The sequence below is a fragment of the Schistocerca gregaria genome, chromosome 4, assembly GCF_023897955.1.
Source record: "Schistocerca gregaria isolate iqSchGreg1 chromosome 4, iqSchGreg1.2, whole genome shotgun sequence".
Taxonomy (NCBI): Eukaryota; Metazoa; Arthropoda; class Insecta; order Orthoptera; family Acrididae; genus Schistocerca; species Schistocerca gregaria.
The window spans coordinates 554463600-554607778 of NC_064923.1; positions in this window are offsets into that span (position 1 = coordinate 554463600).

Here is a 144179-nt window from a genome sequence, read left to right on the forward strand (position 1 = left end):
GGTGGACAAGTTTTCAGACCCAACGCCATTTTATTGTGGCCATAGTGGCCTGTTGGTATTTGAATCCATCTTTTCGCGGTCCTTCTCATCAAGGTCCGCAGCTCGTGGTCGTGTGGTAGCGTTCTCACTTCCCATCGGCCGGGTTCCCGGGTTCGATTCCCGGCGGGGTCAGGGATTTTCTCTGCCACGTGATGACTGGGTGTTGTGTGATGTCCTTAGGTTAGTTAGGTTTAAGTAGTTCTAAGTTCTAGGGGACTGATGACCATAGATGTTAAGTCCCATAGTGCTTAGAGCCATTTTTGAACCTTCTCATCAATCAGAACTTGATAGTAACCTTTAGCAAGTTCCAGTGTGGACAAGTACTTCACCATCCCCAGACTCTCTCATCAACCTTGGACAAAGGGTACACCACATGTAAAGGTACTTCATTCAATTTACACTAATCTGCTACTGCTCGCCATTTTTGCCTCACCATGGCATCTATATCCTTTGGGAACATGAGAAGGAGAAATTTGAAGGGGCTTTTGCTTGAGGAAATTATGCCATCGGCCATATCCCATCTACCTCAGCTTGTAAAGCTTCTATTTGCTGTCTGTTACGGACTTTGGTTTATTATTGTGTCTTCTGCTTCTGGCACCAGCGAAATTTGGTGCATTACCAATATAGTATGAGTGACCACGTACCCTGGTAAAAGGAACGCATCATTTTATGCGAAGCATAGCTCCTCAATTGCTGCTTTCCCTTCTCGGTTCAAATGAATCGTCCACATATTTTCTTTTAATGTTCTCTCACGCGACTTTGTCGTTACTGTCTTCTCTGTAGGGCCATGTCTGACTCTCTAACTAGTAGGAGGGGGTATCTCCTCCGCAAGTACCTCCGGTGTTGGGAATTCGACGTCCTGGTTCCTAGTATTCAGTATGCTCGTGATACATTCTCCATCTCATACAGTCGTAATTGCTTTCGGCGTACACACCCCTGGTCTAACTTTGTGCTTGCGAATAAACAGTTCAGTTCATAGCGTCCGCATCACTCCTACTTCTAAAATTCGTACTTCCCGTGGACCAGTCACTAGCTCGGTTCTGTTGCCGCTACCGTGTGTTCTTGAGGTAGGAAATCTCCATCCCTCCGGTTTATCGGCTCCATTAGGCTGTTTTTCTCCCTTTTGCTTGGTCTGGAACTGGCTAAAGAGGCCTGTGACGGCACTTGTGGCATCCGGCCGGTTATTGGTACAGCATGCGTACCCTTACATAACTCTCGGGGAGAGTAGTCAGTGTCGAGCCCTTGGGCTGCCTTAACCTACGAGCCTATTTGTCCTTCGAGTGACACAACGCACGAACTACTGGCTACTGTCCTCCGAGAGATGCTGTACTTCTTCTCGAAAACGTAACTAGCTTGCTTAGCCTTCAGCTGTTTATTACTTCTAACTAATCGCTGCGCTATGTGCTTCCTGTAATTTAACCCACTCACCCCTTATCCACAGTTCTCTGCGTTCGTAATTCAGAATGATTAAATTATACTTAAGGGACTCTCTGCTCAGCAATCCGTCAAACGGAAAGTCAATACAAGCATCCACGACATGAAATTTAGCAACCCAGTCGTAACCGGCTCTCGGTTTCAACCGTACTAGCACCTCTCCAACTGTCGGTATCTCTTCATTAGCTATGCGTTTGATCGTCACTGCCTTTCTAGTATCCTACGTCTCAAGATTCTCCAGTACTTTGGCCTTAATTAAACTAACGTGAGAGTCGCTCTCAATTAACAGAAGTGGTTCAAATGGCTCTATGCGACTTAACTTCTGAGGTCATCAGTCGCCTAGAACTTAGAACTAATTAAACCTAACTAACCTAAGGACATCACACATATCCATGCCCGAGGCAGGATTCGAATCTGCGACCGTAGCGGTCGCTTGGCTCCAGACTGTAGCGCCTAGACCCGCACGGCTCTCAATTAACAACTTCATCTCTATTTCTTCTACATTTATACTCCGTAATAGTACGTAAACATTCGTTCCGCTACAGTCGGCGACCCTTATAATACCTGACGCAGCATAATGGGACTGCGGCATTACGCTTGTCGATTGTATCCCGGTGCGTTTTTCTCTCATATGTTGGCCCATCTACCCTCTTGGCATTCCCGGGCCGCTCACGGGTGAAGAAGTGGCGGGTTTCGCCTTAGTGCATAGAGGAGTGCGTCCTGTCAAATTACACTGCGTGCATCTTACGGGTGCAGAACGCTGGGACAGTGAAGCCTTTCCCTGAAATTCTCGGACATCTACTTCCTCGATAGGCACTCGCATACGTTCGCGTTTAGGTTCAATTGCTTTGATAGGCTCTACTTTGCAGACGGTATACTTCCGTCTGCATTCACGCGTTAAATGGCCCCCGTTACAATTAAACAGCCCCGCGCGAATAGCCGAGCGGTCTCACGGGCTGCAGTCATGGACTGTGCGGCTGGTCCCGGCGGAGGTTCGAGTCCTCCCTCGGGCATGGGTGTGTGTGTTTGTCCTTAGGATAATTTAGGTTAAGTAGTGTGTAAGCGTAGGGACTGATGACCTTAGCAGATAAGTCCCATAAGATTTGACACATTTGAACAGTTAAGCATATGGAACCAGTGTTCATCCTTGTCGGGGCACCGTCACCACCCCGTACTTCACTTTCTCAGACGTAATTGAACATTCTTCGGTCGTGGCTAAATCAGTTACATCTGACAGTGTCAAATTTCTTAACCTGAGCTCGTCTTGATGCGTTCATCGTATAATTCCTGAATAAACACAGCTCTTACTAACTTACCAATTAACGCGTTCCTAGCGAAAATTGCGTCTTCGTCCATGACTCCCCTCATGCTCTGTTTAAAGTAGTACCGGATAGTGTCTACGTGAGAGTCCCACTCAACCGCATTTTCTTCCTCTCCTTGCCGACTTCGGAACATAGTACAAGCGCAATAATCAAGAGTCCGCTTGTCCTCATGATTCTCTAATAGAACTGATCTCATGGCAGACCAGGTTTCAGTATGATCTCCAACTCGAAACCTTCCCGTCGAATGGAATAATTTAACCTACTTTCCGTCTAATGAAACAAAGAAAGAGAATTGAACTTCTTGTGCGTTGCAGCTTTCCTGTCTGGACTTGCTTTTGACAACGTGTCTGACCTGATAGTCTTTAGCGTACACAATTTTGTACGCCTTTTGTTTTTATTGGCAACAATATTACTGTGAGGGATCAAAAGAAGATTATTTCGACGTGAACACATAAGCTAACGCCGTGGCCCTTAGTACTGGTTGTCTATGCAGTGAACCTGAAAACACACATGTTGTATATTTTGCTTACCTTTTATTTTGCTGGGTCGCCTCTGGAAAACGTCATCTGACTACATGTCTGAATATAGTCACTCTGTGTTGATGATTGTTTGGGTTGTTATTCATTTGTTGTTTTTTATTGAAGTTACTGGTGCAAAAATCAATGTCATTATTTTAAAAAATTAAAAAAAACCTCAACAACAGTTAATTCTTGTGGTTACTGGGTTCAATGAAAAATAATACGATACTGACTGAGATAAACTAAGCTATTCTGAAAATCACTGAATATAAATTTTTAGCTGTTTATAATGATTCAGATTATAAAACTCACCCCTCACGGCAGTGGCGGCGCATTGTGGCGTCTTCTGATACGGTGATCCTCGCGCCCATGGCGGCTGCAGTACGGTGCTACGCCTTCCGGGACGGTGAGCTTTGTGCTCACAGCAGCTGCTGTGCAGTGCAACGCCTTCTGGGACGGTGAGCCTCGCACTCACGGCAGCGACGGTGCAGTAAAGTACCTTCCGGGACTGTGAACCTTGCGCTCAGGGCGGTTGCGATTTGGTGCAACACATTCTGGGTCGGTTATCCTCACGCTTATAGAGGCTGCAGTGCATTGAAATACCCTCTATTCATCAAGTTGTGCATTCAGACTTGGATCAGGGCTGATTTCTACTGAAATCCCTACTCCCACTACCTATTCCTGTACTCAGAATCTATTTTATCACTCAAGAAAGTACGCTCCACACCTGGCCGCTGTCGTATAACTGCTGTAAGTTCAACAGAAGAGCTTACCTCGTGCAGTGGAATTCGCTGACGTTAACTGGTGGCGGGTCACCTGCTGATTCGCCGACCTCAGCTCAAAAGCAAGCTTTGACTGAAACTCCATATTACTGCTCAAGGAGAAGAGTAGAAGTGGATAACTACTGATGTGATTCCATTACATGAAAGTACCTGTGGCATGTCTCTCTACAAAAGAGTTTGGCACCTGCAATAATTTAATGAGACAGGAATTAATTAAATAAAGGAAAGATTCATTAACGTAGCGAGAAATGAAAGCGTTGCTCTACCGATTAACAGAATGAAGTACTGTCCAAAATAACAATTTGATTTATTATGACTAAACTCAAAATAATAAACAAAACACATGAAAAATGCACAATACATCAAATTGGATACTCAAACAAATGCTGTGAAGGTGAAGTTGTCCATAAACTAGATTGTGACACAAGTGGTATGTGGAGCCAATTCCTTTCAACTCAAATCTTAAGAGAAACACCCAGCCAACCCAACATTAATTGCTGCTACAGTAGTGATAACTCAGACAATGAACACCCAAGACAGTACAAAGTTAGAAAGACGAACAGGCGCGCTCTGCTGAGCTCTGATTATCACCTAGCAACATTCCCTGATTTGCCGGTGATGTGGACGTGCATTACCAAGCGTCTTCTTAAATGCAAGGACACGATCTGGCATACCGGAGGCGATGGCTGGTTGCTACGACGTCCCGTCGTGGTGATAATAATGTCGTGAATATAGCCCGAAACAAACTCTCCTGGTCTGGTTGTTCTAGACTAGAGATTTCCTAGCAACACAAATATACCTCTGAGGGATACGAAGAAGGCTCGTTATACAATCACTGACGGTACAGTGAGTGATTTTAACAAGAGATGTCACACAGTAACTCCGGTACAGTCAACTTAAGGCAAAATTGCTCAAGACGGACAACATAGGCCGCTTATACGCAGAACACTCAATTGCCAACTGTACTCGTAAAGTTACGTTGAAGTCGAAACTTCAGCAACTTTGTCAAACAGTTACAATTAAATGAAAGTATATTAGACATCCAACGGAAGGCAGGCTGTCCAGAGCAGCGAGAGTTCAGTCTTGATAACATACTCCGACCGAAAGGCGAGAGCCGACTCCCTGAACAGCACCCGTACCAGCCGAACACAGAACATTCCCCTTCCCATGACAGTGGTCGTGGTTAAACATTCCAATCAGCAACTCGAAAACCGGCGGAAAATTCCCCTCTATTGCCGACGCAGTACTATTCCACCAATGCAGAGACCTGGCGCAAATTTCTGCGCCGATTTTGCTACGTCACGGAGCTATTCCCTGGGCAAGCCAATCACAGTTATGATTTTGCAGAAAACGCGGGAATTTGCTCGCCAAGGCTACATGGGAACACAAATCATTCCCACGCCTCTCTGGTAGCCCGCCAGAAAGTGTTTTCACTAAGTTTCTGCGAAGTAACGGATTATCTAGCCTAGCCGCTCCGTCAGGCCCCTCTGGGAGTGTCGCCCCCGTTCTTATGACAATGTCGGAGTCTGGAAAGCATTCACTCGACTCCCTCACACCCGTCGGCTTAACCCTTTCAAGATCAGCAGAGCCCGCCTCTCACCGGACCAGCCGGGTGACGAGAGACACTGCATGGGAAGTCCGCTTGTGAAGGAACAGCGACTTTCCACCGCATACAATTGGAGAGGAAAATCGAATTACTCAGAGCAAGATAGAAATATGAGAGGGAGCTCATGCCACCTCTCATCCTAACGCAACATTCTCCAAGTTCAATATGCATTCCACTTTAGCCGAGACTCTCCAGTAGTACAGGAGGGTACTATTAATACGGCTTCGTTTGCACTCAACACTACTGCTACAAAATTTGATGATCCTGTCCTGTGTCTTGTACATGACTGATCACGGTGTTAACGTGTGATGCCCTCTATATCTGGTACACTTGGAATACATCTTTGGACCCAGCAACCATGAGGCTGACCACAATCCGCTATTGCTCGGCTTGGGCTCGTTATCGAGTTCAAATATTAGCTCGCCTTTTCCAGAGTAAGCGCAAGTGTGCAGCTGCCTCTTGGTCAAGAACTTCTTCTTAACCTAATTTAATTGATTGGTTGCAACATTATTACTTTCTCAAAAACTTTAATTTGTTGAAATGTAATACTTCTTGCACATACATGATTTTATAATTATTTCTTAGCACAATTATTATGTTAACTTTAGAACAATATGAAACAATTTCTTGTTTATTTCCCATAATTGTCACCATAAAGCGAAGTGTCATTTGAATGACGAAAATAAACATTTTCCTTACACCAGGTACATTTGACAGAGAAAAATTGATTTCAGGCACGCCATAGTTATTACTTATTTTATGTAGAAAGAACTGCGGTGGTGTAAGAAATCATCCAGGCCGTTGCTCCGCTTATTGTGGTGCATACTGAATATTCTTAAAGCAATTGGTAAAATGTGCTGATGCAAAGTGATAATACGCGAATGACTGAAATTTAAGAATACTGTTCTCCTAATAAACTTGAAGTGACATAGAGCTATAGGAAATTACATCGTTCGACAATCTCCTTAAAAATACTTTCCACAGTCGAAAAAAATCTTTATTGGGAGTCACACTGGCTGTTCCAGGTGCAAACAGGGGTACCGTTAGGTCTAGGCCAAGAGTCCAACAAAAGCAATGAATTAATTTTTGTAACTGGTTAGAAACAATTTCGAATGAAATGTAAAAAATGATTCTTTTCTGTTTTTCCAGATTTTGATAGGTTGATTGTAAAAATTGTTGGCACTAAACAGTCCTCTTTTATTTTAAGTCTTAATATGCTTTGAGGTCCCTGATGACAAATATAAAGCTGCGGAAGCAGTTTTCTACTTATATTTACCACTGTCATTGTTGTACAAGATGAATATGGCACAGCATTAATCGATTGCACAACAGACAGAAATGGTATAGTGCGGTTTGTTCGCAGCTACGAGGGTTGGAACTTTAATAGTGGCAACTATTTATTTGCAGCTAGTATAAAATAGATGCGTGTTTAAAAGTTTTACTGGCCTTTAAAGAAGTCACCAGCACTGTGTATAACCCGTTGCCAGTGATGTGGAAGTCGTAGGATACTCATAGCAGTGCCAGTTGTGTTGACAATTCGAGCGGCGCAGTCTATTGCCCGACGAACTTGTAGCAGTTCTGAAGCGAATGCAGTGAAGTGTTTCCTTCAGTTTAGAGATCGAGTTGAACTCATGATGGCTTAAGTCAGGGGAGTGCAGTAGGTGGTATAGCACTTAGCAGCCCCATCATTCAAACAAATCAGTAACAGCTTGCACTGTACGTGCTTGAGCATTGACCTGCAAAATCATAGTCAGGTCCTGCAGAAAGCGTCATCACTTCTGTCTCTAAGCTGGTCATAGGTAGTGTTCCAAAAATGAACAGCATAGAGACGGAAGTGATGATACTTTCTGCAGGACCTGACCATCATTTTGCAGGGCAATACTCAAGCACGTACAGTGCAAGCTGTTACTGATTTGTTTGTCTGATGGAGCTGCTATTTCACTCCTCCCGATTTAAGCCCTCGTGAGTTCAACTCGATTTCTAAAGTGAAGAAATCACTTCACGGCATTCACTTCAGAACTGCTACAAACTCGTCGGGTAATAGACCGCGCCCTCGAACTGTCAACAGAGATTGCACTGCTAAGAGTATCTTACGACATCCGCATCGCTGGCAACGGGTTCTACACAATGCTCGTGACTACTTTGAAGGTCAGTAAGACTTTAAAACACGTGTCTACTTTGTACGAGCTCTAAATAAATAGTTGCCACTATTAAAGTTCCAACCCTCGTATTTCACGAAATGTGACTGATCGGTGTTAGACACAGCAGATGTGAGGACAACAGCAAGCTTCGTCTTTGCGTTAACGACGAAATGCCATGTCCTGTACACTTTTAATTAAAGGAAACTTGATTGTTTTACGACTTCCTATACTGTATGATTTATTGAGTCCGCTTAATCAGGTGGAAAAAGACTCAAAATCTCGGCATGTTTAACTCAAATGCGATTCTGATCTTGTAGATCTCCATCTTGTAGCTCTTATAGATCTCCATCGGTAAAGATACATTGCCCCTCACAAGCAGATGTACAAGATTCATATCTCAAGAAAACTCCTCCAGAGAACTATTGTTCATACACTCCTGGAAATTGAAACAAGAACACTGTGAATTCATTGTCCCACGAAGGGGAAACTTTATTGACACATTCCTGGGGTCAGATACATCACATGATCACACTGACAGGACCACAGGCAAATAGACACAGGCAACAGAGTATGCACAATGTCGGCACTAGTATAGTGTATATCTACCTTTCGCAGCAATGCAGGCTGCTATTCTCCCATGGAGACGATTGTAGAGATGCTGGATGTAGTCCTGTGGAACGGCTTGCCATGCCATTTCCACCTGGCGCCTCAGTTGGACCAGCGTTCGTGCTGGACGTGCAGACCGCGTGAGACGACGCTTCATCCAGTCCCAAACATGCTCAATGGGGGACAGATCCGGAGATCTTGTTGGCCAGGGTAGTTGACTTACACCTTCTAGAGGACGTTGGGTGGCACGGGATACATGCAGACGTGCATTGTCCTGTTGGAACAGCAAGTTCCCTTGCCGGTCTAGGAATGGTAGAACGATGGGTTCGATGACGGTTTGGATGTACCGTGCACTATTCAGTGTCCCCTCGACGATCACCAGAGGTGTACGGCCAGTGTAGGAGATCGCTCCCCACACCATGATGCCGGGTGTTGGCCCTGTGTGCCTCAGTCGTAAGCAGTCCTGATTGTGGCGCTCACCTGCACGGCGCCAAACACGCATACGACCATCATTGGCACCAAGGCAGAAGCGACTCTCATCGCTGAAGACGACACGTCTCCATTCGTCCCTCCATTCACGCCTGTCGCGACACCACTGGAGGCGGGCTGCACGACGTTGGGGCGTGAGCGGAAGACGGCCTAACGGTGTGCGGGACCGTAGCTCAGCTTCATGGAGACGGTTGCGAATGGTCCTCGCCGATACCCCAGGAGCAACAGTGTCCCTAATTTGCTGGGAAGTGGCGGTGCGGTCCCCTACGGCACTGCGTAGGATCCTACGGTCTTGGCGTGCATCCGTGCGTCGCTGCGGTCCGGTCCCAGGTCGACGGGCACGTGCACCTTCCGCCGACCACTGGCGACAACATCGATGTACTGTGGAGACCTCACGCCCCACGTGTTGAGCAATTCGGCGGTACGTCCACCCGGCTTCCCGCATGCCCACTATACGCCCTCGCTCTAAGTCCGTCAACTGCACATACGGTTCACGTCCACGCTGTCGCGGCATGCTACCAGTGTTAAAGACTGCGATGGAGCTCCGTATGCCACGGCAAACTGGCTGACACTGACGGCGGCGGTGAACAAATGCTGCGCAGCTAGCGCCATTCGACGGCCAACAACGCGGTTCCTGGTGTGTCCGCTGTGCCGTGCATGTGATCATTGCTTGTACAGCCCTCTCGCAGTGTCCGGAGCAAGTATGGTGGGTCTGACACACCGATGTCAATGTGTTCTTTTTTCCATTTCCAGGAGTGTATTATTTATTCACGTTTAGGGGTTTATATTGGTTATTAATGGGGGCAATGAGACTTTGTGGCCTCCCTGTATAGCAAATCTTTCGGATAGTTTATCTTTCACAGGTTTGCGTGTTTCATTTTGGCACATATTTATTACATAGGTGTCCCAAATCAAAGCAACAAAAGGAAATTTTGCAATATTGCGTTTATATTGCCACAAAATGGTACCAACCGGTGATAGTAAAGTAGAAACAATGTAAAGAATACAGAGCGTAAACAACTGCAATGTGCATAAAGGTAGACAAAAATATTCTTAGTTTTTTTCAACGTAACACATCTGCACGCACATTTTGACAACTGGTTAATGTGGTCAGTATGGAGTGTGACCACCGCTGGCAGCAATACAGGCCTGAGAATGATGGGACATGCTGTGAATGATACCGTCAATTTCATTTTGAGGCAGTAGCACCCTTCTTCCCACAGAGCTGCTTGAAAGTCTTAGAGCGTGGTTGGTGGATGCTTATGTGATGCAACTCATCTCCATAGAGCATCCCCAACACGTTCTATGGGATTCAGATCGGGAGAGCGAGCAGGCCACCCCATGCGTGCAATATATTCCGTTTCCAAGGAAACATCAGTCACCTGTGCTCTATGACGTCGAGCACTATCGTTCATCAATACGATGTCTTGGCCCACAGCACACCTCAACAACCGCACATGAGGTGCCAAGAGCTTGTCACGATACCTGACAGCAGTTAAGCCTTGCCGATTCATCTCTACAATTTCATGAGGAAGTGTTTGAGTTTGCAACATAATCCCTGCCCACACCATTAGTGGTGCCTGCGATATCGGTCTCTTTTCTACAAAGTTTTGGTCCAGAAATCGTGTTCCAAGTTGCCTCCACATGTGAATCCCTCGAGAATACCGTCCAGACGAAATCGAGACCCGTCTGTGAAAAGAGCACTGGCCCATCTTTCGACCGACCAGGGGGCGTGTTGACGACTCCACTCTACACGTCCCTTTCTGTGAAGAAGCGTCAGAGAGACGCATACAGCAGATCTCGATTCAATACGTCCAGCGGACGTTGTGAAGTCACATGCTAGTTGCCGTGAAACACTAATGCTGTACGTCGTGCCCTTACAAATAAATAATGGTCCCCCTTTCCGATGCCACACGTGATCAGTCCTGCCCTGGTCTTCGGGATATAAATTCGGTCTCTGTAAACTGTCAGCAGACCCGAGAAAAAACAGAGCGATTCACACTGGACCATCGGACCACACCAGTTTGCGTCTGTCCTGCTTTTGTTCATTCTATGGCAAAAAGTCTGGTAAGCATCTTCTCAGTACCATACGGCACCGTCTGTGACTGTGGCTACAGCGATTGTGGATGAGGGGCTTTCCGGCAAACACTACCAGGTTTGATAGGTATCCTGACGTCATCGCTGGCGTGAGTGTCCGTTGATTGGAATGCCATCTTCCGTGCAGAACACGATCATACGGATATCTGTCGACAATTTGTGTGATTATATCCTGAACTAGACACAGGACGGGGAAATCACGGTTTGTTGCTTTAATTTTGGTTCAAATGGTTCCGAGTACTATGGGACTTAACATCTGAGGTCATCAGTCCCGTAGAACATAGAACTACTTAAACCTAACTAACCTAAGGACATCACACACATCCACGCCCAAGGCAGGATTCGAACCTGCGACCGTAGCGGTCACGCGGTTAAAGACTGAAGCGTCTAGAACTGCTCGGCCACAACGGCCGGCCTTTAATTTTGGACGCTAGTGTATTTCGTGTAGTCTTTCTTCCATTTATACAGTTCACAAAACAAGACCGGGTTCGTAGGGTGCTTCACATTAAACGTTAGTCACAATGAATATTAATTCAGTTTTATCTTCATTGTTAATGCTTACACAAAAAAACAGTGAATCGTTATGGATATTAAGTTATTTGCAAAATTTGAGTGAACAGTAACAGTGGGCAGTTGTGTCAGAGAAACTACCAAAGAAAACCGAAATAGGTTTTACAACTCACTATTGTAGCGAGTCGTGTTGTATGTTTACTGATGCGCCGTCAACCAAGGACATGCGCCTCCCATGCTGCGTACGCACAGTCCGCTCCAGCCGCCTGACGAGCTACGGATTTGGGACTTCCCAACATTTTCTTTTTAAAACATACTTGCAGTGTATCTTAGCCTTTACATTTTTTACAGGGTCTCACTTTTGGTAAATTCTTCCTGTGTAACAAAACTTCAGGGCCTGGCCGGCCGAAGTGTCCGTGCAGTTCAGGGCGCTGCAGTCTGGAACCGCGAGACCGCTACGGTCGCAGATTCGAATCCTGCCTCGGGCATGGATGTGTGTGATGTCCTTATGTTAGTTAGGTTTAAGTAGTTCTAAGTTCTAGGGGACTAATGACTTCAGAGGTTGCGTCCCATAGTGCTCAAAGCCATTTGAACCATTTTTTCAGGGCCTGTTTCGACATGTCGGATTGGACCATTCCCTTGTGAGTGGTCTAGTTAACCGACTGGCAGTTTGTCGACTGGAGTCTGGCACCTGCTGTTCCCAACTGCTTTTTCATTTTATTTTATTCCTTTAAATGTAAAACTGTTGGATATAAAATTTAATATTTTTTTATAATTTAATATAAATTTTAATTTGTATAGATGATTAGATGATTACTACCCTTGTAAGTCAAAAGAATAGAGGTTACATGGTAGTGTCTAAAGCGAGTATATAAGGAAATTTGGTTTAAAAGTGTTTTCTGCAAATTATATGCAGGGGATCTGCTAAAGAGGCCCTTTTTCAGTATATCATTGGAGGAGAAAGTGAGATTTAAATAAGTAGGTGGATGGATTTCAAAGGTAAATGTAACAACAGAGGAGCGTGGGACGAGGCACACCCATTTGGCTAACATAATACTGAAAATTTCTAAATACGTGCAAAATATTTTGATCAGCTTCTTAGTTGTCCAGAACCAATCCATTCACTTGCATACTACAATCCAACATCCATTAAAATCTACAAGAAGATTTACCGCATCTACGTAAGACAGTGAAGGAATGATTGAAAACGTATCAAGTTAGTGGTGAAGAATTTATTAAAGCAATTTTTGAAGTGGTATCTACAGAAAATTAAAAAGAAAGAGAGCTAAAATTAATCTCTGAGAAAGCCTGAAAAAAAGAAAAACTCCTAGGAGAGAGCAAGATGGTTTCGATACATCGACTACAGAAGAAGGCAACAAATAAAATGTTAACAAATGTAGAGGAATTTCTTTGCAACCAGCTGCATATAACATATTTTCCAATATTATACTAACTAGTGTAGAAAGAACACTGGAGGGTAATTTAGATGAATACGAAGGTGGTACTGGAAGGGCAGATCAAGTTCTGAACAAATACGTATTCTGAAGTCAATCATTTGCCACAGTTATTGAATTCAAAAGATGTTTGTTGATTTTCTAAAGGTCTCTGACTCCGTTGCAAAGAAACTATCAATAAAATAAAACGATGTGAATAGAAACAGTTTGATGCCCCTTTGAGTTCTTAGAACATTTGGCCTCAATAGGCTGTAGGAAAATGTAAAACGCTCTCCAAAGATTTACGTGTAGAGTATTAGGAATTTTTGAGAAGCCGTTATCGTAACGGCGTCGTAGCCAGGTCGTGTATCGTACGGCCAAGCGGTTCGTCAACTGTGGCTCAGTTCTCGCTGTTACCAGCTCTTTTTTATTTTATTCCTCGCGATGTTAAACTATTAATTATGAAATTTAAGTATTTTTAAACAGTTCAGTTGATTTATGTAAAATTAATATATTCCATTTACTTGCGATTACTATTCTTGTAGTCAAAAGGTTATATGCCACCACATCGTAGCACTTTGTGTGAGCATTCACGATCCAGTGAATGGCAACGTTATTTTCAAAATGTCATGTTGAAAACTGACTAATGACTGATTTTCCTATTTTCGTTTCTATCGTGATACGCCGGTCTTCGCTCATCAGCACATCTACTTATGTTACGATTCCCAGTTCTTCATGGGTAGGTGGTCAGCCTTCGTCACTTCCACAAATCTGACCACTCTGGACGCGCCTGCGTCACTAAGTACTGTCTCGCATGACGGCCCATTTTAGCCGTCTCCCAACGCAACGTGGACTGTTCCAACATTATTCCCCAAAAGTAGCAAACGAATTATCACACGATACTCCGCTTTATCAATGGGCTGTGCCACGTTGTTTTTGTTAGCCAAGCGATGTGCTAAGGCACTGTAGTGTAGGCATTTCAGTGTGTACCAGGACTGCAGACATATACGTCAGACAAAAATTAATTAATTATCTAACTTGATTTTTTTCAAGACGACAATTAAAATTTTATCACTGCACCTCTTAGTGTACCAGGATCATTGTCTGTGCTCCTGATCCAGTGCTTCCAGACTGAGTTTTCAAACTTCGCCCCCAGGAGACAAAAATTTCCCCAAATGATACAATTTCAGCAACTTTTCCTTAAATATCTTAAGCCCCTCTACTCCTTCAAACTCTTATTTGTTTTCAGTGTTGGCAGCTTGAAGAGGTGGAATTATGTGTTCAGGGCCGGAAAATTACCATAGGTATTAAAAAATTATAGTGCCTAAACTAAATCTTTAAATTTGTAAATAAAGATACCAGCTTCACCAGAAAAACAAAAAATCTGCTCTAGGGGAGCCACATTTACTCTCTTCGCATTTTTTAAATTGCTCTACTGCTTTACAATTAGCGGACTACCTATATCTCATTTCGCAACTCGAGATCTCTATCCATTACGCTACCGTCAACACACAAAATCCGTGCCCGCATTTTTTACTCGCACTACCTCACATTTAATTGTAACAAATCATTCCAATACCGAAGCATTATCGAGAGACTTGGAAGTAGCATATATTCATACGACATACGCTATAATATAAAATCCATAAAGTATAAGCTTCAGCTAAAAGGACGAAATCAAATATGGCGTCTCCTCAAAATTCGATACGATCACGAAAGTCGCCAGACATCCCAAACGGCCCAAACTGTGCACGTACACATCATAGTGACGACACGGAGAGGTATCACTGCAGCGAACCTAGCGTCTGTCACGAAAGGAAAGGTGTGTCGATTGATAATGAGGAGAGAGTCACATCTAGCGTATGCTTACAAAATATCTGTTGCGCGAATAAAAACATTAGAGACAGAATTAGAAGTAAGGCTAGACAGGTAAACTACTTCTCCAACTTCCCTAGTAGCGAATCTTTTTCATTCAATAATTTCCCCATAGTTTCCAATTCCCTAAAATTTTTACCAAAAAACCTACTCTGGAATCGCTGTCCTATTCCAAGCATGAACGGCACACAGATTATGGCACCACCTTAAGTGTCCGTAATTTTCTCTTCATGTCTATTTTAAGAGACATGTATTAGAAGATATAAGAAACTGTTGACTGGTTTTTGGAAGCTGGCCTCTCTGAATTTAGAAAATGGGGCCTTTTGTGATGGACAACACTATCATAGTTGGGAGTTTCTTGAGCCTTTCTGCGAGGTTCATGTGCAACCATACAAGCCCGTGACGAACTATGCAACTATTATTTGAATGTTCTCTGTCAAAGCTGACACCAAAGAAATGCGAAACATTTATACACTCCTGGAAATTGAAATAAGAACACCGTGAATTCATTGTCCCAGGAAGGTCAAACTTTATTGACACATTCCTGGGGTCAGATACATCACATGATCACACTGACAGAACCACAGGCACATAGACACAGGCAACAGAGCATGCACAATGTCGGCACTAGTACAGTGTATATCCACCTTTCGCAGCAATGCAGGCTGTTATTCTCCCATGGAGACGATCGTAGAGATGCTGGATGTAGTTCTGTGGAACGGCTTCCCATGCCATTTCCATCTGGCGCCTCAGTTGGACCAGCGTTCGTGCTGGACGTGCAGACCGCGTGAGACGACGCTTCATCCAGTCCCAAACATGCTCAATGGGGGACAGATCCGGAGATCTTGCTGGCCAGGGTAGTTGACTTACACCTTCTAGAACACATACGGTTCACGTCCACGCTGTCGCGGCATGCTACCAGTGTTAAAGACTGCGATGGAGCTCCGTATGCCACGGCAAACTGGCTGACACTGACGGCGGCGGTGCACAAATGCTGCGCAGCTAGCGCCATTCGACAGCCAACACCGCAGTTCCTGGTGTGTCCGCTGTGCCGTGCGTGTGTTCATTGCTTGTAGAGCCCTCTCGCAGTGTCCGGAGCAAGTATGGTGGGTTGACACATCGGTGTCAATGTGTTCTTTTTTTCCATTTCCAGGAGTGTATTAGGGTCTAAGTAACATTCTGATTCTGATCATCAATTCAGACCTCACAGTGTCTGTCAGCCGCTTTTTGCTTGAAGGAGATCTTTCCAAACGACATAGATGCTGCCGGCCGCAGTGACCGAGCGGTTCTAGGCGCTACAGTCTGGAACCGTGCGGCCGCTACGGTCGCAGTTTCGAATTCTGCCTCGGGCATGAATGTGTGTGATGTCCTTAGGTTAGTTACGTTTAAGTAGTTATAAGTTCTAGGGGACTAATGACCTCAGAAGTTAAGTCCCATAGTGCTCAGAGCCAAGCCATTTGAATCATTTTGAACATAGATGCTACTTGACGGTACATACAATAAGTAAAAAGGAGCAGTAGTGGAGTACAGGCCGATTAGCACTGGTGAAATTCACTATGAAGCTGAGTGTCTGCAATCAACTATGAAAGGTCCCAGAGATAAGAACACTAACTTCCCCGATGAGGAAATACAAAGAGTCACGAGTCACAAGAGAATCACCACACCTTTGAAAGACCCATACTGTCGGTTAACAAATGTATATATTTTTTTCTTTTGCGCTCTTAATTAGTTGAAAGCGATGTACAAAGCTACACAGTATTCGTTCGTCGATTACACTGCTTGGTTACGTAACACAATAAATACATGACTTTTGGCAGAAAATGGGCCTTTCTTTGGACTCTCAGCGTTATTGTCCATTTATGTGATAGTTGCTGTGTGAGAGTGATTCATCTTCGGAGATTCAGTGAGGGACCGCGTCGTACAGATCATCAGCAGGGAGGGTAGTGTTCGTTGCGTTTCCCAGGCCAGGTGCGCTCACGGTTCGCGCTACAGGTGTCCGTGATGTGTTTTCATTTAGTAAAATCCAATAAAGGATTGCGCCCGCGGGTCAGACTACAGATTTGTTTACGTTTCATTAATGAACCTTTGAGTTGCTTCTGGGTGGAAACAGCGGAATTCCTAATTAAAAATGTGGAAATTTGCATATTAATGGGTTTATTGCAAACACACATATTACACCATATTTCGGCTACACCTGCTGATGGACGGGAGTGTGTTGCCTTTTGGGGTTGTGAAAGCATATTCATTAATTTCATAATGCTGACTTCTGCGTTATTCTAGATAAATAAAAACACATTAATTACGTCACACTGCGTACAATGACAACTTCGGTGAATTTGGTAGATATCACTTAGTACTTAGTATTCGTAAGAGTATTTGCCTTATCTGAGTCATCTATTTGACACTAATCTTTTCACCCCTGTGTAACTGTTACAACGAACATTCTCTGTATCACGTTTTGCAAATTGCTGTCTCTTTCTGCCTCTAAAAGTTTGCTTCTCGACTTCTCCTTTAAACGTCGAATTAACTATTTTCTGGACACCGTAACAAATGTCTTGCTAACCGGTTGCTTCATCTCAAAGCAACTATTTGTAAACTTCTCACCTCGTCTTGTTCTTCAGTGCAGTTTCATATCATACTTTGACCTCATAGTTTTTAACGTATTTATGTAAATTGTGTAGAGCAGCTTCAATATATTGAACGGAATTCATTTTTGACGTAATGATACATCCGAAGCGTAATGTGGATATTTATTTAGTCTTACCTAATTAGTATTGGACATTGCACCCATCTTCATTGACATGCAAGAAGAATACAGAACTAAATCTGTTACTGACATCACAAAAAACGTAATGCAAAGCGGTAAAAAATATTGTGTAATCATACAGTACATGTACATCTATATCTGCATGATTACTCAGCGATTCACAATTAAATACCTGGCAGATGGTTTATTTAACCACTTTCAAGCTGCTTGGATTCACTTCTAAATCATTTATGTAGATCAGGAACAGCAGAGTGCCTAAAAATCTTCATTGGGGAACACCAGATTTTAATTCTGTTTCACATGACGACCTTGCGGCAGTTACTACGAACTCGACATTTGTGACGGGGAATCACGAAGCCGTTCGCACAACTGAGAAGATACACCATAGGTGCGCAGGTTAATTATAAGTTGCTCGTGAGGAACAGTGGCAAAAGCCTTCTGGAAATCTAAAAATATGCAATCAATTTGACATCCTCTCTTTACTTCCTGAGAATAAAGAGCTAGGTGATTTACACAAGAACAATATTTTCTGTGTACGTGTTGGTTGTTTGTCAATGAATCGTTTTCTTCGTGCTGACCCATAATATTAGAATGCAGTATATGTTCAAAATTCTATTGCAAATCGACTACAGTGAAATGGGTCTGTAATTCAGAGGATTACTCCCTACTTACATCAAAAATGTACATACTGCATAAGGCGTATTAAATGTACATATTTCATCACATTCCATGAAAAATACCGGATATCCTTAGTGACAAGTATGGCCTTTTGAGAAGAAACTTAAAAGCAGGACACTGAGTCTTGATACACAACATTTCAGAATCTGTATGAATTACGATAAAAAACTAAAAACAGAACATAATCTTGTACGATAATTCGTATCTTGAGGAAATACTCAACGTGTTACAAGCACAAAGAGCATGTTGTTGTAAGGAGTGCACCTATCTTTGAGGCCGGCCGCGGTGGTCTCGCGGTTCTAGGCGCGCAGTCCGGAACCGTGCGACTGCTACGGTCGCAGGTTCGAATCCTGCCTCGGGCATGGTTGTGTGTGATGTCCTTAGGTTAGTTAGGTTTAAGTAGTTCTAAGTTCTAGGGGACTGATGACCACAGCAGTTGAGTCCCATAGTGCTCAGAGCCATTTGAACCATTTTTTTGAACCTGTCTTTGAGGTTATGACGTATCGATATTCTACTCATTGTTTCCCGGAATTTTCGAAGGTGACGGCGCGTTTTGTGGAGGATCGGCATTGTGCGGAGGATCCGTTGTTTCCGTTGTTCGGCTCCAATGAGGAGCGCTCTCGCGCAGTAGCGTCGGGGTATAAATAGTACTAAACGTTTGCTGGTAAGTATAAGTGAGAGTTACATTGAGTATTATTGAGTAGTATTGAGTTATACTGAGTATTGAGCAATTCAGTTATCTCACGTAAAGGCGCACGAGATTGGTTTAGAGATTTATGGCTGAAGGTATATTGTGTCTGTTAATTACTAACATTTGTGGAGGAATCTGTTTGTAGTAGAAAGTAAATGAAAAGGCTTCCGTGATCAGTGATTACCTGTTTAATTGATGTGAAAACGCAACGTAGCAAAGGTTACTGCAGCATGGACGTGAAACGAGCTTAGCCCTACACAAGACTGGCTAAGTTTACGCATTGTAAGGGAAGTGTGCGCCAAGCCAAACGGGCCAGTAAAATAATTTGACTGGTACTGTTATTATTTCAAAGTGATATTTTCCGTTTTACAACTGAAAAATTCTAACATTAGGTAAGTATAAGAGACCCGTATTCGTATTGGCCACGTGGCCAGGTTCATTTTATAACGAAGCCCGTTCTCTCAGTAAAGTCACCAAACACGAGTCAAATAGCCGTAAAAACATACGCTAACAAACTGAAGAGACAGGGTTAGGTATATTACACTTGTCTCCGCGACTGGACACGATTTACATTTCGTAACTGTATTAACAGAGGAGTAATATTATCCTTAGCGTACTGGCGCGGACGATCGCCTTTTCGGTGAAGAACAGGAAGGTGGTATGCAATAATGTATTTAACAACAGAGTGGCAAGTCAATGTGTGGATAGACTAATAATAGTACGTCATAGCCAACAAACTCTTACCGAGAAACGGAAATGTACAGCATCTCAGATAGTGCTGATTCAAGACAAAAGAATCTTCAACATCTTGGATGGTAGAGACAGAAGAGAGTTTCCCAGTTTGCAGCACACACCACAACAGAACAATTAACAGTCGCAGTAACAAACGAGAGTGTTGCAATAATGTCAATTACGCGCGATTTAGAATTTCTGCTAATAGGCGAAACTTTTGAATCATTAGGTGGATGACAAATTTTGGGTGGAGGTAGTTAGTTAGGTTTGGGTTTCGTAGTTTTGACTTTTAAGTGTAGTAATGTTGTTTCTAAAAGAGGAAATCCAAGCAGACAGTGTAGCTGAAGCTCGATTCAATAAAATAGGAAGAAGTCGAAAGAGCAGGATTCAAAGAATCTGGTTCTGAGGGTGTAAGTATTGTGCTGATTAAAGCAATAAAATCAGTGTTTATAGAGAATGATGCGGAAAGGTCGAAGATATTTATGGAGTGTCGAGAGAAGATCGTGAAGAAATTTGAAAAGAGACAAGAAGAGAAACACACAGATGTATGTAAAACAAGGCAAAACACGCCTACTCTTCGTCCAGAATGTTCGATATCGGAACCAGAACTGGAAGTAACATCAGACGCAACCTTGTTAATTCAAATACGTTGTTCCGAACATATCAAGCAGAATGCGTCTTAATGCGATCTCAGATGATGAAAAGTGTGAAAAATTCCCTGACAGTGAAAGTACTGAATCGGATGCACACATTCGTGGTACGGACTCAGATGTAGTGTCAGTGGATGATGAATCTGGATTGAAACGGAAGGTTCAAGCAGAGGAAGTTATAATGGTACTTGCTAGATGTTTTCAAAGAGGTATATGTAAGATAAAACAGAAATCAGTGCGCTGCAGCAGAGATGCTGTTAGGTGTGAAAAATGTGACTGTCACTTTTTTTTACGTCGGCAGAATGAGAGAAATCTGTGGTGTCTTGATGAAGAGAGGACGCGAAATTTTATAGCTGCTCCTATTGCAACACTTTTGTTAATAATATCGGATTTTGGGTTAGTATAAATAACGTTAAGTGAAATACAATGCCCGTCTACATATTTGACAAACAGTTCATCTCACCACTTCGAAATATGAGTTTCTTTTATTAGGCGACACGGTCAGCACTTAGCAACTTCTATGGCAGCATTGAAGACGACCATCGCAGCAGAAAACAGAGGTACAGTTTCCGACTGAAAAGAAAATTTCCTAGAAAGTTTATTTCAGATTTTTTTGATAGTGTCCGTTCTGCAGCCGGCCATAAAATCATTTCCTTAACTTCCACGTATTCTTTACTGTTCCAATGGCTAATGGTTCCAATGATTCCAATGGCTCTGAGCACTATGGGACTCAACTTCTGAAGTCATTAGTCCCCTAGAACTTAGAACTAGTTAAACCTAACTAACCTAAGGACATCACACACATCCATGCCCGAGGCAGGATTAGAAACCTGCGACCGTAGCGGTCTCGCGGTTCCAGACTGCAGCGAGTAGAACCGCACGGCCACTTCGGCCGGCATTTTTTATTGTTGGAAGTCAGAAAACATTTCCAATTCAAAAACTCAAAGCCATTACCTAATTATCCAACAAGGCAGTAAAAGAAGAATAGAATTCAATGCAAAGATTATCATTACAGAGAAGCTGAACCAACGTACAAAACGAAAACAAGATTTAGATCGTGAGAAGAAACTTGAGGACATGTTGTCTTTGAAGCAAAACAAGGAAACTTGTCACTTGAAGATGTTGAGAAGATGTTCCCAGAAAGACACCGGTGTAAAAACACTAGATATGAGGGTTTAAATTTGATTGGCATGCCTCATACGAGGGTTGGAACTTTAATAGTGGCAACTATTTATTTACAGCTAGTACAAAATAAATGCGTGTTTCAAAGTTTCACTGGCCTTTAAAGCATTCACCAGCATTGTGTATAACCCGTTGCCAGTGATGTGGAAGTCGTAGAATACTCTCACCCGTGCCAGTTGTGTGACAGTTCGAGCGGCGCCGTCTATTGGCCGAAGAATTTGTAGCAGTTCTGAAGCGAATGCCGTGAAGTGTTTCCTTTAGTTTAGAAATCGAGTTGAACTCATGATGGCTTATGTCAGGGGAGTACAGTAGGTGGTGTATCACTTAGCAGCCCCTTCAGTCAAACAAATCAATAACAGCTTTCACTGTACGTGCTTGAGCGATCTCGTGCAAAAAGATGGTCAAGTCCTACAGAAAGTATCATCACTTCTGTCTCTATGCTGTTCACTTTTGGAACACAACCTACGATCTGCTGCCTGCTTCGATAACGCGAGAAATCGGTGCCTTGACACGTAAGTATGTGCGCTCACATGGTCTCGTCAATAAGAGATTAAATATCAAAATCAGCTACTGTGTCCACCTGCCAGAATTCTGTGCAGAAAAGTAAAACGTCGATTGTGTATGTGTTTGCAAGTGATTCTTTTTTCAGCTGAGTATCCATAAACTTGTATTTCTTTGTGTTTATCTAATTCTTTACTTGATGTTAGTTAGTACGCCTCACCTTGAGGTCATATTGTTGAATGCCACAAGAGAATGATGCTCCGTTTGATGTAGAATTATAAGATCCTGTACCACATTAGGTAACGAGTTTGTAACTAATTAGGTTCGATCTTCATGACTTCTTATATGTACTTATCAGGATTTATATACAAAATAATATTCCTTTTGCGTCAATATTTGTAAACAAGGAAAAGTTGAGGTACCATAAGAGCTCGTTTATTGAAATATGACTGAAGGAAGTGAAAAGACATACATGATTACAGTCAAAAACTATTTTCAGTAACGCAGAGCCAGAGAAAAATAAAAGTAGACAGTGTTTTAAATTGTTTTGATACTGAATGATATCGTAATATCACAGTTTTTCGAACAATATCGTAATATCACTGTTTTCGAACAACCTGTGCACAAAACTTCTACAGATCTTTGTGAATGTGCCCTTATCACAGTTATTTTATGATATTATTAATGAGAAAAATTAATTACTACAATGAGCTGTATACTGTAGAGAAATAATTAATGCACAAAGGAATTCTATTATTTTTTTATTCAATTAATTTCACTTCTATGTGTGTTAGTTGTCCACTTGTCACATATATTAATCAAAATGTAACCAGTCGTAAATTATTTATTAGGGACGAGAGAGTGTGAAGTGTAGCCGATATTTTCAATGTATTACAGTATAACTTGGAGGAAATCGGTACCGGATTGTTCACTGTTATTTGCTTTTGGAGGGTCTTTTTGCTGGGTCAAGATATCTGAGGAGTTTCTGTTTTCTCTTTTGTGTTTTCGAAAAAACTTTTTTTTCGTGATATTTGAAAAGATTCTACTGGAGGGGTGTAAGGAGTGCTGCTATCTATGATATATTATGATGTAACGATATTATAATCCTAAGTTATTGTCAGCTTCTGGAATTTTCCAAGCTAAGTGTGCCTTTTCTCTGAAAGGAGCTTTGTCTTGCTGTATAACTTCAACAATGCCCTAACAGTACTGGTCATGCATCATCTTGGTGTGTTTGGGGAGTCATTGTTGAGCTTTATCATGGAGTAGTCGCAGGCAGCCATATCTTGCATGAGTAGTGTGTAACATTTTATAGAAACTATATTTGAGAGTTGAAAGTGTTAGTTGATAGGAGAAAAGTGTAGAGTGATTTAGTTATTCTGCAGAAATGAGAGCAGGATTAGATCTGAGATTTGAGATTTATGGTTGAAGCAGTAATGCATCTGTTAAGTAGTAGCTATCGTGGAGGAACATATTGATAGTAGAACGTAAGTGAAAACGCTTCCATTATCAGTTATTACTTGTTTAATAAATACGAAAATGCAGTTATTACTTCATTATGAAAATAGGTAAGTGTGTTATGCGCTAAACACAATAGTAAAAAACAAAGTAATCTGACTTGCACTGTTATTATTTGAATGTGCCATTTTCATTTTTCCTCTGAAGCGTTTTAATGCGGAGAAGTATAAGAGACAAGTGTTTATATTGTCACAGTTCTTTCATTACAATTTCTTGCTCACAACATGTGCACGAATGTAACTGATCTGGTTATCACGTCACACTGCACTGGTGACAAGTTTTAGCAAGCTGAATGTGTGTTGATATGATTAGCAGTTGAGTTATTTCTTGTTTTTAAATGTGGCTCCAATATCATATTTCACCCACATAACTTCACTTTGTTAACTACAGGTGCTACCAGCTTAATATAACACCTACAAAATTTAGGGTTACTTGTAGCTTGAGGCACTGTTTCTTGAACTCCATACAGATATTGTTGGAATTACCCTTAGCTTCAAATGGTAGTATGCCATGAATAAACAAAAGACTAATTTCATAACTCTTTTATATTATGATAACATTTGAAACAAAATGGCCAGAACTTATAAACATATGAAAATCAGAATCGGATTTCAGACTGAAAACGATATTAAAAACGTATAGCAAGGCACAACATCCATAGAATAGTACCATTAAATAATTCAAAAATATATAAAGGATTGTGAGATGATGTACAGTGGGCAAACTATATGTACTTTTGGAATTTGTAGAGGAGGGGGAAGGTGATTAGTGTTTAACATCCCATCAATACTGAGGTCACTAGAGACAGAGCACAAGCTCGAATTAGAAAATCATGCTAGCTTTGTCTCAAGCGATTTAGGGAAATCATGGAAAACCTGAATCTGGAGTGCAGGATGTAGGTTTGAACCATTTTTCTCCTGAATGTGAGTCTAATGTGCTAAACATTGCTCCACAGTTGGTCTGGGATTCATTTGAAGTCACACACAAAATCTAATGAAAATAATCTGAAGGTATTTGTGGTCCATCACATAAATAAGAAAGATATTTTACAAAATATTTACAATAATTTCCAAAACTTTCATCATACAAAGAAAGATAAGAAAATGAATATTCAAGGAAAATAAATTTTTAAGTAGTTTAAAATATTTATCAATGAATACAGAGAACTTCAAAACATAAGGTATCTCAACTATCTTACTGGTATTCTTCTTATTGCTAATCAGTACCAAAATAGCAGTTCCATTTGTAGTTCTCCCACTAACAGGTAAGACTAATCATTTTCAGCTTTCACGAAAACGTATAAGATTGTTCATATTGTCTTGAACTTTTGATTAATCTTTTCAATTATTTTATTAGCATATTTTCTTTATGCAAACACACACACACACACACACACACACACACACATATGCAGGTTCAGACATGTCCCATTGTTGCCAATTGTGTGTTCAGATAGATTTCTTTGTTGGCAATTATGAATTCTCTGTCGGCTCACTGCTGCATAGTTTGAGTCAGCATCGTGTGTATGGTCATCTTTGTGACAAGCTTTAGTGATATTTCTTCTGCAGCTCTGCATCAGAATGGGTTATGTTATGCATGACAGTTTTTATGAACTTTTAATTGAATCAGTAAAAAGTAAAAGGACAACAATTTTTATATAACTGCTGAGCAGTATAATATTCCGTTAAGAGGAACCAAAAATGCAAAAATCTGTTCACTACAGACATTTGAAGCGATATGACGTTCTCAACATTAGAGATAAAGAGAAACTCATAAAACTGGCGTCTGCTGGAAAAGAAGAAATTCGTTATTATGTTCGTTTTGACGAAATGTTTAACGTCCTCTGTGAGACCTACATTGCTATAGGACATGGCAAACCAACATGTATGAGTGTGGAACTGAATCATACGTACAAGAATGAGACTGTTGACTCAGTCATTACTTATTTGAGTTTATGTGAATCATGTCAAAAAAGGGGAAAAAATTAAGAAGGGGTTTTGTAGTGAAATCTATCATACACAGTGAAATGAATTCAAGATTCCAAATTTACTTAATCGATATCAGGCAAATACAGACAACAAATCATAGTTCATACTTGTATACCATGATGATGTCACAAAATTTGTTATCCTCTGTGCACTAACTTAGAAAAGGGCTGATGAAGTAGCATATCATCTTTTGAAAATGTTTGCCACCTTTGGTGCCCCAAGTATCCTTCATTCTGATAATGGTAGAGAGTTTTGTAACCAAGTCAGTCAAAGTGAATGTGGGTTGTGGAGCGATATAAAGATAGTCCACAGGAAGCTGAGGCACAGTCAGTCTCAGGGATCAGTCGAAAGAGCAAATCAAGATATCGAAAATATGTTATCAACTTGGATGGAAACAAATGAATCTCAAAATTGTCTGAAGGGCTGAGGTTCGTGCAAGCAAAGAAAAACAGGGCTCATCATGAAAGGATAATATCTTCACCATGAGAAGCCATGTTTGGCGTTTCAACGGAAATGGGCATTTCGACCTCAGTTGCTCTATGTGATTGAATAAAAAATATAAATCCTGAAGAAGACTTGGGAACAATGTTAAACAGCTCTTCTACTGACTCACAGGAAATTGAAAATGACAGCCACGGAACAGATGCCAGTGATTCAAGTACTGGAACAGAGAGAATAGAGGTAGAAAGTGCGGCTGGAACAGGTGAGGAAGCACCAGTGACACAGGATTTGATGACAGTTAACAACGAGACACCGACATCAGATGATAATTGTGACGAGGTGTTGACAACTTCCAATAGTGTTAATAAAGTGAAACAGATGCGAGAAGTTGCCAAAGAAGGTCTTCAATTGCAGGCAAAGAAAATGAAAGCAACCTCATTTAACAAAAATCTAAAAGCATCAGGTGGACAGAATGTGGGAATTAAAGCACCGGATGTAGACAGGGCAAAAATTGATGCAAAATGTATAATAGCAATAGTGATAAATATTCAGGATGACGAATTTTATCAACTTGTTACCAAAGCTGTTAAACTGAAGTCATTGTACACTAGGAACCAATTTACATTGTGCGAGGGAAACTTTATCAACGTCGAAGAAGCAGCAAGAGAAGAAGTTAGTCTATGGGAAGTGGTTACCAAACAATCTTTTGTTGGAGGAAAAGGGTTAAAAAATGTGCTGTTGCTTAAAAAAGTGCTCAACTAAAAAATGCTGGAGTAAATCATCTTCCATATTATGTAATTCGAAATTCCCCAATAGTCAGCCTTGTTGTAACAAAAATTAACGTTCACAAGGTAACATTTTTCACTAATATGGAATACTGCTCATTATTATCACATTGTAATGCAAGAATGTTCTAAATACATAAATTTACAAAAAGTACAAACTATTTCCATAAATTGCTAGGCTGTTTTTTTTTTAATGAATAGGGTTTTACCAGTTGGTATGGGTACATCCCAAGATTTCCAAACGTGGTAAGAGTTAGAAATCTATGCATAAAATAAGAAATTTCCGACTTTTACCACACTGTGATGGTAAGTCTTGCTATGCACTGATTTATTATTTTCCATTTACTTATTTTTCAACTCTGCTGGATGAGAGTACACAGCTTGTTAGCTCATGAACAATGCTTCTTATTGTTTGATGGTGTACTGTCTCCTTTTCTTCATGTATGGGTGAAGCTGTGATGCCAATTCTTTGACTAGTCATTTTTTTGTTTTCTTAATAGTCGCACATTGTTAGGTATAAAGGTGAACGGTACAAGAAGGTACAGTCTTCTACAAATAATCTCTCAAAATAAAGCTATAGAAGAATGACAAAGTCCCATAACCTGCATGACTTCATGGTGTAACGCAGAACAGTTCAATGGACAGGAGGTCCACAACCATCTAACACTATCTTTGAATGCTTTTTCTTTTAGTTTACATATTTTGGCTACAATGGTTATTTCCATATACATGAAAATTTCTTTCATTTAAATGAAATTACATAATCTGAAGTTTTATCTTAATAATTGCTGACTGGCTTACAAATGAAATCAAAAGGTATCAGTTATTATTTGTGGAAGGAGTTAACTCTGACAGTTGAGAAACATACCGCTACAATGTCTTTCAAATACTTTTCATCCCACAATATTAAGACGATTCATAGTGAATTGCATTTAAAAGACTGTATTCCATTTATCTAGTTAGGAAAATCTCATGGACTAAAGAATTCTCTCCCCTTCGTTATTATACTGAAATAGCAGATAATATCCTGAATCTTTGCCTCTCACGTCCTACAATAAAGTTTCCCTAAATTACTTGAAGGAAAGTCACTTGATTTCAAAACTATTGTATTTTCTTTTTTTTCAAGCACAGACGAGACCCCAGATACAAAACACAAAATAGAAGACACCACAGACAAGGGACAAGAAGCAAGAAGGGCTGAAACAATGTATACATCAGTATATATACTAAAAATTGTACACAAGTGACATCTTCATGTCCTTTAGACATTGTCATTCTTAGTCTTTTTGACACTTCTTAGTTCATTTTAATATAATGAAGACTTATTAAAGATAGTTTCATGACACGCGATGATAATTCAGAATCGGTATTTCTACTTTTGCACCAAAATAAAAGCCCAGTTACAACAGAGAGAGCAAATCCAGGTGTACGTTTCTCCTTTTGGTAATCGGTTGTAAGGCTCTTTGTGAATGGGAAACAGCTTCCCTAGGGACTGTGGTTTGCAGAAGTTGGTGAAGCCAGGCCAGGCGTATGCTTTTGTCGACACAGACGGCGTTCGCATTTGCAGCATTTGCTAAGCTACCGCAGGTCCCCAGACATTCATTGAGCATCACTAAAGCCACCTTCCTACAGGCAGAGGTAAGAGCGCACCGCCGCAGCTTTGCCGCGCACCGAGAGAGAATTCGATGCCTTACATTCGAGGTGTTATCATCCAGTCAAGTAAGTTGGTTCGCCATTGCACTGTGTCAGGGAGGACACGATCGGTTAATGGAGCTCTGCTATCAACCAGAGCTGACCTTTGCTTGCTAAGTCGCGTACTGTAAGCTATGGATGAGAAATTTCGGTTGGGTTCTCCTGCATTTACCTTAATTTTGGGAGATTCTCGTGGGTCACTGTGGTAAAAGATGTCAGTACTTTCCTCCATGGAGTGTGTTTTTCGAGGGTGCGACGACCGAAGGTTTGAGAGCAGGTTTGGTGTGACAAAGGTGTGCTTCCCGCTCACAGAAAGCGAGGCTTCTGGTTCAACTTCATCCTGTTGCTTACATTGCATTCTCTCAACATTATATCACAGAATATTTTTCACTGTAGGTGCACAAACTGACAGTGAAAACATGAGGGACAGTTAGATTTTCCTAAACCACAACGAATGGAAACACAAAATGTGAAGACGGTGCTGTTTGTTTGTTTATTTGTTTATATTTTACGACCTTTATTCGACCACCCTTATCAGTTATACAATGGTTTATACAGTTCAATAATAATACAATCAGAAATTTAGTAGTGCAGTAGTGATAAGGGGAGTTTATAATTTATAATTAGATGAAGGGTGTTCTGCCCAATACGTCTTCATCCTTTCAGCTATTTTCTTTCTTTCTTCTTCTGAAATCGCTCTTCCTGTAGCCCTTTTATTGATCTTCGTTCGTAACTTGGTGTCTTACAGTATTCTGGTACTCTCTGTTCTTTGTTTTTTTGAAGTCGTCTACCGCAATATGGAGTTCTCTTTTATAATCCTTTATTTCCATGATCCATTTAATGTTACTCTTACTATTCCACAAGTATTCTATTATTCCCTTACTAACTCTATTTTTTGGTATTCTCATCAGCTGTCCAAAGAATGAGATAAGCTTCTTCCTGATCGTAATCATTATTGTTTCTATCTTCTTTTACACCTTTTCATTTGAAGCTGTTGTTTGTTTATGCATGTCCCAGTTGTTCTTCTTTCTATCTTTAGTATTTTGTCAATTTCTGCTGTATTAACTGTTTTGAAGATGGTTTCAACAGCATAAGTTATTTCTGTTTTTTATAATGTTTTAATTTTGCATCTGTAGATAGGCCTTTTTTATTGTACGTGTGTTTGGTAATGTAATTTGCTTTTTTCAGATTTTTAATTTTATTTTGCCATGATGCTTCCTCATTTACATAGTTTGATACGATTGCACTTAAATATTTAAAGGTAACAACAGTTTTGATCTCTTGTTCTACTGTTGTAATTTTGTTTGCAGGTAATGGGTCGGTTAACACGTTCTTTCTTCAAATAATATTCTGAGGCCCATTTTCTGTGCTGTTTCTTGTAGTGATTTAACTTGTTGCCTGGTTTCTTGAATATTGTTGGCTAGGAGAGCAAGATCATCAGCAGATCCCTAGCAAATAATGCTTACATAAGTATTAGCACTCCAGTTCTTATATTCTTTGGGTTCTTCTTGTACCTTTCTCTCATTACGTATTCAAGGCATAGTTGAAAAGTAATGGTTGTAGATAGTCACCTTATTTTAAACCTGTTTTATAAGGAGTGGTTCAGAAATTTCTCCTCTAAACTTAACCTTCGATTTGGTGTTGGCTAGAGTAAGTCCTGCTAATTTAATTAGTTTTGAATGGAGTCTAAATTCCTTAAAAATTTTCGTACTGAAGGTCTGTGGAGGCAGTCAAATGTCCTCTTAAAATCTACAAATGTTATTGGTGGAGGTTTGTTCTGTTTTATGTACTATGCCATAGTTAATTTTAAACTAATGATCTGCTCTGCACAGCTTTTCCACGGTCTGAAACCTTTCTGGTATTCCCTAACTCCTGTTCTAGTTGTTCCTTGATTCTTCCAAATAGGATCTTGGATAAAATCATGTATGTCCAGTCTAGGAGAGAGATTCCTCTGTAGATGTCTGGATTGCTCTTATCCCTCTCCTTCTGTAATGGGTGTATGACAGCTGTAGTCCAATATTCAGGAAATTGTTCTGTTATTCAAAGTTTTGTTAGCGCTTTGTGTAAGGAGGTCTTAACTGTGTCAGTTGAATATTTCCACATTTCAACTAAAACCTGATCTTCTCCACATGCCTTTTATTTATTTTGTCCTTTGAGGACTCTTTCTACTTTTTGGAAAGTAGGGGAGTCTAATTTGTAACGTTTAAGAGTTCTTCAGGTTCTTCACAATTCAAAAGTTTATTATATGGTTTTGTCACGACTTCAGCATTTTGTTTGTTACTGTGTGCATTTCTTTCATCCTAAACTTTCAGTGTTAGCGTTGGAGGCTCATACTGTTGTAGTTATTTCACAAAGATTTTATGGTAGTTCCTGGAATAGAGTCTATTACATCTTTATCGAGTCCTCTCTTAATTCTCCTTATGTTTTGTGAATTTTTCCTTTCATTTTTGAGGTTGCTAGCATTATCTTAAGTTTTATTATGTGTTTGAAACTTTAGTTATTCTTGATGTCTTTCTTCATTGAATTTGTCACATTCCAAAGTCCACCACAAACGTTTTCTTTGTGGGTTCAAAGGAGCTAGTTTCTTAGCTTGTTTTCTGAAACTCGGTACCAGTTACTCTAGATTATCTGTTGCTCTGATAGTTTTCTGTTACTTGCTGGTATTTGTCATTTTTAAGCAGATGGTATAGATAGTATCTACTTGTTTGATTAATTTTTCATTATTTTTCTTTAATGGAGTAAATTTGAATTTAATTTTAATTAAGTAGTGGTTTAAGCTTGTGTCTGATCCTCTCAGTACTTTAAAATTGTAATGAAAATTTTTGTCTATACAGATATGATCTAGATGCCACTCTCCCTTCCTCCATTCTGGGTGTTCCCATGTTTTAAGTTTATTTGGCTTCCTCTTGAAGTATGTTGATTGAGATATAAGGCCATGTTCTCTGCAGAGTTCTACCAGTCTTTGACCATCCTTGTTTCCAAAGTTATGTGGAGACCATTTTCCAGTTGTATCTTTATATTTCCTTCCTTTTCTCAGACTGGCGTGGATGTCTCCCAAGAAGAATTTTACATCTGTTTTATTTATCCTGTTCACAGTTTGTTCAATAAAGTCCCAAAATTTATTTACCTCTTCCTCTGATTTCCTTAGAAAATTGTGTTCATTTGTAGGGGCATGAGCATTTATAATTGTGTACATTTTGTTCATTATTTTAAACATCAGAGCTACAATTCTTGTTGATGTTGCTTGAAAATCAGTTTCTGAATGTATTATTTTTGTGTTCATTATAAATCCTCTTGAAAATTGGGGACATTGCTTCATAACTCTCTCTCCTGGTATCCCATTATAAATTCTATATCTTTGTGATTGGAATGGGCACTCCGTTATGTTTCTCATTTTTTGGAGCCCCACCAATAAAATTTTAGTTTGTTTAATTCATCTGTGAAATTCTTGAGTTTCCGCTCTTAAGTAATGAGTTTATGTTGTGTGTTGCTATATAAGTCATTGTCTCATCCACTCTTATTTCTGAATAAGCTTCTAAATTTGCTGTGCCGAAATGCGTTTTGGTAACAAGTCACTGAATATGTATCTTGGAAGGAAATAAAAGGTGACTACAATAAAAGGACTGCGGAAGGTCTACGGAATGTGGCTATTTACACCAATAGGGGTCAGTAACACAGATAGCATATGCCACACTGCAACGATTTCATCAATTGTTCAGTGAGGAGAGAATTTTCAGTTAAAGCAGTAAAACACTTTCTCCTTCAAGATCACGTGCACTTTCCTCCTATAATGTTTAGCTACAGGACAAATTAATTGGTTAGTTAGTCTTAAATAATCCTCACAGACTGAAAATGCTACAGCAAAACACTGAAAATGCTCTTGCTGCCAAACTTTAGGCAGAGCCGTTTCAGAACTCACACCGGTTATTGAAGTGGTGGGTATTTCTAGCATCTTTCGTAAAGAGCAGTTCTCCTGATGTTTAACGATTTCAGAGTTATAAACATCATGTGAAACAGTTTTATATTGGGCGATGAATCTACTGCTGCAAAGGTTGATAATGAAACATTCTGATGTCCGAAAGACGCCAAGGCCTTTGGATTCGCCTTTTCCTGTAATTTATTTATTTTATCTGGCGAATACATATAATGAGGGCATTTTAATTGGGTTAGGAAGGCTCTGTGCATATTAAAGAGGGTGACAGTGGTTGACACCCTGAATTTAGTGATAGTTACTTGCATGAAGGAAGCAGAGGTGGTAAACCAGAATGCATGTTTTGTCAGACTGTCACAGCTTCTGCTGGTGCACATTAGTGGTGCCAGTTCGGAGAACCAGGAGGGGTGCTGGAGGAAGTCTATCGGCTCAGCCAGTGGAGGCTTGGGTCGACACTTTCACGCAACAGGTGGCATGGTGGAGGACGTGGCTGGAGCAGCAGGGGGTCTACTAGTCGCAGGCAGAGGAGAGCTCTTAGCAGGCTATGGTGCATTGTCCCAGGGGCCAGTGGCAGAACATTCTACAGCTGCTTTCGCCAACTCGTGACGGACCGAGCAAACGTTCACAACTGAGGACAGAGCATTCCTCTGGTTCTGCAGTTGTCCTGTGTACCTTCCTGCGAGATCAGTATCTGTAAGGCTTGTGAAAATATTTCGTCTCAGTAGGTGAAATGAACCGGCGCTGCAGGATGCTCAGTACCATGCCGCCAGGATCGCTGTCGCTGTCACGTAGGCTCCCAAGCCATGCTTCTTCCTGTACGCGCAAAATACGCAAAATAATAGTATTTTGATTGCGACGCTATCTGTGACATCAGAATGCATAGAGGTGGACGGACGGCTGTTCAGTGCCACGAGGAAAGGATTTTGCTCGTCGTCTGGGGGCGGGAGGATGTATGGTATGCGGAGAGTTACGCTACTGGGATATTATGCGAGCCTCCTGATTAGCAGTTCACAGTTACTGGTAAATGAATTAGTTACAGTCATATCGCATTTTACATTATTAAAATCAGAATTAGAGTCATTTGTTCACCTCCTTTCCAATTTAGTCAACTCTATGTCAATACACACTTCGTTTTATCAAACAGAAGATCAAATATAACACACGTGTCCTATACTATGCATGTCTTTCAGAAATAAATATGTCGTAACCTTGAATGACATGTGTTATGCAATTAGACAGCATCCCTTTGGCCACGTTTGTTAATCTTGGTAGCCAACAATAGGAGTAATCTTGACGTACAGTTCATTACGTCAACTTCAGTTTCACTGGTCAATGCCAAGTATTTGTGTCACTCACGTTTTATTTCCATTGTGTTTAATTTTATGTTAGCGTAACTGCGGCGTAGTTCTGTGCCGCAGAAATATTCATATTCAGAAGTTCATTGGAGGTACCCAAATACCTGCTCACCAAACAAGACATGTTGTATGTTGTCATGATCCTTAGCTTGAAGACTGGTTTGGTGCAGCTCCCCACAGTAGTCTAACCAGTATAACTAGCATACACCCATTTCATTACACGTGTTGGTCAAGTTTAGTCTACCTGTACTATAACTTTTACCAACCCCTCCCCCCCCCCCCCTCATCCTTCCCCCACCTCCTCATGCATATCCCTCCATTACAAGACTGACAATGCGTTGATGCTTAAGAGCGTGTCCAGTCAACCGATCTTTTAGTCAAATTGCGCTACGAATTTCTTTCAACTCCATTTAGAATCAGTACCTCTTCATTATGCAATTTTCTGTACCATCGTATTTCAAAGCTTCTATTCAATTCTTGTGTGACCTATTTACTGAGAACGTTTCATTCCTGTACAAGACTTCCTAGCGTACAAATCTGTTCGATACTAACAAACTTCCCTTTTTCAGAAATGATTTCTGCCGTCGTCTCTTATTTTGCTGTCCAAAGAAAAATCTCATCTACTACTTATACTGTCGCATATATTAATCTAGTTCCCAATTGTTCTAGCTTTTATTCGCAGCTTACTCAGTGTGCAGGCTGAGTAAAATCAGGAACAGGCTACAACCCTGTCTCACTCTCTTCTCAACTAGTATTTGGCTCTTATAAATACACTACAGCTTCTTACAATTTTCAGACACCTTTCGCTTCCTGTATTTTATCCCTGCTGCCTTCATATACTCAAAGAGTGCATTACGGTCACCATTTCCAAAAGCTTTCTCTAAATTTACAAATTTCATACACGTGCGTTTATCTTTCGACGGTCTGTCTCCAAAAGCAAGACGTAAGGTGAGCACTGCCTCGCGTTTTTCTCCTAATCCCAGCTCTTCTTTTACCAGTTATCTCGTTCTTCTGTAGATAATTTGGGTCAGTATTTTGCATCCATGACTTATTTAACTGATGGTTCGGTGTCATTCACATCTGACAGAGCCTGTCTTCTTTGGAACTTAAATATTACAGTTTTCTTGAAGTATGAGGGTTTTCGCCTGTGTCATATATATTTTATACCAGACGGCTAATAGTATTTGGTATGTCTTACTTCGACTACGATCTTTCTGTGTTCTAGCAAGCTCTTCTCACAGTATCATATACCCCATACCAAATTCATCTGTTTCGTATTCATTTTCTATAAGATTGTGTTCAAGATTCCAATGCGGTTTGTCAAGTAATAGCGAAATGTGATGAAATGCTAAGACTTTAAAGATGGTGGCCGCTGTGCACACACGTCCTGTTATGATGACTGAGAAGGGAGGTATGGCTGATCTGGTCTTTGAGCAGTTGGCTCGCCAGCGAACGGCAGAATTTCAAAGTCACCGACTGTCGGAAAACCCATCGGAAAGGCCGCGAAAACCGCAGGCTAGCCGGAGCACAGCAGGTAGCAAGCCAGCGTTAAATACCTGCGTTACTAGCTGTTTGGCTGCGGTAGGAAGAGATGGCTGGAGTATGGTTTCATGGAGGCAGTAAGCAGTTGTATCTGTGTGTGGTTTGGTTGTTATTTGCACATTGTGGTTGGCAGGGTTACTTCTTCTACGCTGTTCTCAGTTGCTAATGCTGGCTGTCACTTGGGAAAACCAGACGTTCTCATGAAAATCGGGCAGATTGTGTGTAGTAAAATTTTGCCTATTGCTGCCCAGTACACATCTGCAGGATGCCTGTGGGATGCGATGAAAAATGGTGCGTCATTTCAAATGCCCTTTCTCATTTAATATGAAGATGAATCGGTAATTAGAGGCTAATAATCGTACAGAATACGATAGCAATATTTTATTAAAATAAATTGGATTACTGACTTCATATCATTACATTTAAAATGGTGCAGGTCCTCCTTGTTTTCTGTGTGCTTTCTGTGAGTCTGCGGAAATGTGAAGCATGCTGGATTTGGGACAGACAAGGGAGCGAATGCAACAAAGAAGCGGCAGGTGAGGAGCTTCTGGTGTTGTCTCCACGAAAATCGGTATGCCAGGCCAGCTATGGGAGATACCAGCCATTGTGCATTTTACAACCAAGCCCTGCCTTGCAGCTGAGCTGAGACCACAGAAGGGAAGCTCCCATCAACACCAACTCATGACCCCCCACCCAAACCCCCGATTTAAAGAGAAAGTATGTTGATTGGGGCCAAACCTGCTTTGTTACAGCCTGTTTATGTATTGATACTTCGCTGTTCAGAAGTCAATTTTTAGTGAAGTTTGAAATTTTGTATAAGCAACTGTTTGCACAATCGTATTTGACCTGCCTGACTATCATGAATGCTAGGTATTGCAACTGAGTTGCAAGTATATGTTGGAATTTGAGTTTCATGCCTTTGCATCCATATTCTATATAGAAATAACTGGTGTCAAGTACTTAGTATATTTGTAATACTGTAAAGAATGCTCTGTTGGCTACGTATCAGTGCAGTGTATTACTTGGCCTTATTTCTCATGAATAATATCTGTGCTTGTCTATCATCATTGAGTTATCTCAATAAAATAACTGTTTATAAGTTACTTTTTAGTATTGATCTTATGACTCCAATTTCTAAGAACGTGCGTCTGTATGTGCAGTTTATCCTTCAGAAAATCGTTGGCTTACGCGTAACAAACTTATGTTAACCAGTCAACAAAATATTTAATTAACTTCAAATCCTATATCCACCCACTACCCATAGTTAATAAATTTAAACACCATGTTGTCATAAAATTGTGCGTATGTCGACAGTTATGAACCAGAGAGATAGCTAACTGACTGCAAAGTGGGAGACACAGTTTCAATCGGCACTGTTCGTATCTGTTTCGTTTCAGTGTAAAATAAATATTTTATTTCCCTCTTCAATATCTTTTTTTCTTAATATTTCCTCTGAAGTATTTCATTAGATATCAGCCATCGATAATGATAACCTTCCCCTCTCTAGCTGTTTTCACTTACGTGCGAAATATTGTCATCAAGTCAGTGTAAAGTTAAATTAGTGCATCTCTAAACTTGTTTCTTTCTTTCTGGCAACCTTGGAGGTTTAATAAGGGAAACTGTTATAACATTAAAAAATTGAATCCGACGGCTAGCTTAGCAGCTGCCCCACACTGTAGCTTCTGGTGGAAGTATTTGGACCAAAAATGCCAACTTGAGTCAATTATGGATGCTGATGGTGTTGAGACAGCAACCATCCACAAATTTATTTTCAGTTCCTTTATTCGAAAGGTACCGTTACCGGTTTCGAATCATTTCGGTTCATCTTCAGACGGTTTTCATGCTTTCATTACAACATGTGGAGCGTTTTTTTCTTTTTTTTTCTACAAATAACAGCCATGGGCTCCAACCATGCCATCATATGACAAAATTTCATTAAATTATGGATGTATTAATCTTTCTGATTTTAATCTAAACCGTAAATGAATCACATTTAATTCTTAAGTGGACTCTTTTACATACGTGAATTTTGGTTGCGATGTTTAGTTTTACTGTAGTGGTTCTAGATCTGTCATTTGACTTTAGATTTCCAGCACCAGTCCAACTCGAGAAGTTCTTTAGGTGAATGCTATGAAAAGGAAAGACTGGAAACTGCCAAATACAGCAAAATATGTTCTCAGCATTTTCTGAAAGAGGAAGAGTTTCGTCAGTCTGTGTTAAGGAAAATACTGCATTAAAAATGCAGCGTTTTCGCACCACATGCGCTTACTTTTCCACCTGTTTATTCAAAAATCACGGGTGTAAGACAGAGTTTTTAGCAAAACCATGATTATTATTAAAATCAACCAAATTTCATATATACCTGGTCCATTTACTGAGTGCCAAATATAAACAATTTAGTGGAAGGCTGGTGGTACTGGTGGAGTAATTTGCTGTGGCCGTCACCATGGCAGTGATGCCGTCTTGGCAATACTGTTGGACTCACCATATTACTGATTTTCTTGGCGTCGGAATTATGTTTTTACCGGGCCAAAAAACATGCAATGATAATAGTATCACCAAATGCAGCATCCGAGGCCCATAAATCCTGCTATTAAGCTCCTCACAACTCCAAGAATATGAACCATAATGATCCACTAGTGCTAGCGAGATGTTAACCACATCATTGATCAGCCCAGACTCCTTACCCATCACAAAGTACGAGTTGCCTCTTGTGCGCCAACCACACCTTTTCCAATCCTCCAGGCTACTTCCGTAGGTGCGGGGCTTCCCCACATCTTTTGCATTCGGCCCTACGTTCCCTAACTATGGGTCAAGTCATTTACAGTACATTATATAACAATCATTCCAGTAGTCATTCAAATCCTCAAGCACAGTTTAAACAACATCGTTCAAAAAAACTCACATAATTGAAATATGTATACATAGTCAAAGAATTGCCATGACAGATACAACATTCTACATAAGCAACACTCCAAATTGACACAGAAATATGGATGTAGATACAAAAAGGTCGAAAAGAGGTGTTACAACATGACTGACTCAATCGTGGGTAAATGCACCATAACAATACAAGTCAGCTAGATATTTGCTTCAATTTACTGTCACCGGGTCTTTTAAAGATCTAACAGACGCTCAGTCTTCATTCTTGCAGGACCACATAATGAAAAGTTACGTTCAAGGGACTGTCAAAAGCCTACATTCGATTTAGGCTGAACAGGAACTACCGACAAAATACACATCATTCATACTAAAGGTCCTATATTCCATCGCCAAAACACTTCCGCTAACGTACCAAATTCACTGTGTTACACTGAACAAAACTACGTCGGTTGCAACCCTCTCTTACCCGCACTCAGTTGACAGAACCAGTGTCCAGCAATACCGGGGGAGCAGGAAGTATCTCCTACCAGCCGGTCGCTCTACCAACTCCGATGAAACCACAGGGACACTCACCACGCGTGGTAACCACACGGCACGGCCCACTGAGGAAATGCGGAAGAGCTGTTGGCGCAACAGCCTGCCCGTCGCAGAGCAGCGGGAAAGGTCAACCACCAAGCTGCGACCTCTCGTGTGGTCAACTCCCCAACTCGCCACGCCACAACACCCCCCATCTCCCACCAACAACCTTGAGCAAAGATCTTAGTGGCCTAAAATCAGAAGGACATCACGCGATAGATAGGTCAAGTGGCACCAGGAATTCGAAAAGCGACGCCAACAACCCCACCACGCCTCACTGTTCTCTGTTGAACCATAGTTTGTGGTGCACTTGCTCTTAGATGATTCAAATTGAATAGAACTGGGTCTCGCTGTGAATGCATGTAAACAAAGTCAGATTGCGTTCTAAAAGGGATTAATTCAGGGGAGATTTTGTATAGCTTACACCGCAGTGAATGCTTTTCAGTCAACCACCACCCCTTTTCTGATTTGTGTTTATCGGTTTTTTGTAAAAAAATATCTGCTCATTGTACGTATAAAAGGATTAATAACAACTTGTCATAATTTTTGTAAACTTAAATGCGCCACTGTTCTCATTCATCCTCCCTCAACTATTCACTGTTTTATTTTATTGTGGTGGTACATGGATGTACCTGAAATTCAAGGCTCAATCTTATTAAATTAGTCAATTTGATTATTAATTTGATTATTAATTCCGGCGGTCGAGTATTGCACAGTGTAGTGCGGGCCGCAGCAGATGTCAACAACCTCTAAGGCGGAAGGGAGTGCCAGCCACCTGCAGCAGAGCACCACACTCGTTCTGCCCGTGACGTCACTGCCGTACCAATGGACAACGGCGTAAACAGGCAGTAGCCGGAAATACAGTGCCATCTGGCGTCAAAAATACACTCTACAAGTGCTACTACTATTTTCATCTGTAGAAATGTTTTCTCCTTGCTCTGAAATGTTACATTCCTGGAAATTAAAATAAGAACACCGTGAATTCATTGTCCCAGGAAGGGGAAACTTTATTGACACATTCCTGGGGTCAGATACATCACATGATCACACTGACAGAACCACAGGCACATAGACACAGGCAACAGAGCATGCACAATGTCGGCACTAGTAAAGTGTATATCCACCTTTCGCAGCAATGCAGGCTGCTATTCTCCCATGGAGACGATCGTAGAGATGCTGAATGTAGTCCTGTGGAACGGCTTGCCATGCCATTTCCACCTGGCGCCTTAGTTGGACCAGCGTTCGTGCTGGACGTGCAGACCGCGTGAGACGACGCTTCATCCAGTCCCAAACATGCTCAATGGGGGACAGATCCGGAGATCTTGCTGGCCAGGGTAGTTGACTTACACCTTCTAGAGCACGTTGGGTGGCACGGGATACATGCGGACGTGCATTGTCCTGTTGGAACCACCAGTTCCCTTGCCGGTCTAGGAATGGTAGAAAGATGGGTTCGATGACGGTTTGGATGTACCGTGCACTATTCAGTGTCCCCTCGACGATCACCAGAGGTGTACGGCCAGTGTAGGAGATCGCCCTGTGTGCCTCGGTCGTATGCAGTCCTGATTGTGGCGCTCACCTGCACGGCGCCAAACACGCATACGACCATCATTGGCACCAAGGCAGAAGCGACTCTCATCGCTGAAGACGACACGTCTCCATTCGTCCCTCTATTCACGCCTGTCGCGACACCACTGGAGGCGGGCTGCACGATGTTGGGGCGTGAGCGGAAGACGGCCTAACGGTGTGCGGGACCGTAGCCCAGCTTCATGGAGACGGTTGCGAATGGTCCTCGCCGATACCCCAGGAGCAACAGTGTCCCTAATTTGCTGAGAAGTGGCGGTGCGGTCAACTACGGCACTGCGTAGGATCCTACGGTATTGGCGTGCATCCGTGCGTCGCTGCGGTTCGGTCCCAGGTCGACGGGCACGTGCACCTTCCGCCGACCACTGGCGACAACATCGATGTACTGTGGAGACCTCACGCCCCACGTGTTGAGCAATTCGGCGGTACGTCCACCCGGCCTCCCGCATGCCCACTATACGCCCTCGCTCAAAGTCCGTCAACTGCACATACGGTTCACGTCCACGCTGTCGCGGCATGCTACCAGTGTTAAAGACTGCGATGGAGCTCCGTATGCCAGGGCAAACTGGCTGACACTGACGGCGGCGGTGCACAAATGCTGCGCAGCTAGCGCCATTCGACGGCCAACACCGCGGTTCCTGGTGTGTCCGCTGTGCCGTGCGTGTGATCATTGCTTGTACAGTCCTCTCGCAGTGTCCGGAGCAAGTATGGTGGGCCTGACACACCGGTGTCAATGTGTTCTTTTTTCCATTTCCATGAGTGTATGTTTGGTACTTGGTTCTTACCCTGACGGAGATTGTTGCCTGAAAGTAAGAGAAATGTGTACCACTTTGAGTTGAAATCGATCCAATGGTTTAGGAGGAGAGATAAAACACACACATACACACACACACACACACACACACACACACACACATAAATAATACATAATACATTTTTATAATATGTATGTATTACTAATTTTGCATGTCTGGTGGTAACTAGAATTTAATACTACTACATTCATAAGACGTATTGATATCGATTTCTGAATGATCTAAAACCAATATCTCCAAATGCTCTAACTTACTGCCTCGTGTGCATGCAAAATAATTCTACACGTGAGTAAAGAAAGGTGTATAGTATGCCATGTCATCGTGCGTTAATAAATGTGAGGTTTATTCTAACACGCTCACTGTTTCTGTGAGAGCAGTACCTGGCCACAGGACAGCAGAAGCAGTTAGGAGCAACGGAGCAGTTGGACCTGAAGGTACGCTCCAGCGGTTCATTACGGCAAGCCCCCAATATGGCTCTCGTAAATGAACCACATGGGCTGCATTGTCCATCGTGGTGAACAGCACACTGCATACACAATTCTAGTTTGACTCTCTTGTCATGTATTAAGTATAAAAAAAACCATTTCACACTTTCCCGACGCTGACATCTCCCTCGAAAAGTGAAGAAACTGCTTGAGTGTAACCCGGAAAGCAATCGATGATGCCTAACAATAATGACTCCCTTTTTCTGTTCATTGTGCAAAAGAAGCATTTCGATAGTGATATCTGAAGAAACGTAGGTATTATACGGCAGCCTTGTTGCGCTAAACAACGTATCATGCTAGTCAAAAAAAATAAATGGTTGAAATGGCTCTGAGCACTAAGGGAATTAACTTCTGACGTCATCAGTCCCCTAGAACTTAGAACTACTTAATCCTGACTAACCTAAGGACATCACACACATCCATGCGCGAGGCAGGATTCGAACCTGCTACCGTAGCGGTCGCGCGGCTCCTTACTATGGCGTCTAGAACCGCTCGGCCACTGCGGCCGGCCATGCTAATCAAAGTCAAAGTCAAAATCAGATCCTTTATAGAAAAGCTACGGTTGTAGTGAAACAATTCTGTAATTTTATGCATAGTTAATACATGGAGTGCGGAATGCCTTCTGATCGTAATACATAATCCTTAAATTCGAAAAACACACTTTAGTTTGGCCTACAACCAGCCGTCCTGGCTACTAGCATGTCTTCAAAATAAATTTTACAAGGCAGAGCCACAGTCTGAAGTTAATCTTACTTACTAGGCTTGTGATTGAGTTTTAACGGCAATCGAACAAATTACGGCCAAGATTAACTGGCTCTTGGATAGGGAAGAGATTACGTAACTAAACAATGAAACATGAAAGACGTCCTCTCAAAAATACTTATGGATTAATTTAGAAACACATAAACACATTTTGTCAAGAAATGAGACGCAATAGCTACAAATAATTAATCCATAGGTCGCTGAGTAGCTACGCAGTGAGATCACACGACAGATATAAATCACATTACTCCGATAACAGCGAACTGACAAGAAAGAAATGCCTTCCCTCACAGAAATATAACAACACATCCAGACTGCATTGCAATGCATGTACCGTATATGACTCATAATACACTGTGTTAGTAATCATTGCAATCAGGTAATGACACCTCAGACCTGACTGTGCTAGTAGCGGCCAACAGCTGTACTCAAAATCATTTAAATACACTACTCAGTAGGCTACTATATATTACGGAGCTAATAGTATAGTAGTATAGTCCTTCTCCACAATCACCATAATCAACAATTTACCTTTTTCTAATACCGAGAGATTTTCTTCATTAAAAAGGTCCACTAATGTAAGAGTAGTCATAGCCACAGCTTCTACGAACGTGGAATTGGTGGACTAGAGTTTTATTTGATGGGTAACTTACCTCTTAAGGGTTCCTCTTTTTACCAAGAAGAACTCGTTTACATTTAGTGACTTGTTTTTAGCTTTAAATGCCAGATATACCTCTCTTCTTGCAGGTGTTTCTTACTGGAAAACTTTATACGTGAACATAATAGAGTTTGCCAAATGACAAACATTAGCTCAGGTCATTGACGAAAATTAAAGTTGTGATAAAGAAATTCTTTATATTTCCGTTCATTTGCGGTAAAATGTGGTATATTTTGTAGGGATTATCAATTTTTAATTTCAGAAAGAGTAAGTATATTACTGAGAAGGACTGTCATTACGCAGCCCGAATATTTTCAGACCCATCTACAAAAGGTGCAGGTTTCTACATCTACATCTACATGACTACTCTGCAATTCACATTTAAGTGCTTGGCAGAGGGTTCACAGAACCACAATCGTACTATCTCTCTACTATTCCACTCCCGAACAGCGAGCGGGAAAAACGAACACCTAAACCTTTCTATTCGAGCTCTGATTTCTCTTATTTTATTTTGATGATCATTCCTACCTATGTAGGTTGGGCTCAACAGAATATTTTCGCATTCGGAATAGAAAGTTGGTGACTGAAATTTCGTAAAAAGGTCTCGCCGCGACGAAAAACGTCTATGCTGTAATGACTTCCATCCCAACTCGTGTATCATATCTGCCACATTCACTCCCCTATAACGTGATAATACAAAACGAGCTGCCCTTCTTCGCACCCTTTCGATGTCCTCCGTCAATCCCACCTGGTAAGGATCCCACACCGCGCAGCAATATTCTAACAGAGAACGAACGAGTGTAGTGTAAGCTGTCTCTTTAGTGGACTTGTTGCATCTTCTAAGTGTCCTGCCAATGAAACGCAACCTTTGGCTCGCCTTCCCCACAATATTATCTACGTGGTCCTTCCAACTGAAGTTGTTCGTAATTTTTACACCCAGGTACTTAGTTGAATTGACAGCCTTGAGAATTGTACTATTTATCGAGTAATCGAATTCCGACGGATTTCTTTTGGAACTCATGTGGATCATCTCACACTTTTCGTTATTTAGCGTCAACTGCCACCTGACACACCATACAGCAATCTTTTCTAAATCGCTTTGCAACTGATACTGGTCTTCGGATGACCTTACTAGACGGTAAATTACAGCATCATCTGCGAACAGTCTAAGAGAACTGCTCAGATTGTCACCCAGGTCATTTATACAGATCAGGAACAGTAGAGGTCCCAGGACGCTTCCCTGGGGAACACCTGATATAACTTCAGTTTTACTCGACTTTAATTCATTAAAGAAAACTAACAGCCGGCCGTAGTGCCCGAGCGGGTCTAGACGCTTCAGTCTGGAACTGCGCGACCGCTACGGTCGCAGGTTCGAATCCTGCCTCGGGCATGGATGTGTGTGATGTCCTTAGATTAGTTAGGTTTAAGAAGTTCTGAGTTGTAGGGGACTGATGATCTCAGAGTGCACAGAGCCATTTTTTGAGAACTAACAGCAGGTATGGCATATGTTCTGAAAACTAGCATATTATTGTTTCTTTTCATAAAAATGGATACATTGCATTGAAAAACCAGTTTGCATGTCTCTTACATGTGATTTAACGTGTCGCCGGAGACGGGTTCGATAGGCAGCCGGGCCTGATTGCGGAAGTGATGAAATATTTGTTTGGACTCACGTCAGCCGAATCTTTAGCGGAGGAAAGGAACTTAACTTACGTGGTATATCGATATGCGGAAAAGAACTTAAAGACAATAGCAAAGGCAAAAAAAAAAAAATTGAATAATGGCCTCTTATTTACAAAGCACGTTTCGTCACTTTTAACTAAGACGATAACACTACAGGTTCGTTGTGCCGACACACACACACACACACACACACACACACACACACACACACACACACACACACACACTTATATTCCAGCGTCAGATGTACATCGTACGGTGCAAGGTACATTGTATCCATCTATGCATGTATTGATTTCTTGGACAGTGACATCAATGTACAGTATTAGAGAGTACTGCACATTGATTTCACTGTTCGAGAGATTAGCGTGGAGGGATCTTTTATCTTTATGTAACCAGTTACTTGCAGAGAGTAGTACTCTCAATTTGTAGAAATTACAGAAAGGCGAGACGTAGACTTCATTCAAACACCCAACAGTGAGACAAGTAAGACACCTTGTTCAACGGCTGTTGGGAAGTCCATTGAACAGCTCAATAACAGTCCTGTGTGCAAGGAGGATACAAGCATGATAATACCGTACAAGGTGAAGCAACTCGGTGCTGAATATTATCTAGGAGCACAATTTCTTTTTCCTCGATTGCAACGATATTCTTTCATTTCTTAGTACCCTTAAATCTAAGTCTTCTTCTTCGAAGTAAGTGCTACGCACTGCAAGTAATTAGTAAAATAAAGATAAAATAATCCATCATACCCATTTGAATCTCACAAAAATCTACTTCTGTTTCCAACGAAGCTATCCGATGCCGTATCTTTGATGCTACCAGACGAGACCGGTATGGTACTATTTTCCACGTGATTTCTTCTTCGTACATGTCGACAGCCGTATGTGGCGTCAAACATACTTTGGAAACGCAGCAATAATGATCTACGTTAACAGTTTGGTTTGCGACGATGGGCATTGGATTTCACATGGTCAAAGTTTCTTAGAACTGAAAGGATCGTCAAGAAAGTAAAGATGGATTGCGCCCCACGTACGGCGTCGATCCCCCACCACTGCGATCGCAAGCGTGCCAGTTAGCTCCTTCCCCGGTCTCAGTGTGAGCCAAGTGTTGTTTCCACCAATCACGCCACTTTGTGCTGTAGCCTTTCGAAATGGCGGCACTCATCGAAAATTCGCGAACTGTGTAAGTCATTCTTTTCTGAATGCACAAAATGTTCGACCTACACTACTGCCCATTAAAATTGCTACACCACGAAGATGACGTGCTACAGACGCGAAATTTAACAGGAACAACATGCTGTGATGTGCAAATGATTAGCTTTTCAGAGAATTCACACACGTTTGGCGCCGGTGGCGACACCTACAACGTGCTGATATGACGAAAGTTTTCAACCGATTTCTCATACAGAAGCAGCAGTTGACCGGTGTTGCCTGGTGATACGTTGTTGTGATGCCTCGTGTCAGGAGGAGAAATGCGTACCATCACGTTTCCGACTTTGATAAAGGTCGGATTGACGCCTATGGGGACTGCGGTTTATCGTATCGCGACATTGCTGCTCGCCTTGGTCGAGATCCAATGACTGTTAGCAGAATATGGAATCGGTGGGTTCAGGAGGGTAATGCGGAACACCGTGCTGGATCCCAACGGCCTCGTATCACTAGCAGTCGAGATGACAGGCGTCTTATCCGCATGGATCTAACGGATTGTGTAGCCACGTCTCGATCCCTGAGTCAACAGATGGGGACGTTTGTAAGACAACAACCATCTGCACGAACAGTTCGACGGAAGTTTGCAGCGGCATGGACTATCAGCTCGGAGACCGTGGCTGCAGTTAGCCTTGACGCTGCATTACAGACAGGAGCGCCTGCAATGGTGTACTCAACGACGAACCTGGGTGCACGAATGGCAAAACGTAATTTTTTTCGGATGAATTCAGGTTCTGTTTACAGCATCATGATGGTCCCAAAAGATGTTCGACTGCTGCCCTGGCCAGCACATTCTCCAGATCTCTCACCAACTGAAAACGTCTGGTCAATGGTGGCCGGACAAATGGCTCATCACAATACGCCAGTCACTACTCTTGATGAACTGTGGTATTGTGTTGAAGCTGCATGGGCAGCTGTACCTGTACACGCCATCCAAGCTCTGTTTGACTCAATGCCCAGGCGTATCAAGGCCGTTATTGCGGCCAGAGATGGTTGTTCTGGGTACTGATTTCTCAGGATCTATGCACCCAAACTGCGTGAAAATGTTATCACATGTCAGTTCTAGTATAATATATTTGTTCAATGAAAACCCATTTATCATCTACATTTCTTCTTGGTGTAGTAATTTTAATGGCCAGTAGTGTATAAAAATTAATGGGAAAATAAAGAACGTTTATGATGATAGTGCAATGAACAGGTCTTCATTGAGGAAATGATGTAACATGTTTAAACAAAGAAAACCAGCGTGCACGATGAATTTTTGTTTGGGTAGCCGTCATTCATTATTGCATCAGCACGAACACTGCAAGAACTTGAAGGTCTTATTTGGCGCCACGTTTATTCCCGAAACTAAAGGAACTTTTATGTTGAAAAACAGGTTGCAAAAAATGAAGACCTCAAACAAGCAGTGACACCCTGGCTCAGGTTTCGGCAGTAGATGAGTAAGACATGGAAACTGAAAAATTGGTCCCACGTACCTAGACAGCTCTGGCGACTACATTGAAACTAGAGTAAGATACTGTAACTGTGTTAATAATGTTTCGTGTTGATATCTTCTCTTTTTATTAAATACTGCCAAAACATTCTCTACTTTGTGTACGGCCCTCGTGCATCAGCCATTGAAGACCACCTGTGACTGAGCGCTATTGTGAAGATGGAACGATCACGCATTTGTTAAAGAGCAGAGTTCCGCCTTCCGTCCGCTACTTCGTTCGAAGGCGTGCGCTTGTCTCATACCAGGTGTAGCGCAGCGCCGCTAAATATTTACGAAACGTGTCTCTTTACATTCCTCTCGAGCCACGTTCGTTTAGCGTCTGCTTGCTCTGCGCTAATGAACGTTCACCACGGTTTCCTCTGCGCAGCTAACTGTACCGGCCTGCAACGAACTCGAAATTCAGTCCACTTCTCAATATACCTTTTTTCTTATTGTTTTTGGCGTATAGAAGTAAATTGGCACTGCGTGGTATACTGACTTTTATCGTCCGGAAGTTTTATCAAATAGCAGTCCAGCCCTTTGTCCTCTTGTCCACCCCCACGTAAAAGCTATGTACAATGAACACAAACGAAATATTTAGCTCGCAAAGAGCGGAGAGTTAGCAAAATCGACCATTGTCCACGCTGAGCAAGTGACGTTCTTTGCAGCTTCTGCAAAATGGGATAATACACACTGAGGTGACAAAAGTCATGGGATAGCATTATTAACGACTACGGATGGCGGTAGTATTGCGTAGACAAAGTATGAAAGGGCAGTGCATTGACGGAGCAGTCATTTGTATTCAGGTCGAAGAGTTTCCGACGTGACTTTGGCCGCGCGACGGGAATTAACAGACTCTGAAAGAGGAATGATAGTTGAAGCTAGACTCAATAGGACATGCCGTTTCGGAAATCTTTGGGGAATTCCGTTTCCGAGATGCATAGTGTCAACACTGCGCGGAGAATACCAAATCTCATGCATTATCTCTCACTACGGAAAACGCAGATGCCGACGGCCTTCAATTAACGACCGAGAGAATCGGCGTTTTCGTAGAGTTGCCAGTGCTGAAAAGCTGCGTGAAATGACAGCACAAATCAATGTGTGATGTACGAAAAGCGCATCCATTGGGACAGGGTGGAGAAATCTGGCGTTAATGGGCTGTGGCAGCAGACTGTCGACGCTAGTGCCATTGTTAACAGCACATTAGTCCTATACTTTCACAATACATTGATATTTTCAGAATTTCGCTTGCGTTTAATTTTCTTGGTAAAATTTGCACGTTAAGTTTACGTACTTGCTTAATATACACTGAGGTGATAAATGTTATGGGGTAGCAAGATGCACATGCACAGATGGGGGTAGTATCGCGTACACGAGGTATAAAAGGACAGTTGCGTTGGCGGAGCTGTCGTTTGTACTCAGGCGATAAATGTGAAAAGGTGTGACACACAAGAATCACACCAACAGAGAAGAGAACACCACCGAAGAAGAAAGCAAGAAACTTATGTTTGTGCCTTTCTGTGGTACAGTGTCGGGAAAGATTAGCCGGCTCCTAAAGAGATATAATGTTTCATCGGTGATCAAGCCTCCAGCAAAAACAATAAAATAAATGGTTTGTGACAAGGGCCTCCCGTCGGGCAGACCGCTCGCCTGGTGCAAGTCTTTCAATTTGACGCCACTTCGTCGACTTCCGCGGCGATGGGGATGAAATGATGATGACAACGCAACACCCAGTCCCTGAGCGGAGAAAATCTCCGACCCAGCCGGGCATCGAACCCGGGCCCTTATGATTGACAGTCCGTCGCGCTGATCACTTTTTTTTTACTTTCATTTTGTTCGTTTTCGTTCGTTGCATCTCATCAGGGCGGACGTCGCAAGACACCCTTTTAAGCTCGTTGTTGACCTATTAACTCAGTTTTTTTGTAACAGAGGGCAGCTGTCCCTCTGACGGAACACGCTGAGCTACAGTGCCGGCAGCCACTCAGGTACTGGGGGTGGACCCGCCAACAAAAATTCAACAGCTCATGAGGCCTGTGAAGGACGATCGAGGGCTTAGAACGCCTGCAGTGTACAAGATACCATGCCGGAGTGGCTGTTACTGCGTCGGCCAAACAGTACGCATTGTGGAGCAACACCGGACGGAACACGAGAGGAGCTTACGCATACGCTATCAAGAAAAATCAGCCGTGGCAGAACACGCCTTAGAAAATGGGCACCGAGTTCTGTTCGACGAAACATCTGTCGTTATGAGGACGAGGGGATTTTGGGACAGAGTCATTCAAGAAGCAATTGAGACAAAAATCTCTGAAAACACCACCAACAAGGACGGCGGTTTGCAGCTCAGCACAGCCTGGGATGCGGCCATCGCGAGGCTAAAACTGGCGCTAAGGATGCAGGATGAAAACATTACCATATATGGCGAGGAAGAGAGCACCAGTGACGTCACCACCAGCAGTGCTGCTATATAACGACGCTGCCACGGCGACGCAGCAGTCATTCTTACCACTTGACAATGACTGAGGAGAGCTCGGTCGAAAGCTCGTGGGATTTTAACCACCTGGCGCGGCTGGAAGTCCGAGAAAATTTTTTTAAATGTGAAAAGGTTTCCGACGTGATTACGATCTTACGATGGGAATGAACACACTTTGAACGTGAAATGGTAGCTGGAGCTAGAAGTATAGGACATTCCGTTTCGGAAAACGTTAGCGAATTCAATATTCCGAGAGACACAATGATAAGAGCGTGCTCAGAATACCATGTCTGAGGCATTCCCTCTCGCCACGGAGAACGCTGAGGCCGACGGCCTTTGCGTAGAGTTGTGAGTGCTAAACGACAACCACCACTGCGGAAAATAAATGTAGAAATCAGTGTGGGACCTCTGACGTACTTTTACATTAGGACAGTGCGGCGAAATTTGGCATTAATGGGTTATGGCAGCAGACGACTGACGCGTGTACCTTTGTTAATAGTACGACATTGCCTGCAGTACCACTCCTGGGCTCGTGACCGTATCGGTTGGACCTAGTGGTTCTAGGCACTTCAGTCTGGAACCATTCGACCGTTACGGGCATGGATGTGTGTGATGTCCTTAGGTTAGTTAGGTTTAAGTAGTTCTAAGTTCTAGGGGACTGATGACCTCAGACGCTAAGTCCCAAAGTGCTCAGAGCCATTTAAATCTTTTTCAGTTGGACCCAACACGACTGGATAACTATGTCCTGGTCAGATGAGTCCCGATTTCAGTTAGTAGCAGCTGATGGCAGGGTTCGAGTGTCGCGCAGACCCCACGAATCCATGAACCCAACTTGTCAACAAGACACAGTACAAGCTGGTGGTGGCTCCATAATGGTGGCCACCGTGTTGACATGGAATCTACTGGGTCCTCTGGTCCAACTGAACCGATCATTGACTGGAAATGGCTATGTTCGGCTTCTTGGGGACCATTTGCAGTTGATGTTCGCGAACAACGACGGAATTCTTATGGATGACAAAGCGCCGTGTCACCAGGCCACAATTGTTTGCGACTGGGTTGAAGAACAAATTTTTTGGAAATCTGTGGTAGGGAATACGGGACCAAACTGCTTAGGTCATCGGTCCCTAGGCTTACGCACTATTTAACCTAAACTGAACTAACTTACGCTAACGACAACACACACACGCACACCCATGCCCGAGGAAGGACTCGAACCTCCGACGGGGGGAGCTGCGTGAACCGCGACAAGGCGCCTGAGACCGCACGGCTGGTTCAAGAACATTCCGGACAGTTCGAGCGAATGATATGGCCACCCATAGAACATTTATAGGACATAACCAAGAGGTCAGTTCGTACAGAAACTCCAGCACCGGAATATTTTGGCAATTATGGACGGCTATAGTGACAGCACGGCTTCTACAACGACTTGTTGAGTCCACGCCGCGTCGAGTTGTTGCACGACGCCGGGCAAAAGGAGGTCCGACACGACATTAGGAGGTATCCCATGACTTTCGTCACCTCAGTGTATGGCACATCTGTCCCTCCTGCCACAGGCGAGTGTAGGAATGCAGTAGTGGTTTAACTCACAGTTTGTGGCGGCCTCGGCAAAAACAATCCTGGTACTGGCTGAATAATGGTTTTACTATCCTCCTGACATAAAAAACGATGTTTTCCGAAAGCCTGCAAAAAACCGAGTTCAGGGGAAGAAGGACAGGGCTACATTCATGCAGACCACTTGAAAAAATAATGTACACATTGCTTCAAAAAGGGGAATTAAGACTCGAAACGCGTCATGCTGAGCATGAAAATTAAGTGATGCAGCGCTTTAGTACTTAAATAATTAAAAATGGACTGTTGAATATCTTTGTGGTGCTAAACAGACAATCGGGAGACTGACGAGGAAGGTTAACAGAAACTCATCCGTCTAACAGAAGATGGGTGGCGCCTAAAGCAACTACCCAACTCCGACAGGAGTAACAGTTACTTTAGAGCAGCTGAGGACATTCTGTACGGAGGTTAAATTTATTATCAAATCAATATTCTGTGCTATTATTCCTGAATTAGTCTGATCCGGATTTAGAGGGCAATGGGGCAAAGCGGTAAACTTGTATTGTTTGATATAACCAGCATCAACGGTGAAAAGCGTTTGAGAATCCAGTGACACAGCGACTGCATCACTTCGCTTGGTGATTATGCTAGGAAGAACAAAAGAGAAGAGGAAGAGAATGCTAAAAGACAATGGTAATGTGGCTGTATTCTCGTTTAATCAACGATATACTGCTTATAAATCCGCGAGGGCCTGTTCAAAAGAAATGTATTTTGTGAACGACTTCATATCCCGTTTTATCAAAATAACAGTTGCATCCTTGCTAACCCACCTGTGTTTATGTATGGAAAAGCCGCCCTGATGGTGCACTTGCCTTGTGTAAATGTCGGAGAATTTTCAAGCAGTGATGCACAGCAGTGGTGTTGTTTCACTACTTTTTGTACTTGTCTGTTTCTTGTTGTAGTCTGTTTTCCGTAGCTCGAGGGGCAGCGATTCTCTAAGGATATATTACCAACTTCGAGGTAGAGTATTGCCAAGGCTAGTCACCATCGAATAGGGCTCAGAAACGAAATTTTTACTCGCTGCGGCGTAAGGTACCTAATCTTTCTGCCCACAGTCATTTGTCTCACGTCTCATATACCTGGGTGAGGAGCTCGCTCGCGACATTTATAGCGCATTCTCTGTGGCCAGAACTTCTCCCTCCATTAGTCTTAAACATCGGGCTTTAAAATATTTTGTCTGGCTTGCTGTGTGTTGTAACAATTTTCATTTCAGGATTCTGTATCCCTATTTGATTGTTTTGAAATGTATTTTGCAGTACTAAGCCTTAATATTTCGATACTAAACAGCTGAGCAGGATACTTCAAGTACCGTGCAATTTGTTAATGAAGTCCTCTTCCTTACTCATTTCCTTGTTTTAGTTCTCTGTGATGATTTGAAATTTCTAGCTAGCACGCTACACATGCAAGTAGCCACTTTGTTCCTATTATGGTGTATCATAGAAAGATAGTCATGAATCTAACCGCCTACGTGCACTTCGACTGCAAGTACATGTTTCTAGCGCACCATTACTTTAGCGCTTTCATTAACACTAATCACCATTCAATGAATACCCATACAAATATCTTTTCAGACATTTGCATTGAATATTGCGATTTTTTATGATTATTGTATACCATTTTTGTTCTAATTCTTCCCCGTGTGGACTGATTTCCGATCCACAAGCCTTCCTTCAGGACAAAGCTTTTCCTTACAGCCGTTAAGTTAGCTACAATCCTTCTGGATTTTGATGATGGGGTGCTTTTTCTTTAGTTTGATTCTAGGTCGAGTGTTCGAGCCCCGTCTCTTCTGAATGTGCCTGTCCATGATATGTTCACTACCTCATTCCATTCGGTTACGTCTGTTTTACAAATTATGCAGATTATGGGCATGGGTGCCATATTTTGTATAATAGATTGTATTGCTTATCAGGTTCACGATAGAACTATCATTTGCCAAGCTATCAGTGCATGTCTCATTGATGTAACAAGTAATTGTAGTCTTGTTAGCTTATGTTACCAGTAAGGGCTACTCGCGTAATAAATTTGCATTATAGATGATTAATATCCCCAAGACATTTCGAAATTCAGATTTTGTAATTTTTTGTATTTATATTACATCTCTGAGAATTTAATTTAATTCAGTCGCTTGAGCTGGATTAGATTAGATTCAGTTTTCATTCCATTGACCCAAAGTTGAGATGATTCTCGTGGGTGTGGAACAAGTCAGAAAGGTCATAAGTAATACAATGGACATAAGTAATACTAGAATGGACGTCCTGTAGAAAAACGCCACAGCTTATCATTCATCATGTAACCGTAAGACGGAAAAAAACTCGAGAGGTTATAAAAAAGACAGAGAGGACATTAGTAAGTGGACGCATTAGCGTAGTAACGTAATCCTGTTAAGAGCTCACCAATGATATTGCCCAAGTAAAGACAAACGCAACTCATTGCGCAGCAAATGCGAGCTCAGTTAAAGATAGCAAACTAGTAGAGAGGTTCTGACTTCATCCACACAGAGCGTAAACCTTTTCGCGATTTTATTTTATGGGTCATTTTAACAGAGCTGGTAAAAAGGCGGCTTCGTCGCAATAGGTGAAGTTTTATTAAAGAATGCGAGTACGACTATTCTTTAGAAAGAGTGACAGGTGACTAACTGTAAGCGGGCACTAACGTGATTTGTCGCTTAAAACGTGAGGACCACCGTCGACTGACGCCGGTACTGCAGGAATATCGGTGCCAAACTGCCAGTACTTCGTGATAACTGTTGACTAAACCGATGACTATACAGTGATAGACAGAGGTGTCATGGAAACTCTATGATTTTAATAATTACGCCGCAGTGATATGCCACTATTATTTCACAACGATTCAAATCTTTACAGCGATGCTTTTAGTGACATACTATCATTTCTGATCGAATTCCTAGGTAGATGCACTATTATGTAAAGTTTGGAAATTGCACATGGTTTAGAAAACATTGTTCCTGTGAAACACAACTAGCTCTTTATTCACATGAAGTGTTGAGTGCTATTGACAAGGGATTTCAGATGTATTCCGTATTTCTGGATTTCCGGAGGGCTTTTGACACTGTACCATACAAGCGGCTCATAGTGAAATTGCGTGCTTATGGAATATCGTCTCAGTTATGTGACTGGATTTTTGATTTCCTGTCACAGAGGTCGCAGTTCGTAGTAAGAGAAGGGAAAGTCATCGAGTAAAACATAAGTTATTTCAGGCGTTCCCCATGGTAGTGTTATAAGCCTTTTGCTGTTGTTTATCTATATAAACGATTTGGGAGACAGTCTGAGCAGCCGTCTTAGGTTGTTTGCAGATGACGCTGTCGTTTATCGAATAATAAAGTCATCAGAAGATCAAAACAAATTGCAAAACTATATATAAATGATATCGGAATGGTGTGAAAATTGGCAGTTGACCCTAAATAACGAAAAGTGTGACGTCATCCACATGAGTGCTAAAAGGGACTCGTTAAACTTCGGTTGCACGATAAATCAGTCTAATCTAAAAGCCGTAAATTCAACTAAATACCTAGGTATAACAATGACGAACAACTTTAATTGGAAGGCACACATAGAAAATGTTATGAAGAGGCTAGCCAAAAACTGTCTTTTATTGGCAGGACACTTAGAAAATGTAACAGACCTACTAAGGAGACTGCCTACACTACTCTTGTCCGTTCTCTTTTAGAATACTGCTGCGCGGTGTGGGATCCTTAGCAGATAGGACTGACGGAGTACATCGAAAAAGTTCAAAAAAGGCAGCACGTTTTGTATTATTTCGAAATACGGGAGAGAGTGTCACAGAAATGATACAGGATTTGGGCTGGATATCATTTAAAGAAAGGCGTTTTTCGTTGCTACGGAATCTTCTCACGTAATTCCAGTCATCAACTTTCTCCTCCGAATGCGAAAATATTTTGTTGGCACCGACCTACATAGGAAGGAACGATCATATGATAAAATAAGGGAAATCAGAGCGCGTACGGAAAGATACAGGTGTTCATTCTTTCCGCGCGCTATGCGAGATTGGAATATTAGAGAATTGTAAAGGTGGTTCGATGAACCCTCTTCTAGGCACTTAAATGTAATTTTCAGAGTATCCATGTAGATGTAGATGTAGATGAAAAGGGGCTAATAGTCATTGCTCAGACATGATGTTCCTAGCAAGTACATGTCGGTTTGCGCTTTGTCCGCCAGTAAAGTGTAAGACCAAGTGCAACGCTAAGTGCGTAGATTTGTAGTAAGATATATGCCTATGTCAGTTTTCATAATATTTTTGAATTTATTGTAATTTGGAAAGTACTGATTTTAGATGCGTGATGTTTTGGCTATCGTCTGAACATTTTACGGACGCTCTCAGATAATGTTGTGCCGCGCAAACGTAATATCCTCAAGATCAACCGCACTGTACACAGTCCTCGCAAAAGCCATCTGTGTGGTTTCACATATAACCAGGCCACAAACAAGAAACGGAGCTGACGCCGACCGGTAAGTGATAAGAAACTGTTGCGCTGACTGTATAAACGCGTGGCGATTCCTGTGGAGCGGCTGGCTGTTGCGGTCATCGCACTGTGAGTGATACTTGCGGCAGCCGCATAACGAGCGGTTCCCAAGAAGCGGCTGTGGCTTGCGGATGATATACAACCCTCCGAGAAAAATCAGTTTTCTCATTTCCTGGCCGCAAGCAATACGGTATATAAACGGCACAAAACTACATCAATTCCTGGAGTTATTTTTGCGGAAGGGGTTCTCCTTTTTTAATAATGATTGAAAGACACTTGTTTCGGAGTCGTATATTTTCTTCACTCTTCTGGATGCTCAGAAATTCCCATTACAAACTTCTAAAACTTGTATAGGGGCCTTAGTACATAATATTTTGAACACCAACCCATATCCGGAAAAATACCGTTTCCGTTCTACGACGCTTTCGATTAAGATGTAAACTCATCGTCTACTGCTTGAGGAATTGACTTAGGCGGGACGCAGTACAATTATTAGGTAACAATTCCAAAGAAAACGTAACGTAACGTCTATTTATCACTTAAGCACATTTTTTTGTATTGACACTTACACATTAAATGTTTACATTATTCCGAAACGAAAAAGAATCCAGCACACAGTAAGCGCAGAACAACACTGACGCATTACAACAGCGGCTCGGTGTGGCGACCACCAAAGTTGTTACAGACACTGTACCTACGGAAGATGTTCTTGTACACGCTCCCCGCCCCACCTGGAGTCTCTTCAATTTCTAGTGCAGCGGCCAGAATTCGTGCCAGCAGACCTAGGAGTCTATCCGAGTCAAATGCGGCGATCGTGGCTGGCACGCTGTTAGAGCACCTCGGCCTATCCGCCTTTCACCATATCGTCTGTTGAGATGTCTCCGAGCCACAAGCGTGAAGTGAGGTGCACCATCATCCTGAAATCACATTTCCTGACTTACATGCAGTGGTATACCTTCTGGGAACGGGCCGAAAACGTTTTGTAGGAAGAGCAAGTATGCTGGGCCGTTTAGGTCGAGTGTAATGAGGTGTGGAACATCGGACATGGGTTCCTATTCAAAATATTATGTACTCACTTCCCTCTACAAGTCCTACAAATTTACAACGGGAATTTCCAAGCACCCTGTATAATACTTTTCATTCTATTTTTAGGAAACTAATTTTCACACAAAACTGATTTCTTAGTAAGTATATAATAGTTTCATATCACAGCTTGATGATGAAATAGCTAGTTTTCCGATATTGGTCACGGCGAGTGTGATACTCGGAAATTTAGCAATGCATCACTTAAAACTTGGTTTGCAGTCAAAAATGTGGTCGTGGGCTACTTTACGTGTGGTTCAGTTTAGGTGATACATTTCCGTGTATGAAATGTAGGTAGCATAAAAAAACTGTTTTTAAAGCTGGAAACAAAGTCATCTCAAAAACAGCATAGAGAAAATTGAAGTTAAATGATTTCTTAAAGCCTAGCACGGATGCCAGTGTTGTTCTCTGCTTCATTCGTGAGCAGTTAGTGAAAGTAGACTTCATTTCTCAGAATGATGATCGCGGATTATTGTTATGCTTACTGCTGGAAGAGAATGATGAAGAAGAAGACATTCTGCTACAATAGTTAGATAATGGAAATGCGAAAACATATCTTCAGGACAAGGCTTGAAATTTCAATAGTTATAAAACGTCATTTATTACACGATGACCAAAATTTCCGTGAATTATTCACGTGAAATATTGTCCAATTTAACTGTTCCTAGATCTGGCCAAAGAATGTCTCAAACAGGGTTTATAAAATACATATTTGTATCCAATAGCACCGGGCAAAAAATTAGCCGAACACTAAGGTAAGAAAAGTTACAGCACTTTGTCGACCACATTGCCTTATTAAAATTTTGTTTTGTGTGGAAGAATGAAAATTGTTTACAACGAATTGAAATTTATTACTCTGCCATGTTATACGGAATGTTCAGTCGCATCGTGGTTTGCAAAATTCACAACTGGTAGTGAAAAATTTATGTCATTATCAAGCTGGATATGCTGAAGATACTGACCGAAGATTCTGAAGAAGTTTGTTCAATTTTGCAGGTAGAAAACTATCAGAAATTGCATCATTTTTACTTCTTTAACCAAACCTCCTCTCAGTTTTTCGGCGGGCAGTGCGATACTTCTGAAAAATTAATCGGCGCATAGATTCATCTGCCGTAGCCGCTATGGGAATCGCACCTTAAGGACGCGCCGGGTGGTTCATTCTAAGCTGCACTAGATCACCCAGGAAATTATTTATTTATTTATTTGCTAAACTTGAATTTTGATGTGCTACCTAGGCATTATAGCAGTTCGTGTTACAGCTATCATTTCACATACACTGTCTAGTCACATTAATGTGAAGACCTGTCAAAAACCAGATTAAGCACATTTGCAGCGCGGATCTTTGCGAGACGTGCAGGAAGAGCATGAATGAGGTTCTACAAGATAGCGGCACGAATGTGGATGCATGCCGACTCCAGTACCGTTGTATGGTGCCAGGATTTGGGCACTTACACATTTGCTTACCAACATTAGTATTAATAACAAAGGGACTGGCAACGGAATCAGACCATGACTTCATTGAGTTATGATGAATATGAGGAACTCTCGAGTAGTATTCACTGCATGTCTGCATGATTAAGTCACTAACTTAAATCGTTGGTGAAAAGTGTCGGAAGTTGAGAACTGTGGAATATGAAGTCTGCTGTTGGCCGTAGCTCGCCGGGCCGCCGTGGGCGGCAGGTTGCGATCACCGGAAACGCAGGACAATACGGTGCTTTTGGGGATAGCCCGGCATCCGGAGTCACCTGTACTGGGCAACACGTGGCGAAGACGGGAATTTCGTTTGCCTAGGGGTGATATTACCTACTCGATCATTGGGTAGAATCTCAGAAATGGCGTTGGCAGGATTTCGGCGATGTTACAGTGTTCGACATTGGTCGAAACTGAGTATTCTTCCGCCTCAACTTCGTACGCGTGAAAGACGGGTGAGTTGTGGAAAGAGTCTACTTCGCCTTCAGCCATCGAGCGGAACGGACTTGGAGACGGCGTCGTCGCCATCGTCTTTGAAGGGAGATGTATGGTCTGTATCGCAGCACTGCACCAACGCGCGTTCGATGGAGCTTTCTGCGCTTAGAGCTCTTTGTGCGCTCAGTAGCGAGATTTTCACCAACGTTTAACCACTTCCAACAGCTTTTATAATATTTTTGATCTTGTAGTTATCCTTGCGAGGTGCCAAGTACTCATCAACGTAGCTGCCGGTAACTGGGGCGCGTAATTGCAAATTAGTCGGTGTGCCATTCTCAGGAGTGTGTGGGTGGTCAAAGAAAATTCACATTTTTGTAATTTCTGTCAATAATGGGAAACATCAAAATTAAAGGCCAGTATTACAATCGAATTGTCGACTTCATTGTAGCTAACTTTTAACTTGTCCCAGAAAGCTTTACATGTACCCTACTCACTGCACATGTTGACCAGACGGGAAGGAAAGAAGGTTTGCGATCTTCTATGTCAGCGACGGACAAATAAGCTTACACCGTGGCGAACATGCCGATCGAGGTGTTTCTGGAGATTCTCGAATGGGTTTAAATCTTGGGAATTTGCTGGCCAGGGGAGAACAGTAAAATTTTGGTGCTCTTTGAACTATGGGTGCACACAGCGAGCTGTGTGAGACGTTGTACCGCTCTGAGGGTAGACACCATCGCGTCATGGAAAAACAAACTGCATGCAGGGGTGGCCACGGTTACCAACGATATACTCACATTTGTTTTGACCCATTGTGCCGGCCGCGGTGGTCTCGCGGTTCTAGGCGCTCAGTCCGGAACCGCGCGACTGCTACGGTCGCAGGTTCGAATTCTGCCTCGGGCATCGATGTGTGTGATGTCCTTAGGTTAGTTAGGTTTAAGCAGTTCTACGTTCTAGGGGACTGATGACCACAGATGTTAAGTCCCATAGTGCTCAGAGCCATTTGAACCATTTTTTTTTTTTTGACCCATTGTGCGTTCCAGAATGACGAGATAATGGAGGAAATGTTACGAAAACATTCCCCAAACCATTAAACATGCATGGCGTTTGCTTTTCGACGTTTCACGCCATACACACCAACGGCCATCTGTCCAATGGAGCACAAAACGTGATTCATCTGAACAGGTCACCCAGTAGACATTTAGTTGCTGTATTGGGGTGCATATTCCACCCTTTGTCGTCGCCGACGAACAGCAGTCAGTAAGGGTGCATGAAGCAAGCCCCTGCTACGGAGGCCCATACGCAGCAATGTTTGCTGAACGGTCATTGGGTGGCCCTTTGGTTCATCTGGGCGGTCAGTCGCTCAACAGGTGCACGTCTGTTCGCCCGACCACACCTCTGCAGCCGTCGTTCACCCCTATCATCTGTGGCTCTTCATGCACTGCACTTGCCTTGGTGCTGGTTTTGTATAGCGCCATGTTGCCATGCGTGTACTTCCACCACGGCAACACGCGAAAATTTTACAAACTTACCCGTTTCGGAAATGCTTCCATCTTTGGCCCGAAAGCGAATGATCATGCCTTTCTGGACGTCAGACAAGCTGCTACGTATCCGCATTACGACAATGACTACGCTGTTTTCCGCGTCCTCCCGACACACTTTGTAATCCTTCCACTGTGTAGCGTCCTTCGGATCTTCGGTCTTGGCTAACACTCAGCGGTAGAGCAATGAGATTGTTATTTCTTATGTATCGTTATCGACGTTACAAAAAGAGCATTGATGAACTGAACTCGCGACTAGTGCGAGATATATCTTCACCAAATGTCGTAATTAAATCGTTTATAATCAATGGTTTATCAGTTGCTATTTGAATATTAATGATAAGTTCATATTAGTTCCAGCGACACCAAATTCCCTGTAGACTGGTTGTAATTTCAAATCTATAATCAGTCGTAACAGTGTTATTAATCCCTAACGTCAAAGAGTTTCTATATAAGCACCGAGCGCTTCACTCAAATAATATCGCAGTACGTTATCTCTATAAATAATATTGTAAAACTTGAATGATAAATGCGTGAATTGACACGATATGCTGGTTTACTACACAATATTAGTCACTTCCTAACAGAACCGTGAGGATGAAGCTTTCCCAGGTGTTGGGGGAAATTATAAATTATATGCTACGTACCTCTCGCCAAGTTCCATAGTCCATTAGTTATTACGAATGAAATTGTCTGTCTGTGTTCACTTCCTAAATAGTGTTAACTTCAGGTTATCTGATGAAAAGTCGCTTCAGTCTAATATATGGAAGTCCTCTATCTGAATTCTAAATAACGTAATATTTGAAGTCGAAGTATCGTTTCACTGTGCCATAGTAAATTGCAATAATCAGTTCTGAAAAAACAATATGTCCGCAGCTCGTGGTCGTGCGGTAGCGTTCTCGCTTCCCATGCTCGGGTTCCCGGGTTCGATTCCCGGCGGGGTCAGAGATTTTCTCTGCCTCGTGATGACTGGGTGTTGTGTGATGTCCTTACGTTAGTTAGGTTTAAGTAGTTCTAAGTTCTAGGGGACTGATGACCATAGATGTTAAGTCCCATAGTGCTCAGAGCCATTTTTGAAAAAAACCATCTAATTGCGCCTACACATACGATCATTCAAAATTATGACCTGCTTCGGCTAACTCTCGTAACGTAGTGAAAATGGATTGAATTAGCCTTAGCCATTACTCGCGAATGTCAAAGAGTACTCACAAGGAGTATTCTTTGGGAACGTTGGTTCTACTTTGCGAATTTTAAGTATAATGATTTTACGATTTACTATGATATTGAATTTTGAGTTTGATTTTACTGGAATCCTATCTTTCTTTCGTACGTTACTAAATTGCTAAGTTTTAGATTCCTGATTCAGGTTTTGGTTAATATCCAAATAATACTGTTAACTGGAAATTTGTTTGCTTGTTCATTTTTCATGGAATTTGGAACTTGTTTTGGGGAAAACTTTGGGAATTTTGGAGCTAATTTTTGATTTTCACTTCTCGTCCGAGGAAGTGGCATTACAACTGCCGGTGCTGCTTCGTGCCACCTGTGAGTGGTTACTGCATGCTGACGTCAGACGTTATGTGGTGGTCACATCAATGCGGCTGGACCACGTTATTTAACTGCTTTTATATCTACTCCGGTCAGCGAAATGAGTATGCTGTCCAGCTATGTTATGTTAATGCGTTTGTTAATTACAGCGTTTCTTGATTGTGATAACTTGTCAGTAAGTATACTACTAACTAAGTTAGAAGGACAGTACATCTAAACGTACGTCAATATAATAAAATTGTCTATGGTCATTCAAATGAGTTTATGATGATCCACAAATTGTTTACCACTTATTTCGCAGCATTGCTATACCCCATTTCTGTATGCGAACATGCCTCCCGCTGGAAAAAGATCGTGAAAATGTGTGGAATTGTTACTTCAGGTCTGACTCAGTTTCAGTCTCCAGCTGAGTCGTATGGACTCAGTCTCAGCTTGCTCGATCCACTGCTTGTTGCACTATTGCACTGGACCGTCACGCTGTCATTGAAGACGTACATCGAGCATAGAGACAGTGAATACACAAAAAAATGTTCTTCCGGTAGCAGCTTTTCTGACGAGCGAGCCTGCAAGATGTCTCTTGTATGTGCAAAGAATGAGGTACATTGCGTCCTCGTGACTGCATGGGATGCACTTTGGTGCACACTGGCGTCCGTGCTGCTGAATGGTTAACATTCATGGCGTTGGAAGAAAGGCGTTTTGGTCGTGCACGAACCTACGGTCAGCGCTTGGTGATCCTATATGGTAGTAACTATTGTAGCAGACTAAGTAAAGCAGCAATACGTTGTTCTGCATGGAACTTTTACTGAAATTCCGGTAGCTTTTCTTGCTTCGTAACTGATAATCTGCCAACTTTATTCTCGCGCTTTACGTAAGTATTACACAAAGATTTCGGAACCCCCGTTAGTAAATTATGAGCGACAGTGAAATGAAAGACGACTACTCTCCACAGCAGGACCGTGGGGTGGTTCCAGTCAAAAGTAATCACGTGCGATGAAACGTCACCAGGCCGGCGGCTGTGGCCAAGCAGCTCTAGGCGCTTCGGTCCGGAATAGAGCTGCTGCTACGGTTGCAAGTTCGAATCCTGCCTCTGGCATGTATGTCTGTGATGTCCTTACGTTAGTTAGGTTTAATAAATTCTAAGTCTAGGGGATGATAACCTCAGATGTTAAGTCCCATAGTGATTAGTGCCATTTGAAACATCGCTAAAGGGTCCACAACCGCACCCACTCTTGCACTTTCTCGTCCGACTGAAACCAACTCCCGCATGTCTTCCTTTAGGTCAAGTCACGCGGTAAATCATCCACGCTGTACAGAGGATGTTGCAGTGTTGTCCAACCAAATCACTGAAGCATAGACTGTGTCCGACTGGCGGTATGGGGGAGGTGTCGTGATACAAAGGGATGACTCCGTCCGACAGCATTCCTGGAAGTTTTAACTTTATGGGGTGTTGCAGTTACTGCAAAGTTTCTTCACAGCGCTGCTTATTGATTGTGATTCGTCGCTCGAGCAACTCGACCAGCAGAGGATCCCCAGAGTCGGAGAAAGTCATATGACCTTACCGGAACTTGTGTGAACAACTTTGAATTCCTTTGCCGGGAGAGTTGTGGGATGTTTCAGTTGTTGGCTTTGGCGTTTGCCTTCGGGCTGTGAGAATACCGTCGGACAGAATCATCCTGTTGTACCATAACGCCCGCCCCCACACTCCCAATCCGACGAATGATACGCTTCACGGATTTGGTCCGGAAGCACTGCAGCATTCTCCGTACATCCGTGATCTTTCATTGTGTGATTTTCACATCTTTAGCGACCTGAAGAAAGACATGTGTGGACGTCGTTTCAGTCGGAAGAGGCAGTGAAAGAGCGGGGTGCATCAGTGGCTGACTGCCTTCTACGAAATAGAAATATTGATCGTCTCGTCTCCCAGTGGGATAAATGACTTAGGGCGTGTGATGATTACTTTTGAATGGAGCCATTCCATGGTCCCGTTGTGACGAGGGTTCGGTTTACATTTGACTGCTACTTACACTATGTGTCTGCAGAATCCGATATCTCTGAAAGTCTGCGGTTTACATTTGACTGCCACTTAAACTATGTGTCTGCAGAATCCGGTATCTCCTAAGATCTGGGGTTCAATTTCACATTTTTGCTCTGGTTCTTTCCCAATTATTGCGTCTTTCGTCTGTGCAAACGGTTTTCTATTGTGAAGAACCCCAACCTGCGACAGAGACGGAGCTCGTATTAACCTGCATAAGGTGGATATAAGGTTTGGTTAGTTCTTCTTGGTATGAGTCCCATAAGCTTGAGAATATTCAAAGACGTATGAGTGTTTTGCAAGCTGTCTCCTCTGTAATCGTAAATAAAATAAAATAAATAAATAAATGTTGTTTTTATCGTTGTGGTCTTGAGTCCTTTGATGCAGCTCTCCATGCTACTCTATCCTGTGCAAGCTTCTTCATCTCTCAGTACCTACTGCAGCCCACATCCTTCTGAATCTGCGTAGTTTATTCATCTCTTGGTCTCCTCCTACGATTTTACCCTCCACACTGCCCTCCAATACTGAATTAGTGATCCCTTGATGCCTCAGAACATGTCCTACCAACCGATCCCTTCTTCTAGTCAAGTTGTGCCACAATTTCCTGTTCTCCCCAATTCTGTTCAATACCTCCTCATTAGTTACATATTCTACCCATCAAATCTTCACCATTCTTCTGTAGCACCACGTTTCGAAAGCTTCTATTCTCTTGTTGTTGTTGTTGTGGTCTTCAGTCCTGAGACTGGTTTGATGCAGCTCTCCACGCTACTCAGTTATCCTATGCAAGCTTCTTCATCTCCCAGTACGTACTGCAGCCTACATCCTTCTGAATTTGCTTACTGTATTCATCTCTTGGTCTCCCTCTACGATTTTTACCCTCCACGCTACCCTCCACTACTAGATTGGTGATCCCTTGATGCCTCAGAACATGTCAGGAAAAATAACGGAAGATAAGGCTTCAAATCAAATGCCTGACGGGAGCTTTTACAACAGACGAGTGTATGGTGGCATCGAGAAGTTTCTCTGATCCGCTTAATAAGCGACGCTCGTATGTGGAAATTTGTTAAACTCGTTCAGCACTTCACTATGATGTTACTTTCGAATATTGCCGCTTCGAGTTGACGCTACACCGTGAGCGAACTGCAAAGAGTGGAGAGACCTCTGTCGGTTCGCACTGCACGACCGAGCTTCCTCTCTCACGACCTAATGAACGGCACTCAGTCAGCAGACCCGATGCAGGGCTGTCTCGAACGGCAAGTGACCGCACGGGGCGGTGGAGGTAGCAAATGCTGACTGACGACCGGAGAGTCAAAACACAAATGAGATGGAGTAGGCAGTCGGTGCTCCGCTGTCGGCGGTTCCCACGCAAGACGTCTCTGCCGGAGACACTTCCCGGACTCATCGGTTTTACTGGCGCCGCACGTAGTTGCCGCCTTTCCCAGGTGCGTGCTTCGGCCCATCTGTAAGAGGTGTAACTGGTGTGGGCGGCACGAGTTTGCCCCAAAATCGAGGAACGAGCGTCCGGGTCGGGGTGAGCAGAACTCGGGAGACATTGACCGTGACGTCAGGTGTTTTCATAACTGACAAGAAACGTTGCAACGAGCGACCGCTCTCAGCTCTGGGTAAATACGACGCCTGTGAGGCACGCCTGAAAGCACCGGGGCTCAGCGGCGAGCAAATGTTTGGTATTTGTGCAGAGGGACAGACTGTTTGTGCTGTAGTCAACTTGTCCGGCTGCTCTGACGTGGCCTCTCTCTACCCAACTGCACTCACTCCCTCGCTCGCAAGCCAGAAACTATGGCTTCGTCTTCTAATAAAATGTCTCTCTTCATCATTGGTCCAGAGCTGCAGCGCTATTCTCTCACAGAATGTGTAGTTACAGCCGTATAATCATTAGAGTGAACGCTACGAAGGCAAGCCAGAGTGTAACATTCCGCCAGATGTGAACAATGGATCACCATCTCAGCAATTTCAGGTTGCTGAACGACCCGGTTTCGGCAGTTTATTGCGTCCTTCAGATGGGATAATTAATCTAAAAGCACTTTCCTCGTGATATAAATTCTCAAATTATGTACATTCTCAACGTGTCCAAACGAACAGATCCCCACACATGTTGTGTGTGGTGGTCTTCAGTCCTGAGACTAGTTTGATGCAGCTCTCCATGCTACTCTATCCTGTGCAAGCTTCTTCATCTCCCAGTACCTACTGCAACCTACATCCTTCTGAATCTGCTTTGTGTATTCATCTCTTGGTCTCCCTCTACGATTATTACCCTCCACGTTGCCCTCCAATCCTAAATTTCTGATCCCTTGATGCCTCAAAACATGTCCTACCACCGATCCCTTCTTCTGGTCAAGTTGTGTCACAAACTTCTCTTCTGCCCAATCCTATTCAAGATCTCCTCATTCGTTATGTGATCTACCCATCTAATCTTCAGGATTCTTATGTAACACCACATTTCGAAAGCTTGTATTCTCTTCTTGTCTAAACTATTTATCGTCCACGTTTCACTTCTATACATTGCTACAATCCATACACATACTTTCAGAAACGACTTCCTGACACTTAAATCTATACTCGATGTTACCAAATTTCTCTTCTTCAGAAACGCTTTCCTTGCCATTGCCAGTCTACATTTTATATCCTCTCTACTTCGACCATCATCAGTTATTTTGCTCCCCAAATAGCAAAACTCCTTTACTACTTTAAGTGTCTCATTTCCTAATGTAATTCCCTCAGCATCACCCGACTTAATTCGACTACATTCCATTAGCCTCGTTTTGCTTTTGTTGATGTTCATGTTATATCCTCCTTTCAAGACACTGTCAATTCCATTCAACTGCTCTTCCAAGTCCTTTGTTGTCTCTGACAGAATTACAATGTCATCGGCGAACCTCAAAGTTTTCATTTCTTCTCCATGGATTTTAATACCTACTCCGAACTTTTCTTTTGTTTCCTTTACCGCTTGCTCAATATACAGGTTGAATAACATTGGGGAGAGGCTACAACTCTGTCTCACTAGCTTCCCAACCACTGCTTCCCTTTCATGTCCCTCGATTCTTATAACTGCCATCTGGTTTCTGTACAAATTGTAAATAGCCTTCCGCTCCCTGTACTTTTCCCCTGCCACCTTCAGAATTTGAAAGAGAATATTCCAGTTAACATTGTCAAAAGCTTTCTCTAAGTCTACAAATGCTAGAAACGTAGGTTTGCCTTTTCTTAATCTTTCTTCTAAGATAAGTCGTAAGGTTAGTATTGCCTCGCGTGTTCCAACATTTCTGCGGAATCCAAACTGATCTTCCCCAAGGTCCGCTTCTACCAGTTTTTCCATTCGTCTGTAAAGAATTCGCGTTAGTATTTTGCAGCTGTGACTTATTAAACTGATAGTTCGGTAATTTTCACATTTGTCAACACCTGCTTTCTTTGGGATTGGAATTTTTATATTCTTCCTGAAGTCTGAGGGTATTTCGCCTGTCTCATACATCTTGCTCACCAGATAGCCGAGTTTTGTCAGGACTGGCTCTCCCAAGGCCGTCAGTAGTTCTAATGGAATGTTGTCTCCTCCGGGGGCCTTGTTTTGACTCAGGTCTTTCAGTGCTCTGTCAAACTCTTCACGCAGTATCTTATCTCCCATTTCGTCTTCATCTACATCCTCTTCCATTTCCATAATATTGTCCTCAAGTACATCGCCCTTGTATAAACCCTCTATATACTCCATCCACCTTTCCGCCTACCCTTCTTTGCTTAGAACTGGGTTTCCATCTGAGCTCTTGATAATCATACAAGTGGCTCTATTTTCTCCAAAGGTCTCTTTAATTTTCCTGTTGGCAGTATCTGTCTTACCCCTAGTGAGATAAGCCTCTACATCCTTACATTTGTCCTCTAGCCATCCTTGCTTAGCCATTTTGCACTTCCTGTCTATCTCATTTTTGAGACGGCTGTATTCCTTTTTGCCTGCTTCATTTACTGCATTTTTATATTTTCTCCTTTCATCAATTAAATTCAATATTTCTTCTGTTACCCGAGGATTTCTATTAGCCTTCGTCTTTTTACCTACTTGATCTTCTGCTGCCTTCACTACTTCATCCCTCAGAGCTACCCATTCTTCTTCTACCGTATTTCTGTCCCCCATTCCTGTCAATTGTTCTCTTATGCTCTTCCTGAAACTCTCTACAACCTCTGGTTCTTTCAGTTTATCCAGGTCCCATCTCTTTAAATTAGCACCTTTTTGTAGTTTCTTCAGTTTTAGTCTACAGTTCATAACCAATAGATTGTGGTCAGAGTCCACATCTGCCCCTGGAAATGTCTTACAATTTAAAACCTGATTCCTAAATCTCTGTCTTACCATTATATAATCTATCTGATACCTTTTAGTATCTCCAGGATTTTTCCATGTATACAACCTTCTTTTATGATTCTTGAACCAAGTTTTAGCTATGATTAAGTTATGCTCTGTGCAAAATTCTACCAGACGACTTCCTCTTTCATGTCTTCCTCCCAATCCATATCCACCTACTACGTTTCCTTCTCCCTTTTTCCTACTGATGAATTCCAGTCACCCATGACTATTAAATTTTCTTCTCCCTTCACTATCTGAGTAATTTCTGTTATCTCATCATACATTTCATCAATTTCTTCATCATCTGCAGAGCTAGTTGTCATATAAACTTGTACTACTGTAGTAGGCGTGGGCTTTGTGTCTATCTTGGCCACAATAATGCGTTCACTATGCTGTTTGTAGTAGCTTACCCGCATTCCTATTTTTTATTCATTATTAAACCTACTCCTGCATTACCCCTATTTGATTTTGTATTTAAAACGCTGTATTCACCTGTCCAAAAGTCTTGTTCCTCCTGCCACCGAACGTCACTAATTCCCATTATATCTAGCTTTAACCTATCCATTTCCCTTTTTAAATTTTCTAACTTCCCTGCCCGATTAAGGTATCTGACATTCCACGCTCCAATCCGTAGAACGCCAGTTTTCTTTCTCCTGATAATGACGTCCTCTTGAGTAGTCCCCGCCCGAATATCCGAATGGGGGACTATTTTACCTCCGGAATATTTTACCCAAGAGGACGCCATCATCATTTAACCATAGAGTAAAGCTGCATGCCTTCGGGAAATATTACGGCTGCAGTTTCCCCTTGCTTTCAGCCGTTCGCAGTACCAGCACAGCAAGGCCGTTTTGGTTAATGTTACAAGGCCAGATCAGTCAATCATCCAGACTGCTGCCCCTGCAACTACTGAAAAGGCTGCTGCCCCTCTTCAGGATCCACACGTTTGTCTGGCATCTCAACAGATACTCCTCCGTTGTGGTTGCACCTACGGTACGGCCATCTGTATCGCTGAGGCACGCAAGCCTCCCCACCAACGGCAAGGTCCATGGTTCATGGGGGGGAGGGGGGGAGGTCCCCACACGTACAGCGTTTTTATTTTACCTTGTGACAACTAAATATCTAGAAAACGACGCATCGTATGAAAAATATGTTCTAGGTGAAAAATTAATATTAGTTAACCGGACGCCTGTCTTCGCTACGGCTTCCCACCACCTATCCAACCCTCGTGCGTGGGTGGGGCCAACTTTGTATTCTTTAATAGGAATCCCCAGATTAAAATTTTGTATTCTTTAATAGGGATCCCCAGATTAATTGCACATTCGGATTCTAAGCCAAGAAATACGTACGGCTTACTCAAACTATTCTTTCCCATTCGTAGCAAGAACTGTGCCTATTTTCGCAATTAAGAACCGAAGCATCGGTGTGTACATTTCATTTACGACGTTAACGTAAACCTTTGCGTTCTAACGGTTGGTATTTATGTTTGAAATTTAATTTAGCGCTGCTAGTTCCGAGGCATCACAACCCTATACACAGAGACGCTGCACGCCTAATCTCTATTCAACTATCTAACATGAATTGTAGAAGAGTAATTCGTAGTATGCTGTTGTGATAATGCTGCATCAAAATCCACATGATACTCGAAACTCTGCGACATGTGTACAGAATTAGCTTGTGTTTTAGTGATAGTCGTTATGACACAAGCATATGTAAATATTGCAATGGTTTACTACCTCCGCAGTAAAAATGCTTTTCGTCACATTTTCTCGTGATAATTTTATGTGGTAGTGAAAAATGAATTGTGGAAAAATCGGAAAATAGGAGAATAGAAGCAGCTGAGAAGTGGTGCTACAGAAGAAGTAGGCGGACCAATAAGCTGAGGAATGAAGTCGTTTTCCAGAGCATCGGCGAGGAAGGGAAAATATGGAAAACACTAACAAGGAGAAGGGATAGGATGGTAGGATTTCTGTTAAGACATCGCTGAATAACTCCCATGGTACTAGAAGGAGATGTAGAGAGCAGAAACTGTAGAGAAAGACAGACAGTGGAATACATCCGGCAAATAATGGTAGCAAGTGCTACCCTGAAACGAAGAGGTAGCCACAGGCGAGGAACTCGTGACGCACCACATCAAATCAGTCGGAAGACTGAAGACTAAAACGAAAAAAAAAAAAAAGAATTATAGCTCACATGTATCAATTCAACCCGGTAAATGTCTGGGGCTAACGAACGAATTCAGTATTTTGCACATAACATACCATGAAAATACGAAACGTGCTATGCATATGATAAATAATTATAAATAGGATCGAAGATGACTCGTAATCGCTGGTATTGTACGACTGCATAATGACATCAGCGTAGCGTGGTGGACCTGTAGCAAATTTGAACATAAGAGGTCGTGCTGAAAAGTTATGGCTGTCAATTTCTAATATGAAAACTCTTGAAGCGCTTTTTTTAATGAAACGAACGTTATTAACATTCTACATCCATCATTCTTAATGTCTAGATATTTATTTTCCAACTTACTCATCCTGGCAGCGAATACATGTTTCCCAGTGACAGACACTGTAGAACATTTGCCTTTGGATTGTTGCGCGTTTCACAGAGCTCGTGAGTGATCTGGTATTGTTATTCTGCAGGAGAGCCTGTGGATGAACTCTTTGAATTAGAAACTCGATTACAGCACTCTGTTTCTCATGTACCGACATAGTTACATTACACACTGCCATATTACATGCTACATGCAAGTATGTAGACATAGACTGAAGACAAAGGTTGTAGAATGTTAATGAAGGTTTTTTTTAGTTATAACAAGTTGAGAGCTTGCACATGAAAAATTCGCAGGCACATTTCAGCATAACCTCTTAACAGGTAAAGCGTAAAGTCTGGTATTGATGTGACTGATTATTCATTACGGAACTTCTGTGTCTACGCCGAAATCGATTCCATAGCTAGTTAATGACTCGTTTATGTTTTCTGTCTTTGTCTGTACGACAGCCAGGGTCTCTCCTCTGTTAGCAAATATGTATAACAATTCCTTGCATTCCCATAGTTACTTTCTTGGAGACAATAACTCTTACTAGATTTCGTCCTAATTCTTAAGACTAACCAAGAAAATAAGTGGTCAGGTGGTGCTTTTGCCAGACTTATTAAATGCAGATATAAACAAGTTTCACAGTACTGCCATCTTATCCAGTCTTGACTCTGTAGCAAGTTTCCGACCCCAGTAATTAGCTAGCGAATCGATTTCGGCGTAGACACAGAAGTTCCGCAATGAATAATCAGCCATAAATATACTTTGGCCATTAACAAATATTTACTTAAAAACTGACAGTCTTGTACAGCATATTCATCGCATACTTACCTTCAAATATTGTTTGCTTACAATGAATAGACACTCATTCACCAGAACAACATGGAATTGTATCAAGAGACTGTCTACAGTGCAACTGTCTGTATCGAAATTTTTTAGTGGTTTATGTAAGCAACTGCTCACTGTAGCCTTAGGGAACTTAACTTCATAACTAATCACTGGTGATGACTGCATGGAATGTATGTGCTTCTACACAAGTCACCCCTCAAGTCGTATGTATTTAATTCTTAGGAGCTTTACATCCCACATCAGTTTGCCATCGTATTTGTATATGTTTAGGACAAAACACACCAATGCGTTATACTAGAACAGTATAATCACAATGGCTAGCGTTTTTTTTTGCTGGTGATCATTATTTTAACCAGAAGCAGAAACATCTAGTAGTAGACAGGGATGGTAACACTTCTCGTCACATGATCTTCCAGTGATGCCTTGTAAATGCGCTTGTACTTGCAATTCAATTAAACTGTTCTGTGTGTGTGTGTGTGTGTGTGTGTGTGTGTGTGTGTGTGTGTGTGCGTGTGTGTGTGCGTGCGTGTGTGTGCATATGTGCCGAAAAATAGATGTACCCCTCCCCTCTCCCCACATCCCTGTGCAGAAACTGGTTTTTATGGAATTTGTTGTGCAAAGGCTTAACACCTGAACTGTCATCGACCAACATCGCTTAAGTAATTTGAAAACATGTAACAAAGAGGCTTTTCTGTATCCTAGGGCTGAGAGGTATTTAGGGCAAAAATCCTGATCGAGTGTCCTCATCTCTGAAAATCTCCTCCCATCTCTCTGAGATCGGCTCCATGATCTAGTGTTTCTGGTTCAGAACCACCAGCTTTCCATACATTCGACAGAAAGACTGAACCATGAGCAAATTACATTGCCTGCATGGAACAGCATTTCCTGGCTCGTGGCATATCATTTGACGACCAGCTGCGTGGGTTATTTTGGCATACGCAGACCTGGACATTTATCAACAATTACAAAAAACTAAATCTGGAAGCAGAACCCAGTGCCCTTTTCTATGGCAAGCTGCAGACCGGTATGCTTGAACATTTTGACTCTCAAATGGACATGGTGGCAGTCCGCCACAAGTTTTTTGGTTGTGATAAATTCCAAGGACAGTCGTTTTCATTGCAGTAACCCCGAGTGCAAGCAATCAAATACTGATTTCTTGGTTAGAGATATAATTTTAGTTCATGCCCTGGATGATGTTCTTAGAACTGATCACTTGAATCTCACAGACTCATCTCTATAAAATTGTGTTCCTAATCATCATGGCATTCAAACCATCTCTTGAGACCTCGGCTACTCTATGAGACGCCTCACGTGTAACCGTAAGTGAGACAACACGCCATTCTGAAACCCAATTATGGACACCTGCTCTGACGAACTTAAAAAAATATGGCACCCTAGCGCCGCCCATTAACAGCGAGCAAAGTGCACCTCTTATGGGAAATCCAGCCGTAAGACCAAAGTGTGTGAATCATCTTTGAAACTCCAGTGGACTGCAGTCCTACAGACCCCTCAGACATTGAGGCAGATAACATGGATTAACTGTACCCAGGTATAGCACATATTCAGTCAGTGTTCCCATACTCTATAGAAAGTAACTCATTATGTGTCAAAATCAGACAGAGATGAGGTTCACTGCAACCATTGTCATTTGGGAATTACATTACAGCATTGGATCTCCTCCCCTCCAACAATTTTATACTCCAATGCAAAGTTATAGCAACAATCTTATAAAAAGTAGATGGATAATTCACAGCCCAAGTACAGCATCGGACACACAACGTGATGGTCCGGATTTTGGTGGTGGATGCCCTGACAGCTGTTTGTCTATTAGGCATGGACCTTTTTAATGCACCTGCGCTAGGTATTCACGACACTGGCTCCACAGAGCCCTGAGTACAATAACATAGCTATAACACTTTTTAAAGGTTAAGCTCCATATTTTCACACCATCTTTGAAGCGCATGTGGTCCCCCTTCCAACGGCAATGCCCAAGATTTTTAAGGCTAGAAATTATACTTTTGCGCTCAGGGATAAGCTTCAGGAGGAATTACAACGCCTAAAAGATAAGTGTATCCTCACCTGCGTCCAAACAGCCAATGGGCCATACGCGTTGTCATGTTAAAAACAAAATAATGCCTTATCCGTTTGTGGCAATTTCGAGATGACCATAAACGTCCAATCAGTCATGAATGCGTACCTAAGACCTGAGGCAAAGACCAACACGACACATCTAGCGGGCAGAAAAGTGTTTGCAAAAATCGATCTGAGGGACACGTACCTGTGGCTGGATGAAGAATCCCCTTGTATCCTAATCGTAAACACTCCCTTCAAGGTGTTCCAGTACTACATCTTTGGTATAGCCAGCGGCCCAGCGAGATTTCATCTATATCTGGAGCATCTCACTCGCAATGTTCCAGGGACAGAAAATTACTTAGACGACACTCTCATCACAGGCGAAGATCCTCAGAACCTGGCCAACAATTTGGATGTTCTATTCAAGGTATTCGAACAAGTCACTCCAAATATAACCAGGACTAGTGTTGCTTCTCTGTTCATCAAGCTGAAAATCTCGCTCACATTTTCAGTGCTTCCAGCATCTGCCCACACTTCAGTGTATGTACAAAAACTTCCAGGTCCTACAAATACCAGCCTGTTGAAATCAGTATTGGGGCAATTAAATTACTACTGAAAGTTCATTCCCTATGTAGCCCCACTGCTGAACCACTATATCAGCTACTAAGGAGAAATGCTTGTTGGCGATGGACCCCGTGTGTGACAAAGATTTCAGAGACTTAAACCAAGCCTTCTCGGCTTTTATGCCACACAGCCTACGACCCCACCAGACCTCTTATCCTGGCAGCTGATGAGTAAGACTATGGTGTGCGGACAGACTTCTTCAACGTGGTTGATTGGGTGTAACGTCCAGTGGCTTTGTGTACAAAACCCTCATAACTGCTCACTGAAATTCCCACCATTACTGCACACTGTGTTGTGGTGGATCTTGTTCCTGTCGAGATATAGCTATGATATTCAGTATCGCTCTACCACATAACATGCAAATGTAGATCTCCTTTCCTGCTTACCCAGAATTAGGACTCACTGTTCCATGAAGATCCCATTGTGTGTTTCCACCTGGACATCGCTGCAAAGGAAGCCATGGCCAACCTACCACTGGACGCCAAACTCACCATGCACCATACTGTGGAATCCTCTGTATGGTATGGTGCACTTGGCTGCCACACCGCAAACAGAACTGGCACTGTCAGAACCATTTCTGAACACTGAATGATGTGCTGCTCCTCCAAGGAGCAGTCATCCCTACATCTCTCCAGCAACCTATTTTGTTGCTTCTCCACATCAGGCCTGGGGCCTGGTGTTCACTGAACGTCTGGTGCACCACTACATCTATTGGGGTGGCTTGGACACTTCTGTTACTCAGATAGTATCCTACTGCACTACTTGCCAGAGAAAGCAGATTGCCCCTCTATGCCATTTCTTCCCTTCGCTAGACCCTTGCAATCCTTGGCTCAGGCTTGATTTGGATTTCATGGGATCTTTTCTAGGTCACACTTGGTTAGATGTGGTCAGTGTGTTCACAGATGTCTGCCACATCAACTATCACACTATTCAAACCTTGTGTTTCATTGTTTCCATTGAAACTTCCTGAACCATTGTCAGGAACAAAAGTCCTCAATTTGCACCTGGAGAGTTGTCCACTTCCTGCGAGAAAAATGGCATCACCCTAGTTCACATAGCTTCCACACTTTTAATACAGAAATATCTCGACGAGTCTCTCATCCTTTCTCTGGCATCCCACAGGTAAACTCTGGATGACAGGTAATCTCCCACCAAGAAACTTCATGATCAATCTCATTGGTCCGAACTTTCTATTTTTTGCCCTTCAGTTAACACCTTCTACTTGGTGATCTAACTGCCACCATTTTTCACTTAAAGACCCACTCGTCGTTTTTGACTTGAAGACCCACTCTGGGCCCTTGTTTTTACTAGGGGATGCTAAAACTGGTTTGCAGCAGTAATTTCCAAATTACTACGCAGGGCCCTAGGTGAAGTACCACTTCAGGACAACACAGCAACCTAGTATAACCTCAACATGGTCCGTTTTCCGACACTGAGAAGATGCCACTATCTTTTGTTCCAGAGATGAAACCACCAGCTATCTCTACTGTGGACGCATGCTGGAATATGTCAACTACTGCTGGTAGCTAGCTGACTGGAGGGGCTTACAACTGCTCCACACACCGCATCAGGACCAACACCAGTGGATGTGGATGTCATTCCCCCAACTTCCACAATCGCCAACATGGAAGCAGCCTCCCCCAGGAATGCCATGGTGAGCATAGCCATCTTTTGCATTCTGCGGGGGAGGGGGGTGGGGGTGGGGGGGGGGGAGGGTGGATGTTGTACCGAGTCTTAACGCCTGCACTAAACATGGCATCAGTGCTTTGAAGGTACCTAACAAACAGGTAGCAGTCTTCCAGAGGACAGACGGCCATGTTCTGACTAACAGCAGGTGACTGAAGAGCTGCAAGAGGCTGTGGACCACATGAACCTTTTCTGTTCCGCTAGACATGTGATCTAAAATAGGCCCAGCTGTATCCAAGTACCAAGTTGTACTTAGGGCCATACCAGACCTGTGTACTCTGAGTGAGTTTTCCTGGGCAGGTGCTGATGGCCAGGTGCTGATTCTATAACGACTCCATTATTCCAGATTCTCACTTGAGAGCCAATTCCACGAAGCTGCTCTCATTCACGTTTGACTTCGCAACCCTGGGTGCTGCCAGCCGTGGATTTAGTTTCTTCGTGGCCTTATCGCTGAAGAAGATGGGGACTCTGTCTAAATAGTAGTAGACTTGTGGACTTGTAAATTTATTTCTGTTTAACTTTCAAATGGCTACACGCCAGCCTTAGTCAATTTTGCTCCCGTGGGGCTAAAACTTAGTTCACTGTTCAGTTTGTACTTTAACACTGAATGTCCTACAAGGCTTTCACAAAGTGTGGATTTAATGAACTCAGTGACAAACTGACAGGCCTTCATCCACCAGAAGTATTATTGTTACATTTCAAGAAGTGATTTATTGTGCGTTGTTGCAATTCACTTTAGTATACTTGTACTACTATTCTTTGTTAAATGGATGTATCAGACTCTTTCCACTTTAGACGGTATCCAAACATTTTACGATTCCAAATACACATTACTTGCAGCTCGTATGTATTGAAAGTGGATACCACAGCATTTGGTATCCTTTGTAACCAATAGCGATAAAACAACTTGACGTAAGAAAACATCATCAAGATTTTTTTCTCCCTACATATTCCTGTGCATAAAGGTAGCAGTTTAGCAAACGAATGGACGATGCCTACCAATTTGCGCCAAAATAGAATCTTATACCTGGGAACAGAATGGATTGCGTGTTTGATTCTGGGCAAATATCTATAAACAGTATTTACAACGGGCTCCATTGTAAAACGTGCCAATCAATTCCACGTAGTATCAGTTAACGAATAACTCGCAACCCAGCTGCAGTACAGTGCACAACAGTGTTCTGTAGTTTGTCTACTGGGGTAATAAGCTTGAATTTTCTCATTTTGAGAGAATTGAAGAACGACCTGTTCAATTACGAAAAACCATTTAACAGCCAAGACTGCATCAAATATTTTTTTAAATTTAAGGCAACGTGTTTCAGCAGACTGTGTTGCCATCTTCAGGTCTTAAAATCGTTTCTGTAAAATAAGTTCATTTTACACTGATCTCATGCACAAGATGTCAAGTGGATAAAAATAGCATATGTCAAGGACATGTCAACTTTTTATAATGTGCTATTTTGCTCCATTTGACATCTTGTGCGTGTCTTACAACAAAAGATTTTAAGATTTTGAGATGATAACACAGTCTGTTGAAAGCAGTTGCCGTAAATAAAAAAGTATTTTATGCGATCTTGGGGGTCGATTTTTTTTTAAAAACAAAGAGGTAATAAACCCCTAAGTACGGTTAATGTGTTATGTATAAGAAAAAGGAAACTGGAAATGGACGTCGACAGCAGGAAACGAAAAACTGGAGTGTATGTCTAAGACAACTGCCCTAAAGGGAGAATATAAATTGCAATTGAAAAAAGAAGAAGCTATTGCAACAGTTCATGCAAGGTGTACATATTGTTTGGAGAAATCTGGCTACAATTGGGGAACGTAAGATACTAGCATTTCATGTAAACAGTAGTGATAAGTAGCCATAACTTAATTATGCTATTGTCTCTGCTAGAATGTCTATCTTTCTATTGCATACTTTCTTACTGTCTATCGCTGCAGCTACTGTTTTCCTGCAGCTACTGTTTTCGACTATTTTTAGCATTCAGAAAAAATTTTCATTCCGAAAATTTTTCAACAGGATATTTTTCTGATCTAGTTAGGCATCTGGTCGACCTTCAATCATGGTACTTTACCATCCTGGCAGGGTCGCCATTCTCTAACATGCTGTGTGGTGTCTGTTCTAAGTCATGTCTCCCTACCACTTTCATGCAACGACACTCTGAGTGTGTTTTTTAGGGAATTGACTAGTTTGAACCTGGGACCTGTTGCTGGTAAGGAGACGCCAGACCACACATGACATGTAGAGATCAGAAGAGTTCAGTGAGACTAGCAATGATATAGTAAAATATTTAATGATTTCAGCAACAGCTCCACTGTACTCCCTGTAAAAGAATCTTAATACTAACTAAATTAGTTGAAGGGGTTCAAGGCTTTCCTATTTTTAGTTAGCTGGTAAAATAACGTCGAAAAAGCAGTTAAGTTTACCATTGGAATTTTTATTCTACTCACAAAACATTGTTTATAAATTGCACTATTAAAAAAAAGAAATATTTTAATACAGGATGATAAAACCCAACTGCGTTCAACAAAAATGTGAACGAATATTCGCTGAATGGGTTTCCAAGTTCTGCAATGGATCGACAGATGACCTATGGCATATCACATGTATAATCTAGGTTTAAGTTAATTTTCATAAAAGAGAAAACTATCAAAATGGTCTACAGTGACCCTCAATTATCTTTAATTATTTATTTAACTTGTTGTAAATTACAGTGGCTGATGTGGCCTCTCAATAATTACATAACAGAAAAATCATCGCGTTTCAGATTGTAACTTCTAGTAACAAATGTGAATACCATTAGCTTTAATTCACGATCGACACTAGTATTACGCAAAAAGGGTGTAAACAGATGAGATTTCTGCAGTTCTGAGTGAAGCCTTATGCACTCTTATGCGGCATTGCGTGCATTCATTACCTTGTCGGTGGTTAGTCATTGGGACGGCGGGCGGCGCAGCTCCACACACCTCGCCATCTCGGCAGCAACTCTTACAAATTTCACTTTATAACAATTTACCGAAGTTGGTTTAAGAAAAAGGTATCTGGCTGTGTTTTCAACTGATCAGTCAGCATCTCAATGTTAACCTTAAGCTCCGCCAACAAAAATTCTGTCCATCCAATGAGAAACATTATACTTTTTGTGGTGGGGCAATGTTTTTAATGTTTGCAACGTAACAGAGACGCGTATAGTCTCACGCTAAAACTTGCAGCTGGTGTGGCCCTTTTAGTATTATCGTTAGATCTATACTGTTCTTCTGGAGGACTCTATCTTTTAACATTGGCTGGGGTCTGCTCTTGGGGTTTGGCCGGCGATGTGGGTGTCCGTCCTTTATCGTAGGGCCTTCTAGCTTACACGACTCTGCTCTCGGCTTCTGTTCTCGTTTCTCCCCTCGGAACTTCGGAACTGCGTCTGTTTCACGGTGGGAAGGTATGACATACATTTAGGCGTTCTTGTGTTAGTCTGAGGTATTCCATTTGCTCACTCGTTGATCGTATTACTTTGGTTAATTTAATGTCAGGATTTATTCGGCGCTATGTGACATACTGCCGGATTTGCTATCATTGCAGGGTTTTCATGGAAGGTGTTGGATTTGCCTGACACCTTACAAACTCGAAGTTTTACACAGCTGTACGACATTGGAAGTCGTAGCAGTCCGTAGCAGGCTGCTGCCATATTCCAGTGTGGGCCTCACTGTATGTGGAAAAATGCCAATGATGAACACATCTCACCTGGAAATTGTACTGTTTTTCTTTCCCCGTGCTCTGTGCTTACAGGCTAAAGCGCGCAATGTGTTTAGGGTAAACGTGTAACATTACATGAGTATGTCTTATGTAGTTGGCTGTAATTTGCGTCACGTGAGTGTAGGGGAGTCGAAACCAGTTCTTTTTTACACATGTCATTCATTTCTGAATTTTGTTGATTATTTACAGAGTAAAGAACTTAATAGCTAATGAGTTTTAATGAGATAGATATAAATATGTTTTGATATACCAAATAAACGTGTTGCATTATGCATGATATGTTTTCTCTTTGTAAGAACAAAACCTTCCGTGTTGCTCGAATGCGCGATCAAGTAGCAGTCGACTGCGGATCTGTTGTAACTTTCATGAATGGGCATAGAATTGTTAATTTACAACCCGCAGTTGATTTAAAAATTATTCTAGGGAACCACGGCCCGACTTTGGTGCAAACAAATCGCGCGCGAATTTTCAAATATCGGCGCGGAGTTCAAGATACGCTGCTGGATATCGGGCGTTATCGTCGCGTGTATGATTCACTAACATTAACCGTAATTTACGGACATTAGCTTGATAATAACTATCAACGACTTATATGAGCGGCGTAGTAATCGTCTTGATGCTTAAAGCAAGCGAGAAGTGATTTACCGTCGGGATACGACAAATAATAATCACTGCTTAGTCGGCTTGTTGATTCGTTGCTTAGCAATTCATAAACGGACAGTGATGGAATTATTGAAACGATCTTTTAAGTATTAACGACCGCTACACACACATCATAAACTAATTGCTCTAACTGTCAGTGACTTCTGGATTGGATGAGTCTTTTATTTCAGCTAATAGGTATTAATAAACTTCTTTCGAGGTTGAAACTTCATCAATGGTGTCGCACTCATTCAGTTTTTTAGTAGAACAATAGATAGTACTAGCTGTGCTACTATTTATAGTTTTAAAAGAAAAGAGAGCACATACCTGTTTTTTGCTTTTGAGAAATGCTCGTACTTCAGTCGTCAGTCTTCTAAAATCAGAGGCGTGAGTGACTCTCCCTCACAGCGCTACGATATCGTGAACCACCACACACATGTGCCCTCTTCTCACTACATTTCTGCATTGAAAACCCTGGGATATAGCCGCGGTACGAAGAAGGATGAAAGAAGAGGAAAGATCAGTTAAAGAAACGGAGCAAAAGAGAGAAGGGGAGGTCACAATCGCCTATGGTCGACTAATCCCAAGCCCAATTCTGTACAATGCTGCGTATTCTGTGGGAACGCACATGCGAAATCTCAATAGTACGAATACTACGGCAAGATTAGAATACCTAAATTTACGCGTATGCACACCGTTGAGAGCAATACGTATGGAAGCACGATGATATTTCGTAGTACATAATTTTTACAAATAAATTACTGTTATGAGCTGTTATTCCATCATTTTAAAATGTTCAAACAGTCGTTATGTTGGTCGGTGTACAACATCTGGTCCGTCACTTGTAAATGCAATGAAGCTCTATAAAGACATTTTATTTCGTGTGTCCCTTAATGCAGTAAATAGTTGTGATTCCGTTATTTTAGACCAGTACTCCACATCACTACTTCCGATTTATTATCACTGTTATCGTTAATTCCCCCTTAAAGAGAGCGGTAAAACACAATCATTCCCATGGCATTTTTTTCTGTCCCTTTCTTTTTTTTCCTGAAACCTCTCATATTTCACCATGTTTCTTCTTCCTCTCTTCAGACCACTTCTTTCCTGTTTTCCTGTCTTTGGGGTTTTCTGAAATGTTTGTTTCTTGAGTGTTTTCCCTGTATTTTTCCCTGTCTGTCATGTCTTCTGTGGAGGTGTTCAGTTCATTTTGGTCTTCCCAGGTTTCCTCGTTTTCTTTCATCCTATGTATGTGCCCGAAGAACTTTGCCTTTAGAATGAAATTTTCACTCTACAGCGGAGTGTGCGCTGATATGAAACTTCCTGGCAGATTAAAACTGTGTGCCGAACCGAGACTCGAGCTCGGGACTTTTACCTTTCACGGGCAAGTGATATAACCGAGCTAACCAAGCACGACTCACGCCCCGTCCTCACAGCTTTAATTCCGCCAGTACCTCGTCTCCTACCTTCCAAACTTCGCAGAAGCACTCCTGCGAACATTGCAGAAGTAGCGCTCCTGGAAGAAAGAATATTGCGGAGACATGGCTTGGGTTGTTTCTAGAATGAAATTTTGACTCTACAGTGGAGTGTGCGCTGATATGAAACTTCCTGACAGATTAAAACTGTTTGCCGGACTGAGACTCGAAGTCGCGACCTTTGCCTTTCGAGGGCAAGTGCTCTATGGTCCCGAGTTCGAGTCTCGATTCGGCTCGCAGTTTTAATTTACCAGGAAGCTTCAACTTTGTCTTTGTTTTCTTGACTTTGTTTGTAATTGCTTCTGTCTGTCCTACTGTTTTGTCGGTCTCTTTGTCCACATCTCCTCTTTCTGAAATGGCCCATAGATCATAGATCTTTCACAGTATTTTCCTCTCTTAATTTTCCATCTCCTTCATTTCCATTCTTTCCTTGATTACTGTTCCTTCTAAAACATACAATGCTTCAGATAAGATCGCTGTACTATAGTGTCTTAAATTGGCATTCTACATCTACATCCATACTTGACGGTGTGTGGCCGAGGGTACTTTGAGTACCTCTATCGTTTCTCCCTTCTATTCCAGTCTCGTACTGTTCGTGAAAAAAAAAAAAAAACATGGTCGGTATGCCTCTGTGTGGGCTCTAATCTCTCTTATTTTATCCTCATGGTCTCTTCGCTAGATATACATAGGTGGGAGCAATATACTGCTTGACTACTCGGTGAAGGTATGTCCTCGAAACTTCAACAAAAGCCAGGACCGAACGACTGAGCGTCTCTCCTGCAGAGACTTCCACTGGAGTTTATCTATCATCTCCGTAACTCTTTCGCGATTACTAATTGATCCTGTAACGAAGTGCGCTGCTCTCCGTTGGATCTTCTCTCTCCCTTCTATCAACCCTATATGGAACGGATACCACACCGCTGAGCAGTATTCAAGCAGTGGGCGAACTAGTGCACTCCTAATGCCTACTCCCAGATATTTTATGGAATTAACTGCTTCCAGTTGCTGACCTGCTATATTGTAGCTAAATGAAAATGATCTTTATTTCTATGTATTCGCAGCACATTACGCTTGTCTACATTGAGATTCAGTTGCCATTCCCTGCACCATGCGTCAATTAGTTGCAGATCCTCCTGCATTTCAGTACAATTTTCCATTGTTACAACCTCTCGATATACTACAGCATCATCCGCAAAAAGCCTCAGTGAACTTCCGATGTTATCCACAAGATCATTTACGTATATTGTGAATAGCAACCGTCCTATGACACTCCCCTGCGGCACACCTGAAATCACTCTTACTTCGGAAGACTTCTCCCCATCGAGAAAGACATGCTGTGTTCTGTTACCTAGGAACTCTTCAATCCAATCACACAATTGGTCTGATAGTCCTTATGCGCTTATTTTGATGGGAACTGTATCAAACGCCTTGCGGAAGTCGAGAAACACGGCATCTACCTGTGAACCCGTGTCTATAGACCTCTGAGTCTCGTGGACGAAAAGCGCGAGCGGGGGTTCACCCTATCGTCTTTTTCGAAACCGATGCTGATTCCTACAGAGTAGATTTCTAGTCTCCAGAAAAGTCATTATACTCGAACATAATACGTGTTCCAAAATTCTACAACTGATCGACGTTAGAGATATAGATCTATAGTTCGGCACATCTGTTCGACATCCCTTCTTGAAAACGGGCATGATCTGTGCCCTTTTCCAATCTTTTGGAATGCTACGCTCTTCTAGAGATCTACCGTACACCGCCGCAAGAAGGGGGGCAAGTTCCTTCGCGTACTCTGTGTAAAATCGAACTGGTATCACATCAGGTCCAGCGGCCTTTCCTCTTTTGAGCGATTTTAATTGTTTTTCTATCCCTCTGTCATCTATTTCGATATCTACTATTTTGTCATCTGTGCGACAATCTAGAGAAGGAACTACAGTGAAGTCTTCCTCTGTGAAACAGCTTTGGAAAAAGACATTTAGTATTACGGCCTTTAGTCTGTCATTCTCTGCTTCAGTGCCATTTTGGTCACAGAGTCTCTGGACATTTTGTTTTGATTCACCTACCGCTTTGACATAAGACCAAAATTTCTTAGGATTTTCTGCCAAGTCAGTACATAGAACTTTACTTTCGAATTCAATGAACGCCTCTCGCATGGCCCTGCTCACACTACAGTTTGCTTCGTGTAATTTTTGTTTGTCTACGAGGCTTTGGCTATGTTTATGTTTGCTGTGGAGTTCCCTTTGATTCCGCAGAAGTTTTCTAACTCGGTTGTTGTACCACGGTGGCTCTTTTCCATCTCTTACGATCTTGCTTGGCACATACTCATCTAACGCATATTGTACGATGGTTTTGAACTTTGTCCATTGATCCTCAACACTATCTGTACTTGAGACAAAGCTTTTGTGTTGTGCCATCAGGTACTCCGAAACCTGCTTTTTGTCACTTTTTCTAAACAGAAAAATCTTCCTACCTTTTTCATTATTTCTATTTACGGCTGAAATTATCGTTGCAGTAACCGCTTTATGATCGCTGATTCCCTGTTCTGCATTAACTGTTCCAAATAGTTCGGGTCTATTTGTCACCAGAAGGTCTAATATGTTATCGCCACGAGTCGGTTCTCTGTTTAACTGCTCAAGGTAGTTTTCAGATAATGCACTTAAAAAAATTTCATTGCATTCTTTGTCCCTGTCACCCGTTATAAACGTTTGAGTCTCCCAGTCTACATCCGGCAATTTAAAATCTTCACCCAGAACTATAACATGGTCGGGAAATCTACTCGAAATATTTTCCAAATTTTCCTTCAGGTGCTCTGCCACAACAGCTGCTGAGCCAGGGGGCATATAGAGATATCCAATTACCATGTTTGAGCCTGCTTTAACCGTGACCTTCACCCAAATTATTTCACGTTTAGGATCTCCGTCAATTTCCTTCCATACTATTGCACTTTTTATCGCTATAAACAAGCCTCCCCCTTCACTGTCCAGCCTGAGGTATACATTCCAATCTGAGTTTAAAATTTCATTACTGTTTACATCTGGTTTCAGCCAACTTTCTGTCCCAAGTACTATGTGTTCATTGTGACCGTTTATTAATGAGAGCAGTTCTGGGACCTTTCTATAGACGCTTCCGCAGTTTACTATTACTACATTAATATTGTTATTCCCTGTTGCGGTTGTCCTTGTCGCGTCTCAGGAGGCGTCTTCTTGGGCCTAAGGAGGGAATTCTCTAACCTAAAAGACCCGCATGTGCACTCCACACGTACTCCGCTATCCTTGTACCCGCTTCCTGTCCGTAGTGCACGCCTGACCTTTTCAGAGGGACCCTACATTTCTCCACCTGATAGCGGAGGTCGAGAAATTTGCACCTCAGATCTCCGCAGAATCGTCTGAGCCTCTGGCTCCAATCCAGAGGACCGCGATCGGTTCTGGGGACGTCACTACAAACAGTTAGCTCTGATTCCACCCCGCGAGCGAGGCTTTCTGCCTTCACCAACTCCGCCAACCACCTGTATTAACTGAGGATGACCTCTGAAGCCAGATGGCAGGAGTCATTGGTGCCGACATGAGCAACAATTTGCAGTCGGGTGCACCCAGTGCTCTCTATCGGCGCCGGCAGGGCCTCCTCCACGTCTCGGATGAGACCCCCCGGCAAGCAGACAGAGTGAACACTGGCCTTACTCCCCGACCTTGCAGCTATTTCCCTAAGGGGCTCCATCACCCGCCTAACATTGGAGATCCCAATCACTAATAAACCCCTGATGACGTAAATACTTCTTTAGTTGTAATAGTTCCATATAAGTCTGTATGCAATCTGCAGTTTGTTGCATGTCGAGTTCAGTGCTGTTTTCTGTATAATCTGTCCCATGTATTTGAAACTTTCTACTTGTGTTATATTCCAACACTTCGTTATCCATGAGCGTCTCTCTGTGGAATTTGTGTCCAAGAACTGCGATTTTTCGTATGAGATTTGTAGCCGTATTTTGGATGAGATTTCGTATAGAGCTTCTTTGGCTTCTATTCCGTTATTTGTTACGGTGGCCGTATCATCTGCAAAGGCCAGGCGTTTTATGTTGACGGTTCTATCCTTGTGTCTCCCTGTCTTTACCCTACTGACTCCTTTTATCCCATATCCTGATTGTTTTCCCCAAAATCCACTTAAATGGAATGGATGATAAACCATCTCACTGTCTCAATCCTGTCTTCATCTCAGATGGTTCCGAGATCTCTCCCATAAACTTCACTTTGGATGTTGTATTTGTTAACGTTTCCTGGATTAGCTTTCTCGTCTTGCTATCCACCTTCACTTCTTTTAGTGTGTTAAAGAGTTTTGCTCTACCTACGGAGTCGTAGGCCTTCTTGAAGTCGGCGAATGCTTTTGTGGTGTTCCTGAACTCGCTTGGTGTCAATATTGATCTCAGACACCAGCTCTGTTCACTCCATGATCTTCCCTTTCTGAACCATCCTTGGTATTCTCCTATCTGTGGATGTATCTAAGGCTGTAGCCATTTTAACAGAACTGTTGATAGCAGTTTGTATGTCACAGGCAGTAGTGAAGTTCCTCTGTAGCTATTAGGGTTTGGTTTGTTGCCGTTCTTGTGGAGCAGGTGCATTAGGGCTAATTGTCATTCTTCTGCTATCTTTTCTGTTTCCCGGATGTGAATTTTGGGTTAACGTTTTCGTGGTCTAATTTCTAGCTTTCCGTAAACAGTCCATCTTCTCCAGGTGCTCTGTTATTTTTCGATGATTTTATTACTTTCATGGTCTCCTCAAGTGTTAGGTGTCTGCAGTCGAGATTAGTTTCTGGCTTCTTGAACTGTAGACTCTGCATCGGTTTGTCACAGTTCAGTAATTTGCCGAAATACTGAGTAAATATTTGACAGCTCTTTTTCGGGTTTGTCTCCAGCGTTCCGTCTTGTCTTTTGAACCATAAGCTCGGTGATTTCGGTCCTGTCATATTTTCTCTGGATGTTCTGTAAGATGATTTGGAGTAGGTGATGATCGGATCCGAAAAATCCTTTCCTTGTTTTTACATTCATATGTCTTTTTCGTGAATATCGCAATGTGGTCTATCTGAAAATTTCCTAGGGCGTTCTCGGGATTTACAAGATGGATGGTTTCTGGTAATGCAGTGAAATGACTTTAAGGTCGAATTTCTTGAGAAGTTTATCAGATTTTCTCCATTCTTGTTTGTGCTCTTGAGAACCGTGTGTCCTCTTTCCTCTTTTCAGAGCATTAAATCTCCACTTTCCCTGCCTCATTACGCTTTAAATCTTCTAGTAACACTTTCAGGTGCTTCGTGTGTATTTTGTTGTTGGTTTCTTCCAGATCTTCCCAGAAATCTATCATCTGTGGGTTTTTCTTGTTGTACACGGCGTTTAAAAAAGGACAACATTAAAAATTCATGTAAATTTATTGAAAGAAGATATAGAGCTGGGAAAAACATCAAGTTTTTTACCTTAAATTAAATATGTTATTTGTGACTTCTGTTGGTTATCCTGCACACGTCCCATCGGCAGTCAATTTCTTCCCAAGCTCGCTGCAGGTGTAATTTCATCAGTGGCGGTGTAAATTCTTGCTGTAAGTTCAGGTAGAGAAGCCGGTACAGGAGGTACAAACACGATATCCTTCATGAATCACTGAGTGGTGTCGGGTCTGAGGAACGTGGAGGCCATGCAGTTGGCGCATCACAGCCGATCCACTGACCAGGAAAGCTGTCACTGAGAAAATCCCAGACGTCAGCCAGGTAGTGGCGTAGTGCACCATCTTGCTTGCATTTCGTTGTTGTTCATCCTCATCGATTTGTGGTATCAAAACGTCTTGCAACGTATGCAGGTACACTATCCCATTGATGGTTCTGTCACGGGGAAAAAGAAGCCATACGCGTTGTTCTTGCTTAATGCAAAAAAAAAAAAAAGAAAGAAAAGAAGCGTTCAGTTTAGGGCTATCACGAACAAGTTGTAATGTTTGATGTGGATTTTCACTGATCCCAAATCCTCCAGTTAAGTGTGTTAACCTTGCCACTTAAGTGAAAAGTCGACTCGTCAGAAAATATGATTTTGTTCGAGAAATGTTCATCCTTATGTAATCGATTTAACGTATCCTCACAGCAGGTCTTGCGAACAACTTCATCAGTGTCTTTCATTGCTTGCACAACAGTCAATCTGTGCGGTTTCAAATCCAAACCGTTTCTCAACACATGCCAAACAGTCTTCTGTAGAATTTGAAGTTCGCGAGTTTCACGCCGGGTCAATTTCGTAGGGCTGTTGACAAAACGTTGTCTAACTCGCTCAACCACGCCGTCGGATGTGCTTTGACGACATGATGATTTCCAGTGTCTTACCGAGCACCCTGTTTCTGCAAAACATTTATGCCAGTCATAAATTGTAGGCCTACTAGGAGGATCATTAGCGTACTTGGTACGGAAATTACGCCGCGCTGTTGTCGCCGACTTCGATTCTTCAAACGAAAACACACAACTAGCATGCTCGCTTCCGGTGAAGGCACCCATCTTTAACGCAACTGCCGCTAGCGTTCCTTACGGTGCGATTCAGCACTAGCGAACTACGCGAGACAAAACTTGATATATTTCCCTACAAATGGACGCTACAATCATCTCTGTAGTTACTATGAATTAATTTATATGCATTTTCAAAGTTGTAACGTCCTTTTGGAAACATCCTGTAGTTATCTGTGGGGGCATGTACATTAATTAGTGTATACGATTTGTTTCCAGATCTTATCGTAAATGTTGATATTTCTTCTGATTTTGAAGTGAAATCTATTATAAAGTCGAGTAACGATTTGTGTACTACAAATTCTGTTCCAGAGAATTTGAGTTCTCATCCTGGAATGGTTATGGCTCTTTTCCGCTTGTATATTCCGCAGTTTTTCGAACCAAAGTGGTTCTCATCCGAGAATTGTGTTTCCTTTATTACCAGAATTTTGATGCTGAATGTATCCATTGTGTTTATCAGTTGTTTCAATTCATCTGGTTTCAGTAGAGTGTTTATGTTGAGTGTTCCCTTGTAAAATATTCTTTTACCCTTGCAGTTTACAGTAAATACTAACATCTTATGTCCTCCAGTTGTAGCTAGATTTTTCCATACCCTATGTTTAACGCGATATGTAAGCCTTGGTTGCAAATTTGCAATAGCTTCTGCTTTTCCAATTACAGTTTATATTCTTCTTTTACAGCAGCTGTCTACGTCATATAATCCAGTTTTTCGTTTCTTGACTTCGATGCAATCCATTTCCAGGTTTCTTTCTCGTATACAGAACACATTAACCGTGCTTAGCGGCTTATTACACCAGTAGACAAATTGCAGAATACTGTTAAGCACAATGAAACAGCTGTTCCGTAAGTTATTCGTTAATTGATACTACATAGAAGTGACTTACACAGAGTACAGTAAAGCACACTGTAAATACTGTTTGTTGTTATTTGTGCAGAATCATACACACAATCCATTCTGTTCCCGGCTATAAGATTCTATTTTCGAGTAAATTGGTACGTGCCCATTCATTTTCTAAACTGCTACTTCTATGTAAAGGAATACACAAGGGGAAACAAACTCAATGACATGCTCTGTGTCCTCTTACTTCGAGTTGTTTTATTATTAGTGCAGTGTCATTTGTAAGATACTCTTTATTTGGATTGCGTATGCTGTGCATTCACCTCCAGTATACACAAGCTGCAAGTAATTTGCGTCTGGATGGAATGTAGAGTGGACTGCTACCGTAAGAAGAATGAGTGGCCCTAGGGGGCTTGCATCTATTTTCCAGCACATATCACACTCGAGCACACACACACACACACACACACACACACACACACACGCATACACACACACACACACACACACACACACACACACACACAACAGAGGACAGATGACTCAGGTTGCAAGTATATCCACATTTAGAAGGCTGTTTTGACTACCAATTCAAATAAGCATCTTCAGCAAAAAGGTGTTTGACATTCTGACTGTATTCCTACACTATAACGCCTTCCTGTGCTTGTTTTACACATACAAAAATACTGTGATGGACGGATGTGGGCTCTAAAGTTACACTTTTCTTTGAATTAAATACATATGACGTGAGAGCGACGGTTGATGTGTGTAGAAGTACATGTATTTTCACCTCCTGAGAATTAAATACATACAACTTGAGAGTTGACTTGTATAGAAGCAGATACATTCGAGGTAATCAGGACCAATGATTGGTTATAAGGCTATGCTCTGTATGTCTATCGTTTTAATTATTTTAATGTAGCAGTCGTTTACATAAACTTCCAAATTTTGTACTGTATTGTAGACATTCTTCTGGTTGAATGTGATGATGTTTTGTTGGATGGCTGTTTGTTTGTCACAAACAAGTAAGTATGGGATGTATATTGTCTACAAGACTGTTACTTCTTATCAGAACATTTCTTTTAAATACTGGAGTGAGTCGATGTCTGGTTATCGAGTGGAATTTTAATATATAACTTTAAGTTTGTGTACCTGGAAACTGATTCGATAGCTACATTACTGGGATTGGATGTTGCTAAAGAGTCAAGGCCAAGTATGTTGACTTGTTAATTATTTGTGGTTACTAGCCCGACAAAAGCAACACCTTCCCAACAATTTTCTTTGCTAGTGTTAACAATAATCAAGACCATGACATCGCTTTTCGATCTGTCAGGTTAGTGCTCTAAAGCTACAACAGATAACTTTATACTATTAAATGTACTGCAGTTACACCACATTACATATCAATATGCAGTCATAAAATATCTGTCATGTTCCACCATATACTTATTTATCACCTGCATAACACATTTCAGGTTTCCAAGCTGTTTTATGTGCAAAACACAGGATTTGCTTACTAGCGTAGTACATGTGCCAGTGTGAATTAATAGATGTGGGCTATAATTATCATGGGAAAATATGATGGGAGGCTATTTTTACTGTGGAGATTGTAAAACAATCCATTGTTTACATACACATACTCGTATGTATGAACAACTATCAGACTGAAACACTAGTTAATTCTGTACACATATCACATATTCTACGTGTTTTATGTGGATTGTGATGCAGCCCCACCTTCATAGCATACTTGAAACTAGTATTCTATATTTTGCATTAGGAATGTGACTGGGCATCATGCGTATGTCGTGTCTGTCCACATAGCTGTGAGGCCTTAGTCTTTGAGTTGAATGAGCAACGGCTGTCAGTTTGCTATATACACAGACATATGGTTAACAGAAATTCACTGTTTATTGATTCCCACTTGCAGGGTACTGTGGAGAACGCACATTAGCCAAGCCGGCATGTTTCATTACCATGAACGAGATACAGCACCTCGCAAAACGCATTGGCTATAGAGCTGAGCGGCTGTGTTGACATCCTCGTGCTGTGCAATCGCTCTCTGTTAATTTGTGGATAAGCGGTATGGTGTTGTGTTGTCACATACATGGATGTACGACACAGGTTATTCCAGTCTTCTGAAACAACAGCGTAATATTAATTTATCGAATGACACTTTTACGTCATTCGGAGCCAGCACAGTGCTCCTGTATCTTCTTTGGTGAATCGTATTACTAAGTTCACTCATGTACATAGCACCTCGTTACCATAATGTCTCGATTTCCTCATTAAAATTAAAACGATAGACAGGTAAGAGATCGTATGTATTCGACACAATGGTACTTTCTTCTTAAGACTTGTGTGATGGTATTGCGGTGAAAAACCGGCAGACTAACATAGAAAAATATGTTTCTCCTGCTGCTGTAATATAACACTCGCATAGTCGAATAGGCGATGGTTTGCACACAGCAATAGACAGAATGTTTGTCCTGACAAGCTGGGGCTTACAAAACTACTTAGTCTACAACATACATGGGTTTAGGGCAGCAAAAATGCAAGTTGCCTAATAGATAGAGGTGGTGGCATGTTTAGTGCATTCAACAGCGAGATTATCAGCGCCCATGCCTAACAGAGACATAACGTTGAAGAAATACTCTGACATACATACACGCTAACACACACTAAAGCACCTGAATATTTAATCTAAATGCGTTACACAGCGTCGATATTTTTGGAACAATTACAGGAAATGTTCAATACTTTGTTACTAGATACACAAGGTATTAGTTATGCTAATATTGGTTAGCAATTTTTAGGTTCAGAGGACTGACATTTTCTTTGTAGAACTCTTACATGCACAATATTGTTAGAGCATCATTTGTTAATATTTACCACCACTTTTCAGAATAAGTTCTAATATAATACTCACTACAGTGTCAAAATAGTTCACCTTGTCATTTTTATTAACTTTATCTCTCACTACTGTGCATATTGATCGAAGCGGTTCCGCAATCATTAACACACAGCACTAAAATATTTTTCAATGTAAATGCACGCCTTTTTTTTGGGTCATCAGTCTACTGACTGGTTTGATGCGGCCCGCCACGAATTCCTCCCCTGTGCTAACCTCTTCATCTCAGAGTAGCACTTGCAACCTACGTCCTCAATTATTTGCTTGACGTATTCCAATCTCTGTCTTCCTCTACAGTTTTTGCCCTCTACAGCTCCCTCTAGTACCATGGAAGTCATTCCCTCATGTCTTAGCAGATGTCCTATCATCCTGTCCCTTCTCCTTGTCAGTGTGTTCCATATATTCCTTTCCTCTCCAATTCTGCGTAGAACCTCCTCATTCCTTACCTTATCAGTCCACCTAATTTTCAACATTCGTCTATAGCACCACATCTCAAATGCTTCGATTCTCTTCTGTTCCGGTTTTCCCACAGTCCATGTTTCACTACCATACAATGCCATAGCGAGTCTGCTTTTGATGTCCTCCTTGCTCCGTCCGTCATTGGTTATTTTACTGCCTAGGTAGCAGAATTCCTTAACTTCATTGACTTCGTGACCATCAATCCTGATGTTAAGTTTCTCGCTGTTCTCATTACCTTCGTCTTTCTCCGATTTACTCTCAAACCATACTGTGTACTCATTAGACTGTTCATTCTGTTCAGCAGATCATTTAATTCTTCTTCACTTTCACTCAGGACAGCAATGTCATCAGCGAATCGTATCATTTATATCCTTTCACCTTGTATTTTAATTCCACTCCTGAATCTTTCTTTTATTTCCATCATTACTTCCTCGATGTACAGATTGAAGAGTAGGGGCGAAAGGCTACAGCCTTCTCTTACTCCCTTCTTAATATGAGCACTTCGTTCTTGATCATCCACTCTTATTATTCCTTCTTGGTTGATGTACATATTGTATATGACACGTCTCTCCCTATAGCTTACCCCTACTTTTTTCAGAATCTCGAACAGCTTGCACCATTTTATATTGTCGAACGCTTTTTCCAGGTCGACAAATCCTACGAACGTGTCTTGATTTTTCTTCAGCCTTGCTTCCATTATTGCCCGTAACGTCAGAATTGCCTCTCTCGTGCCTTTACATTTCCTAAAGCCAAACTGATCGTCACCTAGCGCATTCTCAATTTTCTTTTCCATTATTCTGTATATTATTCTTGTAAGCAGCTTCGACGAATAAGCTGTTAAGCTGATTGTGCGATAATTCTCGCACTTGTCAGCTCTTGCCGTCTTCGGAATTGTGTGGATGATGCTTTTCCGAAAGTCAGATGGTATGTCGCCAGACTCATATATTCTAAACATGAATAGTCGTTTTGTTGTCACTTCCCCTAATGATTTTAGAAATTCTGATGGTATTTTATATATCCCTTCTGCCTTATTTGACCTTAAGTCATCCAAAGCTCTTTTAAATTGCCATTCTAATACTGGATCCCCTGTCTCTTCTAAATCGACTCCTGTTTCTTCTTCTATCACATCAGACAAATCTTCACCCTGATAGAGGCTTTCAATGAATTCTTTCCACCTATCTGCTCTCTCCTCTGCATTTAACAGTGGAATTCTCGTTGCACTCTTAATGTTACCACCGTTGCTTTTAATGTCACCAAAGGTTGTTTTTCCTGTATGCTGAGTCTGTCCTTCCGACAATCATATCTTTTTCGATGTCTTCACATTTTTTCCTGCATCCATTTCGTCTTACCTTCCCTGAACTTCCTATTTATTTCATACCTCAGCGACTTATATTTCTGTATTCCTGATATTCCCGGAGCATGTTTGTACTTCCTCCTTTCATCAATCAACTGAAGTATTTCTTCTGTTACCCATAGTTTCTTCGCAGCTACCTTCTTTGTTCCTTAGAACTTCCGTATCCCACTTCTTAGCGTATTGATTCTTCCTGACTAATGTCTTGAACTTCAGCCTACTCTTCATCACTACTATATTGTGATCTGAGTCTACATCTGCTCCTGGGTACGCCTTACAATCCAGTATCTGATTTCGGAATCTCTGTCTGGCCATGATGTAATCTAATTGAAATCTTCCCGTATCTCCCACGTATAGCTCCTCCTCTTGTGATTCTTGAACAGGGTATTCGCTATTACTAGCTGAAACTTGTTACAGAACTCAATTAGTCTTTCTCCTCTTTCATTCCTTGTCTTAAGCCCATATTCTCCTGTAACCTTTTCTTCTACTCCTTCCCCTACAACTGCATTCCAGTCGCCCATGACTATTAGATTTTCGTCCACCTTTACATACTGCATTACCCTTTCAATATCCTCCTACACTTTCTCTATCTTTTCACCTTCAGCTTGCGACGTCGGCATGTATACCTGAACTATCGTTGTCGGTGTTGGTCTGCTGTCGATTCTGATTAGAACAACCCGGTCACTGACCTGTTCACAGCAACACACCTTCTGCCCTACCTTCCTATTCATAACGAATACTACACCTGTTATACCATTTTCTGCTGCTGTTGATATTACCCGATACTCATCTGACCAGAAATCCTTGTCTTCCTTCCACTTCACTGACCCCTACTATATCTAGATTGAGCCTTTGCATTTCCCTTTTCAGATTTTCTAGTTTCCCTACCACGTTCAAGCTTCTGACATTCCACGCCCCGACTCGTAGAACATTATCCTTTCGTTGATTATTCAATCTTTTTCTCATGGTAACCTCCCCCTTGGCAGTCCCCTCCCGGAGATCCGAATGCGGGACTTTTCCGGAATCTTTTGCCAATGGAGAGATCATCATGACACTTCTTCAACTACAGGCAACATGTCCTGCGGATACACGTTACGTGCAAGCCTACAAGAATGTATATACTCTTTTTTGGCTGGTGCATCTTCATTGTGATTTATTGTACCAGTTTTCGGTTTGCATCCTACCAAATCGCCAATTTTATATCCAGTTGTACCAATTACCAATTTTATATTCTACCAAATTGCCAATTTCACCACTAGTTTTACCAATATCCAGATTTGGCGTCATACCAATTTACCAGTTGTACAGCCAATTTACAAATTTCTGGACTAGCATCCTACCAAACTGCTTTCGTACCAATTTAACAGTTGTGCACCCAATTTATAAATTTCTGGAATGGCATCCTACCAGTCTGCTAATTTTACAACTAATTTTATCGATGTCCAATTTGGTGTCCTACCAAATTACCAAACCTACAGCCATTTTTACCAATTTTCAGATCTGACATCCCTGCAATTTACCGTTTACACTGCCAGTTTACCAAATTCCAGATTTGGCATCCTACCAAACTGCCATCTTTACAGCCAATTTTACCAATTTCCAGATTTGGTATCTTACCAATTTTCCAATAGTGCAACCAGTACCACCAGATTCTTATAAATTTAAAATGTGATACAGATGGCAGCAACAAAACTCTGTTGAAAACACTTTCTTAACTGCAGGTGTGTATGTTGTCTCTGGTTAACGGGGTTGAAAATGAAAATAGTTCTGTAGGACACACACACACACACACACACACACACACACACACACACTTGATCACAGGGTGAGAGGGAGAGGGAGGAGGAGGAAAGGAATTCCAGGAAATATGGGAGGGGAGGGAATACCGGCAATGCTGAAGTTGATGTGATCAGTACCAGGAATGCTGATGCTGATGTCTGCGATTTCCGAATCAGAATGTCCGCTGCCCTCCCACTAGTGAAGTGAAAATAAATAGTGTGCATTGCAAAATTTCTCTCAGGAGGCATTGAGGATAAAGAGGTACAGCTATTTCTTAAAAAGACATTTGAAATACTCACATGTTGCTGAATATGAAGAATGTTAAATCCTCCTCGTGAGCCGCACTACAAGAAACCAAGCAACACGTAACAGAAAAATTATAAACAATATATCGCAAATGAGATACGTAGAAACATAACGCAAAATAAATTGACGAGTTGAGTTTTCCTGTGATTGCTCTACAAGGCCTCTCGTTTAATTTCGCACTCTCGGGTTTTAGAGCTTAATGCGGTTTGTTACGCCAATCTAACAGTTAAAGTGACTATTTATTTGTAAACTGAAGAACATCAATTTCCATTAGATTTTGTAACAGTTAAACACATAAGTATTATGACTATTCTTACATGAATAAATAACGTGATTATTTTACAGATTGCTGGGATTCTTCGCAATTGGTTTCGTAACTAGAGCTAATGACTCTGGCTTCTGGAAAACAAACCCGATAAAACCACATCCGTGATATCTGTAACTGAGTCTTCTTATTTGTTTGTTTACGGTGAATACTTATCCATCACATCCAGAAATAAAGTTTATACTGCTGTAGCCAAAAACAGTTTAATATTTGTCTGTGCATTGTTATTCCCAGAATCTTTTTCGGATTTCGTATTGCAATAACTAACCGTGGGGCTACACATAAAGCTCCAGTGTGAGCACACAAAAAATCAAGTAACACGATTCCTATATGACGTGCACATAAAAGTTAGTTAGTGGTTATTTTCATGTAATATAATATGGTAAACTACACAACATCTACGTAGATTTTTATTGACAAACAAGAAAAACATCACAATTTGTAAAGTCTGTCGAGAAGGTACCAATATTTATTTGAAAAATAAATTTCACTATCTGCTGTGTTCAGGTAGATGGTTAGCTGGTAAATGACCGGGGAACAAAGAAACTAACGGAGATCAGATGCAAGTATGAAGGGGCACGATAGCGGACTAGGTTTGGAAGTTTGGGAGGACACGCAGAAGTTTGCAGAGTATATGGAATAATCGTAGATATTCAGTGGGAGCGAGAAGTGAAGGTTTTCGTATCCTTGCTGGCAACTGAAGACCTCAACACAGAGCTGTTTCCGGAGCAAGAGTACAACAGCTATGATGCCACTGCCGAGGAGTGTTTATGGCCGAAACTTGTAAACGTAGAGCCAACCACAACAAAGTCGGCAGTTCTGACTTGACGCAAGCAGAGAGGTTATATAGACAACGAATAGCCAATGACAACAGCGCCTCTGATTGGCCGAGAGCTCAGGGAGCCATGTTTGTGATCAGTCCTGTGTTGACTATGGATTGTGCAGTGTGTGTGGTTCTGTTTCAAAATGTTTTTAAGGCTCCGAATACGGATTTTACGATATTTTATTTGTATCTGGAAATGTAGCGAGTCTTGCTTCGCTGCTTCATGTCCACTTAAGATTCAATAGATGCAGTTTAAGAGCGAAAATGACATTGCTCTAAGAAGGCTCCGTGCTCTTAGTTATGGAACAAATGTGCACAGCAGTTTATGTACTGGCGAGCCCATTTTTACAAGCATTTCTATAGCATTTTCATTTTTAAAAGCATTTCTATAGTATTTTCTTTAAATCGTGAGGTAGTAGGCGTTGATAAGTGAACTGGAGTGCTTCTCATAAGGGCATATAAACTACTTTCACCATCAATAATAGCATCGAGGGACCAACTCGGAATAATGATGCTAGTGTACGGTTGACATTTCATTACTACTCGATCGTTAATCGAAATCTTTTTAACAGTCTTGTTGATGCAATGCCTTCACTTAGGCCATTTATTTTCATTTGTTTGTAGCAGTCGGAAACTAAAGAGACATTTTCTTATATTCTAGTCGAAATACTCAAGTAGAAATGGTAACACTTTAATTACACTGAAGAATATTAATAACTTGTTATAATGAGATCAAGTTTGAAATGAAGTTTCACTTAACCCTGGCTGAGTTCTGGAAACAACTTTTATTGCCAAAAGCAATGCACAGTTCTTTGGAATTGGAGATACGGTAGACATAAAACGTGAAATGTTCTTTGTATTTAATAGTAACACCTGGACAAATACACACCTGGAAATGGAAAAAAGAACATATTGACACCGGTGTGTCAGACCCACCATACTTGCTCCGGAAACTGCGAGAGGGCTGTACAAGCAATGATCACACGCACGGCACAGCGGACACACCAGGAACCGCGGTGATGGCCGTCGAATGTCGCTAGATGCGCAGCATTTGTGCACCGCCGCCGTCAGTGTCAGCCAGTTTGCCGTGGCATACGGAGCTCCATCGCAGTCTTTAACACTGGTAGCATGCCGCGACAGCATGGACGTGAACCGTATGTGCAGTTGACAGACTTTGAGCGAGGGCGTATAGTGGGCATGCGGGAGGCCGGGTGGACGTACCGCCGAATTGCTCAACACGTGGGGCGTGAGGTCTCCACAGTACATCGATAGAGGTACTCAGGGTACCCTCCGCCACACACCGTCAGGTGGCTTGCGGAGTACGGATGTAGATGTAGATGTAGATGTTGTCGCCAGTGGTCGGCGGAAGGTGCACGTGCCCGTCGACCTGGGACCGGACCGCAGCGACGCACCGATGCACTCCAAGACTGTAGGATCCTACGCAGTACCGTAGGGGACCGCACCGCCACTTCCCAGCAAATTAAGGACACTGTTGCTCCTGGGGTATCGGCGAGGACCATTCGCAACCGTCTCCATGAAGCTGGGCTACGGTCCCACACACCGCTAGGCCGTCTTACGCTCACGCCCCAACATCGTGCAGCCCGCCTCCAGTGGTGTCGCGACAGGCGTGAATGGAGGGACGAATGGAGACGTGTCGTCTTCAGCGATGAGAGTCGCTTCTGCCTTGGTGCCAATGATGGTCGTATGCGTGTTTGGAGCCGTGCAGGTGAGCGCCACAATCAGGACTGCATACGACAGAGGCACACAGGGCCAACACCCGGCATCATGGTGTGGGGAGCGATCTCCTACACTGGCCGTACACCTCTGGTGATCGTCGAGGGGTCACTGAATAGTGCACGGTACATCCAAACCGTCATCGAACCCATCGTTCTACCATTCCTAGACCGGCAAGGGAACTTGCTGTTCCAACAGGACAATGCACGTCCGCATGTATCCCGTGCCACCCAATGTGCTCTAGAAGGTGTAAGTCATCTACCCTGGCCAGAAAGATCTCCGGATCTGTCCCCCATTGAGCATGTTTGGGACTGGATGAAGCGTCGTCTTACGCGGTCTGCACGTCCAGCACGAACGCTGGTCCAACTGAGGTGCCAGGTGGAAATGGCATGGCAAGCCGTTCCACAGGACTACATCCAGCGTCTCTACGATCGTCTCCATGGGAGAATAGCAGCCTGCATTGCTGCGAAAGGTGGATATACACTGTACTAGTGCCTACATTGTGCATGCTCTGTTGCCTGTGTCTATGTGCCTGTGGTTCTGTCAGTGCGATTATGTGATGTATCTGACCCCAGGAATGTGTCAATAAAGTTTCCCCTTCCTGGGACAATGAATTCACGGTGTTCTTATTTCAATTTCCAGGAGTGTATTAAATGGCTGCTTTTTATAAAGTAAAATATGAGTTACCTTCACATCATGCCAGATGATTATGCAGTTTAAACGGAGGTCGCTGAACCAGGAATTCGAAGATAATTAAAAACCACACAATGGTTTAACGGGTCGCCTGCATCGATAGACAGTAAGTCTTTCTTCTGTATTTCAGTGCTTAGCACTTCGGCCAATCCCTCGGCTTGCGATCACTGCATCTTACTTTTGAAAGAAGACAGATCCGTGTCACCCCAATTCAAAAACGTTTTTGTACTCGTAGCTGTATTTCACTCGCGGTAATGGTTGGTAGCAAACGATTACCGTCAAGTACCGAAACTTTTCTAATGTAACGTATCATGAATCTCAAGAGCACGAGCTTCACGAATTGCGTCGTTTCACAATGCTAGTCACAATTTATAACAATGTAAGCAGTCCATTAAGAAACCCCCATACTTTCTTCAAAATACAGTGACGCAAAAAAAAGCAACACCAAGAAGAAGTTGTGCGAAACAAACGAAAGCTGGTAGGCGTATTTCTACATCTGGAAAATGATGTATATTCAAATTCGCACCAGTAGCATAAAGCAGTGGTGGTACTGCCATTGTGAACATGCAAATCAGGTTTGCTTTAAATACACGCTGTAACGGTCGTGAGCGTTAGTTACCTTTGAGGTTGGATGTAGCGAGTTGATGTTAGTCGAGAATGCCTTTAAGGCGACAAAGACGTCATTATCAACACCTCACTGAGTTTGAATGAGGTCATGTAACCGGACTACGAGAAGCTGGCTATGCCTTCTTCTATATTGCAGGAATGCAGTTACCGTACATGATATCTGTCAGTGGTTATCACGAGAACGTACGGTTACAAGATGACCGGTCTCCGGACGGCCACGTAGCATTACCGACAGGGAGAACCATCACGTACGGCGTACGGCTCTGGCGCGTCCTACTGCATCTGCATCAGCAATCTGAGCAGCCGTTGGCACCACACTGACACAACGAACTGTTACAAATCGTTAATTTCAAGGACAGCTTCGATCCAGACGCATTGTAGCGCGAGTTCCACCGGCCTATAGCCACCGTCAGTTGGGACTTCCGTGATGTCAAGCGACAGCTCACGGGAGGGCAGGGTGAAGGTCTGTTGAATTTTATGACGAAAGCAGGTTCTGCCTCACTGGCAGTGATCGTCGTATGTTGGTTAGAAGCAGGCCAGTTGAGAGCCTGTAACCAGCATGTCTGCATGCGAGACACACTGGACCTACACTTGCAGCTTCGGTCTGGGGAGCGATTTCGTATGACAGCAGGAGCACTCTGGTGGTTACTCCAAGCACCCTGACTGCGTATTTGTACATCAGTATGGCAACTCGACGTACTGAGCTGCCATTCATGATCAGCATTCCAGAGTATGTTTTCCAACAAGATGACACATTTGTAGACTTTGAGAAAGCGGTTGACAATGTTGACTGGAATACTCTCTTTCAAATTCTACAGGTGGCAGGGGTAAAATACCGGGAGCGAAAGGCTATTTGCAACTTGTACAAAAACCAGATGACAGTTATAAGAGTCGAGGGGCATGAAAGGGAAGCAGCGGTTGGGAAGGGAGTGAGACAGCGTTGTAGCCTCTCTCCGATGTTATTCAATCTGTATACTGAACAAGCAGTGAAGGAAACAAAAGAAAATTTCGGAGTAGGAATTAAAATCCATGGAGAAGAATTAAAAACTTTGAGGTTCGTCGGTGTCATTGCAATTCTGTCAGAGACAGCAAAGGACTTGGACGAGCAGTTGAACGGAATGGACAGTGTCTTGAAAGGAGGATATAAGATGAACATCAACAAAAGCAAAACGAGGATAATGGAATGTAGTCGAATTAAGTCGGGTGATGCTGAGGGAATTAGATTAGGAAATGAGAAACTTAAAGTAGTAAAGGAGTTTTGCTATTTGGGGAGCAAAATAACAGATGATGGTCGAAATAGAGAGGATATAAAATGTAGACTGGCAATGGCAAGGAAAGCGTTTATGAAGAAGAGAAATTTGTTAACATCGAGTATAGATTTAAGTGTCAGGAAGTCGTTTCTGAAAGTATGTGTATGGAGTGTAGCAATGTATGGAAGTGAAACGTGGACGATAAATAGTTTGGACAAGAAGAGAATACAAGCTTTCGAAATGTGGTGTTACATAAGAATGCTGAAGATTAGATGGCTAGATCACATAACGAATGAGGAGATATTGAATAGAATTGGGAAGGAGTTTGTGGCAAGACTTGACAAGAAGAAGGGGCCCGTTGGTAGGACATGTTCTGAGGCATCACAAGTTTAGCATTGGAGGGCAGCGTGGACGGTAAAGATCGTAGAGGGAGGCTAAGAGATGGATACACTAAGCAGATTCAGAAGGATGTAGGTTGCAGTAAGTACTGGGAGATGAAGAAGCTTGCACAGGATAGAGTAGCATGGAGAGCTGCATCAAACCAGTCTCAGGACTGAAGACCACAACAACAACAACGCTGGCCCACATACCGTTGTTGTATCCCAACATGCTCTGCAGAGTGTCGACATGTTGCTTTGGCATGCCTTATCACCAGATCTGTCACCTATGGAGCACATATGGGACATCATCGGACGACAACTCCAGCTTCATCCATAACCAACATTAACCATCCTTGTACTGACCGACCAAATACAAAATGCGCGGAAATCCATCCCACCTACAAACTGACGTCCAGCACCTGTATACCACAATGTATGCACATTTGGCTGCTTTTAGTCAACGTTATCGCGGCCACATGGGTTATTAATGTACCAACATTTCACATTTGTCTGGTTATCTCACTCTTGTATTAACCTGCGATCTTGCAACGTTACTCACTTAAACATGTTAGCTAGACAAATGTATTCCCGAAGTTATATTACTCTAATTATTTTTTTGTTGCGATTTTTTCCGTCAGTGCAGTCTGCGAAGCCGTAGTAATTAAAAAATCATGTGAAATAGCAGCGAAACATTTCCGTACCACCATGAAGGCATTAGGAAGCCAGCAGAACTAGTCTAATCACAGTCCTTGGCAAGGTAGCGCTGTGGTGAACACAGCTTGTTGAGAGCAATACTTTCGCTATCTGTACATGTGGTGTGATAAGGAAAACTAACCATGCAGCTCTCAACAAGCTATGTTGAGAGCTGCGTTGTTAGATTTCCTTATCACTCCACGCGAATGTTAGAGCAATTTCGTCATAAATGCTGTTGTCATTCCCTTTCTCTACTTTTCCAGCCGAGCTAACGCTCCAGGATAATTCTCCTTTCGAATGAGGAAACGGCTGACACGCCACCAAGACTGTTCGACTCTTTTGTGAGCTTTGCCAGTTGCAGTTTATCCCCTGACCTCACAGTCTGTGAAACATGTCGCCGATGCAATGTGTACGTCACGCTCGTCAGAGTCCTTTCGCCGCCAGAACCAGTGAACATCACTCACAGTGCCGTAACAGCTTGACAGCAATTCCTCGATTGCGGACGGATAACTTCTCCCTTACAATACTGCATAGAAAACCAGTTCTCCTTGCGATTCTCATGTGACCCACGTAGCATCAGTTCCACGTTTCCTTACAATTACTTCTTTATACGTGCACTTTCCGACTCTACCCCGTACATAAAATAAACTGCTTATCATACGAGCGACCAATTTAAAACATGTAATGTCTTGAAAAGAAATCACATTTAAAGTTAGTGAAGCGCGTGAAGACAGCATTACACTGTTTTGCTCGCATTCACTTCAGCCTCACTGGTTAAATTTCCATGAAACTTCCTGGCAGATTAAAACTGTGTGCCGGACCGAGACTCGAACACGGGACCTTTGCTTCTCGCGGGCATGTGCTCTACCAACTGAGCTACCCAAGCACGGCTCACGCCCAGTCCTCACAGCTTTATTTCTGCCAGTATCTCGTCTCCTACCTTCCAAACTTTACAGAAGCTCTCCTGCGAACCCTGCACAACTAGCACTCCTGAAAGAAAGCGTATTGCGGAAACATGGCTTAGCCACAGCCTGGGGAATGTTTCCAGAATGAGATTTTCACTCTGCAGCGCAGTGTCCGCTGATATAAAACTTCCTGGCTGATTAAAACTGTGTGCCGGACCGAGACTCTAACTCGGGACCTTTGCCTTTCGCGGGCAAGTGATCTACCAACTGAGCTACCATTGCTGGCCGGGGTGGCCGAGCGGTTCTAGGCGCTACACTCTGAAACCGCGCGACCGCTACGGTCGCAGGTTCGAATCCTGCCTCGGGCATGGATGTGTGTGATGTCCTTAGTTTAGTTAGGTTTAAGTAGTTCTAAGTTCTAGGGGACTGATGACCATAGAAGTTAAGTCCCATAGTGCTCAGAGCCATTTGAACTATTTCAAGCTACCATGCATTATACCAAAAAAATAATCTGAAAAATACAACCAACATATAACAAGCTCTACAGGAGACTTCGTTTTAAATGATATTATATCTCTCGTCAACTTATCGTTTTTTTCACTCACTACTCATTGATGTAGTGCCCTGCGACTCTTCCCACTAAAGGTTCTGGACTTTGCTGGGTATCTCAAAGTGAGTCGAGAAGCAGCTCGCCATCTCTGTGAATTTCACTACGAATTCTGTTTAGAAACGGAATACACAGATCACAAAACAGAATCTGAGTTCCTCCAATTTAAACCGTTTCTTCAGTGTCCATTTATTGACGTACACTGCGTCTTCACGAATCAAATTCATATTTGCTAATTTCCGACTAAGTCGAGACTAATTATGGTGCGAACAAAAATTTATATTTTCCTTGTAGTACATCACATCATTACTAGAAGAAAGTGCGAATTTTATAACACTACATCAAGCTACAGTAACATTTTCTTCATTTCCGGGCACCAATGCAAAGACACAGTAGGTGTGTTTCTTGGTCACTATATAAGATACTCTTCTGAAAATAGAACTTAAGTTTCACATCTCGTCGACAAAGGAGTAATTACTGATGGCGTAAAAACTTACTTGTGCAAGATTGATAAGGAAATTGTCCGTCTTCTTGACAAAGGAATCGTCCCAACATTTGCTTAAAGCTTTATACTGAAACCACGAGAAACCTACGTCTTGATGGCCGTGGGGACTTGCACTTTGCTACTACCTGATGGGAATACAGTGTCTGAACTTCTGCACTATTTCCCTCAGATCTTATTTCCATTTAGGTACATGTTCACCATTGCCTGCTTGTCTTGTACGCTTTTTAGTTTATTGACAAATAATTTTATTCAACATGGTAGCTGTAGCACTCTTCTGAGAAAGGAAACTTTCTCCTTCACGACCACAGCTCGCTTTTCGTTTTTGAAACAGAATATACTTCCCCAGCATTTCCTGTCCAGTTCTCTAATGTGAGGAGGCTTCAGTAATCTCCTGTTTACGTAGTGGAGTTGTTTTTATTTTCTTGAATGAGTACGTATTAGCAGTTGTTAACTGAACTGCTATGTGAAAATGTTCAACGACTGGAGCAGTCAGCTGTCTACCACACTCAAGATCCTGTCCAAAGTGTGACTTTCTGTCAAAATATGTATTCGACATCATCATCCGTTCCATAATACACGTTCAAATGTGTGTGAATTTCTAAGGGACCAAACTGCTGAGGTCATCGGTCCCTAGTCTTACACACTACCTAAACTAAGTTACGCTAAGAACAACACACACACCCATGCCCAAGGGAGGACTCGAACCTCAGGCAGGAGGGAGACACTTTCACCCCACCTTGGAAGGTATAATGTGGATGTGTGGTAAGCGGTTCCACTCGGTGCAGCCCACTCTACAAGTGCCAGCGAAATGGTTCAAATGGCTCTGGGCACAATGGGACTTAACATCTGATTACATCAGTCACGTAGAACTTAGAACTACTTAAACCTAGCTAACCTAAGGACATCACACACATCCATGCCCGAGACAGGATTCGAACCTGCGACCGTGGCGGTCGCGCGGTTCCGGACTGAAGAGCCGATAACCGCTCGGCCACACCGGCTGGCAAGCAAGTGTCAGCAACTCCTGAATGGAAGAGATTTATAAAGTCTACCAGCAAAACAATTAATGATGCGAGAAGTGCAGTAACTTTCTGGTTATGCGTTAATTCACCACCAAGTGATTACAACACATATGCACGGCTTTACATTACGCTGTCAGCGATAGAAAGTAGCAATGTGCGACATTTGGTGAATCACATGCTCGCTCTTCAGTTCTCAGACCTATGAATGAGGGAACTGTACGACTACAATCTTTCGATCTACCTCCCCTTGCGCGCACCAGCAGTACAAAAGCTCACTAACAGCATCACACTTCCAAATTATACACTTCTCAGTAACTGGACATGGCACAGGAACGTATTTTCCATAAAAGGTTACTTAACAACCACGATATTCATTTAACAAATGAGAATAATTGGCGGCTGGGGTGGCCGAGTGTTTCTAGGCGGTACAGTCTGGAACCTCGCGACCACTACGGTCGCAGGTTCGAGTCCTGCCTTGCGCGTGGATGTGTGTGATGTCCTCATGTTAGTTAGGTTTAAGTAGTTCTAAGTTCTAGGGGACTGATATCCTCAGAAGTTAAGTCCCATAGTGCTCAGAGCCATTTTTTTTAGAATAATTCCACTATATAAACACAACCTCAGTGAAGTTACTTTGTCTTTTCACTTAAGAGAACTGGACAGGCAATGCTGGGGATGTATAACTGCCTGTGAAATGAAAAATGAGTAACGCTCGTGGTAGAGGAAATTCCCTTTCCCGGTAGAACGCTGCAGCTGCCGTAAATGATGGCTAAGAATTAATTTCTACTTTAGCAGTGAGCAACCGTGCACAGAGATTTACGCAGATTCTGTCCATAAGCGTATATTACGCCTAATATTATTAATAACTCATATCTGTACTCAATGTATTTGTAGAAAATAAACACCCCCTCCCCCGAGCGTGTCTGTGCCCTGTGTACACTGAGGTGAAAGTCATGGGATAGCGATATGCACATGTACAGATAGCGAAAGTATTCCGTACACAAGGCATTAAAGGCAGTACACAGGCGGAGCTGTCATTTGTACACATGTGATCCATGTGAAAAGGTTTCTGACGTCTTTATAGCCGTACGGCTGGAATTAAAAGACTTTGAACGCGGAATGGTAGCTGGTGCTGGACGCATGGGCCATTGCATTTCGGAAATAGTTATGGAATACAGTATTCCGAGATCCACAGTCTCAAGAGCGTGCCGAAATACTATATTTAAGCCATTAACTCTCACCACTGTCAACGCAGTGACCGACGGCCTTCACTTAACTGTCGAGAGCAGTGGCCTTTGCTTAGAGTTTCCAATGTTAACAGACAAGCAACACTGCGAGAAAGAACTGCAGAAGTCAGTGTGGGTCGTACGACAGACATATCCCTTACGACAGTACGGCGAAGTCTGGCTGTAGTAGGCTATGACAACGGACGACTGACGCGCGTGCCTTTGCTAACAGTACAACATCGCCTGCAGCTCCTCTCCTGGGCTCGTGACCATATCGATTGGACCTTAGGTGACTGAGAAAGGGTGGCCTGGTCATGTAAGTCCCGTTGTAAGTTGGCAGCATCTGATGGTAGGGTTCGAGTGTGGTGCAGACTCCATGAAGCCATGGACGGGATTGAAGTCGGGCGATCTGGATTCGAGTAAATGGTTTCATTTACTCGAATTATCCAGAATGTTCTTCAAACGAATCGCTAACAGTCGCAGCCTGGTGACATGACATTGTAGTTTGAGAACGTGTAGTACATGAATGGCTACAAATGGTCTCCAAGTAGCCGAATATAACCATTTCCAGACAATGATCGGTTCAGTTGGACCAGAGAACACAGTCTATTGCAAGTAACCACAGCCCACACCATTGTGGAACACCATCAGCTTGCACAGTACCTCGCTGGCACAATTGTCACACACATCCACGCCCGAGAAAGGATTCGAAACTGCGATAGTGGTAGCAGTGCGGTTCCGGACTGAAGCGCCTAGAACCGCTCGGCCGACATTTAAAACAGTCGCACGTTGCTAAATGTGAAGAATGTTACATCCTCCTTGGCAGTCACAATACAATAAAGCAAGCAACAGGCAAATCTGAAAAATTAAAGACAAAAAATTGAAAATGGGATACGTAGAAGCTTATAGCAAAAAAAAAAAAAAGTAACAAGTTGTCTTATCCTGTTATTGCTCTACAAGACTTCTCGTTTAATTTCGTCCCCTCGGGTTTCAATGCTTAATGTTGTTTGTTACTCCAAGTTAACGAGACTTTATTTGTTTGTATTTTCAGTACATGAATTTCCATTATATCTTGTAACCGTTAATCACATAAGGTAGAAGTATTTTATATAAATAAATAACATGATTATTTTACAGACTGCCGTTATTCTTCGTTATTGGTTTCATAAATACCACCATCGACTCCGGCTTCTTAAAAACAAATCTCATAAAACCACATCCGTGATACATCCGACTTCTTCTTTATTTTCGGTGAATACGTAGTCAGCACATCCAGAAATAAAATTTTATGCTGCTGTAGTCACGTACAACTTAATATTTGTCTGTGCGTTGTTATTCTCAGAACTTTTTTCGGATTTCGTATATTGTAAAAACCAACAAAGCACACCAAAATAAAGTATCGCGATTCCTCTATGACATGTGATTTTTTACTCTTTGCTCTTTCTTATTCTTTGTTTTACTCCGTTGTTGAATAGTTGCGATACCTATAGTCCCTTTCAGGACACTGGCTCTTTAGTTCCAGCAGCGTTAGTTGACTGTTACGCAAAGGAATAAAAAATATTCTTCGTAGTTCTCAGTTCGGCAGCAGACTCACCGGCTGTTTGTATCGATGGTTTTTAATATTTTGTCAGGTATTTTGTTCATGTAGGACACAGAGAGTCCACATTCATTATTATTACTTTGAGTAAATCACAGTCGGATTTTGCATCACAACCATTTTCGATCGTTCACAAGTATTCAGCCAGTACTTATCACAATAAGTCTCGTTTTGTAAATGCACCAGTGCTCAGGACACAAGTTTCGAATGCTCTGGTGTACCGTATACCTCGAGACTTGGTGATCCAACACAATGAAACATCTACTGTGTGAAATAGTTACTTCGCTTGTGGTGAGAAAGATACAATCTGTTAAGTAAGAGCGTGGTAGGTATTACACACAAAGAGTAAAAGATATCACCTTAGTTTTTTCTTAGCCCAATACAGTAATGTCCGTAACCCATTAGTTTACTTTGAATTCTTGACTGAGATACACAAGAAGAGACATGTGTGCAGGTTACACGTCGCACTTTGAGGTCGTGTTTCTCTGTAGCCAGACCAAAGGTCCGAAAATGAGTTATTAAGTGGCGTCTAAATACATGGGGAAATCAAAATCACTTGTTCAAAACTGGATATGTGCTGTAAATTGGCTAAAAACGTGGATGACTTTGAAGAACACGACTCAGTCGATAAAGTGACACCAAAAGTGCAAAAAATGTTTATTAACCGTTTTTAGGGAAATACATTCTTAATATTCACTTTGAAATAACTGTCAACGTGCATTCAACGCATTTGGAGGTCGCTTCCAGGTGAATACGCGAGAAACTAGGTTTCAAACATGTGTCGGAGATGCCAAGCAATTATGGACGCTGCAGGTGACTGGGTGTGTTATTACCTGTAATTGTGTTTTTCTTTTGGTCATATATGATGTATGTATATATTTTAGTTCTTGTCAGATACCTTTCCTCACTAATTAACATAGCCACGATTTTACATAACAGACTGTATTCATGCAACAACGGGCGTGGTTTGGTCAAACTAATAAATGTTGTCTTAGCTCCTGTGCATTACCTACACAAAATTGTTGCTCGTTCAGAATCTCGACGTCTGCCGTGGTAAAACGGAATATTCCTAGGGTTTCTCTCTGTCGCTGTCTTATCTTTCTCCCCTCTGCGGTCGGCCGATGTGGCCGAGCGGTTCTAGGCGCCTCAGTGCGGAGCCGCGCTGTTGCTGCGGTCGCAGGTTCGAATCCTGCCTCGGGCATGGACATGTGTGATGTTAGTTAGGTTTAAGTAGTTCTACGTCTAGGGGACTGATAACCGCAGATGTTAAGTTCCATAGTGCTCAGAGCCATTTGAACCATCTTGAACGCCTCTGCACCAGAGCATAGCATGTTTCTGAAGAACTATCGATCCTTCGATGCCCTCGGATAACCATTATCCCCCCCCCCCCCCCCTGGTCGACTTTGTTTATAGGGACTCATTCTTCTTAGTTCTGAAACCTTACTGCGCTTCTCCCACAACGGCAAATAGCGAAGGATATAAACACTTCAGTATTATGTAGAATCTAAAGTCTACTACGAAACCAAGTTCCCCCTCACAATAAAGACGTCGGGTTGCTGTCGTAAACAGAAGCGTTACGTAATCGATACGCTTTAGGCGGCACTATCTGTCTCCACAGAAAGAAACCGCGGGCTCGGCCGTCCGAACTGTGGGGGACAGTTAGCGCAGGCGTGAAACTGCCTCCAGACTTTGCGTGTCGACTACCGACTCGAGATTTATGAGGCAAATAAACGAGAGGTCGCGACCGGCACCGCCAATAACGCTTGCTTTCATCACGCGGCTACGCTCCTGTGTGTGTGTGTGTGTGTGTGTGTGTGTGCCTGCATTCACGCCGCGCCGAGTGCGTCATCCTCGTCGCTCCCGGAATAGGAGCGCATCACGGAATAAATAGCACCAGGCAATCTACTGCGATTACCCGGAGTGCGACGCGGTCTTCAACCTCACTACCCGAAGGCCGGCGTGCCTGTGAATGTAATACTGTTCTTATCTAAAAATTTCCATCACAGTATCTTCTGTTCGCCACTGTTCGTCAATTTTTAACCTTTAAATCTTTCGCGGCCATTCAGTGTTAAGCTGCTCGTTGACCGGCGTTACAGTTTCTTCAGCCAACGCAACGTTTGCTTAAATCTATGCAGGGTAAACATTAATCTTTCTTTCTTTCTTTTGCTAATGCCTTCATCCCGCATTGTCAGCCGGGTCGGCAGGGTTAAGAACGGAGCTGGCATGGTTAACTTTAAGGGCTGGCCGGATGCTCTTCCTGCCGCCATTCCATACCCCCCGGGACGAAATTAGTGTACCCCAGCTGTCTGCGTCTAGTGTAAATCGTGAAATAGTGCGAAAGTGTCAAATGTCTGTGAGTCGTGGAGCTGAGGCGAGACGTGGGGACCAGCCCGGTATTCACCTAGTAGGATGTGGAAAACCGCCTAAAACCACATCCAGGCTGGCCGGCACACCGGCCCTCGTCGTTATTCCGCCGGGCGGATTCCATCCGGGGCCGGCGCGCCTACCCGAGTCCAGGAAGCAGCGCGTTGGCGGGTGCAGAATGAACACTAATAAAACCGACAAACTGCAGGTCCTATGAACATGTGTCTGGAAATGCTACGGTAGCCGGCACTAACCAATGACAGCCCCTCTGACCACGTGCCGGGTGTTCCTTAGCCCGTGTGATTGACGCAGCGTACTGTGTGCACCAGAATGGGCCGGTATCCATATCGGGAACAAGACAAAATTTCGTTTGTGTACGACCAAGCAGATGGAAACGGTCGAGAGGCAGCACGGCTATACCAAAACAAGCACCCTCATAGACACGAACCGCATCGCACAACATTTCAGGCTCATTTTAGGCGTTTGTGTGATCATGTGTCCTTTCAGACAGATGAAACTGTAGGAAAGTGGCAAACTGTGCTTATACCAGACTTGGAAAACCGGGTTCAGCCTTTCGACAGTTCCCATGTTCTTGACCATACACAAACACCATCTCGGGTAGTTCCCGACATGAATGCCGGACCATTCCACTGCTTACAGTCCGCTGCGTCGTTCACGCAGCCTGTAACACACAAGGAATACTCGGCAGGTGTTCAGACGAACTTTCATTCGTCAGCGCCATCTTCCTTGGAAACGATGCATTTCCAGCCACATGTTCAGAGGACCTTTTTCCTTCACTTCCAGTCAGGAATCTGTCTCTGCACTGTGTCGGTTTTATTAATGTTCCGCCTGTGTAAATAAAAATCAGTTCGTGCATGTATGAAGGATCATCACTCGAGAACGGCTCGACTGATTTCGCTGATGTCTTCCTTTTTTTGTGTTCGTAATTGTGAGGACAAGGTTTACGTGAACGAAAATTTTCGGGAAAAGCCACCGGAAAAGTGGTAAATTTGGCAGTTATTTTTGTATGATAATGTCAGGGAAAGAAATATGACCGTTGGTTTGACAGTTCTGCTGTGCATGTTTTCATAATAACAACGAAGCCTGCATTGAATACTGATATAACAAAATAGTTCAACTGAAAGCAACATTTCACTGAGTATTCGGTGTTGATCATGTCTGTGGTATGTACCAAAGATTCAGATGAAGTCAGTTCGTGGTAAGTGGGTGTGTTGCAGATTCACTAACTTCCCTTTGTTGATTTACTTCGTTGCGCAAAATACTACCCATGACGCTTTGAAGTATCGGTGGCACAGAGTCCAGACTTGTTATACAATCAACACTTTATGTCAAACCAGCTGCGAGAAAGAACATACTAGATGTGCTTTGAAAAAGCATGGTTTCCTTTTCCTTCTCGCATTTTTAACGGAAAACAGGAAAGTTGTGCTTATCACTATCTGTTCGCAGATTAAAACGACGCGAAATACAGCCGTTAAAGCCACTATCCTCACGGATCCAACAGCAGAAAAGGTCTCACTTACACCCTGTGTACTAATGATTCCAACCGATTTACCTATTCATTTTGACTTCTTTTCCGAATCAAGGCTTCGTTTGTAATAACAATAAATGATGTTATAGAAAGGGGGAACGAGGAGATGAACAGCGTAGGTGGGAAAGAAATAGATATAAAGAAGTGGAAGAAGGACATGGGCAGAGAGATGATGGAGGAACAGATGGATAGAGAGAGTGGTCTAAGAGATAGACAGAGACAGGGGGAGGAGGAAGAGAGGGACAAAAGGAGGGGGCGAGAGGGATAATGAGAGAGGGTGAGAAGGTTAGAACATATATCCAATTCCCACATATATTTAGCAATTTCTAAGTATTGCCGGGTTCGCTAGCAATTTTCTAATAGTAGTCGCTTTCAAAGAAAAATGAATATCAGTTCCTGGTAGCACTTGAGTCACTCCCTTGGCTGTGTGTCTGTTGTAACACTCCAAGAAGTGTCCAATGGTCAACGAATCACGTGGTCATTTCGACGTAAGTGCACAGCGTGCAAGTACATTTACGATATGGGCTTGTTTTGCTTCTCATGGTCCGTTCTGATCCAAGCTATGAGATATGTGAATCATGTGTATGTGATGCTTCCGAGGTAATATAACTGTTTCATCCTTCAACCTCCTCGTGTTCCGAATTAATGTTGGATACTTTTTTTAAAAACATTTATGTCCCCCCCTCCCCATGAACCATGAGTCTTTGGGGTGGTTTGCCTTAGCTGTACAGATAGCCTTACCATAGGAACAAGGCGAATGGGTAGTTTTAAGAGGTAAAATAGTGAAGGCAGAAGAGGATCAAATAGGTAAAAATGACAAGGTCTAGTAGGAATCCTTGGATAACACACGACATATTGAATTTAACTGAAGAAAAGCGAAAATTTAAAAATCCAGCAAATGAAGTATGCGAAATGGAAAGCAAACGTCTAAAAAATAAGACTGACATGAAGTGCAAAGTTACTAAGCATGAATGGCTAGAGGTCAAATATAAGGATTTTGAATCATATTTCACTAGGGGGGAAAATAAATACCACCTACTGGAAAATTAAAGAGGCCTTTGGGGAAAGGAGAAGCAGCTGTATGAATATCAAGAGCTGAGATGATAAACCACTCCTAAGCAAGGAAGGGAAGGCTCAAAGGTAGAAGGAGTACACAGGGGGTCCGAACAAGGAAGATGAACGTAAAAGTGATATTATAGAAAGGGGACATAAATAAAGATAAGATGGGAGATATCATACTGCGAGAAGAATTTGACACAGCTTTGGAAGAGCTAAGTCGAAACAAGGCCACGGGAATAGACGACATTCCGTCAGAATTACTGATAGGCTTGGGACAGCCAGCTATGAGAAAACTCTTCATCTCGTGTGCAAGATGCATGAGATAGGCGAAATACCCTCAGACTTCCCAAATAATGTGGTAATTCCAATTCCAAAGAGAGAAGTTGCTGACAGGTATAGAAAATTACCGATCTATCAGTACAATAAGTCATGGTTGCAGAATACTAACACAAATTCTTTCCAGAAGAATGGAATAACTGGTAAAAGCAGACCTTAGGGAAAATCAGTTTCCGGAGAAATGTAGGAACACGCTAGAAAATACTGACTCTACCGCTTATCTTAGAAGACATGTTAAGAAAATGCAGACCTACATTTGTAGCACTTGTAGACTTAGAAAAAGATTTTGACAATTTTGACTGGAATACTCTCTTAGAAATTCTGAAGTTAGCAGCAGCGAAAGGCAATTTATAAATTCCGCAGAAACCAGACGGCAGTAATAAGAGTCGAGGGGCACGGAACGGAAGCAGTGATTGCGAATGGAGTGAGACAAGTCTGCAGCCTATCCCCGAAGTTATTCAATCTGTACTCCGAACAAGCCGTAAAGGAAACCAAAGAAAAATTTGGAGTAGGTATTTAAGTTCAGGGAGAATAAATAATAAAAACTTTGAGGTTTGCCGATGACATTGTAATTTTGTCAGAGACAGTGAAGGACTTGGAAGACCAGTTGAACGGAATAGACAAGGTTATGAAAGGAGGATGTAACATGGTCATCAACAAAAGCAAAAACAAGGATAATGGAAAGCAGTTGAGTTAACTGCTAAGGCAATCAGATTAGGAAACGAGACAATTAAAGTAGTAGATGAGTTTTGCTGTTTAGGCAGCAAAATAATTTACAATGTCCGAAGTAGACGGGATATAAAATGTAGGCTGGCAATAGGAAGAAAAGCATTGCTGAAGAAGAGAAATCTGTTATCATCCTATATAGATTTAAGTGTTAGGAAGCTTTCTCTGAAGATATATGTCTGGAGTGTAGCCACGCATGGAACTGGAACATGGACGATAAACAGCTTAGATGAAAAGAGAATAGAAACTTCCGAAGTGTAGTGCTACGGAAGAATGCTCTAGCTTAGGTGGGCTAATCTCGTAAAAAATGAGAAGGTACTGAATAGAATCGGAGAGACAAGAAATTTGTGGCACAACGTGACCAAAATAAGGGATCGGCTGAAAGGACACATTCTGAGACATCAAGGTATCACCAGTTTAGAACTGGAGGGAAATGTGGGGGAAAAATTGTAGAGGGAGACCAGTATATTAATGCAGTAAACAGATTCAGGGAGATATAGTTGCAGTAGTTATTCAAAGATGAAGAGAGTCACGCAGGATAGAGTAGCATGGAGAGCTGCATCAAATTAGTCTTCGAACTGGAGACCACAGCAACGACAACAACAACAACACAACAACAACAAAATGTTCTTTGTGGAATGCCTACTACAACTTAGTACTCATTTATGATGTTACATTTGGTCGATAAATCGGTGAAGCTCTCATATCCATCTCCGGTCGCTCTTTGCTGGCTAGTAAGGCCATTTAGTTTTTTTTTTTTTTTTTTTTTTTTTTTTTTTTTTTTTTTTTTTTTGTTTTGATGATTTGATCACGTAGATATTTTGTCCTGTGACAATGTTAAGATTCCTCACGGCTGAAGCCTGAAACTGTTGGAAGGTAGCTAGAGCAGTCCAAGAGCGGAAACCAAAGACGTAAGACAGATGGCAGGCGTAGACGGTAGCATTTAGATTACATGAGCAAACAGTAGCGGTAATAGCCCGCGAATTGCAAACTATGTGGGCAGTTGTCCCGAGATAGAAGTTTAAGTTCAAGGAATTAACCTCATACACCATCTGTGCACTGTTGTCAAAGTGCCTCAGTAGAGATTTGTCGCAGGCAGGCAGGTCTCAACGTATGCTCTAGCATTATCGTTGATTCAGAGAAGAACAACATCTGTGGTTTCACCCAGGTTAGAGTGAAATGAGAAATGAGTAAAACTTCTACAATAGTATTCCTCTCTCCCAAGGAAGAAGTCTCAGTCCTTAAGGAGGAATAAAGTAACGTGTAGCGTTGTGTTGCTAGACAAACTAGAGAGGCCAATGATGTTTAGCTTGGAGAAGCTGTCACCAAACATGGAGCTTCTTAGTGTAAAGGCTAGCTACAACCCCACCTAAAAAGTGGGAGAGAAGGAAGGGCCTGAAAGTGGTTGGCCACAGGCAGAATGGAGGTGTCGACGCCTATAAAGTGCCAGTGGATTGCGCAGCCGTCAGCAGATAGGCAAAAACACTGCGCAACCACAATCGTTTAAAAATCCTGAATTTTCGTATTCAGATGTAAGTCAAACATTTGGACGAAGTCTACATGTCGCTCGACAGGAGCCTCATTTGAGCTCTGATGGAAGTCTGTTTACTCAGAGTGCTGCTCCAATATTTATACTTTATGATGCATCTAGGGCTAGCTACTTCTGTTATCTCTCGCCCCTCAGACTCGGACATTGACTCCTGTTGTGCCAGTAGTCGAATCCATTGCTTTTTCCAAAGCCAAGAAATAGGTGTAATTGTAGTGGCTTAGCCCGGATGCAATAGCTTGTGTTTTTCAGAACGCTGAATTCCTCTATCCTCCTACAAGTATTCTAATCGACTCACAAAACCATCACGTCTCTTGAGAGCTCTGTAACAGTATTTGGTGATGATCCAAGCAAACGACTTGCCTTTCTGCTGACTGCTCGGAAACGGACGCACTGGAAGCTAATCTGCACTTTGTTTATCCTAGGCAAGGATGCGAACTCGTGTGCTTTTACTAGGAACGGGAAGCCCCTGTAAGGTTTTATGCACTTCCTCTAACCAAGGCTAGGATGCGACACTGTATTCCTTTCCACTGGAAACCAAAAGCCCCTGTACGGCCTTGTAAACTTTCTCTATCCTAGGCGACATTGTTGTGCTTTCCACTTCGGATCAGAAGCCCCTGTAAGGACTTACACGCTTTTTCTATCCTACGCCAGAAAGACGCACTGTTCTGCTTCCCACTCGGAAACGAAAACCTCTGTAAGATCTTATTCGCTTTCTCTATCCTAGACCAGGACACTGTCGTGCTTTCCACTCGGAACCGCAAGCCGCTGTAAAGTCTTGTACGCTTCTTCTAATGCGACACTGTTTTGCTTTTCACTCGGAACTGGAAGCCCCTGTAATTTCTTATACTCTTCCTCCATGCTAGGTGACTATACGGCACTGTTGTACTTCCCACTCGGAACCGGAAACCCTTGTAAGGTCTTATATGCTTCCTCTATCCTAGACCAGAACATGACACTGTAGTGCTATCCACTCGAAACCGGAACCCGAGGAGCTTCCTCTACACTAGGCCAGGATGCGACCTGTTGTGTTTTCCACTCGGAAGCCCCGGAAAGGTCTTATATGATTCCCCTATCCTAGGCGAGAACGAAAGGTGTCAGCTGTCCACTGAGAACCAGAAGCCCCTGTAAGGTCTTACATGATTCCTCTATGCTAGGTTGGGACACAACACTTTCGTGCTTTCCACTCGGAATTGAGAGACCCTGCTGCAAGGTCTCTCAGGCATCCATTATCCTAGGCCACGACACGACAACGTTGTGCTTTTGACCTGGAAACAGAAGCCCCGGTAAGGTCTTATACGCTTCCTCTATCCTTGACCAGGACGCTAGGATCCGGTAGAACTTGTATGATCCTACACACTTCCCCTATCCCAGACCACGACGTGGCACTGTTGTGCTTTCCACTCGGTACCGGAAGCCCCTGTATGGTCTTACATGCTTCCTTTATCCCAAGTCAGGACGTGATATTGTTGTGCTTTCCACTTGGAAGTGGAAGCCCCTGTAAGCCCTTATAAGCTTCCTCTATCCTAGGCCATGCCACGACACTGTTGTGCATTCCACTCGGGACCAAAAGAGCCTGTAAATCATACACTTCCTCTACCCTAGGTCATGACGCAGCACTCGTGCGATTTCCACTCGGAACTGAAAGGCCCTGTAGCATGTTACATGCTTCCTCTATCCTAGGACCAGTCGCAACGCTTGTGTCCTTTCCACTTCGAAATAGAGTATCTTCCATGCTTCCTGTACCAAAGGCCAGGAAAAACCACTTTTGTGCTCACCACTCGGAACCAGAGGCGGCTATTAGGTCTTATATGCTTTCTTTACCCTAGGTCAGGACTCCACACTGCTGTGCTTTCATTCGGAGCCTGAAGCCCCTATAAGGTTTCAAACGATTCTTCCACCTACGTCAGGAATGGACATTGTTCCGCCTTACACTCGGAACAAGAAGCCTCTATGCATTGTAAGGTTTTATATGCTTACTGTAACCTATTCTAGGACGCGACGCTGATGTGCTTTCCACTCGGAATCAGAAGCCCCTAGTCCCTGTAAGATCATATACACTTTCTCTAACCTAGATCAGTACACGACACTGTTGTGCTTTCCACTCGGAACCAGAAAGCCTACACTATGCCAGACACCACACTATTGTGCTTTCTACTCGGATCCGGAAGCCTCTGTAAGGTTTTACAAGCTTCCTCCATCCTAAGGCAGGACACGAAGCTGTTGTGCTTTCCACTCAGAACTGAAAGCGCCGCTAAGGTCTTAATCGCTCTGTTGTGTCCTGCCCACTCGTCTAATATCGGTTGCCTAGGAAACCTGCTTTCTCGGATCGCTAGACAACAATTCAAGCAAATCGTATTAATGAAGTTTCTTATAAAAATTAAATGACAATACTTAATTATGAGCATTTACAATGATGGGTCGTAAGCAAATGGCGACAGTCAAATAAGAAGTCTCTTCAGTGTACACATTTCCTAAGTCGCTGCTGCAGCGTCCGTAGAGCGGCTAGACTTCAACTGGGTCGTGGCCAGGCGGCGCGCCGCTTATGTCCTCTTCGTGTAGATGGCACTTCTGTCTCGTTGTCGTTCAAGAGAGCTGTTGGTCAGCTTACTATTGGCTGACGTCATCTCACAGCGATCCGTAACGTTCTGGCCTGTCGTGCCGGCGCTTCACCTTACGCCGGAACACTGGCTCCCTCTGTCTAAGGCCAGGACGCGACACTGTTGCATTCAGAACGTGAATCACCAGTAAGGTCTTACACGATTCAACACTGTTGCCATTTCCACTCAGAACCCGAAGCCCCTTTGAGTTCTTGGACCCTTCCTCTATTCTAGGCCAGTAAGCGACGCAGTTGTGTTTTCGACTGGAAATCGGATGCCCCTGTAAAGTGTTATACACTTCCTCTTTACTAGGCCAGGTTGCTACATTGTTGTCCTTTTTTCTGATCTGGAAGCCCCTCTAAGATCATCAAATCGATGAGTGGGACAAACAATAACAGCTTCTTTTCCTGTTACAGGAAGTGGGCTATGTGCACTGGAGGATCCCATGTGGCCGCTGAAGGTTCAGAAATGCTGGATGTCGTTCTTGCTACAGATCCAGAAGCTAGTACAGACCTCAACAAGATGGCGGCCGAGGTCGCTGCATGCCCCGACGTGGCAGAGATGGACATGTTCGCGATGGCCCCCGCAGGCTTCAACGTATAGAAGGCTACTGCTGAACAAGGAGGAGGAGGAAGCCTTATATACAGACCAAGACACGAAAACAACCAATAATGATAATAATAGTAACAATAATGCTAACTATAGACAAGGATGTAGTATGGGATACTTACTTTTCCGTTTCTTCCTGTTCTATAGGGCTGTGCTCGATCTCGATTGCTGCTGACGCTTCATGGTTCTTCTTCCTCTTCTTCTTCTTATGCTGCTGCTGCTGCTGGCTGACTGAGACGGAGGCTGCAGAGCTACTGAGCCTGCCCTATACCCCTTCAGATGATGTCACCAGATGCTGCCATTCTATTGACCGGCCTATCACGTGACCAGACCCTGGTCTCCTATTGGTTTCCGTCTTTCTTCTGGACCGCCACCTTGGATTACGTTCAAAAACGGTTCAAATGAATCTGGCACTATGGGACTTAACATCTGAGGTCATCAGTCGCCCAGACTTATAACTAAATAAACCTAAGTAACCTAAGGACATCACACACATCCATGCCCAAGAAAGTATTCGAATCTGCGACGATAGCAGTCGAACGGTCCCAGACTGAAGCACCTACAACCAGTTGGCCACAATGGCCAGCTTTGGACTACACCATGGGAGAGGAATTGGGTAGGGCTGACAGCGCATTCTGGTGGCAGTGTTGTGAACTATGCCAGTTGGTTTCCAAAGCTCAAGGTTAACAACAATAGTTCATTGTGGAACAGCGTAAAGTTGATGTGGGAGCATTGCCATTATTTGTCGTGAAAATATTCACCACACCCTCATCCATTATCTTTTCTTTCTACTCATTGTATAGAAGGCGATCGATACAGTCCTCAGCTGTGCTTGCATGTAGTACACTTATTAATTCACCCCTGGTCATCACCAACATTTCTTCAATTGTAGACATGGATACTTGTGCCTGAATGGGTGAACGTCTTGCCTCTTGCACTTTGGAAGACCGACTGGTCTTTTATCGTACGATCTACAGTTACAGAAAGCACAATTTTCAGTATGAGTTGGGAAGTGTAACTTAGCCCCATCCTACTGTATCTTGATTATTTCATGAAGCGTATTTGTCTTCACCAAATATCATTGCTTTCCAAACATCATGCAGGTGGCTGTCGACACAGTCCTCAGCTACATAATTACAGCTAATATGCCTGTTAAACTCCTCCCTCTGCAGCACAGACATCTCATCCATTGAAAACAGTAAACAGTTACATCTGGCCTCCCAGTCCAGCAGCTAGACACAGCCTGAGTGAATTTCCTGCCATTTTTCTCCACACCGCCATCTTGGACTGTGTCGTAGGAGGGGAGGGGGAGGGGAAGGCCAACAGTGCCCTTTGGTGGTGGTGTTGTGAACTAGGTTAGTTGGACTCTGGATCTCAAGGTGAACACTCTGCATTGAGTTACTGTCTATGACAATTCAAATTGTTCAAATATACAATGCAGACAAAATACTTACGTCCATTCTATCTGGCAACCGATTATACACTGGCTCCTTTTCCCGCCAATTTCCAGGTGGGGGAGGGTGGGGTGGGGAAGAGAGTAGGGGGTGGGCAGGGGGTGGAGTTAGGTTAATGGAGGTAGTTCAACTGACCTATTTTCCTGCCAAAATTTGAACTTCATGCTATGATTCCACTACGACGTTGCTGCATCTATGACCGCCATCCTGGGTCCGCCATCTTGAATGAAGTTTTCAACATTTTCTCTTTACATGCATCACATTTTTCCCAAGTAATGATGACTTGGCGAAGACATTGATTCTGGAAATCTGCATTATGGTTGTTCAACAAATAGTCCATATTGAAAATCACTTTGTCGCCATCCGAGGAAAGAAGAAAGTCTCTGGGTGCTATACTACAAGGACTGTGACAAAATTTGATATCCTAATAAAGCAGCATGTGTACAGAATGAGCTGGAATGTTGTGAAGCAAAAACACCTGCTTGGACAGCTCTTCGCGACGGTTCCTCTTAACAGCCTCCAGAAACCTCCCGTCAGGAGATTTCTGTAGTAAACTCCTGTGACTGTTTGTCCCTCATGAGCATCATTTGTTTACACCATCCAACGGCAGACCCAAATAACACTCAGCATCAACTAATCAGATGATGGTTGGGTCTTCGCCTTTTTCGGCGGAGTTGAATCCGCATGTTTCCACTGCTTGCTTTGCTCCTTTGTTTCGTGGTACAAGTGATTCACTCAGCACTCGTTCATGGTGATAAGTCAGGTAAACAAGTCTTCTGGATTGGCCTCACGCAGTTGCTGTCGGGCTTTGTGAATGGGTGTGAACAGTCGCTGAACCCCGTGGAGGCTTACCTTTGCCTTGTTCAAAATGTCGTGCAAGATGTAGATGGCTCATTTTGACTTCACTGCTTTAGCCTCGATTGTGCTATGCTGGTCTTCGAGCGCCAAGGCCTCAACTTTGCTGTTTTGTTTCTTCATTTCCAGAGGATGGCAGGAATGGTGATGCAGAACTTCGTTCCTTTCACCAAATAACAAATTGTTGTGAACAGGGCAAGGGGATTTCAGATTTAGAAACTTAGGTTTTGTTGTACGTTACATCCTCCCTTCCCTTGCCACATCTGCCGAGTGATCGTCTGGTCTAGCGGTTCTAGGCGCGCAGTCCGCAACCGCGCGACTGCTACGGACGCAGGTTCGAATCCTGCCTCTGGCATGGATGTGTGTGATGTCGTTAGGTTATTTAGGTTTAAGTAGTTCTAAGTTCTAGGGGACTGATGACCACAGATGTTAAGTCCCATAGTGCTCAGAGCCATTTGAACCATTTTTTGAACCGAGTGATCGTCTGTATGGCTCTTGCATCCTTCAGCCAAATTCAAACAAATTTGTACTAGGCAAGACCAGTTTGCCGTTAGAACTATTTGGAAGAAAATTTCTAATTACACCATTCAGCTGCTATGGAAGAAGAACTCACGAAGTGATCGACCACATCCGTGACATTTGAAGCTATTTTCAATTCGTCCAACAACATAAGTCACTGAGATTGTGCCCGGTAATAACATACAAAGCATTTTCCACATATTGTTTAGGTATTTGCATTGGAGAGAAGTTTCTCGCAGAAACATGAGCTTTAAGGTGTCAAATAAATGTTCAAACAATAAATTCTACAACCCATGCCGATATGTGGGGTGTCGCAAAAATGTTGCGACAAATGTCGAGGGATTGTAGAGGGTATCTTCAGAAACAAACCGATGATAGGAACCCGTATCTGGAAATGGAATCCAACGTGTGCCACCAGGCCACTACTTCGGTAGCAAAAGTGGCCTTGTGCGCTGACGGACCATCGGCAGAACGTCTCGCAATGTTGTCTGTTATGTAGTGATCGCAAATGATTGCCACGATCGCCGGTGGAGTAGATGCAGCTAGCTGCCGCGTAAAAAAAGACCTTGTCTCCTATGAATGCGGTGCTCTCTTGCCTTGGTGGTTGCCGGCTTCGGATACAGGTCTGCAACTACATTTACTCCGTTTTCCACCTCAGTTTATTTTTCTCCTGTATACCGAAAAAAATTAGAGATTTTAAAGAGTTCCAGGGAAAAACTTAATCTGCAGAAGGAAACCCGGATCCAAAATCGTCATTCACCTATGCAACAGACCATCTCATACATGGGAGACAAGGCCTTGTCTACCCTACAGCTGGCTCCATCTTTCCAACGCGCGATCGTGCCAGTTACTCGCGATGACTAAAAAGGAAACAACATTTCTGTAGGGCTTTATGCCTGCGGTCCCTCACCTTACAAGGTTACGTTTCCTGTCGAATGGGTGGCGTATTGGCAGGCACCGGCCCCAATAACTTCGGTGCTCTGTAGCGTCGTTGGATGACGCTTTCGGTCATGGGTTCCTACGTTTCATTTCTTACTCGAGACACCCTCTCCAATCTCTCCACGTTTATCGCAACATATCAGCGACACCTGTATAATGCAGTAATACATACATAAACATAATAACGGTAAAATATTTACTGATATTCTCAGAAGAAACCATATTCACAGTGCCCTCTGGTGGTGGTGTTGTGAACTGGGTTAGTTGGACTCTGGATTGAGTTACTGTCTATGACAATTCAAATTGTTTAAATAAAGAATGTATACAAAATAAGACTAACATCCTTTCTATCTGGCAAATGAGTATATACTGGGTCCTTTTCCAGCCAATTTCAAGGTGGGGGAGGGGGGTTGAGGGGGAGAGAGGAGTATTGTTGTGAGTCAAGATTAAAACGAATAAAATTGAATGCTGAATTGAATGAATCAGTGAAAGGGTCAAGAGTCTAAATACACTAATGGACATTAAAATTGCTACACCAAGAAGAAATGCAGTGGATAAACGAGTATTCATTGGACAAATTACACTAGAACTGGTATGTGATTACATTTTCACGCAATTTGGGCGCATAGATCCTGAGAAATCAGTACCCAGAACAACCACCTCTGCCTGTAATAAAGGCCTTGATACGCCTGGGTATTGAGTCAAACAGAGCTTGGATGGCGTGTACAGGTACAGCTGTAGAGATCTGGAGAATGTCCTGGCCAGGGCAGCAGTCGAACATTTTCTGTATCCAGAAAACCCCGTACAGGACATGCAACATGCGGTCGTGCATTATCCTGCTGAAATGTAGGGTTTCGCAAGGATTGAAGGAAAGGTAGAGCCACGGGTCATAACACATCTTAAATATAACGTCCACTGTTCAAAGTGCCGTCAATGCGAGCAAGAGGTGACCGAGACGTGTGGCACCCCATACAATCACGCCGGGTGATACGCCAGTATGGCGATGGCGAATACACGCTTCCAATTGCGTTCACCGCGATGTCGCCATCATGATGCTGTAAACAGAACCTGGATCCATCCGAAAAAATGACGTTTTGCCATTCGTGCACCCAAATTCATCGTTCACTACACCATCGCAGGCGCTCCTGTCTGTGATGCAGCGTCAAGGGTAACCGCAGCCATGGTATCCGAGCTGATAGTCCATGCTGTTGCAAACGTCGTTGAACTGTTCGCGCAGATGGTTGCTGTCTTGCAAACGTCGCCATCTGTTGACTCAGGGATCGAGACGTGGATGAACGATCCGTTACATCCATGCGGATAAGATGCCTGTCATCTCGACTGCTAGTGATACGAGGCCGTTGGGATCCAGCACGGCGTTCCGTATTACCCTCCTGAACACACCGATTCCATATTCTGCTAACAGTCATTGGATCTCGACCAAAGCGAGCAGCAATGTCGCCAGACGATAAACCGCAATCGCGGTAGGCTACAATCCGACCTTTATCAAAGTCGGAAACGTGATGGTACGCTTTTCTCCTCCTTACACGAGGCATCACAACAACATTTCACCAGGCAACGCCGGTCAACTGCTGTTTGTATATGAGATATCGGTTGGGAACGCTTCTCGTGTCAGTACGTTGAAGGTGTCGCCACCGGCGCCAGCCTTGTCTGAATGCTCTGAAAAGTTAATTATTTGCATATCAAAGCATATTCTTCCTGTCGGTTAATTTTCGCGTCTGTAGCACGTCATCTTCGAGGTGTAGCAATTTTAATGACCAGTAGTGTAGCAACTAAGGAATCATCATATACCATTAGTCTTTAGTTCCACAGTTTGTGGAAATACGACAGATTAAGAAGAAAATTATGCCCTAAAAAAACTGCAAACAGCGTTGGAAAAAATATATTACAAACTAGCGACTGCCAACTGTGTTAAAACAGGCAGACATCACCAAATTTATGAGAGAAAAGATTATTTAAGCTACAAAAATTCTTGATTCGAAATAAGTGAACAAATAAATATTCAAACATTGAAATGGGGAAATTCAAAATGACACACTAAAGACTTACAGAAAAAATCTGGAAGCTTCAACGGAAAAGCAAGTTTTCACTACATTTCTATGTAAGGAAGGTCAGTTACATGCATAACGTTTTGCACTTAAATCTTCATCAAACGCACTTGGGCTGTAAATACATTTATTTCAGTCACTTGGTCAAAGATATGAAACGTCGTATGAAACCTCGAACTCTCCGTCTCCAAAGAGCTGACAAGCAATACTGGAAACACTCTTCGCCCTCATGAACGCTCAGTGCAGTCTGGGCCCCAGGTGTCTTTCAGTGGAGCACTTTAGTTTCTTTTGAATGGTTGTGCGAGGACTATTATACATTTCAGATGGTTTCAGATTCCTCTTATAAGCACTGCAGATACAGCGAACTGCAGACTAGTATCGTCAGTTTTGATATCTGCAGTCTCCTATATTGGTCGTAATTGGTTTTAGTGTTTTAACAACGTAAAAACAACTACGGAAAACCTGGAAATATTACGAAATTCGACGTTAGCAAAGAGCTATTAGTAAAAGTAAATGCTGCACAAAATTTACTTCTAAAAGTGTTTCTGAAAAACAATTATATGCTCTACTAAGCGAAACGAGTAGTTTGTCTTACTCCCATGTGAATGAATGAGTAGGACGAGACACTAGCAAAAAACCATCTCCTCCAAGAGAAGAAGAAAAACACGGGGTTCTGAATGAAACCTTCAATACTTAACGTATTTCTATCAGGACAACGAATTTTTGAAGATAATTTCGTCTAATGAGCAAAACTCTTAATAAAAGAAGTATACCTGCCCTGTGGCGGTTTATTTGTACATTAATTTCTAACCCTCACTGCGTCACCTGCAGGCGATACCTACGTTTGCAATGTATTCACTGCGGCCCATTAAAGTTGTATCACCAGGAAGAATAGCAAACCACTAAATTTTACTTATTGTGTCTATCCATTTGGTGATATGCGGAAGGGGGAGGGGGGAGGGATTACATGTGGTGAAATGTAGTACGCAGAGTTCCCACTTCCGGGGGCAAGAATGGCTCAAATCCGGCTGAGCTTCGAATTAAATTGATCTTTCACGAGATATGCTTGTATGTCAATACAAGATGCTTCAAATCTATGCCAGGGTTCATGGCAGGAGGCAGCGCTGGCACGAGGGGAGTGCAGGTTTGCCAGTATCTCGGCAACAAGACTAGATGACGTCAACGGTGTAAAGATATGGTGGAAGCGCTGGCCAGCACAACAGTCGAACATCGTGTAGCGAGGTAGGTCTTGCGCTATCGTGTTGTAAGATAACTTCACGAAGACCCCAAAGATAGACCACAGCCGCTGGACTTAACATGTCGAAAATGTAACACCTGTTGTCCAAGTCACCGACTATGCGAACCATAGATAACTTCAGTTTGTATCCAATGGCACCACCTGCCATCGTGCTTGGTGATAGGTCTGCATGACTATGAAAACTGCTGTTTGGCTACATTACTTTTCCTCAGAGTCTCCACACACGTAGGCAACCATCGTGATGTTGCGCGCAGAACAGAGATTTCTCTGTAAAGGGGATATAGTGTAAGTAATGTCCGAGGGAAGGCGCACCAATGGTCGACATGGTGACAGTCTGTGGTGCTCAACACGTAATCGTATTGTCCCCCCATGTCATGGCTCATCCCCTCCCTCTCTTTCTGTCCTGTGGCGGCTCGTCACCGCGTTAACGTCTTTTTATTTATTTGACGACATCTAGGCTACCTGCACTTCAGTGATGAAGACAACACAACACCCAGTTCCCGAGCGGAGAAACACTTCTATCCGCTCAGGAATCGTACCTGGGCCTCTTCGGTTGCTACTCAGTCATGTTGACCCCGCAACTACCGAGGCAGACGTGATTCAGTGTATATGTACCATCAATAACGGCCAAGTGGATAACATATCGGTCGTCTCGTGCGCTAGACGCATTAGGTCATGTGCCCCTCCCGAAGCCATCCATTCTATGAGAGCTATTCGGAAAGTAAGATCTAATATGTCACGAAATGAAAACGACAGTGAATATCCGATAAACCTATGCACGAATGTATCTCCAGAATGCATGTCGATCGCGTCACGTCTCTCTTTTCAGATGTGAGCACACAGTGAGCACATAGAGGTATTTAGAACAATAGGGTCTCCCACCAAGTCCAGATCTACATCTACATCAACATAGATACTCTGCGACTCACAGAGCCTGGCAAAGGGTTCATCGAACCCCCTTCACAATAATTCTCTATTATTCCAATCTCGAACAGCGTGCGGAAAAAGGAAAATGTCTTTCCGTGCGAGCTCTGATTTCCCTTATTTTATTATGATGATTGTTTCTCCCTAAGTAGGTCGGCGTCAACAAAGTATTTTCACATTCGGAGGACAAAACTGGTGATTGAAATTTGGTGAGAAGATTCTGCAGCAACGAAAATCGCGTTAGTCTTGTTGTTGTTGGCAGGAGAGCCAACCCGTATAACTAAAGGAGGCCGAAATGCACGCGTTAAATCTCACGCCGTCTGGCGTGAGGTCTGGAACATGACATGGGAATTAGAATTGAGAAAAACGGGCGTAGCTGGTGGGATACTTAACTTTAATCCATTAATGACGAACGTCGCTCTGGACAGTACATGATGCACAATATCAATGGTAACTGAATATGGCGCCTTGCTAGGTCGTAGCAAATAACGTAGCTGAAGGCTATGCTAACTATCGTCTCGGCAAATGAGAGCGTAGGAGTCAGTGAGCCATCGCTAGCAAAGTCGGCTTTACAACTGGGCCGAGTGCTAGGAAGTCTCTCTAGACCTGCCGTGTGGCGGCGCTTGGTCTGTAATCACTGATAGTGGCGACACGCGGGTCCGACGTATACTACCGGACCGCGGCCGATTTAAAGGCTACCACCTAGCAAGTGTGGTGTCTGGTGGTGACACCACAAGTTTTAATGATGTCCACCCCAAATCCTGTATCATTTCAGTGACAATCTCCCACCCCCTTTTTACTTTTTATTTTTTTTTTTGTCTTCAATCTACTAACTGGTTTGATGCGGCCCGCCACGAATTCCTCCCCTGTGCTAACCTCTTCATCTCAGAGTAGCACTTGCAACCTACGTCCTCAATTATTTGCTTGACGTATTCCAATCTCTGTCTTCCTCTACAGTTTTTGCCCTCTACAGCTCCCTCTAGTACTATGGAAGTCATTCCCTCATGTCATAGCAGATGCCCTATCATCCTGTCCCTTCTCCTTATCAGTGTTTTCCACATATTCCTTTCCTCTCCGATTCCGCGTAGAACCTCCTCATTCCTTACCTTATCAGTCCGCCTAATTTTCAACATTCGTCTATAGCACCTCATCTCAAATGCTTCGATTCTCTTCTGTTCCGGTTTTCCCACAGTCCATGTTTCACTACCATAAAACGCTCTACTCCAGACGTACATCCTCAGAAATGTCTTCCTCAAATTAAGGCCGGTATTTGATTTTAGTAGACTTGTCGTGGCCTTTTTTGCCATAGCGAGTCTGCTTTTGATGTCCTCCTTGCTCCGTCCGTCATTGGTTCTTTTACTGCCTAGGTAGCAGAATTCCTTAACTTCATTGACTTCGTAACCATCAATCCTGATGTTAAGTTTCTCGCTTTTCTCATGTCTACTACTTCTCATTACCTTCGTCTTTCTCCGATTTACTCTCAAACCATACTGTGTACTCATTAGACTGTTCATTCCGTTCAGCAGATCATTTAATTCTTCTTCACTTTCACTCAGCATAGAAATGTCATCAGCGAATCGTATCATTGATATCCTTTCACCTTGTATTTTAATTCCACTCCTGACCCTTTGTTTTATTTCCATCATTGATTCCTCGTTGTACAGATTGAAAAGTAGGGGCGAATGGCTACAGCGTTGTCTTACTCCCTACTTAATACGAGCACTTCCTTCTTGATCGTCCACTCTTATTATTCCCTCTTGGTTGTTGTACATATTGTATATGACCCGTCTCTCCCTATAGCTTACCCCTACTTTTTTCAGAATCTTGAACAGCTTGCACCATTTTATATTGTCGGACGCTTTTTCCAGGTCGACAAATCCTATGAACGTGTCTTGATTTTTCTTTAGCCTTGCTTCCATTATTAGCCGTAGCTTCAGAATTGCCTCTCTCGTGCCTTTACTTTTCCTAAAGCCGAACTGATCGCCACCTAGCGCATTCTCAGTTTTCTTTTCCATTCTTCTGTATATTATTCTTGCAAGCAGCTTCGATCCATGAGCTATTAAGCTGATTGCGCGATAATTCTCGCACTTGTCAACTCTTGCCGTCTTCGGAATTGTGTGGATGATGCTTTTCCGAAAGTCAGATGGTATGTCGCCAGACTCATATATTCTACACACCAACATGAATAGTCGTTTTGTTGTCACTTCCCCTAATGATTTTAGAAATTCTGATGGTATTTTATATATCCCTTCTGCCTTATTTGACCTTAAGTCATCCAAAGCTCTTTTAAATTGCCATTCTAATACCGGATCCCCTGTCTCTTCTAAATCGACTCCTGTTTCTTCTTCTATCACATCAGACAAATCTTCACCCTGATAGAGGCTTTCAATGTATTCTTTCCACCTATCTGCTCTCTCCTCTGCATTTAACAGTGGAATTCCCGTTTCACTCTTAATGTTACCACCGTTGCTTTTAATGTCACCAAAGGTTGTTTTGACTTTCCTGTATGCTGAATCTGTCCTTCAGACAATCATATCTTTTTCTATGTCTTCACATTCTTCCTGCAGCCATTTCGTCTTAGCTTCCCTGCACTTCCTATTTATTTCATTCCCCAGCGACTTGTATTTCTGTATTCCTGATTTTCCCGGAACATGTTTGTACTTCCTCCTTTCATCAATCAACTGAAGTATTTCTTCTGTTACCCATGGTTTCTTCGCAGCTACCTTCTTTGCACCTATGTTTTCCTTCCCAACTTCTGTGATGGCCCTTTTTAGAGACGTCCATTGCTTTTCAACTGTGTTGCCTACTGCGCTATTCCTTATTGCTGTATCTATAGCGTTAGAGAACTTCAAACGTATCTCGTCATTCCTTAGAACTTCCATATCCCACTTCTTAGCGTATTGATTCTTTCTGACTAATGTCTTGAGCTTCAGCCTACTCTTCATCACTACTATATTGTGATCTGAGTCTATATCTGCTCCTGGGTACGCCTTACAATCCAGTATCTGTTTTCGGAATCTCTGTCTGGCCATGATGTAATCTAATTGAAATCTTCCCGTATCTCCCACTTATAGCTCCTCCTCTTGTGATTCTTGAACAGGGTATTCGCTATTACTAGTTGAAACTTGTTACAGAACTCAATTAGTCTTTCTCCTCTTTCATTCCCTGTCTTAAGCCCATATTCTCCTGTAACCTTTTCTTCTACTCCTTCCCCTACAACTGCATTCCAGTCGCCCATGACTATTAGATTTTCGTCCCCCTTTACATACTGCTTTACCCTTTCAATATCCTCATATACTTTCTCTATCTGTTCATCATCAGCTTGCAACGTCGGCATGTATACCTGAACTATCGTTGTCGGTGTTGGTCTGCTGTCGATTCTGATTAGAACAACCCAGTCACTGAACTGTTCACAGTAACACACCCTCTGCCCTACCTTCCTATTCATAACGAATCCTCCACCTGTTATACCATTTTCTGCTGCTGTTGATATTACCCGATACTCATCTGACCAGAAATCCTTGTCTTCCTTCCACTTCACTTCACTGACCCCTACTATATCTAGATTGAGCCTTTGCGTTTCCCTTTTCAGATTTTCTAGTTTCCCTACCACGTTCAAGCTTCTGACATACCACGCCCCGACTCTTAGAACATTATCCTTTCGTTGATTATTCAATCTTTTTCTCATGGTAACCTCCCCCCTTGGCAGTCCCCTCCCGGAGATCCGAATGGGGGACTATTCCGGAATCTTTTGCCAATGGAGAGATCATCATGACACTTCTTCAACTACAGGCCACATGTTCTGTGGATACACGTTACGTGTCTTTAATTCAGTGGTTTCCATTGCCTTCTGCATCCTCATGTCGTTGATCATTGCTGATTCTTCCGCCTTTAGGGGCAATTTCCCACCCCTAGGACAAGAGAGTGCCCTGAACCTCTATCCGCTCCTCTGCCCTCTTTGACAAGGCCGTTGGCAGAATGAGGCTGACTTCTTATGCCGGAAGTCTTCGGCCGCCAATGCTGATTATTTATCAAAATTTAGACAGTGGCGGGGATCGAACCCGGGACCAAAAACGTTTTCATTATGAATCAAAGACGCTACCCCTAGACCACGATAATACAAAGCGTGGTGCCCTTTTTTGAACTTTCTCCATGTACTCCGCCAACCCTATCTGGTAAGCATCCTACACTGCGCACCAGTATTCTAAAAGAGGACGCGTAAGTGTAGTGTAGGTACTCTCTTTAGTAGATCTATTTTGTAGGTATCCTGCTAATACAACGCTGTCTTTGACTAGCCTTCCCCACAACATTTCCTATGTGTTCCTTCCAATTTAAGTTGTTCGTAACTGTAATCCTAGGTATTTAGTTGAATTTATGATCTTTATATTTGATTGCTGTATCGTGTAACCAACGTTTAACCCTTAGCACTCATGTGGATAACCTATTCTTTCCGTTATTTATGGTCAATTGCCAATTTTTACTCCACACAGATATATACAGGAGCATAGTATAATAAGTTCGTACTGAGGGGCTGTGGTGTTAGTGATTTATTTGTCATAGTCACCGGCAATAGCTGGCGCTCCGAAGGCCTCTTGGCGCGCCCATTGGTTTGACTCTGCAGGCAGTAACTGCTCTGAGTTTAGAGGTAAGCACTGTTTGCAAGATACATTCTAGGGTACAACAAAGGCACGTCGACTAATACGTACTGTTGTTGAACAACGTCAGCCATTTTAACGAGGGTGCATTGTGGGCCTGCGGAAAGCTGGATGGACGTGTTGACGGATTGCTGCATATTTTGGGCTCAATGTCTTGGTGGTATTTCATACTTTCAGCAGTGCACTTTGTAACATTCGCATACCTTAGGCCATGTTCTGGACTTCCGACTAATACAGGCACAAGTCAAGATCAACGGGGCAGACTGAACATCATCGAGGGAAGAAATCCGGGCACATGCTGTACCTGCTGTGTCACTGAGGACCATTTGGAACCATCTGCTTGTAGCAGGATTCAAATCGTTTGTGCCTCTCACCAGGCTACTAGTGACACCATTACACCACCAAGGACAGGTATTCTGTTGTCATAAAAGAGTCGACTGAAGAAAAGAATGGCACACTGTTTTCTTCAGTGATGAGAGTAGGTTCTGTCTGTAAGCGAGTGATGGACGCACACATGATCGGTGGACACCTGCTCTGCTGCGTATTCCGGATTACATTCGCCAACGACACACTGGCCCCATCCCGGGATTCATGGTGTGGAGGGCCGTCAGTTAGGCCTACCAGATACGGTCACGTTCGGTGTTTCTGTAGGGCAGAGAACCCTGTACCCAATACATTGTACATTCCTGAGCTAAGGCCGTTCCTTGGACAGGAAGATGATGCACGTTTTCGGCAGGACAATGCACGTCCGCAAACGTGTGCTGTGACGCAACGTCCTCTTCGTGATGTACAACAACTTCGCTGAACAGCAAAATCGCCAGTTCTCTCGCCGATGGAACCCGTATGGTGCATGGTGAAGCGGGATGTTACTATTTCACCGGGGCCTACAAACAACATTGCCGAATTGAAAAATGGCTCTGAGCGCTATGAGACTTAACTTCTGAGTTCATCAGTCGCCTAGAACTTAGAACTACTTAAACCTAACTAACCTAAGGACATCACACACATCCATTCCCGGGGCATAGCACCTAGAACCGCACGGCCACTCCTGCCGGCCGCCAAATTGCAACAATAGATACACGATGATTGGGAGAATTTATCTCCTTTCGACGCCTTTATCATCGTTTGCATGCAAAAATGCATGCCTGTCTTGCCGCCAGAGGGTGCTATACAGGGCGAATCACCTAACACATGGAGAGCGAGCGCTCATGATACGTGGTTTTCACACAACAGAATATTAGTTTTTGCAGCCAATACATAGACTTTGAGGCGTTTACGGAAGTGAAGTTATTTACAACAGGTACAAATTTGTAAATGGGACAATGCCTATTGACAGCAAAATCCTAAGTGAGAAAGTCAATGGTGTTTGTTGCAGGAAGCTAGTGCAAGTAGTTTAAGAGTTATCGTTTCGTCAACATTGTAAACACCGGCAGCTGTTTGTTCCATCGTACTGCTTAGAAGCTAGGCGAGAAGGTTATGTTTGTTTACAATGTGGTAAAACATTGTGACGATCCTCTCGTGGTCGTGCGGTAGCGTTCTCGCTTCGCACGCCCGGGTTCCCGGGTGCGATTCCCGGCGGGGTCAGGGATTTTCTCTGCCTTGTTATGGCTGGGTGTTATGTGATGTCCTTAGGTTAGTTAGGCTTAAGTAGTTCTAAGTTCTGGGGAAGTGATGACCTAAGATGTTAAGTCCCATAGTGCTCAGAGCCATTGTGACGGTCCAGTCAGTTGTTGTGTGATAGTGACACAGTAGGACGTGCTTGGAAGATGGTATTTCCCAGTATGCAAAAAGCAAATATGCTCTTGGTTTATGGAGAATGTAGGAAGAATGCCGTTGGTTCGTGTGTCGTGTACGCCGAAAAATATCCCAACAGATGTCAAACATCGCGACAATTATTTGTGTATCTCTTCGATTGTAGTTTAAAGCCTAAAATATATAACAAAACGAAGCGTGTGGCACAAGAGGAGGGTAAAATTAACGTCTGGCTGCTGTAGTAGTAAACCCACGAAGCAGTCCCAGTACAATCGCTCGAGAAAGCGGCATAAATCAGGCAAGTGTACTACGCGTTCTCCATCGTCATAAATACGATCCGTGTCATATCTCTCTCCATCAAGTACTCCATGGAAATAATATTACGAATCGAGTGAACTTTTTTACATGGGCATTAAGGCATGACACTCCGTACATGTCATATACGGAGTGGGTAGCACACTGGACTCGCATTCGGGAGGACGACTGTTCAATCCCACTTCCGGACTTCCTGATTTAGGTTTTCCATGATTTCCCTAAATCTTTTCAGGCAAATGCCGGGATGGTTCCTCTGAAAGGGCACGGCCGACTTCCTTCCCTAATCCAATGAGACCGATGACCTCGCTGTTTGATCTCTCCCATCAAATCAACCCAACCCAACCAACTAATCATGACCAAGTAAGTCTCAGAAACATGCACTACTGGTCCATTGACAATTCCTGTTGGGTTCGTCAAGTGGAATGTTAGCGATCATGGAGTTTCAACATGTGTGGAATGTTGTACCATCACCTTGTAGGACCGTCGTTCGTAGAGGGAAGAAGATGTTCACTTTCAGACTAGGAGGAGTCTAAGGTATCAACATGATGGCTGTGACACCCATAGTGCAAGAATGACTACTGCGTATCTTCAGGGGTTGTTTCCAAATCGATTAATTGGACCTTTGTTGGTCCATGCCCCCCGATCAGAGACCACAGATTTTTTTTTTTTTTTTTTGCGGGAAGCAGAAATACACTCTCTACAAGGACGAACTGGCGACACCAGACGATAGGAAACGGCGTGCTGCTCTGCTGCCAGCACACCAGTTTCCCCTGAAATGCTAAAAAGCGTGCAGCAATCATTGCGTGGCAGACTGAAAGCTCGTACTGACACTGGTGGTGGTCTTTTTGAGCACAGCCTTTGGGGTACACTGGCTCTTTACGTGTCAGAACCCATAGAGGTTCTGCATTCACCTTTTTGTTTCGTTTCTCCTGGGCATTGTCCCATTTAATTTAACCTCCAGATACTTATTAACATACAAAACCATGTGAAATTCGCATTCGTTTGTTCTACAACATGGAACAAACAACTGTCGGTCTTTACAATGGTCAGACTACGATATCTTGCACTAGACCACTGCAATAAACACTACTGACATTCTGATTTACTGTGCTTTGATGGTAGTGTTGCCAACAGACGTCGTTCCATTGAAATATTTGTATCTTTTGTAAATAAATACGCATTCGAAACTGATAACACTCTGTGTATCGGCTGCAAAGGAGGTGTTGCATTTTTTTCCGGCAGTGTATGAAATAAATGTACATGGAAGAATAAAAGCGAAATCGCTATTACGGTACACGAAACTCTGCATCACACGAGCTTGGATGCGACATCGTCATGCGCCAAACACCGTGTGACCCTAATCATGCTTCAGAAGTTCGTAACAGCATGGTCACAGCAGATATCTTGAACGGGAATACTTAAAAAACCTAGTCTGAGAGTGTGGGCAGTTAAGTTGGATCACACGTTACTGCTTTGAAATAATATTCGCCTGAAATTACGCTTTGGAGAAACCAACACAATGAAAGTGCACATATCATGAGGTGGTATGCATTTGAGATGCGTAAACTACAATGTAGTTTCGAGCGATGTAGCTCATCTACAAAAGGAGTTCAACTCTGTTAAAAAGTAATTCATAATTTAAGCTGGTTAATGACAGTTTCCAATCCTGACTACACGCTGTCCTCTCGCGACAGGCTTCGTAATAAGTTCACCCCCCACCCCATAGGTCTAAGCCAGCGACGTCTATTCAGCCCAGTACTCAAGGCAGCAGTCCTTTGACCTGATGTCGTGTGGCTCACAACAGAGTAAATAATTGGTACCAGGTGGTTATAATTAAAGTGCACCTACTCACAGAGGTCCAATGTGGGCTGTAATTATCGTATGGAAGCGAGACTTCCAAGATCTGCTAATACGTTAATGGGAACCGAATTATGCTGGAAAAAATTAGTTCCAATTTTGACCACCAGGTGCAAATCTGGCTTTATACACGGTCTGTATGACAGTATCACACTCAACCTGTTATTTGACGAGCCATAACGTGAGTGAACAGCATTGCTATCGAGAAGAGAGATTTGCTAGTTAAACTGTCTTATGTGAACGGCAGCAATTACGGTGTTTCATTCAGAGGGTATCGCCGACTGAAAGATATGAGGAGAAGCTCGATGACATTAAATGGTTTATAGAAGATGATGATAAAATTCGAAAAAATGGGTGAGCTTGATGTGGCACCTGAAAGAGGAAGGCGTCCTGTCCCAGACGAAGTTGTGGAAGAGGTTGCTGCTGCTGCTGTTGTAATTATGTAATAGGCGTATTTAAACTGTTTTAGCATGTAATTATCTGAACTGTTTCTTATTTAAATTGTTTTGTTAATTAAATTGCATTGTGTATTATTGAGAAAGAGCGGGAAACCGCGCATAGATACATTTTGAGAAAGAGCGGGAAACAGCGCGCAGTAATACATCTGTAATGGTAGCAGGGATTGTCTGCACCAAAAACCATTGTTGGCGGCGAGACCGCACTTTTGTAGCATTGAGCGTTGGAAGCGAGCAGTTGCGAGTAAGATGTGAGACGAGGCAGTCGTAGCTAGCGAGACATGAGAGGAGGTCGCTGTAAGCGAGGTATGAATTAACACTTTGAAAGAAGCGGTGTGCTCGCCAGCCACTCGCTATATGTAGCGCAATGCTAGTTTTTAAGAATTTTTGTAAAGAACTATACCCCTTGTAATTGTTTGTCAAGATCGTTCTCAGAATATAGTTAACTTCTACCAGATTAAATGCATTAAGAATTTTCTATCCCAAAATCATTCACGTAAATGCTTTACGGAATTTATTGTTATCTTAAAAGAAAAGTCTAAACTGAGCTTCAGCTTTTATCAAATCTAAATTAACTTCAACTTAAAGAATTCCAGTCACAAAGTATTATGAAACTCCACCAGCAGCTTATAATTATGTTAAAGAGAAGTAAGTATATTCATTCCACAGTTTGCTGTAGCAGTCAGATGGCGATCCAGTATAAATAATTAAAGGTAAGAATCAGTCTTAATAATTTCAGGTAACGACTGAGGGCCACGGCGACAACACATTTTATGTTTCGTCGTAATGATCAGCAGGTAGTCTTGACAGAGCAGCAGTTAAAAGATTTTAAGAGACGCAGCGTTCAGTCAGCAAGCAAACGTTCATCCAATATTAGACGGGACGGTTTCACTGTAACTGAGCAAGGCAGCACGTGCCCCGGGTAATGCTAGTGGTCGTGCATTGTCACGAGAAGTGTCTTCCCATGGTCAACAACACGGAAGCTTTTGAGGTCTATATTACAGTGGTACCCATACAATGATCATAAACTGCAGCGACTGAAACCTCATGGTGCACAGCGATGTTCTGAATATGCACTTTGGTTACCGATCGAAGTTGGTGACATGTGGCTGGGAAATATTCTAAGGAATGACGAGGCACGTTTTACAGAACAGGGTGCAGCGAGTACACAGAACTGCCGAATTTGCGGTACTGTTAAACCACGTGTTGTCCACGAATAGTCACTGCACTCGCCCAGTGTGACTGTCTGAGGTGGATTCATAACCACCTTTATTCCAGGTCCATTTCTTCTTTGAAGAGAATACACCCAGAGGGTCTGTCAGGTATACCGTGACGACTGCACGTTACCGAGTCCTCCTTGTACAGCATGTGATCGCAAGTTCGAATCCTGCCTCGGGCATGGATGTGTGTGATGTCCTTAGGTAAGTTAGGTTTAAGTAGTTCTAAGTTCTAGGGGACTGATGACCTCAGATGTTAAGTCCCATAGTGCTCAGAGCCATTTGAACCATTTTGAACAGCATGTGATTCCCGCTTTAGAAGAGCGCAGCAATGTGGAAACCATTGTTTTCATCCAAGATGTGGCAACACCTCACTTTACTCTCCCAGTGAAAGATCTGCTTGAGCAACCTTCCACGAACGTGTTATCTCCAGAGGTTTTCTAAATGCATGGCCTGCAAGATCACTTGTCCTGAATCCATCTGACTTTTGGCTCTTGGGGTATCTAAAAGAATGCGTCTACCAGGGACACGTCCAGTCTCTACCTGATTTGAAGGCCAATACACAGGAAGTCGTTGCGTAAATTCCACCATGCCTGCTATGAGCAGCTGTTGATCACGTCGCTTTATCGATGCAGCATCTCATCGACATCTCAAGTGTTCATACTGAACAAATTTTGTAAGCAGCAGTTAACCTGTTTGAAATTTTCTGCCAACGTTCTGTTCTTAATCCAATACATGTGTAAACATTTCTATACATCTTTCCTTCAGCCACAGAGCCAGATTTACACCTGGTGCCCAGAATAGGATTTTTTCAGCGTAAATCGGTTCTGCATTAACGCATTAGCCTAGCTACAAAGTTTCACTACTATTGATAATTACAGCGCACTCTGGACCCCTCTGAGCAGCTGTTATTCGATTATTACCATCCGGTCTTTGGCCTTACCAGCCTTCCATCCAAGGACGCAATCAGACTTCAAAAGATAGAGACGCTGAAGGTGCACAGACGTAGATTGTCAGAGTTTTTTTTTAAAAAAGTAATTGCACATTTTAGGAGGTGATACTATGGACCAGAAGAAGGGTGAACTTGTCCAGCGAACATGGGCTCTAAAAGGCATACTTGAACAGATAAGAACAAAAAAATGGTTCAAATGGCTCTGAGCACTATGGGACTTAACATCTTAGGTCATCAGCCCCCTACAACTTAGAACTACTTAAACCTAACTAGCCTAAGGACATCACACAACACCCAGCCATCACGAGACAGAGAAAATCCCTGACCCCGCCGGGAATCGAACCCAAGAACCCGGGCGTGGGAAGCGAGAACGCTACCGCACGACCACGAGATGCGGGCCAGATAAGAACACTTGCTCGTCTAGGTGGCGCAGTGATTAGCACACTGGGCTCACATTCGGAAGAACTACAGTTCGAATCACCGTCTGGCCATCCAGATTTAGGTTGTCTGTGATTTCCCTAAATCGTTCAGGGCACAAGCCGGGGTGGTTCCTCGGTCAAGAACGATACCCTTCCCCATCCTTCCGTCAACCGAGCTTGTGCTCCATCTTTAATGACCTTGGTGTCGACGAGACAGTAAAGTCTAATCTTGTAACTTCCCATTTCTTCATCTTTGCTACTATGAAACACATCTCTTCTACTGCAAGCTTGGCTCTAAACACTTTGGGACTTAACATCTACTGCAAGCACTTTGCTATTACGAACATCGCAAAAAAGAAAATGGGGACGCTTTCCTCTGTTACTGTCCATGGATACAGCGTGCAGTAAACATGTGTTACTGATGTTACGTAAACTGTATTCGTAATTCTGAGCACGTGTGGCACATAGTACTAGCGGTACCAGCCTGTGTTTGATATAGTTTTGAAATGCTTTTACACTGTTGTTTTATCTCTGCACTTACCAGCATCATGGGTGCGTATTATTCCACGGGAAAATTGCAGACACAATTTTCTGTCATGGTCTGACGAATGGAAGTAACCGTCGCCTCAGTAACAACGCTAACAAATATTTACTGCATGATGTATCCACAGAAAGTGACAGAGGAATGTCTCATCATTTATTCACTGCATTCAGTAATTTCCTAAAAGCAAAGAGCTTGTAGTAGAAGCGTTCCACAGCAGCAAACATGAACGGATGCTCATAGCTTTTAACGTATGTATTATAGAACCTGATGGTTCCTGCCCAGTTGTGTCGAGGAAACCTGCTTCTCGGATCACTAGACAACAATTCAAGCAAATCGTATTAAAGAGTTTTCTTACGAAATGAATCAATGACAATACTTCGACAACACAGAAGTGTCGCAAGCAAAAGGGCGACATACAAATAAGAAATCTCTTCAGTATATACAGTTCGTGGGTCTCCGTTCTTGAAGTGCCTAATCTTGATGCTGCTGTAGAAGTAAGCCGCGACCAGTCTGCTCGACGCTTATGTCCTTCTCCACATAGAGGGCGCTGCCGTCGCGTTTGTAAGGTGCCTCTTACGTGTGGAAGACATTTTTACCAGTTTTAATACATTATTGTCTCCTATTGATGTATTCACGATAGTTCAAAATGGTTCAAATGGCTCTGAGCACTATGGGACTTAACATCTGAAGTCATCAGTCCCCTAGAACTTAGAACTACTTAAACCTAACTAACCTAAGGACATCACACACATCCATGCCCGAGGCAGGATTCGAACCTGCGACCGTAGCAGTTGCGCATTTCCAGACTGAAGCGCCTCGAACCGCTCGACTGCACCGGCCGGCTCACGATAGTTGGGAAGTGCTGTAGTCCGTAGTCGGCCGTGAGTCGGAGAGCATTTCCCACGCTGGCTGGCTAGGTGACGAAGCGACCATATGTTGCGCGTTGTAGGGTGGGGCTCAGCGCTGGACCGTAGAACAAGCGTCAGCCTGGGAAATATACACTACGGGAAGTACCGCCATCTTGGCGCCAAAGTTATCGATTTTGTTTATCTGTCATTTATGACAACATGAATACAAGGAGGAGCCTCTGGATGTTTAAATTTATTTATCATAATTTTGCCTCGTTAAAATTCACAGCCGTTCATTAACAAATGCATATCTTAGTAAGTACGAACTTGATCGGAAAACCACGAACTGTGACGAAACTAGTAAGAGATACGGACAACGCGCCAAAGCCAGCAGTCGGCGTTAAGAGCTCTTCCTGTCTTGTTCGATGGTAGCCATGCTCTCGGTTATGAGTAGTTTGTGACCTGAGTGTTTCATTATTGATCTACTAGGAATGCAAGTGACATTACGGCATTCTGAATGTTAATTTCCAGTAAATAGATACCCCAAAGTTGATCGACAGCAATTTCAGATAATTAGCTTCCACCGACAGAGACATCCAATGCGCCAATGAAGAATCTGCACGGGACGACATTTGCGACAGCTGCAGCGCCCACAGGTAGGAGGAAATCCGACGACACGACCCACCAAGGCGAATCAAGGAAGGTCCGACTTACTCTCGCAAATTCAGGGTAGAAATGCTGACCAATTATACTGTCCGTCACATATACCACCCTCTACGGACTCGCGGCTGAGCTGAGTAATAACAGTATCAGTTTAGAAGCGAGGGGACCTTGCACGTTGTCATCCTGTAGAAGGAGTGGGCTGACGTCTTCTTCACAGCCCTCTCTGCTCTCTCGTTTCGGGCTGTCGTACCGGCGCTTGACTTGACGCCGTAACAGAACCCGTGGTTACTGGATATATTATCTTGCTTTTGTCCATACTATCACCTCCCAAAATATGGAATACTGTTTGAACACCCCAGACACAGAACGATTAAGCTCCTCCTACCTAAGCAGTTTATGCAACCCACAGCACTTGCGAAAACCACGCGTGAGAGTTTCATATTGTCTCTGTCGCTATGCGCAGTCGTGTCGTTTTCCAGTTATTCAAGAAAACCGTGTTTGAAGATCACTTTTGTGCAGTATTCTTCAATAACGCGAAAACTACAGCCTCAAGGGAAAAACGTATCCCAAAATAAAATTTATCTGCATTAAAATTCCTACAAATTCCTTTTTTCTGTAGGGCGAATACTTTGCGCGTAGTGAACTGAAAATCTTACACGTGGTTTTTGAAGGCGTTTTGGGTTGCCTATAACTAGTACGTAAGGGCAACTAAACCACCTTGTGTACATGCAGCGATAGTCGATTTCTGCAAGGTAAGAGAGGAAGAGATAATGGCTACATGTGCAGTGAATAATCGTCCGCTGCAAGGCAATAGCACGTGAATATCGTGCAGTTTCAGACAATTGTAAGGTTGTAAAAAACTGAGCCAGCTGTCACCATTCATGTACCTATCTAAGTGTTTTTTTAAGCCTGCGCTGTATTTTTCTGTTTTCAGCTCGGTGTGTGTTAGGTTGTGCAGTTCCGTAATCGGTGACGACCTGGAAGAAGGCGAGAGGGCCGCTAGCGAGGTGACGCCGCGGCACGCCGGGCCAGTGCAATGCTGTTGACACCGGCTTAGCGCCGCTGTTTGTGTTTGTGTTTGCAGGCACAACGGGCTGCAAATTTAATTAGAGCCGTCAGCCGCAGCGGCAGCGGCCGTCCGCTCGATGCGTTTGCCACTTCACGTGCTAACGTCCTCTTGTTTACCTTCAGGAGACTTCCGTTTGCACAACAATCTACAAGTGACACGCTTAGAAACTGAAATGCCGAGAAAGTTCCTTTAGGTATTTCGACGGAACCTTAACGTGTGTAATATTCGTCGGCGGTAGAAAAATCCTTTACATAAACTGCAACAAGGCTGAAGTTTTGTTGCTTTGCATCAAGATGAAGGCAAGTAATGGATTTGTGTTGGGTAGAAGGGAGCGCCTATGCGCTCGGTCATCCCACATTTTGGGCTTCTCCTTGTTCCTGCTTACTTCAGGTGGAAACCATCTTCTGAGAGACAGCAGGCTATTCCTTGTCAGTCTAACTGATATGGACATGGAACAATGAAAACTGATGGATGAAATTACATAGCAAATCTATCCAGTGCACATCGCGCCGGAGAGTTACAAAATGCAAATGAGTCTAAGCAGTATGGCACTTAACATCTGAGGTCATCAGTCCCCTAGGCTTAGAACTACTTAAACCTAACTAACCTAAGGACAACACACACATCCATGCCCAGGGCAGGATTCGAACCTGCGACCGTAGCAGCAGCATGGGGAGCTACAGATATAGCTCTTACGATGTTGTTGCCACTCCATCAGTTCTCTCAGAAGTTGTATGAAGTGATCTCTAACTTCACAGAAATAATTTCGTAGTTTTCTCACAGACGTTTCTGAGTATTTTAGTACTACCAATCCGCAATGTCCAGTGGCTTATTACGTAGTCTTTCTTCTTATTTTTCCTGACCTTAATCCTGTATCTGCACGGCGTCGGCATTTTAATTGTGTATTTTGCAGTGTTAGTGATAGAATGTGTCTGGATCCCCTAACTGCCAGCATCCCATCCTCTCCCTCTCCCCTTCCGCTAGCCCATTCCGGCACTTTTTTGCGTCTAGCGTTATCCGTGTGAAAGTGTGAGAACGTTTTCGAATCGTATAACTGAGGCAAGACGTGGGTACCAGCCCGGTATTCACCTAATCGTTTGTGAGAACCCACCTAAAAACCACATCCAGGGTGCACACCAACTGGCCCTCATTGTTAATGTGACGGGTAGATTCAATCCGGGGCCAGTGCTCCTTTCTAAACCCCAGAAGCGGCGCGCTAATGCGCGCGGCTATCCAAGCAGATTACAGAGTAACAATGTAGCAATTATTTAATTAGTTTCGTATCTGAATTCTCGTTATTTCTGTGAAAATAATATCACAACAACCAAAAAGACTGTAATACACTTATCATCAAAATACGCAACACAGCCCGCCGCGGTGGTCTCGCGGTTCTAGGCGCTCAGTCCGGAGCCGCGCGACTGCTACGGTCGCAGGTTCGAATCCTGCCTCGTTCATGGATGTGTGTGATGTCCTTAGGTTAGTTAGATTTAAGTAGTTCTAAGTTCAGGGGACTGATGACCACAGATGGTAAGTCCCATAGTGCTCAGAGCCATTTGAACCATTTTTTTTTATGCAGCACAGAACAGATAATGCATCTGTGGTATCACAGGTCACTACCACCCCATCCAGCGTTTCACAGCTGGCAACAGAAACGCACGTTCCTGACAGACGCCGATAGCGGCGGATTCAATGATGTGTGCCCGCTGAGCCAAGTCTTCTGCAGCTCCACTGCGAGTGCCGCCTGCCACGGCGATATAGGATGGCCTGTCTCAGTGGCAGTGTTCGACAGCCTTCAGTGTTAGTTAGCCTTCGACAGTTCGCTCATACATTAGTACCGGGAACCTCAGACTGCACGAAGTTATTCAATTTGTAATGGCTGGACTTTAGTGCTGTTTGTTCTTTTGTAGAATTTCTTCGCAACGCTTTAAGAAAGCTACAAGTTAAGTAAAACTTCAGTTTACTGTTCGCTAATCATTTCTGCTCCTGTCCAGCTGCCTACGACAACAGCTGCTGCACCCC